Here is a 137,681-nt window from a genome sequence, read left to right on the forward strand (position 1 = left end):
AAGGAACTCCAGAGGGGAAATCCCAGAGGGAGCTCCCACTGGGTGGAAGGAGATTCCAGGAAGTTGAAAATCCCTCATTTTTTTTTTTGAGACAGAGTCTCACTCTTGCCCGGGCTGGAGTGCAGTGGCGTGATCTCGGCTCACTGGAACTTCTGCCCTCTGGGTTCCAGCGATTCTCATGCCTCAGTCTCCCAATAGCTTGGATTACAGGCACAGACCTCACACTGGCTAATTTTTGTATTTGTGGTAGAGACAGGGTTTCTACCAAACCCTGGTAGAAATGTTGCCCAGGCTGGTCTGGAACTCCTGGGCTCAAGCAATCCTACCACCTCGGGCTCCCAAAGCGCTGGGATTACAGGCGTGAGCCACTGCATCTGGCCGGTTAAACCATAGTTCTCGTTGGCAGCACGTAGCTGGGCTTTGGTGTTTTTAGCAATCAGACAACCTCTGCTTCTTTGCTTTTCTTTGGTGGAGGACAGGGTCTCACCGTCACCCAGGCTCAAGTGTGTTGGTGCAATCACGGCTCAGGGCAGCCTTGACCTCCAGGGCTCAAGGGATCCTCCTGCCTCAGCCTCCCAAGTAGGTGTCACTACGGGAACACGCCACCACGCCCAGCTAATTTTTTTTTTTTTTGGAGAGATGAGTTCTCCGTCTGTTGCCCAGGCTCAAGGGATCCTCCTGCCTCAGCCTCCCAAGTAGCTGTCACTACGGGAATACGCCACCACGCCCAGCTAATTTTTTTTGGAGAGATGAGTTCTCCGTCTGTTGCCCAGGCTGGTCTTGAACTCTTGGGCTCAAGGGATCCTCCTGCACCAGCCTCCTAAGGTGCTGGGATTACAGGCGGGAGGCGCCGCGCCCGCCCCGTCTGCTTCTTAACCGCGGAGTGAAGCCCGTTTCTATGTTCTTAACTGAGGAAGTGAGCCCGTTTGTACTTAGTGCGCTTACTGGATGGTCAGATTAGGGTCTGCCGCTGTGTTAACCCGCCTCTTCTTTTCTCCCCTCACTCTTTTTCTGCCTCCTTTTGCTGAACAGCCGTTTTCCTGCGTTATCTTCTTTGCCGTAACTGTTTTGTTGTTTCCGAGCTCGCCCCGGGGCGCGCAGGTCTCGGCTTTAACGTCCACAGTGGGCTCTGACTGATATTTCCTCTTTTTTATGGGTCAGCTTTTCCTGCTGCTTGGTCTTTTTCCTGACTTTTTTACTGGAATGCGGACATTGTAAACTTTAACTCGGTGGGTGCTAGATACTTTTATATTTCCACAAATACTCCCGAGCTTTGTTTCATGCTTTCAGCCAGCACTTTTACCGTCTGTAAGGGAGGACGGGGAGAGCGTGGGCTACCTACTCCCGGCTCCGGAGACCACACATTTCTGAGCCCCGACGGCGGCGTGTGATAAGGTTTTCTGCTGTGGCTGCTGGGAGCAGACGCAATTCCCACGTCCGTGTGAGCGTCCGGCGTCGTCTCTCCAGCCCACACAGTGCTTTCCCGCCCTGGACCCTTCCTCCCTGGCCTGTGCGGGTGGCTCTGTGCCAAATACTCCAGGGGGCTCTCTCGGGTCTCAGCTTCTCTCTGGGCAGCTCTTGAGGTTCACAAACTTCAGCTGTCTCATCAGCTCAGGGACTCTGCAGGCCCCACTCAACTCCTGCTTCTTGCACTGAGGCCTGGAAACCCAGCAGGAAGTGTATGGGCAGCCAGAGGCCCCCGTGGCCAGTTCTCAGCGCCGGGGAGCACTGTGGTGCACAGCCCACACGTGTGGGGTCTTGACAGCCATTGTGTTGTGTATTCGCACGTGTTCTGTTTTCCCTTTGGTTGTTTCAGGCAGGAAGAGAAACCCAGTGTCTGCGACCCCGTCTCAGCCAGGAGTGGAAATCGGCCTTTTCATTTTGGTGGATGTGTTTGGAAAGACAGAAACTTGAAATGTTGAAGTGGTGAAATGGGTCTGGCTGCCCTTTTCTTCCACGTGGCTGCCGCTGTTCTAGAGCTGGGGACACTGTTCCCCCACGTGGAAGCGGACGAGTGTGCACCACACATCTCTCTAGCTTCCTTCCGTCTTTCTTTCTTTCTTTCTTTCTTTCTTTCTTTCCTTCCTTCCTTTCTTTCTTTCTTTCTTTCTTTCTTTCTTTCTTTCTTTCTTTCCTTCTTTCTTTCTTTCCTTCTTTCTTTCCTTTCTTCCTTCCTTCCTTCCTTCTTTCTTTCTTTCCTTCCTTCCTTCTTTCTTTCTTTCCTTCTTTCTTTCTCTTTCCTTCCTTCCTTCCTTCCTTCCTTCCTTCCTTCCTTCCTTCTTTCTTTCTCTCTTTCTCTCTTTCTCTCTTTCTCTCTTTCTCTCTTTCTCTCTTTCTCTCTTTCTCTCTTTCTCTCTTTCTTTCTTCTTTCTTTCTTTCTTTCTTTCTTTCTTTCTTTCTTCTTTCTTTCTTTCTTTCTTTCTTTTCTTGAGATGGAGTTTTGCTCTTGTTACCCAGGCTGGAGTGCAATGGCGCGATCTCGGCTCACTGCAGCCTCCGCCTCCTGGGTTCAGGCAATTCTCCTGCCTCAGCCTCCTGAGTAGCTGGGACTACAGGCACGCGCCACCATGCCCAGCTAATTTTTTGTATCTTTAGTAGAGACGGGTTTTCACCATGTTGACCAGGATGGTCTCAATCTCTTGACCTCGTGATCCACCCGCCTCGGCCTCCCAAAGTGCTGGGATTATAGGCATGAGCCACTGTGCCTGGCCTTCTAGCTTCTTTCTTCATTCAAGATGTAGTCTCGCTCTGTGGCCCAGGCAGGAGTGCAGTGGCGCGATCTCGGCTCACTGCAACCTCCGCTTCCAGGGTTCCAGCGATTCTTCTCCTGCCTCAGCCTCCCAAGTAGTTGGCATTACAGGTGCCCGACAGCACGCCCAGCTTATTTTTTTTAATATTTTGAATAGAGACAGCGTTTCGCCACGTTGGCCAGGCTGGTCTGGAACTGTTAACCTTAAGTGATCTGGACACCTCGGCCTCCCAGGGAGCTGGGATTACAGGCGTGAGCCGCCGTGCCCGGCCTCTGGCTTTACTTTTCACCGTGTTGACCTCTGGGATTCACCTGGAATGTATTTTGGCATTCGCTGTGGACAGCAAGTCTCCCTGCCTTCCTTTCCTCCCCAGTGTGTACCCGACGGCCTCTTTTATGGAAGATCCCTCCCAGACCTCCTTGAGCGCGCCGCCCCCAGCCTCCTGTGCATACACGGCAGCCCGCAGGTAGATACGGTGGAATGAGGGCAAGTGTGGCTGTGGGAGTCATGAGGCAGGGGCTCAGATCTGTGCTGCCTCCCAGCCGTGTGACCTTCAGGATTTTGTTCAATCCCCCCCCCCCCAGCTCCACACCCCCAGCTTCGGTTTGCTCTCTGGGAGGACTCCCAGGATAAGACCATCTACCTTCTCAGCCTGCAGCCAGAGTTTCGGGGCCAGGGCCAAAGACGCTTTGTCCGACTGCTGGTCTGCAGGGAGCTCTAAATGTGAATCCATCGCTACATTACCTTCGCTCTTGAAATCTGCTCCCACGTTCCAGATGTTCCTGGCTGCTGTTTCTCCGTGTTTCTCCGTGTTCCTGGCTGTTTCTCCGTGTTTCTCCTGTATGAATTTCAGCTGCTTCTTGCCAAGTATCTCCCACCCACACCCACCCCCACCCCGAACAAACTCACTCGAATTTTGGTTGAAAATCTGATAAAGCTACACAGTCATTTGGAAAGATGTGATTTTTTTGTAAGAGTCAAACTTCCTACTCACTTTCTTCTTTCTTTTTCAAGGGTTTTTTCCTGCATTTTTCAGGAAGGTTTGCCTTTTTCTTCCTACAGACCGCAAACACTTTTGTTCAGGAGGACCATGGCTAAGTACTTGATACCCTGGGTGTTTTTAGAGGAAAAACAATTCAAATTCTACTTTATTTTCTAGCTGGTGGTTGTTGGATTTTTTTCAATAATTTTTTGGATAAGTTCTACTTTATTTTCTAGCTGGTGGTTGTTGGTTTAAAATGCACATTTTGAGAACGGATTTAAAATGTGTATTTTACATCTGGCCGCGTTCCTGAATTCCCTCATTCATTCTGCGGACTCTCCAGGGGCTCCCAGGAATGTGCCGCGGCGGCCCCTCCTTTCCAGAAGTTACACGTCTCATTTCCAGGCTGGAACAGTAATGGTAAAAGCAGGCGTCCTTCTTCGGGTCCTGCCTGGGACTGGAATGCCTCAGTGCTCCCCCAGCGAGGGGAGATACAGGAAATACTTACTTATAGTTTTCTATAGTTTATTGAGTTTTCATATTGTTTTGCTTTCAGAAATAAGAATTGACTTTCAGCAAATGCCCTTCCCCCCATAGTTAACAATTAGGAAGTATTTTAACTATGCCAGTAGGCATAAATAAAGTTAGGAAGAGCCCCCATCTACCCAGCCCCCCACTGAGCTTCGGAAAAACAACACGGCAGGGCATGGTGGCTCATGCCTGTAATCTCAGCACTTTGGGAGGCTTGGGTTCAGGAGTTTGAGACTAGCCTGGGCAACATCGTGAGCCCCCATCTCTATAAAAAATACAAAATCTGTAGTACCGGCTACCCAGGAGGCTGAGGTGGGAGGATCCCCTGAGACTGGGGGTGGGTGAGGCTGCAGTGAATGGTGATGGTGCCACTGCATTCCATCCTGGGCAACAGAGTGAGACCCTATCCCCCTCCCCTCTTCAAAAAACAAACAGAACACGATGCCTTCCGTGTGAGTGCTCTGCACAGCTCCTTGCAGTGGAAGCCCCCCAACGCTGGCCGTGACGGCTCATCCTAAGTGTGTGTTACGTATATCCAGGCGCATGGGATTTTTTAAAATATGAAACTATTGTTGAAATGTCACGTGAGTAGCATGGTTTTTCCTTTTGCAGCTGGCTCACCCCACCCCAATATGGTGGCTGTGTTCAAGACTGCGCCATTGGCTGCCCGTTCTCTTGGTGAATGTTTGGAGGTTTTCTGAGTCTTTGTAATTACCAACAGCAGTCTGTACCCAGGAATGCAAAGGCTGGACTGAGGAGTGCACGCTTCGAGCTGGCCTGGCGTGGCCAAGATGCCGTTTGGAGTCTTTGCTTTTTTTTTTTTCAGGTGGAGTCTCACTCTGTCACCCAGGCTGGAGTGCAACGGCGCAATCTCGGCTCATTGCAACCTCTGCCTCCTGGGTTCAAGCCATTCTCCTGCCCATCCTCAGCTGGGATTACAAGCATCATTACACCACCACGCCCGGCTGATTCTTTTAGTAGCGATGGGGTTTCACCATGTTGGCCAGGCTGGTCTCGAACTCCTGACCTCAAGTGAGCCACCTGCCTTGGCCTCCCAAAGTGCTGGGATTACGGGCGTGAGCCACCATGCCCGGCCCGATTCTTTTAGTAGAAGACAGGGTTTCACCATATTGGCCAGACTGGTCTTGAACTCCTGACCTCAAGTGATCCACCTGCCTTGGCCTCCCAAAGTGCTGGGATTATAGGCATGAGCCACGTGCCTGGCCAGAGTTCCCTATTTTCAAAATGTCCTTTTAACTTTATAAGTCATCAGTCAGGTGGTTGAGACTGAACGTTCTTGTCCCTGTTAACTTTCACCTGTGACTTGGGCATCCAGTGATAATTCTTGTCTCAGTCAACCATCCCTTCAATGAATGCCAAACGGTGCCCTCTTAATGCTGCCGTTTCACCTCCACTGAGCTGCCGTTCTGCAGAAATGAGCTTTTCCTTCTCTAGACTGATACTGGGTTTGTTCATGCACCGGGCAGCGCTGATCTGGTTTCCTCTCACGCGTGTGCTGTGCATTCAGGTCCTCTTCCCTGCCAGCTGCTCGTCACCCCGTCTCGTCCACTTTTCTATTGAGTTGCTTGCCTTTTTTTCTAATGGGGTCCTACCTTCTTTTTAGAGAGTGAAAACTCATTCTTGATCAGCGATATGTGTTACAAACACCTCTTCCCAAGAGATGACTTGGCTTTTTGCCTGGTTTCTGGTGTCTTTTGATGCAGAGAAGTTCACATATTAAAAACCTTAGGTTTTTCTTTTTTTTTTTTTTTTTGAGACGGAGTTTTGCCCTTGTTACCCAGGCTGGAGTGCAATGGCGCGATCTCGGCTCACCGCAACCTCCGCCTCCTGGGTTCAGGCAATTCTCCTGCCTCAGCCTCCCGAGTAGCTGGGATTACAGGCACGCGCCACCATGCCCAGCTAATTTTTGTATTTTTAGCAGAGACAGGGTTTCACCATGTTGACCAGGATGGTCTCGATCTCTTGACCTTGTGATCCACCCGCCTCGGCCTCCCAAAGTGCTGGGATTACAGGCGTGAGCCACCGCGCCCGGCCCAATGTTTTGTTTTCTTTGCACCCCGGATTCGGAATGCAGGCTTCCGAATGAAACAAATTAAGTCTATGCAAGGTTTGAACTTCGCCTTGACTCGGTTCCCTGTTCGATTTCTCCTGGGAATGAGCCGTCTGCTCGGTTTTCAGACCGTCGCAACGTCGTCCGTGGAGATCTTCCAGCACAGCGCCACGTCGGCTCCTCTTTCTGTCCACATTGCTTGTTTGTGTCTCTTCCTCTTTCTGCTGGTTTTCTGCCAGATGGTAGACCGTGTATTAGCTTTTTTCACAGAAACGAGTTTTAACGCTGTTTATTTATTTATTTTTCAGCCAGAGTCTCACTCTGTCGCCCAGGAGGAGCTCAGCGGCGAGATCACGGCTCACTGCAACCTCCGCCTCCTGGGCTCATGTGATGCTCCTACCTCAGTTTCCCAAGGAGCTGGGATTCCAGGCGCCTGTCACCATGCCTGGCTAATTTATTTTCAGTTTTTGTAGAGATTGGTTTTCGCCATGTTGCCCAGGCTGGTCTCGAACTCCTAGGCTCAGGTGATCTGCCCTTCTCGGCCTCCGAAAGTGCTGGGATTCCAGGTGTGAGCCACCGCACCCGGCCAACACGGAGACAGGGCTTCGTTCTCTTGATCTCCATTCATTTTTATTTTCCGTTACTTTACCCTCTCATGTTATTATTTCCATTCTTCTCTTTGCTTGGTTTTAGCGTCTTGCTCGTTTCCTCGTTTCATAAATCAGATGCGTCCTTATTCATATTTCCCCTCACATTTCTGTGCCGGTGTATCCCAGACCTCGCTGCCTTTGCTTTTCAGCTTCCCCCTTTCTGATGGAAGCCTCCAGCCCCGCGTTTCCCTCTGTCTTGGCTCAGCCGCAGCCAGGGTTTGCCCCGTGTCCCCCCCGTTCTCCTGTAGTTCTAGCCTCCACCGCTCTGCCCGGCCTTGTCCTCTCTGGTCCCCGAGCTATTCAGGCGGGTTTTAACTTTCTAGTCTTTGCTGAACGGGCTGTCTCCTAGCTGGGTTCTGACGTGGCTGCGGAGGGCAGACAGTGGGCTGCGGCATTCTTGTGTCCGTGGCCAGCTTTGGTCACCGTCTCCCATTCCTCCTCTAGTTTGGAGGCTCCACTTCTGTCCCTGTCGTCCCACCAAGCCAAGTGGTTTCATTCCAGTCCCAGCCACCTCTGCCCCGCGCTCTGCGGGGAGCGCAATCTCTGCACTAGGCTCACAGACTCCTTTGCCCTTGTGCAGGCGCCTCAAGCTCCCACCGCCCTCCCGGTCCCCATCGGGCCGAAGCCCCTGCCCGTGGCTGGTGATCACCTCTGTCCCCAGCAGAGTTTCTTGACTCCTGTCCATTCGGTGCCGCTCAGGGGCCTTTCAGAACAAGGCAGCACAGCAAGATCAGTGACGTCAACTAACGGACTTCACCCTGGGCACACTCAGGTTTCCGCCTGTGTGTTACCCAGTGGTGTGCACACCCGGTCAGGCGCAGCGTAGCTGAGACTCCCTCCTGCAGGCCCTCTGGGGGTGCAGGCTGATGCACAGTGCTGTGTGTTGTGGGGTCACACACCTGGGATGTTATGTGTGTGATGTGTATGTGTGTTGGGGGGTCACACACCTGGGATGATGTTGCTCTGTTTGTGTCTGTGTGTGTGTGTGTGTGTCTGTGTGTTGTGGGATCACACACCTGGGATAAGTTTCTCTGTGTGTGTGTGTGTGTGTGTGTGTGTATTGTGGGGTCACACACCTGGGATGTTGCTCTGTTTGTGATGGGGTCCCACCCCTGGGATGATGTGTCTTTGGGTGTAAGCGTGTGTGTCTGTGTGTGTATTGTGGGGTCACACACCTGGGGATGTTTGTGTATGTGTTTGTGTGTGTAGCTGTGTGTGTGTGTTGTGGGGTCACACACCTGGGGATGTTTGTGTGTGTGTGTGTCTGTGTGTGTGTATTGGGTCACACACCTGGGGATGATGTTTGTGTGTGTGTGTGTGTAGCTGTGTGTGTTGTGGGGTCACACACCTGGGAATGTTTGTGTGTGTGTGTGTCTGTGTGTGTGTGTGTGGTGGGGTCACACACCTGGGGATGATGTGTGTGTCTGTGTGTATGTAGCTGTGTGTTGTGGGGTCACACATCTGGGGATGTTTGTGTGTGTCTCTGTGTGTGTAGTATGTTGTGAGGTCACACATCTGGGGATGTTTGTGTGTATCTCTGTGTGTGTGTGTGTGGTGGGGTCACACACACCTGGGGATGATGTGTGTGTGTAGCTGTGTGTGTGTGTGTGTGTGTAGCTGTGTGTGTGTAGCTGTGTGTGTTGTGGGGTCACACATCTGGGGATGTTTGTGTCTGTGTGTAGTGTGTGTTGTGGGGTCACACACCTGGGGATGATGTGTGTGTGTCTGTGTGTGTAGCTGTGTATGTTGGGTCACACACCTGGGTATGTGTGTGTCTGTGTGTGTTGTGGGGTCACACACCTGGGTTGATGTGTCTTTGTGTGTGTGTGTTTTGGGATAACATAACAGATGATGTGTGTGTGTGTGTGTGTGTGTGTGTGGTGGGGTCACACATTATGTGTGTGTGTTACATGTGTGTTGTGGGGTCTGCACACATTTGTGATGCTATCTGGAGATTCTGTTTTGTCCTCTGGGTCCTGGCCTTGCAGACTGAGGGGCTGCGCTCCCCACCCCGCACCATCCCCCACTACCCGTCCCTGGCAGCAGAGCTCACAGATGTGGCTGCCCGCCCCTGAGTCTTTCTGGGGAGACCATTTTGGACTCCAGACCTTCCTCTGTGAATACTTTGCTCTACAAGTCTCTGCGTCTTGATCCAATTTCTGTGATTTATATTTTCCATAATTCTCTCTGGTCAGGATTTTGAGATTTATGGCCCATGTGTGCTCTGCTGTCCTGTGTGCTGGAGGAGGCTGCCTGCATCTGCCCTGCCTGCTGTCTGCTGGGAATGAGTGCTCCTCATTCCAGGGTCTGGGGTGCGCCCCTCATGCCTGAGCCCCTCACCGCCTGCCTCTGCCTTTCTGAGGGGTGGCAAAGTCTCCCTCAGAGCCCTGCCCTCCTCCCTCACCCCCTCCTGAGACAAAGTTTTTCTGCCCTTAGTGGATTCAGAGCTGGCGCAGTTGGGGTCTGGGGCTGGAGGTGAGGCCTGGGCAGACCCCATAGAAGTGGAGAGCAGAGAGGTCCTGTAGGCTCAGGTGGGGGTGGAGCCTGCACTTTAGAGGGAAAATGGGCAGCATCTGATGGGCATCCTGGCACCACCCTGGCCGTAGCAGCAGGTGGCATGTGCTGGCCAGTCCCCTTCTGAGCTGGCCTCACAGGTGGCTGGGACGCGCTGCCCTTGGGCAGCCCCCCACATCCCCCGTCTCCCCTGGGGCCCCCATGCAGAAGCCAGTGCACGCTGTGGAGGGGGATCTGCAACTTTATTCACAGGTCCCAGCGGATGGAGGCAGCAAGGACAGGGATTCAGGCAGGGCTCCGGGGTGGCCTCTCCAGCCCCAGGATTGTCAGGGAACCCCTGATGGGTTGGTGGGGGTCGGAGGATGCAGAGTCCCACGAGCGACTCCCATGTGCGCGAGGGTGGAGGGTCTCTGCCTCGAGGGGCCTTGCTGGCCTGTCTATTTCCAGCGCCCGCCGACTTTGCCCTTGGCTGGGGTCCCAGCCTTCTTGCTGCTGCAGATGGGAAGCAAGTGGTCCTTGAGCGCCAGGGGCTCCGGCCGTGCCCCTCCGACCCCCCACTCTGGGCAGACTCTCAGCCCGGCCGCAGACCCGGCGCAAGCTCCACCCAGCTTCAGTTCAGGCAGCGCTCACTCACCTGTGTCTGGCGAGCCTGGGTTGTTAGGGTGGTCGGGGGCTGGCCATGTGAGCCCTGGCACCCTCCCTCTGTCCTCCCTTTCTTGCCCGAGGTGCCACTGCACACAGACCCCCGAGCTGGGGAAGGCTGTCTTGGCAGATAGTCATAACCCTCCCAGGCACTTGGCCTCCAAAGAGCTCCTGTCCCTCCAGACAGAGGCCGCGGACAGCCGGCGGTCCCAGGAGCCTGACCCGTGTGTCCGAGGCCTTCACGTGGCTGAGAGCCAGGAGGGGTTGGGTGCAGGTTAGGGACTGAGGTAGGTGGAGGACAGGAGTGCCCGTGCCCTTGAGACTGGCCCCTATTAGATTCTGGCTGAAGGCCGTGCCCTCACCCATGCTCGTGAGCACCCTCAGCGCACACACATGTGCACACACGCAGGCACAGGCACCCCTGACTGCACAACAGGGAAGCTGTGAGGTCGCCTGCAGCACGGAGGAGCTGGCCCCGGGGGTGGCGGGGAAGCCGGGGCCATGGGAGGAGGGAGATGAAGCCTAGAAAACATGGACACTCCAAGTAGCCCCCAAGCTCGGCGATCCTTGGGGAAATGGAACTGGCTGTGCATCTGGGCTTGGTGGCAGGATCCCCAACGTGGCACCGCCAGGAGCGCCCTGGGTGCAGGCCCGTGCAGTGGGCAAGCAGCTGTGCCAAAGGATCCCATAGCTCCCGTGGGGACCCGATTTTATGGATGAGGCGTCACCATCCAGAGGAGTCCGTGTTTTTGCCCAGCCTCACAGAGGGGCTGGGACGAAGCCCTGGCTGCTTAATTCCCCTGTCCTAGGTCCCCTTAGAGGGTGGAGCACTGGTGGCACCCTGGGGCCCAGGTTGGCGGCACCAAAGGCCACCTGAAGCAGCCTCGTCTAGGGGTCCCATGGCTGCCCTCTCCCTGCAGCCAATGACAGACTGCAGTGACAGACGCCAATGAGGGCATGATGGGTGAGCCCCACTGGGCTCCCTCCTCCGGACTCTGCCATCCCCCAGGGCTCCTCTGCATGCAGGGGGGAGAGGCTCTGAGTCCCTGACCACAGGCCTGCACATGCTGGCCCCAATGGCCTGGCCGGGTTAGTCTCATAATGGCCCTGCCAAGGCCAGCCACCGCCGGCCACCTCCAGCCCTTGTTAGGGACTGGCTACGGTGCCAGCTCCGCGGGCCCCTGTGCCCGGTGCGGAGCGAGGACAGCAGGGCTACTCACTGCTTCTGGGCCTGGTCGATGCGGCTCCTGAGCGTGGTGATCTGTGGACAACATGAGTGACTCACTGCGATGACCTGAGGGCCAGGCCTGGGGGAAGGCCCATCTCCGCTGCAGGGCGAACTGGGCTGTGCGACCCAGGGCTGCTGGGCCCCCACGAGGGCTACTCGGCTCCCTTACTGTCTCCTGGCTCCTTGCGCAGGGGGACACCGTCCCTGGGCCCTGGGGCTCGTGCCTGGACTTATTCTCGCCGGCCTGTACTGGCCTGAGCTGCCACACACAGCAGCCCGGAGCTGGCCACTTACCTTCAGCCTGCGGCAGGATGCGGGGCAGGGGGCATGGAGCATGCATGGGGCGAGGGGGGCAGGTGAGGCCTGCAGACCCCTCCTTCCCAGCTCCAGCTCCCTTCTGCCAACGAGCCCAGAGTCGGGAGCATACCTCCTGCTCCTGGGCCAGCCACTCCTGCCCTCCTGCCTGTGCCTGGGGTACTCTGTGGCTGCTCCTGGCTTGAGGCGGAGCTCCTGGGAAGGTGAGGCCCTTCCTCACTTGCCAACAGGGCAGCGGCCACTGGGCAGCCCCCGGCTATAGGCATGAGGGAAGAGTTGGGCAGAAGGAAGGCTCCAGGCTCCCTGCCGCCAGCATCCTGAGCGACCCAGGTTCTTGCCATGCGAGAGGTTCACCTCACCGTGCAGCGCACACCCACAGGCCTGGCCCAGGGCGGACCCAGCTACTTACAACTTGGCCAGCATCTGCACTCTGGCCCGGACATTCATGATCTAGAAAGACCAAGACGGTTACAAGGCTGGATGGTCGGCCGAGGCAACGAGGCCCTGCTGTGTGCTGGGCTGGCCTGGTGATGGCCCTCCAGGCTCTGGAGCCCCTGGGGACCTACTGTGACCACATCTATTCAGAGCCAGTGGGTCCCTGACTCAGCTCTGGGAACACAGCATGGGAAGGCCCGGTCCTGTGCGGTAAAGGCCATATCAGGGCCAGCCCCTCTGGGAGAGTTGCGAGAGTGAGGTCAGGCCTGTCCCCTATGCCTGGAGCCCCTGGGGACCGCTGTGGGAGGGACTGTAACCATCCTGCCTCTGTTCGAGGGGAGCGTGCGGAGGCTCAGGAGGAACAGGTGCCCTGCCCAGAGCCCCTGAGAAGGAGCTCGGATTTGCCCGGCTGGCGTGGACCGGTTGCCAAGCACCGCTGCACCTGTGTGGAGCAAGGCCTTGTGAGCAGAGCTGCCCTCCCCCGGAGCCCCTGGCAGTGCTGGACGGTGCACGCCGTGGTCTTGATGGTGACGCTGGAGTGTCTGCATTTGCCCCGAGCACACAGATCACTCATGGCTGCGCCCCTTGCCCCTGGAGCCCACGTGTGTGTTTGGGAGGGTGGAAAGAAGCTTGGCTTCCTCCCTGGCTCCCACGTTGTACCCCAGCCCCCGAGGCCGCCTTCCCGAGCCCCAGCTTAGCCTGCAGCGATGGTGCCTGTGTGGAAGGTCGTCTTGCTCTGTCCCAGAGGCGCATAGCCACAGGGTGCAGCGTGTCGTGGGCCCTGGTGGATGGGTTTGTGGAGGAGCTATTCGGAAAGGACGCCCCACACCGGGGGGCTCAGTGCCCGGGAGCTGAGCTCAATGACGATGGGGACTTTCTGTACGCTTACAGGGGTTCAGAGAGTGGACCCTGAATCCACTCTGCCATGGCTGCTCCCCCATGACAATCCTCATGGCCAGGGTGACCAAGGCCACCCAAGGGCCAGGTTCCTCGCTCTGGGTGCTGTGTGGCCAGCCAGGAGGATGGACTCTGGCCACAGTCCCCAGCAAGAGAGCAACCACAGCCAGGGGTCAGTGGCAACAGCCTGTGTGGGCCTCGTGGGACCCAGGCCTCTGGGGCGGGTAGGTCCAGAGTTTGGTAGGGGTGCAGGAAGCTGGCGGCCCTGGCTGGCGGATGAAAGCCACTGTGGCCCCAGGGCCGGAGGGGCTGGGACTCACATCATATTTCTGGCGTTTCAGCTTCTCCCCAAACTCAAACTTGTCGGTCTCCAGCTGGTACAGGGTATCCCAGAGCTCCTTGGCCTTGTCCCTGGGGCAGAGGAAGGGGCAGGGCTTCGTTGAATGAGGCCAAAGGTGGCGCCAGGCCCCTGGAGTCCTCCTCCAGCCGCCGAGGAGCCCAGCCTTGGCAGCCTCTGGAGTGGTCGTCAGCTCCTGCAGGGCCGCCCCCTGGGCTGAGCCCCGTGACCCCCGCCCCTTACCTCAGCTTGTCCTCACTGAGGTGGTCGATGTTGAGTGGCTTGCGTCTCTCGGCCAGAATCTTCTTCTTCATTTCGCGTGCCGTCTGCTTCTTGCCTCTCTTCTGGTCAGCCTGCAGGGAACAGGCCCAAAGAGCGGGCCGGACTCAGGAGGGCACACTGAAGGCGGCCAGCGTGCTCCCGGCAGCGGCAGGCACGCACCTTGGCCAGGTAGCTGCTGTAGTTGGCTCCCATGGAAGACAGGGCCTTCTTCTTCTTCAGGTCGTCCTCTGCCCTCCTCTTGGCGTCCTCCTCCTCCCTTCTGGCCTTTTCCTCCTGTGGAGACCCGTCCCCGAGATGCTCAGGGATGGAAGGAGGACAGTGCTTTCTGGGCAGACTTTAGGGACTGCCTGGAAGGAAGCCCCAGGTCTTGGCCAGGATGTGTTCTCTTGCAAGGGGTCCCGCAGGGTGTCGGGGCCTCAGCCAGTGGCTCTGATCATCGGCCAGCGACAGTGGGAACCCCAGGAGGAGGAAGGCCTCAGCCTCCTGAATTTCTCTGGACCTGGGGCTCAGCGGCAGAGGCAGGGGTGGGGATGGTGCTGTCCTTACCGCCAGTCTGTTCTGGCGCTCCCTCTCCTTCTCTGCACGAATCCTCTGCTGCTCTGCTCTCTCTGCACGTCGCTTCTCCTGCAGCCAGAGAAGGGGGTCTGCTCGGCCCTGCTCCCAGCTCCTCCGAGGGTGCCTGCCAGCCCCTGCTACAGCCTGAACTGCCCCACTCACGATTCTCTCTTTGAGAGCTATCAGCTCCTCTTCCTCCTTCTTCCGGGCTTCGAAATGGCTGTCGATGAGGGCCTGGAGCTCCATGAGGTCTTTGTTCTGGCGTTTCTTCTGGATGTCCTGTGGGCAGGGGCAGCGGGTGTCAGCCCCGCCCTCCCTCCAGCCTCTGCCCTGCCTGGCCTGCCTTACAGCACGAGGCCCGTCTCTCGCTCCAGCAGAGAAGCCCTGATCCCCTCGGCCACCATGAACACGGCAGGGGCAGAAAGTTTTGCCTTCCCCACATTGCCACGCTGCTATCCTCATAGGGGCCGAGGGGGGCCTGATTCCTGAGTCACAGAGTGGGGATGGTGCCCAGCTAGAAGGTCCTCAGCATCCTTAGGATGGACTGGCTCTGACCCGGCACTGTCACCATCCTCAGAGATGCCCAGCATGGGCCTGGCAGAGAGAAGACTGCTGAGTGAGATAAAGTTGTTGGATAAATAGATGGGTGTGTGAACAGAGGAACCGCGGATGGGTGGATGACTGCTGGAGGATGGAGGCAGATGAGTGGGTGGATGGATAGATGGGTGGAGGGAGGGATGTGTGGATTAACGGCTAGAGGGTGAGTGGATGGGTGGGTGAGTGGGTGGGTACATGGATAGATGGGTGGATGAGTGGGTGGTTGGGTGAGTGGGTGGGTACGTGGATAGATGGGTGGATGAGTGGGTGGGTACGTGGATAGATGGGTGGAGGGAGGGATGTGTGGATTAACGGCTAGAGGGTGAGTGGATGGGTGGGTGAGTGGGTGGGTACGTGGATAGATGGGTGGATGAGTGGGTGGGTGGGTGAGTGGGTGGGTACGTGGATAGATGGGTGGATGAGTGGGTGGGTACGTGGATAGATGGGTGGAGGGAGGGATGTGTGGATTAACGGCTAGAGGGTGAGTGGATGGGTGGGTGAGTGGGTGGGTACGTGGATAGATGGGTGGATGAGTGGGTCGGTGGGTGATTGCATGTGTGACTGGATAATGAATGGATAAATGGCTGGCTGGGTGGGTTGGGTGGGTGGGTGGGTGAGTGGATAATGGATGGATGAACGGATGGATGGGTGCATGGGTGAGTGGATAGATGAAGAGATGGATGGGTAGGGGAGTGGGTGGGTGTGTGGATGAATGGATGGATGGGTAGGTGAATGGGTGGGTGGGTAGGTGGGTGGGTGGATGGATGGTGGGTAGGTGAATGGGTGGGGGGGTAGGTGGGTGGATGGATGAATGGATGGATGGGTAGGTGAATGGGTAGGTGCTTACGTGGGTGGATGGATGGATGGATAGAAGGATACATGGAGGAGAAGGGAAGAGAGATGTTTATTTTTAGAGGGGTTTCCTGTGGTTCAGGAATATGTTATGGTAGAATTGCCCAGATCCAGGAGGCCCCAGCTCTGGCTGCTTGGGAGAAAGTGACCTGCTAAGGCCTAGCCTGGAGCCCAAAAGCTGGGGTTTGGGGAAATGGTGGCCATGTTGACCAGAGTCCTGTAAACTTACATCGAAGTCCACCTTCTCCCCTTCTGGGATCTTAGGAGCAGTGAGTCTGAAGAGAGACAGAGAGGCCCGTGAGCAGAGACCCGGGGACCCACCCCAGAGGGTCGGCCTGTTGCTTTCCCTCACCTGGTCCCTGCTGGCCCTGGTATCCTCCTGTCCTGGCCCCCAGGCGAGGATGCCTGCCTAGTGGCACGTTTGACCCAGCTTTATTCTTAGGAGCTTTGTAGCCCACCATCTCGAGAGTGGCTTGAGCCCCTCAAGAAGGCTTCAGCTCCTGGCACCGCCAGCTCCCTTTCAGCTTCTGGCCATTGCAAGTGTCACTGCACCCCAGCTACCAGGGAGGGCACCTCCGTTTCCTTCCCAGATAAACACACACAGCCAGGTCAGGTGAGAAGCTATGGCCACCATGCACGGCGGTGGCCTCCATGGCAGGAACAGCTGCTGTGAGTCTGCGCCTTTCCCCAGCCCCTCTTTCATCTTTCTCTCTGGGGGCCCAAAGGGATGAGAGGGGGCAGGGAAGAATGCAATCTGGAGGGGAAGCGAGGCCCCCTCTCTGGCTGGGTGTGGGGTCCGCTCCTCTCAGCAATACATTCCAGATGCAGCAAAGAGTTAAAACAACAACGATTTTTTCCAACAAACCATAGAAGAAACTAGAGCTAAATATCAATCAAAAACTGGAGCGGGAAAGGGTTTCCTAAGCTCAGAAGCACCAGAAGGTGCCTCTCAGGGAAAGAGGGCCAGATGACTCCACGCAAATGAAAAACTTATGTCTGTGAGTAAAACAGCAAGATGGAAAGGCAAAAAAAAAAAAAAAAAAAAACCCACCAGAAATAAAAAACCAGACTAGAAAAATATTTTCAGCAAATACAGAGAAGACTTATATCCTTATGCAAACCGATGATTAAGAAAACACAGAGACGCCTCCACCATGAGGCAGAGGAGCGCCGGGCAGAGCTACTAATTCTCAGAGAAGAAAGACGACCCATCCACAAACAGGGAAGTGCTGGCCCCAGTGACTCTGGGGGCGCGGAGCCAGGCAGCTCTGAGATGCCGATTCCCGACGTAAAAGCACGTTTCTGTCCTCGGGCGAGGAGGGTGTGGGGTACGGACCGCTCGCATCCCACGCAGGAGACAGCGCTCCAGGCCGTCGTGGAAAGCAGTGTGGCACTGGGGGCCAGAACAATTAGGAACATTCATACTCCTTGACCCAGTAATTCCAGTTCTGGGAACGCAGCCTGTGGAAATAACCCTAAAGACAGAAAACGCTTTCCAAGCAGCGTTATTTATGATAGTAAAATATTGGGGAAAGCCTGCGAGAGGGGAATGGCTAGGAAAATTATGGTTTGTCCAATTGATGGAATATTATGTGGCCATTCAAAATATTTAAGAAGACTATGTAAAAACATGGAAAAATACTTATGAATAGTGCTAAGTTTTAAAAAAGCAGAATTCAAGGCTGTATAGACAGCGTGAAGCTTGAAAAGCAGCACAGAGTTTAAATCTTTTTTTCCAAGCCCTATGCATGGAAAAAGGAAGAAATAAGGCTTTTTATTTCTCTCTGCTCTTTTCCACAGTCTGGCTGGCTGGGTAGGAGAATTATACATGACATTTTTTTCTTCATTCGACTTTTATGTATTTTCCAAATTTCCTTTAATGAGGTGTTTTATTTTCATAATGAAAACACAAACAATTTTTCTAAAATGAGAAAGTATCTCGTGATCAGGCATTACCGCACTTAAAATCGCTGAAAAGTTAAGTGCAAAGGACAGAAATGTGCCGGCTCTGCCCCTAGATGTTCCCACTCTTCTCCGGAGAGTCTGCAGGGCCCCCCAAGCAGAAGCCGGCAGTGAGCACGTGCTGGGGTGCCCTGAGTGAGCGCGTGCTGGGGTGCCCTGAGTGAGCGCGTGCTGGGGTGCCCTGAGTGAGCGCGTGCTGGGGTGCCCTGAGTGAGCGTGTGCTGGGGTGCCCTGAGTGAGCGCGTGCTGGGGTGCCCTGAGTGAGCGCGTGCTGGGGTGCCCTGAGTGAGCGCGTGCTGGGGTGCCCTGAGTGAGCGCGTGCTGGGGTGCCCTGAGTGAGTGCGTGCTGGGGTGCCCTGAGTGAGCACGTGCTGGGGTGCCCTGAGTGAGCGTGTGCTGGGGTGCCCTGAGTGAGCGTGTGCTGGAGTGCCCTGAGTGAGCGTGTGCTGGGGTGCTCTGAGACTCCACCTCCTGCAGAGGAAGGGAAGTTGAGACAAAAGGGTGAATCTTGCACCCACCGAGTGCTGCCACTTGTACTGATCAAAAGCAGAAGAGTCAGAAGAGCTGCATTTAAAAAGCCAGTCCATGAAGTGCTCACAGGCGGGTGTGATGAGGACGAGGTCCTCTGAATTCTTCCCAGAGGGGAGCAGGGGCCCTGTACATCGGGCTGTTTTGGACATGGTTGCAGTGTCCTTCTGAAGTGGGTTTCTGGGGTAAGACCCCTCTTTCTTCCACTTCCCGACTCACTTTCCTGTCTATTTTCGCAGCTAGGTACTATGACAGGGGATGGTGGGGTCCCCCAAAGGCCATGGGGGTGTGCTGGTGGCCCGATTCCCTACACCCCAGCACCCCGCCTTCCTTCCTAAACTTTCTCCCACCCACCTCTCCTCCTTCCTTCCTTGTCAGTAGCCTCCTCCTGCAGGAAGCCCTCCTTCTCTGCACCAGATGACCCTGCTGGGCCTCCCAAGTCCATCTCCCAGGTGACCCTGGTCTCTCCCACCCTGCACCCTGAGCATTCATCCCTCCAAGTGCAGGCTCCAGGCATCTGGCCGTGTCCTGCGCCCAGCCCCACCCCAGAACACACTTGGCCAGGCGCTCCAGGACCCCACACTCACTTGGGTCTCGGCTTTTCCTCTGTCCAGCGCAGCACCAGCATGGGGGAAGGAGAGAGACAGCCAGGGTGAGAATGGGCAGCGAGGGGCCCTGGTTCCCCCTCACTGAGGGCCATCCTCTTTTCCAGCTGTTGTCCCACCAACCTCCAGAAACAAGAGGGCCCTGTTTCTGCTCTAGGCCTGCAAAAGCCCATGGTGGGGTCGGAGGGGAAGAGGTCAGGGAGGAAGGGTGAGGAAGACGAAGGGAAGAAATGGGAGCATCCTTGAAGGCTGCGAAGGGAGGAGAGGAAGGACAGAGGACAGGGGCTTGGGGATGAAGATTGGGAAAGAAGGGACTTGGGAGAAAGAGGAGCGGGTGCACCCTGCCTGGGCTCTGGTGCTGCTGGCTGACCCCCACAACTGTGTGGCAGAAGCTGGGAGTAGCGGCACCCTTGAGGCCCCCGCAGCCGGACCCCAGCAGCACCCTTCGGAGTAGCAAGGCCTGCAAGTCCTGGCCATCGGAGACCCCCACGCCAGGGGAAGAGAAAGAGGAAGGACAGAGGGAGAGGGAGGCAAGGCAGCGAGAGAGCCTGCCTGCCTGTCCTCTTCCTCATGGTGACCAGAGCCAGGGTCCAGCACCCCAGGCGGCAGGGCAGGCCCTTACCTTCCACGTCCTCCTCTTCGATGTCTTCGAGGTGGCACAAGCGCACATGCAAGAGAAAAGCCAGGGCGGCTGCGGGGGGCTGCGGGGGGCTGTGGGGGGCTGCGGGGGGCTGTGGGGGGCTGCGGGGGGCTGCGGGGGGCTGTGGCAGACACGAGGCACACCCCTCTCGCTTGGACCGCTATTCCCCAGGGTGTGCCTGTGGGGCCGGTGAATGGCTGCCTGGGGAGGGATGGAAGGGGCTGGGTGCCCAGTGGAGCCCTGCCCTGAAGACCTGGTGGAGAGCAGGAAGGACACGGATACCTCTGGGGACAAGGCTGGAAGCTAAGGGCACTGGGTCTCATCTGTCCCCCCGGCCTATCCTCTTGGGTCTGGCAGGGTCAACCTTGGAATCTCCTTGGACCAATCTTGTTGGACCCTCCCCAAGAAGAGGGCACTGCAGCTGGGTGGGTGCGGCCCCTTGGCTTGGAGTTTCCTGGTGCCTGACCCCTGCCTTTGAAGCCTGTGTTGCTGCGTGGAACTTAGCAGGGTATGGAGTGACTACAGGCCCTCAGGCCGCAGAAGCCTCTGCCGGCAGTGTGAGGTCTAACTCCTGGCTGGTCTTAGCCCTAGGAGCCCCTCCCTGAGTCCAGAATGTCCACCACTGCCCCGCCGTCCACAGGCCAGGGGCCCAGGCATGCTCACCCCGACCACCCCGAGGCCTGCCCTCTGACTGCCACATGGCTGCTCTCCTGAGACTGGGATGGGCCCCTCTGGGACCCCCATGCTCCCTATCCCTGGCTGGCCTGGCCCAGCTGGGGCCCAGGAAGGGGTCTGCTGCTGGCCTAGTGGCACCCACCCACCCTGTCCCTTCAGTCTATGCTCTGGGCCTTAGGTGGCAGCAAGGCCGTCAACATGCGATGCCCTTGGCCCTTGGAGTCTGACCTGATGCCGTCCTCTGCACTTGGCTGAGGCCAGCAGGCCTGGGCCCAGGGGTGTGGGTGGGGGTCCTGCCTTGCCCGTGCCTGGCCCGGGGTTCGAGGGCCTCTAGTCCTCCTCGCTGGCAGACCCCTCGGTGGCCTGGGACCCCCCCACACAGCACAGAGGACCTGTGTCGCCCTTGGTTTTGCAGGTGGGCCTGAGTCACCCTTACGGACACCCTGGAGGGGTATGCACAGGAGGGAGTGGCGGGGCGTCCTGCTCGCAGAAGCCTGGCTGAGGACCCGGAAGGAATGGCGTGATGAGGACAATGGGTGGGCTGCTGGCCCCGCATCCCTGACGTGGGGGTTTTGCTAGGTGCAGCGCCTGCCTGAGGAGCCCCTTGGGGTGGGAAGGCCAGCCAGGGAGGAGGGAGAGGTCAGGTGGGAGGCTGAGCACTGTGGGGAGCGACCACACAGCCAAGTGGCAAAGCTGTCCCGGCAACCCTGCCTCCTCTGCTCCTGCTGCCCCCCTGCTGTCTGTCTGTCTGTCTGTCTGTCCGATTGCCTCAGTGCTGGTTCCAGAGCGACCTGGCGCCCCTGTCACCTCCACATCTCCTGGACACCTTCTCCTGTGAGGCTGGAGCCCCTTCCCCCTCCTAGCATGTCCCTTCTAGTCCAGGGGCCTCTCTGAGGCTGGAGTCCTGCCAGAACTCAGGCCCAGCAGGGAGGAGCCCCTCAGCCCCACAGCTGCTGAGAATGGTGGGGGGCGGTGCTGAGAAGCACTTCCCAGCTGGGGCCCCTGCTTTGAATCTGCAGCTTTCTGACCTCCACCCAGGGGGCCTCTCACACCGGGTGTGTCTGGCTCAGGCCCAGGCAATGGGTGGGATGCCGGGACCTGGCTGGGCCTTTGCACGCACGGCCCCCGGCTGTTCCAGGTCCCCACGTCCCCACCTTGGGCCTCAGCCTGCTTTCTGCTTCGCTCCACTTGCCCCTCCACCCTCCCTTCCACCTCACCCCTCCCTATCTTCCTACTTCTGGCTTGCTAACTGGAGCAGGGTGGAGACCTGTCCTCCTGGGCTCTTCCCACCCCACCTTGGTGGATCCAGAGGGTCCCAGTGGACCCCAGCACTGTCCTCCCAAGGCCTGCTCTGCCTGGGCCTCAAGGCTGGTCACCTCCACCTCCCACCTTCCTGTTGGCGGCCTAGGAAGAGCCTCGTTGTCCCCAAGCTACGGGATCCTCTCTGCCTGGGTGACCCAAAGGGAACCCTCACCCGATTAGCCAGGCCTTCCTACGCCAGGGTCCTCACTCTGTCCCCAGCCCAGAGGCCAGAGCAGGCTAAGCTGTTGGTGGCGAACATCACAAGGGGTGGGCACAAGGGAGAAAGCGGGAGAGGACAGAAGGGAGGACAGGGCTCTGGCCTGGAGTCTGGGGAGCCGGCGTACGTACCTTCCTGAACCTCCTCTGCAGAAGCGGCACCGTGGAGAGGGTTGGGGGGAGAGAGAACCAGTGTGAGAGAGGCAGTGCGGAGAGCAGGGGAGATCGAGGCTGGGTGGAGGGGGCGGGCAGGGCGGGGAGCAGCCTGGGTCATGCTGGCTACGTGGCCCCTCTTGTTCCTTCTTGGGTCCTGCGCCCCCCACATGGCCACAGGTGCCCATGTGGCGCTGAAGTCATGCACGTACCTGGCTCATGAACTTCATGGGCCAAGGAGGCCACGGAACAAGAGGCAAAACCACGGGTCAGAGGTCAAAGGAGGAGGGTCCGAGGTTAATGGAAAAGCGGCCCCGTCGCCACTCGACGACGCCGAGGGTGGGGCGTGCAGGGAGCGAGCAAGACAGGGTGGGAGTTAGCCCAGGTGCAGCCACCGCCCCAGTCCCACGTCCTCAAACCCTGCTCTCTGCATCCCCCACATACTCTGCCTCGAAGGTGGGGAAACTGAGGCTTGGAGGGTGGCCGGGAGCTGTGGCTCCCGCCCTTGGTGGCACAGGCTCGGCACTGGGCCTTCGTTTGCTCGCCACCATCCCCTCTCCTTCCTGCAGATCCCCCGGAAGGGTGTCCATGCCTCTGGCCACGGCACCAAGGCCCATGCGCAAGGTTGTAGCCTGGCTGGGTGGCACTGGGGGCCCACGAGGGCATGGCTGGTACCCTGGGAGGTAGAGCCACAGATGGGCCACGGGAGGTGTCCCCAGGATCCCCACTTCCTGGCATCCCAACAGCTGGGGGCCCACTCGTTCTTTGCCTCATCAGGTTGTTCCCACACTCCGAGGGTGCTAGCAGCCCCAGGCAACACTGATGGCTCTGCCTGCTGATCTGGGGATGGGACCCCAGCCCTCCCATCTGCCCCTAGCCTGCGTGAACCCCAAGGGTCCCATAGCAGAGGGCTGTAAGGGAGTCTGGGGGACTGGTGAGGGCACTGTGCGAGCCCGAAGGAGCTGACTGTGCTGGGCTGCAGGGCTCTGCCCCCAGCCGCCTTCTCTCCCCTCATCCTGTGCTGTCCTAAGATGTGGCCAGGGGTCCTGGCCAGGCCCAGGGGTCGACACCACCATGGGCTCTGGGCTGCCCTCCGTGGCGTGGAGGGCTAGGGTGGGCCTATTTCTGGCCCTGCAGCGTCCCCTCTTCCCCATGCTTGGGATGCCCTGCTGACCAGTAGCCCAGCCCACACCTACCTGGGGAGTCCCTGGCCCTGCTACCTGGGGGGCTGTGGGGAAGGAACCCATCCTCAAGGCCCCATGCCCTCTCTGGTTAAGCATTGGCTGTGGTTAGTGGGTTATGTTAGGGCCACATGTGGGGGCCCCTTGGCTGGCTGGCACCTCGTGGCTTCCACACCCCTCCCCCACCACCATGTGGGCTCCAGCCAGGCCCCGGGCCCCACATGGGGACCAGAAGTCCTATGTCCTCATACCTTCCTCATGGACTTCTGCAGCTGAGGAGAGCCGGGGGTTGCAGGTGGCAGGGGGAGAGAGGAGAGGGTTAGACAGGGACACACGGCAATCCTTAGAGGCGGGGTGGAGGTCAATGTTGGGTGGACAGGAAGGCTGGGGGTGGGCATGGGGACCGGGGCCTTGGACCTCACTTACCTTCCTCTTGGGCTTCCTCTGAGAGCCAGAGAAACCGGGAGCAGGTGAAGGTGGGGTTGGGGGAGAGAGGGAAGAGACAATCGTTAGAGGAATGTCCTATGGCTGCAAGGACAGGAGGCCACCAGCCTGGAGCTCACTGGGCCGGGGGGAAAGATGGGGGTCAGCCCTTCATCTCTGGCCAGCCCTGGCAAGCAGGGACTCCCACCAACTGAGCAGGTTACCGTCAGCTCGGCTGGGCCGAGCCGGGGGGTTCTGAGGCCTCTCCTCCCTCCTGGGGTCCTGGTATTCCCATGCCTGGAGGCGTTTGTGCACAGAGGCCTTTGCTAAGTCCTGCTCTGCAGGTGACACAAGTGAAGATGGGGACAAGACCCACAGGCCTGTGCCAGGCCTGGCTCTGAGAGCCCCTGGAAATGAGGCTGGCACTGAGGGGTCTTAGGGGACATGCCACAAGAAGACCCTTCTGTGGCCTACTGCCCTGCCACGTGGCTGCCCCAAGAGAAAAGAAGGCTCTCCAGGGCCACATGTCCCTCACAGAAGTTCGGCTTTCCACCTTTTCGTCAGAGAAAGAAATGTTTTGCTCACGTTGTTAGGGTAGCCAAGTGTTTTCAAAATATTTTCAAAACATAGCACTCAAGACTCCTCACAGGACAGCCCAGCCTGTTAGGGTTGCGTGAACGTGCTCCCCTGTTGAGTGGGTGCCAGGGATTCCGGGGCAGTGCCGTCGGCCTGAGAACCGCCGCCCCGCACAGTTCCCAGGTGCGCCCACACCCGCCCACGCCTGCCCGGGCACGATGAAGACACCCACAGACCACACCTGGCCAGCGCAGGGAGGGGGCTCCAGGCTCCACCCAGGGTTACAGCACAGGGTGGGGGGGGTGTGTGGAGAGATGGAGACAGAGAGATGGAGATGGGGGTGGAGAGATGGGGACAGAGAGGCCAAGAGGGACAGAGACTGAGAGACAGAGACCAAGAGGCTGAGAGATACAGAGACAGAGAGAAGCTGAGAGAGACACCGGCACACAGAGAGACGAGGGTGCCAGGAGAGACACAGAAAGGAACTGGAGAGAGAGGGAGAGACGCTGAGATGCTGAGAGATGCAGCGCTGGGCATGGCAGGGCGCTTGGTGTTAATGAGAGTGAGGCCTTCATGAGCAGCCCCTGGAACCCACACACCATGGCACACGGAGGATGAAGGGTTAATGAAGGACCACGAGTGTGTATTAATCCACTAAAGAGATGGGGTTAGTGATGATCTCACTCATCATTAATTCAGTGATGGCCTCATTCATCAGTCATTAATGATGAGGAAGATGGACGGTGGATTGATAAGCTAGAGGCGGCCTGGAGCAGCCCAGGGAGGGGATTTCTGTGAGTGTCACACGGGAGGGAGGTTAAGGAGGGGCTGGGGGGCTTCCGGTGGTTGCCGGAGTTACCTTCTTCTTCGTACTGCTCTGCATTGGGACAGAACAAAAGAGGGGACCACGTTAGACAGGGCCACCCATGAAGGGAGGGGAGGATGAGGAGCCAGCGTGTCCCGGTTCTAGCGATTCCCCCCGGCCAGTGGTGGGCAGTCGGGGATCCTCAGGCCCAGAGGAGGCGCTGGGGAAGGCAGAGGCTCTGGTGATGGTGGTCGCTTTCGGGGGGCTCAGGGGTCCTAGATGCCCACGTCCCACATTGTGTGTAAGAGAGGTGGAGAGATGGGACCCAGAGCCGGACACGTCCCTGCAGGCCCCTCAGGACCATGTGTCTATGCATTGGGGAAGAGACGAGGCCCCCAGTTGGACAGCTATTTTCTGGGGGTTGCTCAGAAGGCACCCATGGTGGCAGCCGACCTGGGGCTGCCGAGGGGACCCATGGTATACACAGCCTAGCCCCTGCCCACATGTGACCCTTCTGTCTAGAGCAGGAAGTAGAACGAGAATGGCTGTTACACTTACCCTCCACCTGTTCACTGTGGGGCAGGAGGAGAGAGAGAGAGAGAGAGAGGTGGTGAGGCTGGATTTGTGCAAACGTTAGCCTGTTCTCCAGCCCCACCAAGCCGAGGGGCCGGGGTCCCAAGCTGGGTGGGGGTCAGCCTCCAGCTGGGTACTCACACTTCCTCGTCAGACATGGTGAAGGTGGGTGCTTTCTGCAGAGAGAGATTGAGAGAGAAAGAGGGTGGAAACAGAGCTAGGAGCTGCCTGGGCGGAGGGCAGAGGTGGCTCTCAGAGCGGCGCTGTAGGGGGACCGCAGGCAGTGTTTGGGGGCCAGCGCTGGTCTTGGGCAAGTCTACCTCCTTGGGCCTCCCTTCTCCCAGGGTTCCCAGCCCCTCCCAGCCCTTGGCGTCCCTGACTCTGTCTCCTCTTCCAGCCCTGGCTCCAGCCTGGAGCTTGGAATCTTGGAGCTGGACGGGATGTTGGAAGGCCGTGGAGTCCACCCCACCCGGGGCAGACATCCTCTCTGCAGCATCCCCTGAGGGGGTCATCCAGAATGCAGAGCGCGTGCCCAGCCCACTCTGGACACAGGAAGATCTTGCTGATGTGGCTGAAACCTGTCTCTGGATGTTCTCTGCCCAGCGGGTGTAGGTGGGTTTCATCGGGAGCCCCTGGGTGACCAAGGCCGGCTCTGCGAGATGGGGAGTCTGCTCACCCTACTGTTCCCCATGAGAACCCCTCTTCCCTGGTTGAGCTTAAAGCTCCCTTCTGTGCCTGTTTTCCTCTGGGGCGCCCAGAAGCCCTGGTGTGCCCCCCACACCCCTCCGAGGACCCCTCCTGATCACGGAGCAGGGAAGCTGTTCTGTCTCCTGAAGATGTTGTGCTGAGCCCTGGAGCGTGCTGGGGTGGGCCTGGGCTGCTTCCCGTGCATCCCCTGAGCCGGGCTCCCTGCCAGGCACAGTTGGACTGCAGCAGCCCCCCATCATTTCCCTCCCTGCGGCCCCTTTCCCCAGCCCTGGGCATGCGCTGGATCTGCCTCTGCCTAGGGGAAGCTCCGTGCCCGGGACTGGCCACCCCGTCCATGTGCTGCGGTGGCCCCAGGCCAGCGAGCTGGGGACCGTCTCTGTGTGAGCTGGCCACCGCAGCACACCGGGCGGCCGGGCCTGGGGAGATGCCGAGCAGCTGCACCGTGTTGGCCGCGTTTTAGAAACAAAGTTCATGACAACACAGCACAGATCACTGGAAGACAATGGTTACGGCCCCCCTGGGAGTGCTGTGTAAGAAAAACACACGTTCATCAGCTAAAAATGCATCCACGTTGCATCGCTGAGGTGGGAACCATTTTCCAAACTCTCGGTCAAGAATGTTAATTTTCCCAGAGCAACTCAAGCTCCATGCGAAATTAACCAGCAGATAGCTCTCTTCCAGGCGAAGGGGGCGGCTTTTTCCTATCCCAGAATCTCTTCCTGAGACTCTGCTGCCCCTCAAGTTCAGCCTCGTGTAACTGCCTCGGCTGAGCCGGGCTCATCCCACCAGCCAGAGTTGCCCAGGCCCCCAGTGTGAGCCCCCCCGACAGGCCACTCACTGGCCGCTGGGGCTTTGCTTCACCCTTAGTGCTGTCCTCCCAGCTGGCTCAGGCCCCAAGTCCCACAGCCTCCTCCAGGGCCACCTTCTGTAGGGAGGAGTGTCATCGAAGCGGGGGAACGAAGCCTGGCCCTGCCCTGCTGTGCCCACCCCAACCCCGGCCAGGCTGACACCTGTCGGCCACTGCAAGATGGGGGCGGCTCGGCCCTTGCCTGGGGTGGGTTATTTATAAGGAGCCAGTGGCAGCTGAGGTGTCCAGAAATAGGCAAGACATCTCTGCCCAGAAACCCAAGACGTGGGTGAGTCGGGTTCGAGAGCCCCGCCCTCCTTGGCCCACAGCGGCCCCCTCGCCCTCAGGCACCCAGGCCCTCCCCAGCTCCTCATATTTCCCTCCTGTCCCCCTAGGCCAGAGTCACATGGGTCACATGGGTGCTCCGATGCCCCACCCCCAGGCAGAGTGACCTGAAAGCCCCCCATTGTGAGGCGGCAAAGGCCCACTCTCCAAGTGGGGAAACTGAGGCACCTTCTTTTCTGCTGAGCTCTGTTCCCCTCAGTTTGGACTGTGTCATTGCCTCTGTGGTGGGGAGGGGCTGGTGTCGGGGGTGCGCTGGGGGCAGGGGGTGGCATTTCAGCAGCTGAGGAGCAGTTAGTGCCTGTGTGAGTCAGATTCCCGGGGCGCATGCATCACCCTTCCCTCCTTCAGAGGTGACGGGGCCAGGGCAGGGTGGTGAGACAGCCTGCCCCTCCGTCGCTGTGGCCCCAACCATGCGCCCAGACCTGTGTCCATCCAGCCAGTCTTTGCTTTGCCCCTCGTTCTCCCATGGACTTCAGGAGGGGCGGCCAAGCCCTGATCAGACGGCACAAGTCAGGGGGACCGTGTCCAGGGCAGGGAGGGTGGGCAGGGCCTCTTTTGAGGGCCTGCTCCCCCAGCCTCCAGCCAGGGACAAGATGGGGCCCAGCCCCTCACCCCTCACTCCTGCCCCATCCTGCCTCAGCCCAGCCCCTGTCCATTCTGTCCCGTGCCTCCACACACTGGCCCCCAAGGCGGTGCGGTCTTTAGAGGCCCCCAATCAGATGCACTCCTGGGGTGGCCTTCCATGAGCCGCTGCCCTCCTGTTCCCGTTTTTGTCTCTACAAAATGGTGGTGTTGGAGGCCTAGGCTTCGAGAGCAGCACAGAAGGCCAGGATGGGCCCGAGCGAATGTCCCCGTGGTGGCCGCAAGCCGTCAGCCTGAGCCCTGGCAGCTCCCCTGCTCCGCCTCTGCCCCGATGCTCACACCCTGTGCCTCTCTGCGTGCCTTCGGGCCACTCCCTCACACCGGGCTTCCCTGAGCCCCGACTTCCTCCCTCCCGGCCTCCACATCCCGCCTTCCTCTGCATTCTCCCAGTGCTGAGACCATCACGCCACTGTGTCCACATCCCAGACTCTCCGGGCTCTGAAGCAGCTGCTTGGGGGCTCTGAGCCACAGGGCTTCAAGTTGAGATGCTTGGCACCACATGGACCTGGGACCTTGGCGCCCCAGGACCCCAGAGTGTCCCCGGAACGAGGGGCCATCCACCCACACACGGGAGGCCTTGTTGGCCCCATCGGCCCCATCCCTGGGCGGCCGCTCCTGCCCATACCCACCTGTGGGTCTCTTGTGAGAAGGGCTGGAGCTCCCTGTGGACAGGACCGGCTGCAGGCACTGGCGCCCGGCTGCGGGACTGGTGTTATAGTGACATTTGATCTTCCCAGAAGCCCATTGGCCAGTGGCTGGGTGGCCAGGGCGTGTGGGGAGCCGCGGGGGGGTGGGTGCTGTGCCCATGCAGGCCCCTTACCAAGTATAGGAATGGCCAGAGGAGGCCGAAGGAGGCCAGGATGCCGAGGACGTGCTTGGAGAAGGAGGCAAGGTCCTCCCTCCGCTTCTCAGAGCTGTCAGCTTCTATTTTTACTCCCAGCACTGGGCACATTCTTGATGGGCTGAGGAGGGGAGGAGGAGGGTGCTGGGGAGCCCTGGGGCACAAAGCCGAGGGCTCTCTCTTGGCCAAGCTGGTGTGGGGTCACCAGAGCCAGGCCCCCACTAGTTTCCCAGTCCACCAGCCCCATCTCTCTGAGATGTTCTGTGGGAGAAACGTTTTGTCCAGGAAAAGGGTCTGTGCAGCCCGGGTTCCCTCCTGCCATTGCCCCAGGCCCTTCCTGCCTCCCCCAGGGGAGGAAGCAGCCCAAGGTCTGGGAGACCCCCATGGAACTGAGGCCAGGTTCCCATCAAGACCCCCTTAGAGGCCAGCTCTGCCTCCCCAGGTGGACGCCTTTGGGGCTCCCACAGCAAGTGGGGGAGAGACACAGCCAGGCTGGCTTCACCCTGTCTGCTGTCCTCCCCGGGGCTGGTGCTGTTGGAGGGGGCTGGCCCTGGAGCCCTCCCTCCAGGTCCTGTCTCACGCTGGGGCCCCGGGGCCCCGGGTACTCACGGTGGCCGTTACTGTCGGTGCCACCGTGTTTTGCAGGCTCAGCGTGGGTCAGAGACTAGCATTTTTTCCCTCAGGACCCAGGTGGCACCGTCCGACCCGCAGACACCCTTCCCTGCCTCCGCTGGCCAGTGAGGCCAACAGCTTGGATGGCCCTGCCTCTTGGATCAGGGAAACTGAGGCACCAAGTTGGGGAGAGCAGTCTGGCACCTGACTCACCCCCTCACTCCGCCCAGACCCCACAGGCTGGGCACAGGTGGTGGTGACTGTGGAACTGTCAGGTTCAGGCAAGGTTGGTTCCTTTTTGGCCGGCTCCCAGGATAGGGGTGAGCCCCAAGAGGCGCGGATGAGGTCCCTGTTCTCCCCAGGCTTGCAGTCAGAGACATCAGGACAACCCGGCAGGGGCTCACAGTGCCGGGGACCGGGTCGGGGCTTCCAGAAGGCCTTGGGTGGCACCTCATCAACCCCTCCATGGAAGAGCAAGGCTGCAGAGCCTGGGGCAGGGTGTGCCTGAGGTCACATCACAAGGCGGGATGGCCCCAGGCTGCCGGCTCAAAGGACAGAGCCTGTGCCCTAGCTGCCTCCCGCTTTGTGTGGGCCGCTGGGGAGGCTCTTGGAGCTGGAGTTGCTGGGAACAGTCCTGTCCTGCTCTGAGTCTGTGGCTTCCTCTGCACTGCACGCCTTCCCCTCCCCACCCGTGTCCTCGTGGGCAAGGCTTTGGGGGGCCACGTACAGCCCTGGTTCTGGACATCTGTGACCAGCTTTCTGCCCAATGGGGACATCTGCAGAGCTGCTCCCTCAGAGGCACCTGAGCGGGCCCCTGGGGGTCGCCGGGCACACCCTGTCCTCTCCCATGGTGGGACCAACCTCCTTTCCAGGCTGGCTCCTCTAACAGAACCCCGAGCCCACCATTGTGGTTACATGTGGTTCAGTCTGCAGGCGTCACTAGAGCTTGGCCTGGGAAGCCAGTGCCCACCTAAGCCCTCGCCCAGGCCAGTGGTCCTGAGGGGCACACCTGCAGGTGGGCATGCCGTGGCCCTGCACTGACCCTGTGTGGCCAGCAGGGGAGGGTGCTGCCCGCCCAGCTCCTCCGGCTTTGGCAGGCGCTCTCCTCCCAGCCCGCTGAGGTCAGAGGGACAGGGAAGGTTTTATTTTGGGTATCGGTGACCTCCCGCTCAGGGTGCGAGCCTGAGGCGTAGCAGGGACTGCACCGATCAGGCACCAGCAGCCACGAGGGCCTGTACCAGGTAACCCTCACCCTGCTGCCATCTGGCCTGACCAGGGTGGTCCGAGGAGAGAAGGCAGGACAGGGGCCTCCTGGGGCCACTATAGACCTGGGTGGGGGTGGGGCACAAGGGAGGACCAGCCTAGGTTGGGGTGGGGACGCATTTCCACCCAGAAGGAGTCTGAGGATGGACCATGGGTCTTTGGGCCCAGGGCAGTTGTGGGGAATGAGGGGGAGTTCTGAAACTGGCAAATGCTGAGCCGAGCCCAGGGAGTGGGGAGCAGGCTGCGGGAGGGAGGACGGCCTCCTGAGTGTCTTGGCTCCAGCTCCCTGCCTGGGTGACGCCTAATGGTGGACACTGGGCCAGGGGCCCTCCATCTAGGTCCCGGTACCCAGTGCCCATGGTTGGGGGTGGCGGAGATCGAGAGGGTCCTGAGTGTCTCCTGGTGCCCTGAACTGACCTGAGCCCAAGCTGGTTCCAGCCTGAGGCCGCTCGGCCCAGTTGTGGGCTCAGCACTGCCAGGCCCAGCACAGGAGCAGCTGACACAGCGCTCGGGGACTGAGCTGCTCCAACCCCAGGTAGCTGCCTCCCACATGCCTGGTGCTTTGGATTTTGCAGATTCATCAACTCATTCTGTAGATATGGTGGGCATCTTCTGTGTGGTGCTGGCCTAGGAGCCTGCAGCGGGGGTCACAGGGTGTCAGGTGGCTGCCTCTCCCAGCTGCCCTTGGTCACTGTCCCATCCAGATCGGGTGGGAAATGAAGGGAGTGTGGTCACCAGGTGGCTCCCCAGCTGGGCAGGGTGGCCTCAATGCTCTCTCGGTGGCCGGGGCATCCATGAAAGGATGCGGGCATGTCACTTCCCTTGCGTGGGTGGTGGCTCTGTCGAGGCTTCACTTTTCTGGACTCTGTGTATTCGTGAGGCAAGCAGGATTTGACATGCAGCCTTCAGAAAACAGTGGCTCTGAGGAGCTGAGGGAATGGCAGTGAAGTCCGGGACATCAGAGGTGGGGGCCTGCTCCTCACGGGGGCTTCTCAGACACGGAGGGCTGCCAGGCTGAGTGTCAGGCCCTAGTGCAGGACCTGGGAGAGGAGGGAGAGGAGGGAGAGGAGGGAGAGGAGGGAGCGGAGGGAGAGGAGGGAGCGGAGGGAGCGGAGGGAGAGGAGGGAGCGGAGGGAGAGGAGGGAGAGGAGGGAGCGGAGGGAGAGGAGGGAGAGGAGGGAGAGGAGGGAGAGGAGGGAGAGGAGGGAGAGGAGGCAGCGGAGGGAGAGGAGGGAGCGGAGGGAGAGGAGGGAGCGGAGGGAGAGGAGGGAGAGGAGGGAGAGGAGGGAGAGGAGGGAGCGGAGGGAGAGGAGGGAGAGGAGGGAGAGGAGGGAGCGGAGGGAGAGGAGGGAGAGGAGGGAGAGGAGGGAGTGGAGGGAGAGGAGGGAGAGGAGGGAGAGGAGGGAGCGGAGGGAGCGGAGGGAGGATGTCCCCAGGCTGTCTGCTATTTCACACGGCTGTCCATTCATCCACCCATCTATTCATTCCCACGCATTCACTCTCACTTTCACCACTTCCTTTCCTTCCTCTCTCCTTCTCTTCCATAATCCATCCCTCCATCTGTCCATCCCTCCATCCATCCACCCATCTACCATCCACTCATCTATCCCTCCATTCATCCATCCCTCCATCTGTCCATCCCTCCATCCATCCATCTACCATCCACTCATCTATCCCTCCATTCATCCATCCCTCCATCTGTCCATCCCTCCATCCATCCATCCATCTACCATCCACTCATCTATCCCTCCATTCATCCATCCCTCCATCTGTCCATCCCTCCATCCATCCACCCATCGACCATCCACTCATCTATCCCTCCATTCATCCATCCCTCCATCTGTCCATCCCTCAATCCATCCACCCATCTACCATCCACTCATTTATCCCTCCATTCATCCATCCTTCCATCTGTCCATCCCTCCATCCATCCACCCATCTACCATCCACTCATCTATCCCTCCATTCATCCATTCTTCCATCCATCCATCTCTTCATCCATCCATTCATCTACCCATCTACTCATCTATCCCTCCATTCAGCCATCCCTCCACCCACCATCCATCCTTCATCTATCCATACATTCATCCATTATTCCACCCACCTATACATCCATCTATCCATCCATTCATCTCTTCATCCATCCACCATCCACTCATCCAGCCCTCCAACCATCCATCCATTCACGCACTCACCTATCATCCATCCATCCCTTCATCTATCCATTCACCTACCCATCCACTCATCCATCCCTCCATTCACCCACCTATCCATTCACTCAGTCACCTATCACCCATCCCATCATCCACCCATTCATCTACCTATCCACACATCCATCCCCTATTCACTCATTCACCTATCCATCCATCCACCCACCTGCCCATTCATCCATTCATCTACCCATCCATGCATCTATCCTTTCATTCATCCACCTCTCCATTCATCCACCTATCCATCCATCCAACCATGTACCCATCCCTTCATTTATCCCTCCTTACTTTCATGCAATCATTCATCCATCCATCTACCCACCCACCTGCCTACCCATTCACTCACTAATCCCTCCCTCTATCCCTCCCTCCAGCCCCCCTCCTTCTCTCTATCCATCTACCCATCCACTCATCCATCCCTCCATTCATTCATCCACCTATCCATTCACTAATTCATCCATCTATCCATCCATCCTTCCACCTGCCCATCCATTCACCCACCTATACACCCACTCATCCACCCATCCACCCACCCATATTCACTCACCCATATGTCCCTCTATGCATTCATCTATCCCCTATTCATCCACTCATCCATCCCTTCACTCACCCACCCACCCAACCATTCATCCACTCACCCACTACCCATCCATTCACCCACATATCCATCCACTCATCCGTCCATTCATCCACCCACCTACCCATCCATCCACCCACCTATCCATCCACTCATCCATCCACCCATCCACCTATCCATCCACTCATCCGTCCATTCATCCACCCACCTAACCATCCATTCACCCACATATCCATCCACTCATCCGTCCATTCATCCACCCACCTACCCATCCATCCACCCACCTATCCATCCACTCATCCATCCACCCATCCACCTATCCATCCACTCATCCACCCATCCACCCATTCGTCCACCCACCTACCCATCCATCCACCCATCCACCTATCCATCCACTCATCCACCCATTCGTCCACCCACCTACCCATCCATCCACCCATCCACCTATCCATCCACTCATCCACCCATTCGTCCACCCACCTACCCATCCATCCACCCATCCACCTATTCATCCACTCATCCACCCATTCGTCCACCCACCTACCCATCCATCCACCCATCCACCCATGTGTCTGTTTACCAAACCTTCACTGAGCACCTCCTGGGTGGTGTTGGGGGAGGCCCCAGAGGTGGCTCTTGCCTTCCGTGGGTGCACAGTCAGGGCACAGAAGTTCATATTGGGCTGGTCATGGTGGGGGTAGGATGTCATAACCCTTCTGGAAAAGGAAGCCTGGACCCCACCCACAGTGGGGACCCCACCACCGAGGCCACCACAGAACTTGTGTGTCCTGGAGCCTCACACTGCAAAGGCCATGAGCCGGGTCAGACTGCCTGAACCCAGAGGTCACAATCTGCTCTGCCATATGGGGACAGGCTGGCCACTGGCCCAGCCTTTCCACCCTGGCCAGCCCTGCCCTCTTAGTGAGTACAAGACAGCCAGCACACGGGAATACACAGGGAGCTTTATTACACAAACTGCGGGGTGGGGGCAGCAAGCGAAGAGTGGCGGGGCCTCAGCCTCCAGCCTCCTGCACGGCTGCAGTCAGCTTTAGATCTGGTTCCCCTCGGATCTAGGGGGTGACTTGCCCTCTCTGCACAGGCTGTGACTCAACCTCTTACCTTCCTAGAAGGCACTTGGCCTCTCCAGGGGTAAGTCCCTTTGGCCAATGATCAGGAGTTTCTTTCCTCCCCCAAGTAATGAGAAACAGAGCTGGGTGGGTGCAGGGCAGGCTGGGGGGTGGGGTGGGTCAGAGAGTGGAAGGGCAGGGAGGCTGAAGGGTCCAGGAGCAAAAGGAGGTGACAGCAAGGGGCATCAAAGAGGTGAGGGTAGGCCATGCTGGTAACACGAAGCCACTTCTTAGCCAGGGCAAGGGGCGGGTGTCTGGCCGGAATCTCCCCTGGGTACTTGGAGGGTGCCACCCGGCTGGACCTGCAGACCCAGGAAGCTGGAACATAGGCATGGGGTGCAGGGAGCATTAGTCTTGGGTCCAAGGAGGGGCTGCAGACCTGCCTCCTGCACCCCACAGAGCCTTACCCCCCAAGCCTCTGTCTGCCCACAACCCCTCTCCACCACGGGAGAAGACTCCCTGCCTCAGAGGCCTGCTTCCCAGGGTGAGCACTTGTGCCCTGGGTCAGGGCCTCTCACTGGAGACCTGACTCCAGGTAGAGGGAAGGCCCGCCTGCCAGCCAGCCTGCCCACCCCAGGAGCTAGAATTGGGGTTCCTGTGCTTCCTACGGTCCTGTCATCTGGAGGCGGCCAGCAACTGAGAGCAAGTCCTGGGCAGGCTCCTTCTGCCCCCACCCCTCCGGCAGCTCTGTTCCTGCCTTGGCAGAGCCAGCCCCAGCAGCAGCCCCCAGGCCTCCCTCCTTCCCCAAACCAGACAGCCTCTGGCTCGGCCCAGATGCCATTTGTCAATGTCCTTGCAAACACGTGGCGCCCAGAAACCAGGGTGGGCGGCTTGGCCGGACCACCCCAGCCCGGAGGTCTGCGGGAATATCCCATTTAGCATAGCTCAGCGAAAACTGCTCCCACCTTCCGGCCGATCTACCTCTGATGATGCAGCCTCAGCTTTCCCGAGCCTCTTGGCCGCCACCCCTCACCGCTGGCTCGCAGCGGACGCGCCTGTGGTCGGGCCGGAGACGGCGGGGCGCCCCTCACGTGTCTGCGGGCAGCCACTCTTCCAGCCCTGGGCCCGGCCGGCAGCTGGCCAGGGGCACGCCTCTCACTCAGGGCTCCCCCGAGTCTCCCACCCCAGCCCATGCGGCACTGTGGCCTGACCTGGGCTGTGCACTTGGGGCCTGCTTTGTGCCAGGGTGACATGCACAACTGAGGCCCGAGGCAGGGTCCAGCCCCGTCCTTCGAGGAACCGGGTGCCTCATTTCTACATTAGGGTAATGGTGGAGCCACCCCAAAGTCCCCGAGATGCAGTCAAGCTCAGGACGCCCCCGGCAGGTTCTGGGTGCCCAGGAAGCAGAATGCTCAGGTCTCCACACCTCTGGGCCCAAGTTCTCCCTGGGTCACACAAGACACAGGCCTCCCACCTTGGGAGAGAGGAGGGCTGGCCTGACTGCTGTCCCTTTCACCCCAGGACACAGCCATGCTCATCTCAGCTTCGTCGATGGCACCGGAGGTGGGTGGCCCGAGCGTCCGGGGGACCCCTGGACCCCCACCGCCCCTGCTGCCTAAGCCAGGGAAGGACAACCTTCGCCTGCAGAAGCTCCTGAGGAAGGCGGCCCGGAGGAAGATGGCAGGGAGCATGCACCTCACCCCACCCGGGGCCTTCCGCACCTCCCTGTCCCCCGTGAGTGAGGCCAGCCGTGACCAGGAGGCTGTAGCCCCACACACTGCAGAGTGCCCGCATCAGGCTGAAGCCCCGAGCCCTCCTGAAGCCAAGAACCATACCGAGCCACCCCACACGGTGGCTGCCCCACCCCATTCTCCACACACCCCCATCATCCACCATGTGGCGTCACCCCTGCAGAAGTCCACCTTCTCCTTCAGCCTCACCCAGCACAGGGGTCTAGCTGCTCACTTCAAGGCCACAGGGCCCCAGGTTGTAGCCCCGGCCCCAGAACCTGCCCGGCCCCCCAGTAGCTTTGTCCCTGTCTCAGCCCCAGTGGCTGGGGGCACCCACATCACCCAGGTGCACATCCGGCTGGCGCCATCCCCACACGATGGGACCCAAGAGCCCCCCAAGACAGACCCGGAAGGAGGATCCCACAGCCAGGAAGGAGACAAAGCCCCATGTCCCCCCAGAGCCCAGGGCCCAGTCCCAGTGGCTCATATCCGCCCATTGCCCACCGCAGCCCAGGCTGCCAGACCCTCATCTGAGGAGCCCCTTGTGCCCTGGCTGCCACCTGGCTTCCAGGCCTTGGTGCCCAGACAGGCGAGTGCCAGGGTCGTGGTGCCCATAGCCCCTACCTGCCGAGCCCTGGACCCCTCACAGCACAGCCTGGCCCCCATGGGCCCTGGCAGAGAGCAGCTGGAGGAGCCCGCCATGGCTGGTCCCACCCCTGAGGCCGAGTGGGTGTCCAGCCCCTCCAGGGCCTCATCCCCTGTGCCACCATCAGGCCCTCACCCATGCCCCATCCCCAAAGTTGCGCCCAAGCCCCGGTTCAGTGGCTGGACGTGGCTTAAGAAGCAGCTGCTGGAGGAGGCCGAGGAGCCTCTGTGCCCGGGGCCACAGCAGAGCCTGGAGCCAGAGGCACATGCCCCCATGGAGCAGGAGGTGTCCCGGGCCCCCGCCTCCCGGGCCTCCAGGATGTGGGATGCCGTGCTGTACCGCATGTCGGTGGCGGAGGCTGGAGGGCGCCTGGCAGGACCCAGCGGTGGGGAGCGCACCCTGGCCGGCCTCACCCGCCTGCCCTTCCTGTATCGGCCTCGATTCAACGCCCGGAAACTGCAGGAAGCTGCCAGGCCCCCTCCCACAGTCCGCCCCATCCTGGAGCTGAACCCCCAACCCAAGAACTTCAACCGCACGGCAACCGGCTGGAGGCTCCCATGAAGTGGCCGGAACGGCTCCCAGGGCCCAGGACCATGGGGTGGACAGAAGAGAGGGCTGAGGCTCGAGCTGGGGGTCCACAGTTGCTGCATGAGGATGTGCCAGGGCCCGAGGAGCATGGGGTACAGGGCAGCTTGAGGGGCACACGGGTGCCGAGGGAAGTCTGGATGTCAGGAGGGTGGTAGGTGGACGGGGCCGAGAGGGTGAACTGGGGCCCCTGGGCTGCAGTGGTGTGAGGGGAGCAGAGAAGGGGTCTGTTGGGATGTGGGATGGGGCCTCGGGGTGAAAAGTTTAGGTAAGCTGGCAGAGCACTGCACCTACTGACCGAGCCCAGGCTCCTCCGGGGCCCCTGGGCCTCACATTTTTCCTCCCTTTTGCTGTCAAAGCTTTGGGGGAAGATCTGCTGGCTGAGGCCTGGGCGTGGCAGGCGGGCTGGGCTGTCAGCGCCAGGAGCAGAGTCAGCAGTTTTGCTGCCCGCACTTCCTGATAGCAGAGCCAGACCCTGGGACTGGGGTGCAGGGGGAGCCCCCAGCCAGCGTGGGACTTGGCACCGATACAAGTGCTCGGGGCAGGCAGGGAGGGGCTCACTAGGGGTGGAGGAGGGCCCAGCATTTCTCCTCTCACGGCCCACCTCTGCTTCCCCCCGTGGACTGACGGCCTGAAGGGGCAGAACTCAAGGGGCTTGCTGGTGGAAGAGAGAGGGTCTCAGCATCGGCCATGCCCAGGCTTTGATAGCTGGAGGAGGAGGGGGCCCTCAGTCCCAGCCCTGCGAGAGCAGCTTGGCCAAGTGGGGCCGAGAAGGGGCTGTGGCCCCGGTTGGAACAGTGGAGGGCCCCAGTAGGCAGTCAGCCAGGCTCTGGGGGTGTTGCCAGCCACAGGACAGGGACTCGGAGGTACCAGAAAAAAGCCTCTGCTGAAGCTGCTTAAGAGTCAGGGTTTAGCAGGGAAAGATGGTAGGAGGCCAGCTGCCCCACCCTGGGTGTGACAGGTGCTGGAAATGGAGCCCGGGCCCCAGGTCACTAATAAATGTGTGTCTCACCATGGCAGAAGTGGCCCTGCTCTGTCTGCAGCATAGGAGGGGGAGGGCATCTGGATTCCTGAATGGCCCTCGGCTGGCACAGGAAGGAGGACCTAAGTTTCTGCCCCTCTAAGGACCCCCAGCACACAGATGGGTGGGAACCCGAGCTCCAGGGGCTCCATGCCATCCACTTCCTCCAGTGTTAGCCCTGTGGCGGCCAGGCTGCCCCTCACTTCCCTCAGGAGCCCTGCTGCAGCTTTTGGGGAGTCCCAGAAGGGAGCCTTGAGCTTCCCTGGTGGAGCAGTGGCTGAGCTGGCCTGACTCTGGTGAAGCGAACAGAGAGTTTGAATCTGGCGTCGGGTGAGGGAGGCAGAGTCCACACAGGGCTGGGAGACAGAGTTGGTCTGGGTTCTGGCCAACTGGGAGCCCACCCTTACAGCCTGCAGCAGGGGTCCAGGCCCCCTCCAGGTCGCCACGTTCCCAGCACGATACACGTGTGTGCACCTCATCATGCTCTGGGTAGCCAGGGACTCACCAAGATGGGAGGCCTAGGGCGCTGGGCCCCCCTCCACAAGCACCTTCTCATACTTCCCATGTCCGGTGGCCACAAACTTATACCTCTTCCCAGATGGGGTGCTCTGTTGGGGAAGGAGACCAGGAGTGAAGGTGAGAACAGCAGAAGGGAGACGAGGCTGCCTCCGCCTCCGGGAAGCCCTCCCGGATGCACAGAGGACAGCCCCTCTTAGCCCTGCCCTGCGGCACCCACCCTGCCTGCACCAACCATATGTAGGCTCTTACCTTAATTGTCGACGAGGTCTTGGAGCCTCCCTTCTGCTCCCAGAGGCTTTTCTTGCTCATGTCTCCAGCCACAATATCCTGGGGGCAGCAGCAGGACATGTCACAAGGGCAGACCCCTGGATCTCAGGGAATAGAAGCCCCGAGCCCTTCTCTCCTACCTTGCCTTACCTGGTCAGGGGGCCTGGGACCTGCCTACGTACCTTCTTCGGTGCGATCCCAGTGGAAGAGGGCAGGGAAAGGAATAGATGTGGCATCCACGTCCACTCGGCCAGCACAACCATCAACACCAGCAAGGGTGACCCAACCAGCCACAATGCCCCAGTGTTCTGTCTCCCACACTGCCTCCCGGACCGTCCCATGCTTGCCTCTGCAAGGAGTCCTGACCTGCTGCTAAACTCCCAGGCACTGGCTCTGCAACCCGGCCTCACTCCTAGAGGGGCCCTTACCTTGCAGGGTGGTGTCTTGGCCGCAGACTGAGCCTGTACCTCACCGGTCTCCCACAGACTCTTGGTGCTGGCCACAGCCATGCTGGGCAGCTCTATGGAGGCCTGGCGGGCTAGCTTGGGGGTCTGGCCAGAGGTCTGCAGAGGAGGCAAGGTACCAGGATTACCGTAGCGGATGACCACCGTGGACACATCAGAGGGTCACGCTGGGCAGCCCTCTGCTTTGCCTGTGTACGTTCCCTGGGAGCGCTTTCCCAATGTGGCCCTAGACTGGGGATCACTGAAACAATGTGCTTTCCTTCATTTGGTGCGACTGTGAGATACCTCCCTGCCCTAAAGAGCACCAGCGGGGTGATGGCACACAGGACAGATGTGGGTCTGCCTCCAAGCTGCTCCGGGGTAGGGCCGGCGGACCACGGGCTGGAGGCAGGGGCACCGAATGGATGGAGGAGCAGTGGATAGATGGCGGAGTAGGAGCATTGATCAGATGAAGAAGCGTTGGTTGTATAGAAAGGTGTGATTGATGACGTTGCTTTGATTGGATGGAGAGCACTGATCATATGCAGGAGTATTTGTTATGTGGAGGATTGAACGGAGTAGCACTGGTTGGATGGAGCCATATTGGTTCAATGAAGGGGCATTGATTGAATGGAACCACGTTGGTTGGATGAAGCAGATTGGTTGGATGGAGGGCCGCTGGGAGGGCGGAGAGGTGCTGACTGGTTGGAGGAGCGGTGAATGAAGGGAGGAGGGTTGAATGGATGGGGAGGCGCTGGTTGCATGAAGGGATATCGACGGGATACAGGAACGCTGACAGGACGGAGGGTCGCCGACTGGATGGAGGAGCGAGTGTCGGCTGGTCGAAGGGAACGGAAAGGTGATGACTGGGTGAAGGAGCAGTGTGTGAAGAGCGCCATAGAATGGGGGGTGCTGGTAGGAAAGGGGTGTGCTCCGATAAATGAGCTCGGGGTGGAGGGAGGGGCCCTGATTTAGCACAGGAGTGTTGGTTGGATGGAAGGATACTGGGCGGACGGAGATGTGCTGGTAGAGAGAGAAGCATGGTTTGGGTGGAAGGGCATTGGTTGGAAGCAGAGGCACTGATTGGATGAAACTATACTGGTTGGATGGAGGGAAATTGACGAATGAATAAGGGCATTGGTTGGAGGAAGGAAGGGTGCTGGGATGGAGGAGAGGCGTGGCAGCAGTAGGGAGCCAGGTCATACCTGAATGGCCTGGGTGTATTGCTCCAGCCACTGGTCAATCCTGGAGATGGGCAGGTCTGGCTGGGACTTCTTTACACTGTTACTGGAGGGTAGAAGATGCGTCAGGCTCCATGACTCCCCGAAAGGGTTCCCCCAACCCGCTCGAGCCTCTCCCAGAGCCTCCTGTGGTCTCCAGGTCTCTGACCTGCGACTCCCTTCAACCCCTTCTTGGGGAGACCTAAGATTCAAGCCCAGAAAGCAGACAGAGAGACAGACAGACGGACGGACAGACAGACAGGCAGACAGACAGAGAGAGACAGACTGACCGACAGACAGGCAGAGAGACAGACAGACGGACAGACAGAGACAGACAGAGACAGACAGGCAGACGGATGGACGAAAGGACAGATGGACAGAGAGACAGACAGGCAGACAGACAGGCAGACAGATAGACAGACAGACCGACAGACAGACAGGCAGACAGATAGACAGACAGATGGACAGACAGACAGGCAGACAGATAGACAGACAGAGAGACAGATGGACAGACAGGCAGACAGACAGAGAGAGACAGACAGACAGACCGACAGACAGGCAGACAGATGGATGGACGGACGGATGGACGGACGGACAGACGGACAGAGAGACAGACAGGCAGACAGACAGGCAGGCAGACAGATAGAGAAACAGACAGAGAGACAGACAGACAAACCGACAGACAGACAGGCAGACAGACAGAGAGACAGACAGGCAGACAGAGAGAGAGAGAGAGACAGAGAGACAGACAGAGAGAGAGACAGAGAGACAGACAGGCAGACAGATAGACAGACAGAGAGACAGGTGGACAGACAGGCAGACAGACAGAGAGACAGACAGACGGACAGACAGACAGAGAGATAGACAGGCAGACAGACAGGCAGACAGATGGACGGACGGACGGACGGACAGACAGAGAGACAGGCAGACAGACACAGACAGACAGACAGACCTTTTCTCTATGGAGCGGTGTAGAGACTCGGTCCTGTCGATGAGCTGTGGAGGGTGGAGACATGAGCCTGCAGCAGCCAGGGCAAAGCCCACACCCTCCACCCCCACAGTTACTCCATCCACCCATCCAACCCCCAACCCTTATATCACAGGGGTTTGCTGAGCGCCAGGCAACGGGGAAATAACGGACAAAAGCCGGGCCTGGGCCTGGTCTTCCTGTGCCCAGGCACGTGGGATTGGCCATTTGGGGATGAGTCTGGGAGAGGGGAGAAGATGGCGGGCTTTGCTACCTGACCTACTTTGGTGGTAGGGCTCGGGGGAGGCGGGCTGTGTTCGGTGGTCCCCTCCAAGACCAAGGGGCTGGGTGTCCTGGGCTGCTGACATTTCCGGTGCTAGGAAAACAAACAACAAGACACCCCAGGTGACCCCTGCCTGTACCCCTCCTGCCCCGCCCAGCGCCTGCGGGAACAAATGCTGTCCCTTCCCTGGGCCTCAGGGTGTCCGTGGCCCTGACATGCTCCCGTTCTAGAGCTGGTGGCGAGGGACTGAGGAGTCCGGGGAACTGTCTCTGGAGCTTGCAAGAGGGTCAACGAGCCTCACCCTCCCTGAGAATGTGGGCCCAGAAGGGGCTGCAAGGTGGAGGGTGTGGGGTGCTGACCCCTCCGGGCTAATGTCATAGGACCCACAGTGGAGTAGACAGCCAAGGAGACTCATCCCGGGGTGGGGGCACCCAGACCCTGAGGTGGAGCCACTACCTCTTGTTCCTCCTTGGCCCCGGCGGCCCCCAGGTTGTCCTGGACGGTGTCCTCCGGGTCTGGCCCCTCCTTGCTCTGACTCAACTCCTCCAGGTGGCCTTCGTCACTGGCATGCGGGCCGGGCCTGTGGGTGGAAACAGAGGCAAAGCTGTTCTAGGGCATTGGATTGCTTGGTTGACTTCTTCCCATTTACAAGCCTCAGTTTCCCCATCTGTGAAATGGGGGCAGTCACGCTCGTTGGGTACTAAGGGATCTGAGACCCAGCCCACTGGGTAAGAAGGTCCAGCGGCCTCAGAGGCAGTGCTGTCTGCTTGGGCCTCTGTGTCAGGGCCCAAGACTCCTGGGGAACTGCCCAATCCCTACCAGGCAGGGCCCTGCCACGTGAGGGTCCCCCAAGCACAGAGGCTGGGTTCAACCCCCAGCTTTCTGGCTGGGCCTCCGCCTGGCAGCTGCTCGCCCACCGGTTGGTCTGGCAGCATCTCTGGGGTTACGATTCCTTCTCTGCTCCCTGTGGGGGTCTGTGGGTGTTGTGGGGGGCTGGAGCCTGGGTCATCTGGAAAGCCAGGCAGAGATAGGGGCCAGGTCACTGAGGAGAGGGGCCAAGGGGCTGCCGGCTGCGGGGGAGGGGAGGCCAGCCAGCTGGCAGCTTCCAGCAGCTCTGCATTTGAGCAGGACTGAAGCTGGAGGAGAAGATGGGAAATTCTCGAATTTTCCATGATTTCAGGCCTGTGGGTGTGCGTGCCAGCCAAGACCCAGACCCACCCACCCAAGGTGGGCAAGGGTCTGAGCCAGCAGCAGCCACACAGAGGGGCCATTCAGGAGCAGCGCCTTGTGGCCAGGCAGGTGGAGGGGGGGTGGGGTGGCAGCCGCAGAGCCGGGCTCCACCGAAGAGTCAAAGTGCCCCCTGCTGTTGGGAGCAGCCTTGCCTGCCAAGGCCTGAGGCCAGAGAGGAGGGAGCTGCCCCATCTCAGAAATGCGGGGCCTCTGACTCCCAGGCGCCTATGAGGAAACTGAGGCCTGGGGAGGGGGCGGTGGGCGCTGGGTCAGGCCAGGACCAGGGGCTCTTGTGGAGTGGGAGCCTGGTTGTAGGAGGACAAGGGAGCATTGCTAAGCAACACCAGCCCCTAGAGCTCCAGGGGGTCTCAGAGGGGCCGGGATGACCAGGGAGAGCTGCCACCCAGCCACGGGCTCTGGCCCCACTCAAGGCCAGGGGGTCCCAAACAGGGCTGGAGTCGGACCCATCATGGCCACAGCGGACCGAGGCAGCAGGAACCCTGAGTGTGGGTAGTGAGGTGGGGCTCGGGAGCAGCCCCTCTCGGGCCTGCTGGGGTTAAGAGAGGCACGCACATCCACACATCTGGAAACGGCGTGCACATCTGGAAATACCTGCTCCCCTCCGTGGGAATGGAGATCAGCCAGCCCCGAGGGAGGAAGGGGCGGCCGCAGGCTCTCAGCCTCCATTGCAGAAGCGGCCACAGCTGTGTGCTGATGTGGCAGCACCGCCCAGCCCCGCAGCTGCCTGGATGGGGCCCAGGGGCTCTGGGGAGCCCCAGAATGAGGTTTCCTCGAGGCCCCTCGCGCAGCCGCCATGCTGTCTCGCCCTCTTCCTCCCAACCCTTCTTTCTCCCTCTTTCCTGGCCATGGGGGCATTTCAGGGGCTGCTTGGAAAGGGGATCATGGGGTGGCTGCTTAGGCTTAGGCTGGGGGTGCATAGGGAGCCCCACTTTGCCCAGCGCCCACCCTGAGGCCCACAGGGAGCCCCGCTCTGCCCAGCGCCAACCCTGCGGCCCCCACTCACCTGTCCTCTTGCTCCCCCTCAGGACTCCTGCACCGGGTGGGCTCTCCACCGTGTGGGGTGCCCTGGGCCCCCTCAAGCTGCTGCTGCTCTGGCCTCTGGGACCAGTCACCAAAGCCCTCATCCTCATCCAGTTCAGGGGCCTCCGAGGCCTTCGGGCTGAGGCTGAGGGTAGCAGGAGGGAGCTTAGGACCGGGCGGCTGCTACCTCCTCCGCCCGGAGGTACCACTCACTTCATGGTGCCTGCTCAGGCCCTGGGCTCCAAGTGTGGGGGACCCTGTGTGCCAGAGAGCTGGCTCTGGGCTGTGTCTCCTGTGGTCAGAGTATCCCTGAGGGTAGGGCTGTGCCTCCCCCATCAGTCTGGGGCTCCCTGAAGGCAGGGCTGTGCCTCCCCCATAAGTCTGGGGGTCCCTGAGAGCAGGGCTGTGCCTCCCCCATCAGTCTGGGGGTCCCTGAGGGTAGGGCTGTGCCTCCTCCATAAGTCTGGGGCACTCTGAGGGCAGGATTATGCCTCCTCCATCAGTTTGGGGGTTCCTGAGTGTAGGGCTGTGCCTTTTTCATCAGTGTGGGGCTCCCTGGCGGTTGAGCTGTGCCTCCTCCATCAGTTTGGAACTCCCTGAGGGCAGGGCGGTGCCTCCCCTGTCAGCCTGCGGCTCCTCGAGAGCAGGGCTATGCCTCCCCCATCAGTCTGGGGCTCCTGAGTGTAGGTCTGTGCTTCCCCCATCATCCTGAGGCTCCCCAAGGGCTGCTCTGGCCCCCAGGCTCCTCCCAAACCCCAACTTCTCAGGCCTCCCACGTGGTGGGGTGAGCCCTGGAGAGCTGGGGCTCTGTGGGATGGCTAAGGGCCTAACTGTGGTGACCGCTGCACCCCACTCTGCTCAAGGCTGCTGACTCGGAGAAAATGGAACAAAAGAGGCCAGGAGGAAGGGGAGCATTATTGCAAAAACAGCCCAGCCCAGCCCAGCCCTGCCGTGGAGGCCTCCTGGGCCCAGGGAGGAAGCAAGCCAGCCTGGCCGCCAAGCTGGACGTGGCTCTGTGAGTCACTGGCGGGGGAATCTGGTGGGGGGCCCGGGCCAGGCCACGTGGCTGGGGTCAGAGGCAGTCCACGCAAGGACCAGCATGGGGGCGCACTGCCTGGGGCAGCACCCAGGAGGCAGCCAGGCACTGGCAGACCCTCACCCAGGCCTTCAGCCACGCTCGCCCAGCAGCACTCGACCCCCTCCCCCCCCCGCGTCTGCTCCTGGGGGCCTTCCTCGCCGTCCTACACTAGGCCCCCCCAAGCACAGTCCCTTGACCTCCCCCTCTGCCCAGGCCCCAGGGTGCACAGATAGGGGCTGGAGCCCAAGGCTGCGGGTGGGGCTGCTCACAGCATCTCCTGCTCTGGCTGTTCGGGGACATGGCGGCCTCCGTCCTCGTCCTGGGCCTGCAGCTGCCTGTCTCGCTCATGCCAGCACTGCTCTGGGGCGGCCTCCTCCTTGTCCTCCACGCTCCACTGAGCTGTGAGCCTGGTGGGGGACACAGTGGACATTGAAGACAGGCACTGCTTTGTACCCGCGGATCCTGTCTATGCAGGCCTTGCCGGGGCCACACGGTGGGAGCAGCCCTGGTCCACAGGGCAGTCCCAGGCCGGCCCTCGGGCCTCACCACTTCCATCTTTAAATAGAGGCTGGGCATGTGGTCAGGAGGTGCCCTCTGGCCCAGGCAAGGGTCTCAGGGTCCTGTGAGGATCTGGGCCCCCCATGCCCTCGGGGGCCCATTCAGGCCTGAAAAAACAGGACAGAGGCCCTCTGTCCCCCTCTCCCAGCCTGCCCCTCCCTCATTAGAGCCAGGACTCAGGCCCAGCTGACCCTGGAGGGCCCGGAAGAAGATACGGGTGCCCAGGGAGGCTGGCCGCAGCCCCCTGCAGATGCTCCCTCTTGCACCCCAAAGGCAGTCTGTGTTGGGGAGAGGGTCCCCCCCATGAGGCCCAAGGCTGAGGAAAGGAGAGCCTGCCAGCCAGGCAGATGGCTCCTGTCCTACCATCAGCTCTGCTCAGAGAAGCCCTGGGCTCCTGCCTGGGCCTAACCCCATAGCTGGGGGAACCCTATGGGGTCGGCTAACCCAACCCCCCCATCCTGATTTCAGAGTCCTCTGCGGAGTCTCTCTGAGCTGTTTCTTTATTGTTGGTGGTGTTTGGGGCGGAGTTTTACTCTTGTCGCCCAGGCCGGAGTGCAATGGCGGGATCTCAGCTCACTGCAACCTCCGCCTCCTGAGTTCAAGCGATTCTCCTGCCTCAACCTCCCGAATAGCTGGGATCACAGGCAAGCGTCACCATGCCCAGCTAATTTTGTATTATTTGTTAGGGATGGAGTGTCTCTGTGTTGGTCAGGCTGGTCTCGAACTCCTGACCTCAGGTGATCCGCCTGCCTCAGCCTCCCAAAGTTGTGCGCGGTCAATCGGGCTGTTTCAAAGATGGGAAGCTGAGGTAAGGGAGTGCTTCTGCTCTCACAACCTGACACCATGGCTGCTGAGGGGCTCACGTGTCCCAATTGTGGATGGAGGAAGACACAGGCTGGCCTGGACCTAGGGGTCGGAGCCCCTGCCCAGCAGCTCTCAGATAGCCCAGGTCCTGCAGACACTGGAGCCGCAGCTGTCACAGTCCTGCCTCCCATTGCCCTCCTAGAGCCTGAGGGGGGGTCCAGGGTCTCTACCATCCTACAGGGGTTATTATCCCAGACCCAGGGAGGGAGCCCAGGCCAGAACAAGGAGCAGGGCTGGGGTCTCCCTGCTGGGCTCTCTGTTCTTCCCGGCCAGTGTCCGCTGCCTGACCCTGCAGCCGGATCCCCACTGGGCCCCCGTCCCCTGGCCAGAAAGCGTGCTCTGCCAGAGCATGATCTAATCTCGCCTAGTCTCCCCTAAGCCTCTCAGACAAAAGCCAGGCCCTTCTGCAGGCCCATGTTCAAGGCCCACTCCCCCCACCGAAGCCACAGGGGACTCCAGCCACGCAAAGCCAGCCGCCTGCACACCCGCCCCCTGCACTCCCGAATCCGCCCGCCTGTCCTGCTCCTCAGAAGTGCCTTCAACTCCCAGCCCCCGAGGAAGCCCCTTAATTCCCCACACCTGGCTCCCATCATCCAGGCAGATGAGGCCGGGCTTCCCGCCGTTGCTGGCCTCAGCAGGGCTGGGGGCTGCTGGACTTCGTTCCACTTGGGGAGGCAGAGCTTGGGGGTGCAGGGGCCCTTGTGCTCACTCACACCCTTCCAAACCCAGGCTGGTACAGAGCTGGGGCAGAGTGTTGAGGAGGGGGAGGGCCTCCATAGAGGGGGAGCCTGGCCATGTGGCTCCCCAGGTTCCCATGTCCCAGCCCCTCCATGTGGGCTAGGGCTCAGCTGGGGTGTGTGCCCCGGGCCTGGGGCATGAGGTGGAGCCCCAGCTTCTCCTCAAATGTGGGCTCCGGGTGGGGCCAGGGCCCTCAGTCCAGCTCCAGCGACCCCCTCCACCAAGCCGTGGGGAGAGCGGGGCTGGGGAGCACACATTAGCGAAGAGACCCCAGAGGCTCGTGTGCACATGTCTCCTTCGGTCCACCCCTGTGGGCAGCAAGTCCGGGCCTGACAGCCCCACAGAGGCCCTCGCTCTGCTCACAGCTCATGCCTAGCACACGGAGCGCGGCCCGCATTGGGAGTCCCCAGGCCCGGGGCACACTGGCTGAAGCACGTTCTCCACGAGCCCACGCTCCGGCCACACAGGCACACACGCCCGAGCCCCAGGCACATGCAAGAATGCACGCGCTCGCCCACAGCAACACCTGACATCCACACGTGTGTGCAGGCGGTTTGGGAACAAGGGGACCACGTCCCCTCCAGGGATCCCCGCAGGACGCCGCAGCCTCGCTGTCAGGAGGCAAACACTGACTGTCTTGCATCGCCCCACAACGGCGGTGCCGGCCCTGGCAGGAGGCCAAGGTGTGCGCTCTGGGAACTTCATCCCTGCCGGGCTGAGCTCTCCCTGGCGAGGGGCCTGGGGACAGAGTGGGGGTGCAGGGAAAGCATTTCCTGCCTGTGTCTCTCCTAAAACCCAATGCTGGGGAGAGGCCCTGCCGGCCCCTGGCCCCTGACCCAGCAGCCTGAGGACGAGGAGGCCTCTGGGCCCCCTTCCCCATCTCCTCCCTTTCCGCCTGCCCCAGGATATGAGTAATGCGGGCCCCCTCCCCATGACCTCACCCCCTCACTATTCCACAGCTGGGCTCCATTCTGGGAACTGGAAGGGGGATAGCTCTCCTGGGGTGGGGTGGGGGCCTCTGGCCTGGGAAAGGCGCCCCCCGGCCAGCAGCCCAGGCCCCTTGGCAGGCTGGGTGGAGTTGTCAGGACTCTGGGATGGCCGACCTGCCTGTGGCCCTGGCTCAGCTCCGTGCAGCTGCGAGGGATTTGGTGTTCCTCCACAAATGCAATGAGGCGATTTCCTGTGTCTGTTCTGGCTCCCGAGGCCCAGGGTTCAGCCCAGGGGTCAGGCAGTGGGGAGGCTCCATCCATCCACCTCCTGCCCTGGTGGACCCCCACACCCTCACGGTCCCAGACTCCACTTCAGGGCTTGGCCCCCAGCCAAGGACACCAGAACTCTGATGGAAGCCTCGTTCTGAGTGGGGTTCCCCAAGTTCAGGTCTGTTCTGGCCAGCCTCATCCACTGCCCGCCCCCCCCCCCCACCGACTGGGGACACCAGCCCTTCTTCTCCTTCCTCCACAGTGCCCCCACTTCTACCTCCCAGTCTCCACCAAGGGCCCCACAATGCCTGTCCTCGGCCCAGCATACCCAGCTGCCTCTATCATTCCCCTGCAGATACTTCCAGAATAAGCGTGGGGCTCAGTCCCTGTCCAGACTCTGCCCTCTGCAGGCAGCCCCTGTGGCCACTCTGCCTGGCTGTCCTGAGCCCAGAGGCCGGAGGAGAGGGTCCTTTCTGGAGTCCTGGGGAGTGAGGAGGCTCTCTCAAGGAGTGGGGGCTGCAGGGAGGATGTCAAGGGGGAGCTCCTCCTTCAGGCCTGATGACAGGTCCTCTGGACATCACAGGGAGCTGGCAGGAGGCCTGGGGAGCTGGGGAGTCTCCCACCAGGGTGGCTCAGGGCTCCCTGCACAACACCGAGGTCTCTGGTCCCCTCATGAGCCCAGCTTCCCCTGGGGTCATAGACTTGCCCCTCAAGTCACCACAGAGCTCAAGAACAGACAGACACAGCACACTGTGGAGGCAAAAGATGCCCACGGGGGCCGTTCCTGGCTGAGGCTTCCAGAGGGCAGTGGGATAGCAAACCCGAGTGACCCCCCACACCAGCCGCCTACACGGCATTCATGACATGGGCTTCAGAGTGTGTCGGGCTCCATGTGACAGGCCGGGGCAAATGCGGTGGCAGCTGGCAGCACCCGCACACCACAGCCCTGTCAGCTGGCCCCTGGCTTGTGCAACATGCAGGGGTCCTTCCCCAGGAAGGGGGCAGCCCAGGGAGGGGCCCAAGGGTGTGACACTGCCAAGCTGTCACTCCTCCCTGGAGAGGCAGCTGGGAACTCAGCTGGGAGGGGAGCCAGGAGCGGAGACAGCCTGGGGCCAGCAGGTGGGTAACAGGTGGGGCAGCGGGAGGGGCACGCACCATCGCCTAGGGCTGGGGTGTAGAGATGGAAACCTGTCCCCAACACCTGGCGCAGACCCAGCCTCCCCCCCAGGGCCTCCAGCACCTTCCCAGTTGTGCCTGCACCTTGCTGGGTATGGGCAAGGTGGGAGTCAACCCTTTTCCTTGTAGTCTGGGGCCAGTGGGAGAGGGAGACACCCTAGTGAGCAGGATCCTGGCCTCTGCCTGGTGAGGCTGCCGGGAAGAGGGAGCTGCTATCTCTGTGCGGCTGGAGCAGGGAAGCAAGTGTCCCCAAGGACCCGCCCCAAAGCCACCAGAGTTATGGTTCCGGAGGAGCTGCCCTGGCTGCACTGGGGAGACCTGGGGGCAACAGCAGCCTGGAGAGCAGCAGGGACCCTCTCGGGGACACACCGCCACCGGGAACCAAGGGGCAGGCCTGGCTGCAGGAGGCCTCACCCTGCCCTTTGGGCTGGGTGACTTCTGCAAGACATTGAAGGCAGTGGCCTGAGATGGTGGGAGGTGACTGAGAGCAGCCATAGCCAGAGAGAAGCTGAGCCTGAGAGCACAGGGGAAGGTCTAGCAGGCCAGGGCCCCCATCCCAAGCACAAGGCTCCTGCCTGTCTCCCCTGAGCCAATGGGGCCTCGCACAAAGGGTGCTCTCCGTGGCCTGAGGCTGGTTCCACGGTGGAACGTGTACATCCAGGCAGAAAGGGGAGCACAGAATTGAGAGCCTGAGACCCAACCCCCTCCGCCAGGGTCCCTGGCTCGCCTTGTCCCCAGTGCTGGCAGCGCTGACAGCCAGACAGCCGCTCTGGGCCTGAGTCCCCGTCTGTAAGGGCCAAGGGGGTTAATCCAGCAAAGTTCTTGGCTCTGCACTGGGGGACAGGAGGCGCTGCAGTCACGGGGCCAGTGTTCTTGGGTCTCTTCCGTGTGGCTACTCCTAGAGGGGATGGACCTGAAGGCACGGAGGGCACAGAGGTCTGGCACATCCAGCCTGCTGGGAGCAGGGGGCTGGGGAAGATCCTAGCAGCACCTGGCAGCTAAGCTCGGGCCCATGGGAGCCACAGAAGGTTCTTGGGGGAGAGGCTCAGAGGAGCAGAGAGCCAAGAGCCCCCAACTGCCCCAGGGTGGGGTGCAGAGTAGAGCTGAGAACTAAGGCACAGGCCCACTGCCATCCTTGGTGACCCCTGGTGAGACTCAGACAGGACAGGGACCACGAGGACAGGGTAGTGCTGATTGGAGGAACCTGAGGGACACACACCAGCCCCAGGTGAGCCCCGGTGGGGAAGGAGGGGCCACGCTGCCCGGGAGTGCCAGGAGGCTAGGATGGTGGGCACTTAGGGCCACAGGCTGGCCCTGGGGAAGCAGGGAGCCAGCGCCAGGAAGGATCTCTGGGAGCCTCCTTCCCAGCGGTGAGAACTAGGCCCAGCCTCAGTTTCCTGGGCCTGGAGTCTCTAGCTGTAAAATGAATGGGTGACTCCCACTTGGCAGGAAGCCCTGGGATCCTCTCTGCTGGCACCAGCTTCCTGCTTCCCCAAGGTGGGTGCTGCTGGGCGAGTGCCCCTGGAGCCTGTGCTGTGCTGTGAGAGGAGGCTGAGCCACCCGCAGTGGCTGGGTCGCCTGCCTCCCGCTAGGATCCCCACACCCAGGTCCTTCTGAGCCTCTGCCACACAGATCACATCTGGAAGGCTCCCTGGAGGAGGCGGCACCTGGACTTGGACATCTGCCTGCAGAGCTGGCTTTCCTCACAACCCTGGGAGGACGAACCTCCGCTCCTTGGCGGGTTGATTGAGGGGGAGGGTGGAGCCTCCCTCCTCCATGGCACCAGCCCAGTGCTGGGGGTGACACAGGGGCATGGTCACAGGGAGCCGGAAGCTGGCGGGGGTGGGAGGTTCTGCCCCCATGGGCTTTATATGCGGAAGCCCGCATGGCCGAGCAGGGACTCAGGGTCAGCCCAGGAAGGCCGTGAGAAAGGAGACCGTGCCCCACTCCATCACACAGGGAGGAGGCACTGTGCCCCCTCCCCTGCAGCTGCCTCTCTCTGGGCCCTTCGGGTGGGCAGAGGCTTGGTGAGGTAGAAAGCCCAGGCCCTGCCGCATCGCCTTCTGACATCGGCAGCCCTTTGTAAACTAAGGGGACCCTGCAGGGCCTCTCCTTGCCTTCTCACTGTGGGGCAGCATTTGGGGGCCTCTTAGGGGACCCCATGTGCTTCCACTCAGAGCCCACAAAGCTAAGGAGCCTCTCCTCCACTGTCTGCAGCCTTCCCTGCTGGGTGTCGCTACCCAGGGCTCAGTGGCCTGGGGGCTGACAGAGAGGGACTTTCCTGCCACAGCCCCGCCTGGCACCTACCCGGCTCATCTGGCCCACCTCCCTCCCACGTTGGCTCAGGCAAAGTGCTTGGGTGCCAGGAGCCCCTCGTGCCCAGCCGCGGATCCTTCTTGGCCTTCACCCCACCTGGCCTCCCCTGAAACCCTGGCCTGGATGTTGGGCCTGCTGGGTCCAGAACCCACCCCACCCTGACGGCCCCGTGCCGAAGCCTCCCTCAGCTCTCACCCATTTCTTAGCTGGGGGTGGGGGAAGGCTGGGCCTGAGGTCTTGCCCCCGGGAAGGGATGTCGGGGGGACCAGATCCTCACCCTGACACTGCTCCCACCATCCCCAGCCTCCCTCCTCTGCGGGGTTCCCTGCTCTTCTGGCTGACCCGACATGGCCACCACCTGCCCCCCCACCACCAGGCTAGCCCAGGCTTGGTTCCGGCTTTCTTCTCAGTCTGCCTGGGATGGCCCAGGGCACAATTCTTCCACAGCGGCTGCCTCGCTCCAATTCCTCCCTCCTCCCTCCATCCTTCTCCTCCTCCTTCCCTCCTTCCCTTCCCCTCTCTACCCCGTTCCCTGCTCTCTCTATCCTTCCCTCCTTTCTTCTCTCCTCTCTCCCTCCCTCCATCTTTCCTTAGCCAGCCGTATATTTTGTCAGGTGCTAGGGACCCAAAGACGGAGGAGTGAGATCTCCTCCCTGCCCTTATGAATCTCAGCGGTTGCCAAGAAACCAGCACTGACCCCCGCTGTGGATCAAGAAGCACAGAGGGGGAGCTGGCAGGAAGTCTCTCAAAGAGGCGCTCCGGTGCCTGCTCTGAGCCTGGGGGCGCCATGGTGGGCAGGGCCCTGGCTGGGAGGAAGGGGTGCAGTGGCTGTGGGTATGTCTAGGAGACCCTGGGGAGGCACAGCCAAGGGGAAACAGAGCCGGCCCCCAACCCCGCACAGCCCTCCCCACCCTCCCCAGACCCCTCCACACACAGCCCTCCCTTCCTCCTGGACCACCCCCCCCACAGCCCTCCCTACCCTCGCCGGATCCCAGGCGCCAGCCCTTGACTCCTGATGACCCGAGACTTGTCCTAGTCTCTGCCTCCCGCCTCCACCTCTGGGGAGAGGCGCACAAGGAGGGGTCTATTCCTCTGCATTCCCCACCCGCTCGGTCCAAACCTGCTTTGCCCTATCCCCGTCCTCCCCCACAGCTGGGGCTGCTGTCTTGGTCCCCGGCGCAGCCCACCAGCCTCACACCCTCCCTGGCACCCACCCTGGCGCCCACTCAGGAGGCACTCAACTTGGAATGGGATGGAGTTTCATCCTCTGTTGCTGAAGCCCCCTGAGCTTCATGACCCACCCAGCGCGGCACAAGGGCCCTGAGCTCCTGCCTCAGCTTTGCCCCAGAGCGGTGATGCTATGACTTGTATGAGTGCCGGCCAGGGTGACTGCAGCCCAGGCCCGCCGCCACACCATCCAGTCCCACAGGTGCGCAGGCCGGCTGGGCAGATCCCCAACTCTGCCAGGCTGAGTCCCAGCCCATTTCTTCACTCTGGGCCAGGCTACGAGGCACTCTCAGCCCACCTGATGCCACCCAACAGGAAGGGCACCTATGCGCCGGCAGATAGCACTGACCTCAGGGCATCTATGACCCTGGAAACCTCATGGTGTGGCCTCCACAGAGCCCCAAGCCTTGAACCCTGCCGAGACTGGAAAACGGAGCCTTGTTTTCCCCAACCCCTCTACCCTTGGCTTCCCGTCGGTCCTGAGAGGCTGGGTCAGGGACCGTCCACCTCTGCCTTCATAGCGGGGTCCAGAACCGAGCCTGACGTCCCGCTGATCAGCCCATCACCTCCCTGGGCTGGGTGCCCTACCTCTTGTGGTGTGCTCCAAGGTCAGCCCTGTGTCGGGAGCACCCTCGTCCTGCTCCACCGCCGTTGCCCCACCTGCTGCGACCGGCCTGGGTCAGAGGTTAGGGCCCTGCCCTGCTCAAGGGCGGTCCTGTCTGCTGACCCCCGGCATGGCTGGGACTCTGCTTGCCCCATGCTTGCTCTTTCTTCCTCCCTCCTTCTGCTCTGCCTGCTGTGCACGTGGCTCTTCCTGTCCTCCTCGGTGTCACTGGCCACAACGCTGCTGGACCTGTGCCACGAGTGAGGCAACCCGGGGGACCTTTCTGGGGCTCTCGCCAGCACTCCATGATCAGCGTCCCCCGCCGCAGCTCTCACCCTCGCATGCACCTACATGCAGGCCCGCTTGGTGCCCGCCTTACGCAGGAGGGGACCACAGAGCCCTGATACCCACGGGCCTCACCGACAGCCCAGCTGTGCCTCCTGCCTCCGCTGGACAGCCCTCGGGAGCACTGAGGCTCCCGGACCGGCTGGGACTGCCTGGCAGCGCTCTCGCCGTGCTCATGAGGCAGGCTTTTGGCACGTTCCAGGACACGCGACCAGTCCCTGGCATCAGCTCGGAGCTCTGCCATCCTCATTCCTTCCCAGCTATTCGTACTCAGATATACCTCACATCCCTGAAGGCTCTGCCCATGCTCCACGCGACCAGAGGCTTCATACATTATTCAGACGTGGCGCCCACCTGGGCAGGAGCTGCAGCCGGCACCCAAAGGGAACAGCCAAGCCAGCCTGGCATTCGACCGCCTGTCCTGCCCCCCCGAAGCACCGGGATCTTCCTGCTGTAGCACTCAGCAGCCAGGCCCTCTGCCTGCCCCCCCATGCCACGTCTGCCTGTGGAGCTCTGGGGTGCCTGTCTTGGCCCCCGGCCCCTCCCCAAAGCTATCTTGGCTGATCAGCCCCTCCCAGGCTCATCATTCCTGGGGGTGCAGGGGAGATATCGCAGAGCAGAAAAGAATCTGCCCCTGGGCTGGCTTACTTCCACAGGAGACTGCCCGGTGTGTGTCCCCTGGTGCTGCGGACAACCCCTGCCAGCCCCCAGATGGGGGTACGCTTTGGAGCCTCCCTGAGCCTCAGCTTTCCTATCTGCAAACGGGGTCCAAAGGACCAGCTTCAGTGGACCGTGTGAGAATCCCGTGCCCTTGGGATGTCCTGGTGGCTGAGGTCAAGTGGACCTGACCCGGTCCTCTGTGCCTAAGGTCCAGACATCCCCATTTAAAAAGGGTCAGTGAGCACCCGTGCAGCCAGTACCTCCGTCCTCGAGACGGCCTCCAGAATGCTGTCCCCTCATCCCCATTACAGACACAGAAACGGAGGCTCAGGCTCAGGACTGCACCTCTCTCGCAGGAGCCCCAGGGAGCTGGTGACGTGGCTGGGGCTCTGGCCCCTCCACCTCCAAGAACTGGGTGTGGGGAGGACCAGGCAGGGACAGAGGCTGATAGAGATGCCCTGTGTGTGCACAGAGGGTGGAGGGCAGGGTCCTGACCCACTGGGTCCCAGTCCTGGCGCAGAAATCCTGCCCTCCGTCCCAGGGAAAGCCAGCCCCCGACCTGCGTGGGGTGCTCTGATTTCCTTGTTCGCCCGCTCCTTGGCAAGCTTGCCAGCCCTCGCCTGGCCTCACTGCGCCCCTCCGGCGTCCATGGCTCGCTTTTTTATCTTCCCCCCACGGCCCATCTTTGGAGAACCCAGGAAGTGCGTGAGCCCACGGCTCTGCAGCCTTTTGCCCCGGGCACCTGCCAGGTAGGGCCCATGTAGGAGGGACCCCTCCTCTCACGCCTGGGGTTGGCAGCATGGAACAGTGCCCCAGACCCCCACTGGCTTCCATTCTCACCTCAACCCACCCTCTGCCCTCCCCTCCTGCCACCGGCCCACGCCCCCTTCTGCTCCCCTCTCTCTCCTCCCTCAAGGCAGCCCCTGCTCTCGTCCTCCCTCTGCATTTTTCCCTCTGTTTCTCTCGTTTCTTTTTCGTGCATTCTGTCTCTTTTTATTTTCCCTGTTCGCTTCTCCCCAGGTTGGACTTGTTCTCGTCTCGAGAACCTCACAGTCCTGGGCACAGGATCACCCCCTCCCAGCATCCCTGGCCAGGCCTGGCCCCCGATCTCACCTCCACAAGCACCACCTTGGCAGCAGCAAGGCCTCCCAAACCTGTCACGGGCAGCACTGACCCTCACGGCCACACTCCCTCATGGCCACCCCACCCACGGGCCACCCAAGGGCTTCTCTCCCACGAGCTCTCACCTGCAGCGGCTCCTGCCTGCCCTCCAGAGACCTCTGTGGTCAAGCCCAGGCCACCAACCTCTGCCGAGCCACTCTGAGCCGGATGCTCAGTCCCCGGGGCCATGCTCCCTCCGGCCTCAGGGTGCCCCCCCTTACGGCTCTGGTAGGGCATCCGGGGGGGCCAGTGCCCAGGGCACCCTGGCTGCTGCTCGCTGGCCGCTCTGCCCAGCTCTGGTTCGCCGGCTGGGACTGAAGCCTGAACCGCAGTCCTCTGGGCTCCGGCCCTGACACCCTGCCCAGGGGGCTGGGCCACTCGGTCCCTGTACCCCTGCTGCTGGCTCGGCTGGGATTCTGGGCAGAACGGGCTCTGTCCGACACCGACTCCCAGCCCTGCCAGGGCGGGGGCGACCCCACCCTCAGGATCTTGGGTCTGGATGGGCCCAAGGCAGCCACACCCCTTTGGACACTGTGGTTGGAGGCCTGGCTTCCCCCAGCCCCCTTAGGGCCAGCCCAGTAGGCTGCCAGCCCATCCCTGCCCCACTGGCCACATCACGGGCCCCAGAGGTCCCCGGGCCAGGCTGCTCAGGGAGTGTCCCTGCCTGAAGGCCCTTAGAGCCCTGGGGAGAGCCAAGCATGGGGTGGCTGCCACGTCTGCGGGCAGACGTGTGCCTGAGATGGAGGGAAGGGAGGGACTCACATCACCCAAAGAGCCTTGGCGGGGGTCGGCACGGAGCTCTGGGGACCTCAGTGCTTGATACGGAAGCCTGCCAGGCTGAGCCTTTGCCCACCTCTTCACCCCAGGCCAGGCTACAAGGCACTTTCAATCTGCCTGGTGCCTTCTCCCAAAGCCAGGAGGGACAGGCTGGTGGCTGAGTCCAGGTGACCTCTGGAGTTGCATGGGCCGAGGTCCCCTGACCGTCCCTAACACTGGCCTGGCCCGAGCTGGCCCTGGGAGAGACCTGAGTTGCCTGGGGCAGGCAGGAGATGTAGGAGAGACTCCCAGGTGTCAGGAAGGGCAGACTTGGCAGGGAGGCAGTGGTGGGAGGAGGTCAGCCCAGGGTCTGACCCTGCCAGCCGGAAGCCACATGCTGGCAGGAGCTGGGGACAGCCAGGCCTGGAGAAAACGGTGTTGCGGGGCTCCATGCAGAGCCCGTGGGCTCACACCCAGGTGTAGACAAGGAGAATCACCAGGGCAGGGGCAGGGGAGGACGGGGCGGGGAGGACAGGGCAGGAGAGGACGGGGCAGGCGGCGCATGGTTTCCCACTGGCCTGGAGCACCAGTAAACTGCATTGAATTTACTCCCTGGTGGCTGCTGGCACCCGGCATGGCCCTCCAGGGCTTGTCACTGAGGACACAGCACCCTGTGTGTGCTGCCTCTCCCTGCCTGCACCCAGCATGGCGGGACAACCAGGGGGTCCCCGGGGAAGGGATGTGGCGGAGCAGGTGGGGGAGGGAGCTTGGGCAAGTTTCTTTATCCACTTAGCTCCTCTTTATCCAACAGTGAGCAGACAGGGGGCTGCCTGCCGGGCCTGGAGGGCTGGGCTGGGGGCAGCTGGAGCTGTTGGATGTGGAGCAGTGATCTGTGGCAGTGCTGGTGAGCGCAGTACCATCCCAGGTGGCAGCGGGTGTGTGTGTGTGTGTACGTGTGTGGCTGTGGTGGGTGACTGGGACACAGTGGCCCCTGGGCCCGGGTCCTGGAGGGGTGCCTGGCTGCATGCCGCTCACTGTGGTTGCTCTCCATAGCTGGACAAGGGACTCTCACTGTTTCCTGCCTGGCCCTCGGCTGGGCAAGTTCCCACGGAACTGAAAGGGACGGGTCCCTTATGCCACCAACCCACTGGCTGACCACCGCTGGCTCAGCCTGGCTGAGCATGCCCTCCTCCAGGCTGCCTCCTGCCCTGAGCCTGAGCCCACGTGGCACCAATGCCCCCGAGTGCTGCTCACTCACCTGGGGCTGCAGCTGGCACTGGGCCCTGCTGGACGGATGCTTATGGCCAAGCCCGAGTGACAAGGGGGTGAGCCTCCACACCAGGCCGGGGCTCTGCCGATCCCCCGGCCGCTGCACTGCTTTCTCTTGGGCCTCAGTTTCCCCATTTGTTAAGTGGCACTGGTGAGCCTGGGGGATGGACCCCAGGCACTCCTCAAATCCCAGGCCACAGAGCTCCTGGGGGACAGCAGGAGGACACATTCCTGCTGGGTAGGGAAGGGAGGTCTGACCTGGGCAGGCCCCAGCAGAGCCTGGACACCAGGAGGAGGAGGCTCACAGGGCCCAAGGGTAAGGGGAGGCAGGAAGGGGGCATGCTCAGCCAGGCTGGTGCTGGTCCTGACCTGGGGTGGCAGCAGAGACCCTGCCAGGCTGCCCTTAACGCCTCAGACCTTGCTGATCCCGCCCCCATGGGCGTCCCTGGCTCTCCAGCCCTCCAAAGTCTCAGCACCTAGTGCCTGGCCTGGGTGGGTGGTGGCAAGCTGACTGATGCCAGCCCTGCCACCTAGGATCTCGAGGTCCGGCCTGCGTGCTCCATGCCATCAGAGGGGTTTGGAGCAGGACAGCCTCCAGCTTCATGGAGGAGGTGGCTATTCAACTCGGCTTAAAAGCCTGGAAGGGTTGAGGAGGAGGAAGGGCACTACAGGCAGCTCAGAGTGGCTGACGGCGTGGAGGGGTAGCTCTGAGACCTCCCAGGACGGGCCCTCAGAACTCTACTCTCATACCTGACTGCACGAGGTGCCACACCACTACTCTACAGAGGAGGAAACAGGATGGAAGAGGGCGCCATGCTTGCCCAACACCTGAAGGCGTATGTGGCCTGGCACCCTATCTGGCCCCGAGGAGTCCCCCACCCAGGGTTGGTGTGCTTCGCCAGGGCGGTGAGCTCAGCCCAAGTCCCATTTCATGATCTGTGAAGTGAAGGTGACAGAAGGGTGCCCAGGGTCCAGTGGATCCCACAGGAGGCCCCAGAAGCCACGGCAAGGATGGGCCCTTCATCCTGGGGCTCAAAGCTGGTCAGAAGCCCCGGGAAGAGGTGTCAGTAGAACGACAGTGCGACCGGCAGTGCTGGGGGGCTGGGGGAGGAGGACGCGGGGCAGCTGCCAGGGGCCGAGGAGAAGCCTCAAGCAGCCTCTGCCCTCACATGCACCCATGACCAGCCTGGCACCCTCTCCCTGCCCACCGCAGCTGGGGGGAGGCCCAGTGGCCCCGTTCCCCAGGGCCTGACCTGGTGTATGTGGCCAGCCGCCCAGTGAGGGCACCCTGCCCTGCCCTCCATGCCCGGCCGGGGCAGGAGGGACCTACCTCAGGAGAGTATCCAGGCCCTGTCTGCTAGGGTTCCTCCTCAGAAGCTTGGGACTGCTCAAGCGGCAGCCTCTGCCGGCTGGCGGTGACCTGGCCTGACCCCAGCCCCAGGACACAGCCGCATCTTCGGAGGCTCCTGCCCTGCTGGCCCTCCTCCCATGCCCCTGCCCCCTGTGCTCATCTCTCCCTGGCTCTCCTTCCCCTCTCTGCCCCTCTCGTTCCTGCACTTCCCTGGTGCTCAGCCCTGGCCCTTGGTGTCTCGCTGGCTCTCACCCCTCCCTTGTCCCTTCTCTCTGTGGTCTGCTTGTCCCTGTGACCCTCTGCCTGCCCGTCTTGGCCCCTCCAGCCCCTGGCACCGGGGTCTACGGGCTGGCTCCCTGAGGGCAGCCTGGTCCCTCCCTCTAGCCCCTGACACTGGGGTCTGTGGGCCGGCTTCCTGAGGGCAGCCTGGTCCCTGTGTCCCCATCCCTGTGGGTCTCCCTGACTGTGGGTCTCCTGCTCCCCTCTCTGACTTCAGGACACCCAGCAGCTGCTTTCCTTTTGTTCCCCCAGCCCTCTTCTCCGCCCCCCTCTTCGTCTCCTCCACCTCCACCTCCTCCTCCTTCCGAGAAGAGTAAAAATGTCAGACTGAAAACCCTCCCAGGCCAGCAGCATAGGGGCTCAGCCGGACCTCTGTGGCCCACTGGTGGGCAGCGTGGGTGCCCCCTTCCCTCCCTCCCTTCTTCTTCCCCTTCCTCCCTCTGCCTCTCCCCTCGGGCCACCTCGGTAGCCACTGCCCGCTTCTCAGGCTCTCCTGGCCGTCCATGGCAGCCCTGCCCCAGGCACAGGGACCCGTTCTGCCCATCACCACCTCCCACCTCGGAGTGCCTCGTGCCCTCTGCCAGGCCCTGCCCAGACCCTCCTCTGTTCCTCTCCTTCGTCAGCCTTCCTGGTCCAGCCCCGCCTCAACCTGCTGCCTCCCTCACCATCGACACAGGCCTGGGCCCTTCGGTGGCTCCTCTCTGTCCCGCCCCCTCCTTCCCCAACTCGAGCTCAGCCCCTCTCTCCTCTCCCCTTTTCCTCTGGTGTCTCTGTCTCTGTCTCTGTCTCCCTCCCTCCTTCCCTCCCCCCTTCCCCTCCCTCCTCCCTTCCTCTCCCCTCCTCCCCTCTCCCCAGCTCCTGGTTCTCCACTTTCTCTCTGTTCATTCCCGGCCTCTGCTCTCATTATCACTGCCGGAGAAGGCTGGGCACCCCAGGAACCCTCTCTGATCCCCACATGGGGAGGCTGCCGCCTTTCCTGGTACCACCCACCACCAGAGTGCAGAGACACCCCGAGAGGCAGAGATGCCACCAAATGTGGCATCTTTGGTTTGGTATTGGGACGCCATGGTCCCAAGAGCTGTCCAGTGGGCACAAAGTCAGCCTGGTGCCCTCGCCAGCCAGGCCCCCCTTGCCCCGTCCTCTGGCCCTAGCCCAGGAAGGAGCAGCCCAGCCCTCTGTTCCTCTGGTTGGGCTTGGCCACTGTGACTCACTGGAGAACATTTGGGGCTAGTGGCCGGACGAGGGGAGGGACCAGACTCATGTTCAGGCCTTGCCGAGGGCCAGCTCCGCCAGGGCAGTCTCACATCCGGTGGCTCACCCAGCTCACTGGCGCTCACAACCGCCACTGTGCCCATGATTTGCTCCAGCCAGCAGCACTGGCATCTAAAGTCACGGAGCCAGGGCCAGAGCCGGGCTGCCAGCTGCCGCCACCCGATGACCGTCCCGGGCCGCCATCTGTGCGTGAGCAGCCCACCCACCCATGCCACCCTCCATCCCCACATCCTCGAGGAACAGCCCCTTCTGGCCTTCCCAGCTATCATGAGTCTGGCCAGGCCAGGCAGTGGGGACTGCGCAGCACCCCGGGGGATGCTGAGGGAAGCAAGGTTGAGGCGGTGAGCAGATGGGCAAGCCGGTGAATCACCGCAGAGGGCAGCTCGCGGGGGGTGGTGGCCACAGTCAGAAAACTCCACATGGGTCCATAGCTTGGGCTTTGGTGACTCAGGTGTTGGGCTAGCCCATGGAGACTGTGTGGGGGTCAGGAAGTCCGTCCCCACCCCCAAGCACACACCAGGATGGGTTTCAGGGCCAGTCCTGGAGAGAGGAGCTCACAGCCTCTCCCCTCCCTCAGCACAACCCAGGAGGAGCCAGGGAACATCAAGTGTACGACGGGGCCCATAATGTCTCCCCACACCTCCAGCGCCCACACAACTGCAGATACTACGGGGTTCTGGAGTAAGCAGGAGGGATGGTGGCCAGGGCCGGACCTCAGGTTGGACAAACATTTACTGAGATCGCCCAGGGAGGCAAGATCACCTAGGGGAGGTGAGGTCACCCAGGGGAGGCAGGGTCACCTGGGGAGGTGAGGTCACCCGGGGATACTAGATTACCTAGGGTAGGAGAGGTCACTTGGGTGAGATTACCTGGGGGAAGTTAGCTCACCTGGGAGAGGTGAGATCACCCAAGGGAGGTGAGGTCACCTGAGGGAGGTGAGATCACCTAGGCGGATGAGAGGTCACTTGGGGGAGGTGAGACTGCCTGGGGGTAACCCAGGGAATTCTAGGTTACCTAGGGGAGGGGAGGTCACCCAGGGGAGGCTGGATCACCCAGGGGATGCTAGGTTACCTAGGGGAGGGGAGGTCACCCAGGGGAGGCTGGGGGAGGCTGGATCACCCAGGGGATGCTAGGTTACCTAGGGGAGGGGAGGTCACCTGGGGAGTGAGAGCACTCGTGGGAGGTGAGATGATCACCTGGTGAGGTGAGATTACTTGCTGATGGGAGTCCCAGCCACAGACAGCCAAGAATGAAATGTGGTCAAGGCATATTTTAGTTCAGAAGAAGGAATAATATTCCTACTGGTAAAAAAGCTACCTTGGAATGGTGGGACTTCCCTGTCACAAGAGAATGATCATGTCAGAAATGCTGATTGGTGGGAGGTGACAAAAACAGATATTTAAATGCAGTGGCCAAGATTCAAGGTTTTACAAGTAGGGCATGTCCTGTGAGGGACAATAGAGCAGAGTATTTGATGTCAACTCTACTGTTACGTGTGTGCCACTCATCCATCCATCTCTCCGTCCATCTCTCCCTTCATCCAACTGTATATCCGTTCATTTACCCATCCACCCACCCACCTATTCACCCATCCATCCACTCATCCATCCATTCACCCATTCATCCACCCATCCATTTACCCATCCATCTATCTATCCATCCACCAATGCATTCATTCACCCACCCATCCATCCATCTCTCATCCATCCATCCATCCATCAAGTCATCCATCTATCCACCCATCGATCCATCCATCAATTCATCCATCCATCTATCCATCCACCTATCCATCCATCCATCTATCCATCCATCCATCAACTCATCCATCTATCCACCCATTGATCCATCCATCAATCCATCCATCCATCTATCCATCCACCCATCCATTTATCCATCCATCCATCTATCCATCCATCCATCCATCAACTCATCCATCTATCCACCCATTGATCCATCCATCAATCCATCCACCCATCCATCCATCCACCCATCTATCCACCCATCCACCCATCTATCCATTCATCATTTACCCATCCATTCATCCATCCACCCATTCATCTATTTATCTGTCCATTTATCCATCTATCCATCCATTCATTCATGCATCCATCCTTCTATATGAATGCCTGTCTTTCCATGTATCATTTATCAATTCATCAATTTCCAACATATCTATTCATCCAATTATCTATGTAAACATATTATATCCCTCCATTTAATTAACTCAAGCATCCATCCATATAATCATGTCCACCCCTTTCTATACATTTCTTCATTAAACAAGTATCCACCATCTCTCCATCCATCCGTCCATCCATCCATCCATCCCTCCATCCTTCTAGTCATTTACCTAAATGTCTCAGTACATAGAAAACGCTTAACAGATGCATTCAGTAAGCCAGCCATTTAGCCATTCATCCATTTACCTAAATGTCTAAATATGTAGAAAACACTTAGAAGCATTCAGCAAGCCATCTATCCCGTTGGACACATGCTAGTTGCTGTTATCGGCATGTTCACTCATCAATTTGTATGTCTGTTTGTCCAGCCAGCCAAACAGTGAGCTATTTGTTATTTACTTAATGTATCTTTCTATGTCCAAATGTTTTTCTTTTCTTGTTTTCATTTATCTGTCCAAATATTCTATTTACTGATACCATCCATACATCTATTTACACATCTGTCTGCCTATCCATCCATATGCCCATCTATCTCCTCACCTAGCAAGTTCCACTTCCAGTTATATACACACACACGTATGTGTTTACCCTTCTGTGCACATATGTGCCCATCAGTTTGCTCATTAAGTAATCTAAATGAGTTAGCGCAACAGTTACCAGAACACAGTCTGCCCAGAACTAATGTTCCTTATTTTCCATTAATCTATTCACTCGCCCAACCAAACATCTGTCCATTAATTTCTCCATTTACCTATTTGTGTATTTATCCATCCATCCATCCACCTGTCTATCCATCTGTCCCTCCATCCTTCCATATATTCAATAAACTTACTGAGTCCAGACACTTTGAGGGTCCTGGGGATTCAGCATTAACAAAATCCCTCCTCTCATGATTATCGTGTTTCAGTGGGAGCAAACACATAGATAAATAAATAAAAATCAGATGGTGGAAAACACGGCAGAGAATATGAATCAGGGTAAAGGCATATGGGTTCTGGAGGGGAATGAGATTTTATGTGTGATAGCATCATGCGAACAAGGGATTCTTTCCTTAGGTTTTCATATATGAAAGCCTCATGGAAAGAAGGAATTCTTTTCTCATTTGAAAAGAGATGAGAGAAATGAGAGCGAGAACTCTATGCCCTGTGGGAGGAAGGGCTCCAGGAAGAAATTCCTGATTCAGTAATGGCTGCTTACTCGTCTGTCTTTCTAATAGTTCACCCAGCACGGATTCAGTCATGTATAGCTTCATCATCCATCCATTTACCTTTGCACGCATGTCTTGTGACACCTGCCCACATGTCCACCGGTTCATCTATCATCCGTGTCCATCCATGTGCCTACCTCGCTTGACATCCGTCTATTAATCTTTCCAATCATTCGTACGTCCATATTCCAGCCACCCACCCAGCCACCCATCCGTACTTCCAACCCATCTGTCCTTCCACCGATGCACTCATTCACCCATTCATCAATCATCCATTCATCCATATACCCACTCATCTTTTGTGTTGGTACACTTGCTCATGTATCTGCTGGTATCCGCCAATATACACGGATACCATCGTCAAATATATTAATATAATCAGCATCCATTCTGATAGATTAATATTTGTACCACGTGTGTTCTTAAATATTCTAAATATCACATCTGCATGTATCCATCCACCCATTCATTCGTCCTTTCATCCATCCCTACATATGTTCTTCTGTCTCTCCCTCTATTTTTGCTCATCCATTCATCAATTACTAAATAATTATTTCTTTTTATTTATACATGAGTCCATCCACCCATCCATCCATGCATCCATCTGCCTATCCATTCATCCACCTGCCCATCTATCCATTCACCTATCAATCCACCCATCCATTTATCATCCACCCACCCATCATTCAATTATCCATTCATCCGTCCACCCACCCATCCATTGTCTATTCATCCATCCATTTGTTTCTGCTCCCTATCATTCCTCATTCATCTTTCCATTCATTCATACTGTTCCCCATAATTGATTCTTTTCTAATCCTTTTTTTTTTTTTTCAGATGGAGTTTCGCTCTTGTTACCCAGGCTGTAGTGCAATGGCAAGATCTCGGCTCACCGCAACCTCCGCCTCCTGGGTTCAGGCAGTTCTCCTGCCTCACCCTCCCGAGTAGCTGGGATTACAGGCACGCGCCACCACGCCCAGCTAATTTTTTGTATTTTTAGTACAGACGGGGTTTCACCATGTTGACCAGGATGGTCTCGATCTCTTGACCTTGTGATCCACCCGCCTCGGCCTCCCAAAGTGCTGGGATTACAGGCTTGACCCACCGCGCCTGGCCTTTCAAATCTTTATTTTTTCTTTCTTATGTGACTAAGACATGATTCGTAAGCTCATGGCCCAAGAACAAAGCAGACTGCCATAGCCCAGGAGGCTGAGGACCTCGATAGAGCCTAAGCAGGGGCTGCAGGGGTAGGGATCTGTCTTCTTGTTGACACATTCTCATCATCCCTGACACATGCCTGCAAATATATGTTCACAGAGCAGCATTCCAGTGAAAGGCGCTTTGAGCCGTGAGAGAGCCCGTGGGGACAGGGGAGGTCAGGGTGGTGGCCTTACTGGCTCCTGAGTGATCCCTGGTAGAGAAATGTCTCTGATTTAGAGAGGAGGCAGCCTTCAAATGCTTTGAGCGTGCATCTGTTCAGGGTGGCCCTCTGTCTAAGCCAGTGATGCTGACAGCAGGAGAATGGGCCAGAGCCATGGGTAGGGGCCAGAGTGCTGGGTGCCGGGTGGTGGGTGCTGGGTGTTGGGTGGTGGGTGCTGGGTGCCGGGTGGTGGGTGCTGGGTGGTGGTAATGAAGCGCAGGTTTTGGTTGGGCCTGGGTCTAGGAGAAAGGCCAAAGGATTATTTCTAGCTTTATCTGGAATGAATTGGCTAGATTCTTCCACCCCAAGTCCCATTGCTTTTCTGAGGGGAGGTACCCGGGAGAGGAGGCGGTAGCCTTGACTCAGAAACCAAATTGTCAAAAGTGCAGTTTCCACCCAGGAAGGAGGAGCACCCACCTTTGAGATGAGGGAGGGTGTGCTCTTCTCTGGAACAGCAAGGAACAGTAGGTGACGTCCCACCCGCCAGGGATGGAGTGGGGCAGTGACCCCTGCACAACCTTGAATCCTTATCTGCAGCCCATGGGGCAGCTGGAGATCGCAGGCTCTGGGAGGGCACTGTGCACAGAACCCACCCCCTGCCCCAGAGGACAGGGTCTCTGGGACACCTCAGCTACTCTCCCTGAGCATATCATGTATGGAGAGGGCCCTGCCTCTGCACCCCTGCTCCCAGGGAAACTGGGAACCCAGGAGGGATGGCGGAGCCCTTCACGCTGGGACCCCATGAATTCCCCGCACAGAGCTATCCTGCGCCAAGCTCTGAGCTCAGGGCCCAGAGTGCCTGTCCCTCCTGCCGGGGCATACAGGTGACTCAGGCCCTCCCTGCCACAATCCCCCTTCCCGGACAACCCACAAGCAGCTTGGAGGCGGTGACCAGATGGAGTTTGGGCAGGACTCGCCTGGCCCCGAGAAAGGGCCAGGGCTTTCCTCCCTCTGCTCCAGCTCAGCGGCTCCTTCCTCCTTATCTGCTGTGTCTGGCACTGGCGGCATGCTGGGTGGGACACAGCTGGGAGGCCTGACTTTCTCAACCCCCTAATCTCCTATCAACTTCACCCCCACACAGTCCTTCACACCTCTTTCCAGGTGCCTGGATGCTGGGGAGGGGATGCGGGCCCGGCCGCCTAGAGAGAACCTAACGCTGGGAAATGAGCTCGCTGGGCGGCCTCCTGGCCAAGCCCCTCCAGCCCAGTCGCCTCTTCTCAGTCTCAATGCATCCTCGTCCACAGCCAGGGCCCAGTTCCATCCGCCTCGGAGCACACAGAAAGCCCCCTCTGATTGCCTTGTGGTCCTGGGATGCCATCTTCCAGAAGGTCTTTAGCGGCCCCCCCCAAAAATGCTGAGGGCTGGGATTTGGGTGGGGATTTGGGCTGGAAGGAAGCCCAAGACCCTTGCTGGCCCAGCCTCATCCAGTCCCAGTTCTGCTTTTCGGGGAGGCTCCCGGGGGTGCTGGCTCAGTTTTGCCCATGAGCAGTGCTCTGGCACCCTCGGGAGCCTCCGAGTCCAGAGCGGCTGGTATGAGTGTTGGGTCAGCGAGCCCCCGGGAGGGGCAGCCCACCCCAGCTCCCTGCTGGTGCCCACAAGACCTGTGGGCACCCAGACTCTACAGGGGCAAGGACTCTGGCCTCTCCCTGGGCAGGGAGCAGCGTTTGGACAATGCACTTGGTCCCTGTGAGCCTAGGTTTCTATCTGTGAAATGGGAGGCTCCGGAGACCTGTCTCACGGCTCTGGGGGGATGAAACAAGAGCCTTGGTTTAAAGAGCTTGACAAAGGCGGGGTGGGGTGGCTCACGCTTGTGATTCCAGCACTTTGGGAGGCCGAGGTGGGTGGATCACCTGAGGTCAGGAGTGTGAGACCAGCCTGGCCAACACGGGGAAACCCCTGTCTCTACTAAAAATACAAAAGTTAGCCAGGCGTGGGGGCTGGTGTGCACCTGTAATCCCAGCTACTTAGGAGGCTGAGGAGGGAAAATCGCTTGAACCCGGGAGGCGGAGGTTGCCGTGAGCTGAGATTACGTCACTGCACTCCAGCCTGGGTGGCAAAGAGAGACTCTGTCTCAGATAAATAAATAGCTCGGCAAAGACTGGCATGGAGTGAGTGCTTGGTCTGAGCAGCTAAATTCTGAGTGTGCAGATGGGGAAACTGAGGCCTCAGAGGGGTGGGGCTTACTCATTTAGAAAGTAGTCGGAGGACCTACAGCAGCCAGTGCAAGGCCAGCCCTGGGGCCTTGCAGCCCGTCCCCCAACCCAGCTCCCCCTGCAGTGGGGTCTCAGGGGTTGGGACTGCAAGGCAGAGCTCACGCCCGCCCCACCCCTCACCAGCCTAAGGACACAGATGGGGAGACTACTGGGACCTTTTTGCACCAATATCCTCCTCTTCTGTAGAGCTCACCTATCCCCCTGGCACCCTCTCAGGGAACTGAGGTGGAAGCAGGCTGGCCTGTAGGGTGGGGGTGGGGGGGGAGGCCACTATCCTGCCACCCCAGGGTGCCATGGGCCATGGCCTGTCCAGCTGGACCATCTGGCCCTCAGACCTTCCTGGCACTGCCCTTGTGTGGCTCCAGGATTGTTTTAGAAGGAGACACGTGGGGACCTGGAAGGGGGCGGAGGAAGGAAGGATTCTGGCTTCCAGAATCAGCAGGGGTGGGGCCTGGGCTGCTCCCGTTTGTGCGACCAGCCCAGCTGGGAGTCGGGGGACAGCGGCGCCTGCCAGCCCAAGAGGAAGAAGACATCCTCTCATCCCCTGGGGAACTTCCAGGCGCCTGAGACCTCTTACCCAGGGTAGGAGGAGGGGACCTCTCCAGGGATCCCGGTCCGGACATCAGGTCTGGACCACAGGAAGGAGCGGGGAGGGAGCCCCAGGGCTTAGCCCTGAGCAGCCCCTGTGGGGCCAGGGCTGGGGCCGAGGTGGCTTCCCCAACTGTCCTCAGCTCTGCCCTCTTTCCTGAGTGCCATGGGCACTCTGAGGCATTCTCCGGGCTGTGTGCCCCAGCTTGGAGCACTGCACATCCTCCAGGTGATGCCCGGCTGAGGCTGGGAGGGCAGGTGGGCTGGAGGGCTGCCCGGGAGCCTGGCTGCATGGGAGGTTCCATCTCGTGGGCTCCCGCCCCTCAGATGAAGGCTTCCTGAGGGCTGCCTGGGGCCTCCAGGTAGGCTCAGCCCCTTCCTCCTGCAGAATCTGGAGCTCTGAGGGCCTCCAGGGACAGACAGCCAGAAGGGGCCTTGCCAGAGCAGCCCCTCCAATCATCCTTGCCCTTCCCAGACCCAGCTCAGCACACAGAGAAGGAGGGAGGCTCCGGTGGGCCAGGTGGGGCTCTGGGACTGGCCCTGTCCATGGCAGGTGCTGACAGAGCCCTGGGCAGTGGCCTCCCCTGGAGGGCTGGACAAGCCTTTGAAGGTCTGCAGAGGTCCGGGGTGGTTGGGCAGTGCTAGGAAGGGCAGGGGCAGAGGTCTGCCAGGGCTCTGACACCTTCCAGAAGTGGGAAGAACTGGGAAAGCTGGTGGGACAGGAAGTAAGTTCAACTAGGCCAGGAGGACCCTGCATGGCCACCCAGGGACATGGACTCTGCCTGTGGTCAGTGAATGGGTCTTTCTGTGTGAAGACGCGGCCTGATCATGCGTGGGGAACAGACTGGGGCCCAGGGCTGCACAGGGCCGCCTGGGAGGGTGGCCAGGGTGTCTTTGGGGTGAGGTGGGCAGGCAGACTTGCCTTCTAGGGGTGGGCATGGGGTGGGCACCCTGGACAGCTGGACCAAGGACAGGCACTGCAGCCACTAATACAGCCCAACCCCAGGGCGGGTGTACCCCTGCAGAGCCGGGCTCCCAGATTTGGATATGTGGAACCCAAGACCCGAGAGGGCACCCTGACCCTCCCCAAATATGGGCCCGGACCGTCCCGTCCTCATCACCCCCAGGTCTCTGAGGTCCAATAGCTCCTTGGTGTGGGGAACGCCTGTTGCCCCAGCGCCACCAGGGAGTCCCCACAGAGCCAAAAGAGCTCTGTGAGATTCTTGTCCCCGCCCTCAAGGGACAAGGACAAGCTAGTGACTGCCAGCTGGACAGCGGGGCAAGGCAGGAGTGCCCCCGAGTGGAGGAACTGGAGTCCAGCCTGGCTGGCAGCCCAAGCAGAGCCTGGACCCTGATGAGGGTCAGGGGACCTGCTTTTCCCTGGGGCCTGGTGGGAGAGGAGAGCCTTGTCCTGGGGGCATCTGAGGGCCCCATCATTGGAGGTAGTTCCAAGGAATTCGGCCCTGCTCAGCAGTCTGAGGGGAGGGCCACATTGTGGGACAGTCTGAGGGGATGGACTCACTTGTCCAACTTGTCCAGTTGGGGGAGCTTGGCCTGCCCTGGGCCTCGTGTGGGGGCCTGTCCTGAGACACTCGCAGCCTGGCGTCCCTGGCGCTCTGGGAGCTGCACGGGGGCTGTGTCGTCTGCTCGGCTCCACCCCCAGCTGAGCCTGCCCAGCCTGGGCCTTCCTGGGAACTCCTGGGTGGGGGCTTCCCAAGTCATACTTCCCTGCCTGGGTGCAGGGGCCTTCTGTCCCACCCTGGACAGGAAAATCCCCAGTTCCCTGAGTCACCTTGTGAAATGAGAAGCCTACCCCACTGGACTCTCAGTTTCATTCTGAAAGGTCGGGCTTGGCTCCCCACCCCATGCAATGCCAGGGCCGGGGGGAGGACAAGGTGTGTCCAAGGAGGGGGCCCAGGCTCTGCAGAGCCCAGGAGCAGTGCAGCCCTCCAGACGGAGCGCCTGACACCCCGGCACAGGTGCAGCCCTGGCTGTCCGAGATGTACTCTGAGACGCCCAGGATCATCTGTGCCTGCCTCGGGCAGCCTTGGCCATGCCCCCTCCCCCTGCGCCAGCCCGGAATAAGGCATTTGAGATAGCTAGGGGGGAGCAAGGATGCAGCCAAGGAGGAAGGCGGGGGTGTCCCCGCCCAGAGGCTCGTGTCCTGCCCTTCTATGGGCATGAGGTGACCAGGAGCAGCACCTAGGCCAGGGCTGGGGCGATGTTGACAGGAGGGGCCTTTTCGGGGCCAGGACACAGCTGTTGTGCACCCAGCAGCCTGTCTCCCTGCCCACGGCCTGAGCAGGGCATCCTCCCACCCCTCCCTGGGGATGGTCCTTAGCCAGCCCAGCCTCTGTGTAGCCTCTGCTCCACTCACGGCACTTGGGATATCGTTGGCAGCCCCCAAACCTGTACCCCAGTGGAATTTGGCAGCAGGAAGTTTGAGATGCAGCCCCCCTCACACACACCAGGCCCACAGCGATGTGACCGCCACTACGGGCACAGACACAGGACAGTGGTACAGCCGCCAACACCGAGCAGGAGCTGGGGCCCGGACCCACTTTGCATGAAGGTTGGGTTGGGTAGATGGGACCCCTCTGCCATCAGCCCCAACGCAGAGCCCGGTAGCAGCCCCGGCTGTAGTTTTGGGCCATGCGGGCATCACCCTGCTCCTCCACTCAGGTCCCTCCTGTGTGGCTCCAGGCATCACATGACTTGGGTCTCAGCACCTTCCCTTCCCCACACCCTGCCACAGCCCCCACTGGCCCTCCCCCAGGCCAGCCTCTATCCACAGCACAGGACCCCCATCCCCTGACCATCAGCACGTCGCCCCTCTGCCCCTCAGTGCTCTGCCTGTCCCGCACCCCTGAGCACTCTCATCTCTTCTGGGACCTGCACTGGGGACAACTTAGGTTCCCTGGAGAGGCTCAGATGCAATGCAGGGATGTCTGCTGGCTGGTGGCTCCCCTCTGCCAGGGACCCCAGTCGCCAGGCCCTGAGCTCTCTCCACCCACCCCAGCACAGGGCTGGATGCCCACTGGTGCCACAGAGTATGGCTGCCCGCTGGGAGGCCCGAGGGGTTTTTCTGCCCAGCTCTTGCCTTGGCAGTCGCACACACCACCTCTGCCCCCTCTTGTACCCACGCCAACCAACACACAGGGCTGGCACCCAGCACAGTCATCTGCCAGAATCCAGGGCCTTGTCCTTTACCTCTAGTCAGGGGCAACTTTGGGTCCCCTGCCCTGAGGCCTGCTGGACCCCACACCCAGCAGCTTCTAGACCCTGAAAGCAGGAAATCCCCTCTCAGATAGACCTGCGGGCAGGTGGCCGGGGCTGGGCCAGCTCCACCCTTCCCAGAGCAGCTGCTCCCCAGCCCCTACCTCACCTCTTCCCAAGCTAATAGGGTCCACAGTTCCCAGCTCCTCCCCAGCAGTACAGGGTACGTCTTGGGGCCTCTCCGCTTCAGGCATCCAGCATGGGCTTAGGAGCCCACGAGCCTCCCCCAGTCAGTCTAAGGCGCAGAGGTGAACAGAAGAGACATCCACCTTTGTTGGGGGATGGGGGTCCCGGCAAGGCTTCCTGCCACCTGTCTATGGGCCCCCAGCTTCCCCATCGGGCACCCCAGTTCTCCCATTGGGGGCCCCAGATTCCCCACCAAGCACCCCAGTACCCCACCCTTCATGCAGCTCAAGGACTATGCACCCATCTCAGACCCTTACCCCAGCAACTCTTCCCGCTCCTCGGGGCCCGCGTTGCTGGGAGCCTCCGCCATCGGCCTGTAGTCTGGGCCCCACAGGGTGCTGGCAGGAGTGGGTTTACGTGCGCGGCTCTCAGGGCGTTCTGGGGCGGCCTCCGAGCCCCCACCCCCAGCCGGGTTTCACTTCCCCCTTCCGGCTGCAGGTTGAGGTTTGGAACCTATCTCGGCCTGGGTCGGGGTGTTGTTTTTTAATTTGTTGCTACAGAAAGAGAGGAAGGAACAGAAACCCAAACCACCCCTCAGGAAGCGTTAAGCAAGTTGCAGGGGCCTGGGGTGACAGAGACACGCCAAGATGGCCTCAGGCAGCTCCTCACGGCTCAGGTGGGGCCCCACGCCCTGGTCCTCACTCTCAGCTCTGGCTGCCAAGTTCAGCTGTGAGTGGTTGGTTCCAGGATGAGCATGTCTGTGGCTTTTCTCAAAGCCTGGGGTGGTAGCCTGGAGACCCCCCGACTGGCTGCGCGGACCAGGGGGTTTTGGGGGCTGGGCCCAGGATGCCCCTGCGTTCTACCCGCCAGGTACCTTGCTCTGTCCTGGGCTCCCTCGCTGATGCTGAGCTGTCGGCCAGCTGCCTCATCCCCCCGCTGTCCCTTCTGGTTCCCCCGCTGTCCCTTCTCGTCCCCCCACTGTCCCTTGGTCTCCATGTTCTGGGGTGCTGGAGTTGAGCACCGACTGGTTCAAGTCCTCAGGCTTTAAGCGGGGGTGCCTCAGGGACCCTCCCAGGAGGCATAGGCGGCCCGAAGGGAGGGAAGGAGGTGGTTTCCAGCCCTCACTGTGCTCAGCTTCTGGGAGTGGCCACGCAGCAGTTCCAGGGTCAGGAGAAGGGAGGCATGGTGCGGGGGCCAGACCCCAAAAACTGAGGCAGTGGAGGACTTCAGCTGGGCCAAAGTGGGGCAGCCATGGGAGTGGCAAAGGCTTCCCTGGTGAAAACCTCAGCCCAGGAGGAGGGGAGAAGGGAGCCCTGGCCAGCAGCTGGGCCTGAGAAACCCAGCCAGCAAGGACTTGCAGGGGTTCTGAGGCAAAGAGGGGCTGGAGAGAGGCCAGGGGTAGGGAGCGCCCAGGGCCAAGGGTGTGGAGCCATCCGGGTGGGGTTGATCCGGGAGCCACCTCTTCGGGTGGCAGCGAGTCCCCCACCCACCACACACACCATGAAGGCCGGCAGAGGCCTGTCAGAGCCCCATGAGCGGAGGCACCAAACCGAACTCTGTCCCAGACGATGGGCGGGGCTAGAGCCAGCCCAGCCCAGTGCCATGGAGATGAACGGGAGGCCATGCCTGCGTCTTCCCCACGCCTCCTCCCTGGGGGGCCCTAAGGGCCAACCCCTGCTTTCAGAGCAGCACATGGCAGAGCCCTGCGGTTCTCACCACACGGCCTCCATCCTGAGGCCGACCTGAAATGGCTGCCCTCGGGGCGGCTGGGTCTCACCTTAAGGTTTTGGCCACCCCGCTCACCCACCCCTCCAGGCACCGTGTCGGCAGGTACAATGGCCAAGTCCACCAACCCTTGAGGTCCTTCCCCTGGCCTGCAGAAGGGCAGCCCCAGCCTCGTCACTGGGAGCTTCCAGACCTTGCCAGGAAGAGGATAGGCAGGTGGAGGCTGGGGTCCATCCTGCCCTCCCTCCATTGCCTGAAGGCTGGACCAGCTGCCTCGATTTTAAAACCAGAGCAAAATGAGAAGGCAGGACCCTGTGGTTCAAACACTAAGGCTTTTGGCAGGTCGGGGCAGCCCCTGCCTGTCATCCCAGCACTTTGGGAGGTCAAGGCAGGTGGATCACCTGAGGTCAGGAGCTCGAGACCAGCCTGGCCAACATGGTGAAACCCTGTCTCTACAAAAAATACAAAAATTAGCCGGGCGTGGCGGCGCGTGCCTGTCGTCCCAGCTACCGGGGAAGCTGAACTCAGGAGGCCGAGCTTGCGGCGAGCCGAGATTGCACCACGGTGTTTCATTCAGCCTGCGTGACAGAGCTAGGCTCCATGTCAAATGAAACAAAACAAGAAAAAACCCCTAAGAATTTCAAGAGGGAGACGCAGAGCACAAAACCCTACTCGGCCCCAGATCCACGAAGCCGTGGGGCGGGAGGAGGAGGAAGTCCACAGACCCTGAAGCAGAAGGCTAGGGTGACAGTCGGCCTGCCCCAGGCAGGGGAGAGGGTGCCTTTGTCCCCTCTGCCTACCCAACCCTGTTGGGGCTGAATCATTCCCCCCAGTTCATATGGTGAGGTCCCAGCCCTAATCCAGCCCCTCAGAGCGTGACCAAGTTGGGAAGGGCGTTGCCGCAGGTGCCCTTAGCTGGGTGAGGTCATGGGGAGGAGGGCGGCAGCTCATCCAGTGTGATCAGTTTCCTTATAAAAAGAGGAAATGAGAGGTGGCCACCGGAGGCGGGGAGCTCCCCGTGCGAAGTCGGCGGAGATGAGGGTGAGGCACCTACCAGACTGTCGCACCACGGGGCAGCGGCCCCTCAGCAGCGGGAGAGGACCCCCCATGCTGCTCCCTCCTGAAACCCTAAGGGAGGCATGTGGAGGGCGGCCCCGGCCCCGGCCCCGGCCCCTCCATTGTCCTGTCTCCAGATCTGGTTCGGGTCCCACAAGCAGCACAGGGACCAGTAAATGGTTGCTTCTGGCAATGAGTTAGTTTGGATTCTGGGACGGAGCGAGTTGAGGGTCTCAGACTCCAGGGGACAGAGCCAAGCAGGGAGGTCCTGAGGGGTCAGTCAGGAGCAGGTCTGTGCCTGGCGGGCAGGACGTGGGGACGCTGCAGGTTCAGGCCACAAGACTGATGCCTGGGTGGCACAGGTCAGCCTGGAGCCAAGAGAGCCAGGGGAGCCTGAGGAGCAGGACCGGGACCAAGTCCTTGCCTGACTCTCTGCGGCGGCTGAGTGAGGACGGCCTGCGCCCAAGTGCAGAGTGGCGAGGGCAGGGGCTGGGGGTGAAGAGAGGAGGGACCGGAGGCCTCGGGAGGCGAGGCGGACATGGCACAAGGGACTGAGCTGGATGGAAAGCAGAGGGGCATGGCGGATCGAGGGTCTGCGGCCCCCAGGCCTCCGCCATTGGCATCCAAGACCAGAGTGACAGAATTAGGAGGTGGGACCCTAGGAGCTGAGCAGGTGGGAGTGCCCTGCCTCATGGAACAGATGTGTGACCTCGTAAAAGGGCTGGAGGAAGCCAGCTGGCCCTTCTTCTCAGTCCTTCTCCTCAAGAGGACGCAGCTGCAGGGCACCCTGCTTCTAATGAGGCCCTTGCCAGACCCGGGAGCTTCGGGCACCTGGATGGTGGACTTCCCAGCCTCTGGAACTGGGAAGATCCATCTCGTTCTTTACAGATCCCCGGGCTCAGGTGTTTCACTTCAGCAGCCGAGCAGACTCGGCAGGACGCAGGCAGCTTTCCCGGCATCTCCCTTGAGCTGCCTGCGGGGCTCGCGCTGTGCTGGACCAGGCCCGCTGGTCCGTGGGCAGGGAGGCTGTGCCTGTCATGGAGATGTACCTCCTGCATCTCGATGTCCTCCAAGGCCTGGCAGGATGGGTCCCAGGGGAAGGCAGGGTGAGGGCCATAGGCTTAGCGGCCACAGGGCACGGGGACAAGATGGGGAGGTGGACAGGGCCAGTGAAGAGGAGAGTTCCAGAACTGGGAGGTTGTCAGCAGGCATGAGTGAGTGTGGCTGGGAGAGGATGGCACCGTCGGTGGCCCAGGCTGAAACAGGACTGCCGCGGGCAGAGCTGGGCCTGCAGAGGCCTGAACAGGGCCCTGGCCAGCGGTGAGGGGGCACGGGGGTCCCTGTGTGTCAAGCTACTGGGCACAAGCAGCTAGACCGGGGGAGGGGAGGGGCTGGAGGTGGACCGGGGCCGCACCCAGGCTAGGGAAGCAGTGCCACAGACCAAACCCACTGCCGAGTAGCCCCTGAGAGGGTGGCTGGAGTTGGCAGGCTCTGCAGAGGGGAAGATGTGAGGGGGAGGAGAGGGCAGAGGAAGGGAGTCCTGAGCATCCCAAGCGAGATGGGATCACGGACCAGAGAGCAGGCAGCAGCCTCGGGGAGTGTGATGGGCTCGTCTTGTCCCCTGGAAATTCCTCATTGAGGTCCTGGTGCCCAGCACCTCGGGACGTGGCTTTCTGTGGGGACGGGTTTTGAAGAAGCTGAAGGGAGGTCATCGGGATGGGCCCTCGCCACACCGGACTCGTGAAAAGGGGAAATTTGTACACAGACATGCTCAGCGGGACAGACCGTTGGGGACACAGGGAGCACTGGGGACACAGGGAGATGGTGTTCTCTGCAAGCCCAGGAGAGAGGCCTTGGGAAGAGCCAACCCTGCAGTGGACCCACATGGGGACCCTGTCAGTGGGGTAGGGTGGGGAGGAGAGCAGCCGCCATCACAACCAATCTCAGAGGCTGAGGGTTCTTGGGCTGAGGGTACATGGCAAGGAGGGGCCTCTGCTCCAGTCGCTCTGGGACCCCAGACCCCTCCTCCTCAAGGACCTGAGTCCTGACAGGCCCCCCCCATATCTATCTGGTGGCGGACATCGGAGATCATGGGGTCGCCAGGGGAGGCTGCAGGGACCAGGTCTGGACACAGGGACTCTGGAGAACATGCCGGTCTGCAAGGTGCATGCCCAGAGCTTTGCAACAGGGGTCCCCAGTGCCTGGATTTGAGGGGAGAAGTTGGGGGTTGGGACTTGCGCTGCAGGCTGGAGGTGTGTGTGGAAGTCCCCGCTGAGCCAGGAGACAACGGGGCAGGAGATGGCGTGCAGTGGCACCATGTGCTGGAAAGGCCATCCTGCAGACCTGGCAGCCCTGCTCCCCCGGCACGGGCCGTCCCACAGTGCAGGACACCCTGCAGTATGGGACACCCCGCAGCCCCGCTCCCACAGTATGCGGTGCCCCGCAGCCCCGCTCCCTGGCACATCACTCTGTGGACACATGCAGATGCTGGAGGGGTTTGCTGTGGGGAGCAAGGCTGGGGCCATGGCCTCTCCCTGCACATGAGCTGGGGTCACTCGGCCCCTTTCCTTCCACTGGCTGTGGCCATGGGTGAGCAGGGAAATCTTGCCCAGGAGTGAAGAGAATGAGGAAGAGAAGCTCCCAATGGTGACAGAGACAGACAGGAAAGGGGCGGGGAAGCCTTCGAGGGGGGTCGGAGGGAGGCCAGGAGCAGTCAGTGACCAGAGAGCAGCCCCCAGTAGAGCAGGCAGGCCAGGGGCAGCACTGAGGGACCACGAGGTTCAGGGCCAGGTGAGCGCAGAAGAAGGTCTCTAGTGGGGGCAAGGAGACAGGCAGGTAGGGGAAGACGGGCATGGGTCTGCACGGCAGCTTCAGGTCGGAGAGCTTGGCTGGTTTTTTTGCTTCTAGTTTTTGCTTTATTATTATTTCATTATATATTATGCTTTATTTCTTATTTTTAAAAAATTTTTGGTTTTGCTATGTTGCCCAGGCTGGTCTCAAACTCCTGACCTCAAGTGATCCTCCCCCCTTGGCCTCCTGAAGGGCGGGGTTGCAGGCATGAGCCACCACACCATACTCAGCCTTTTTTTCCTCCTTTTTCTTTTCTTTCTTTCTTTCTTTTTTTTTTTTTTAATTTTCAGACCTTTTTTGTTTTGAGACAAGATCTCACTGTGTTGCCCAGGCTGGAGTGCAGTGGCACTATCTCAGCTCACTACAACCTCTGCCTCCTAGGCTCAAGCCATTCTCCTGCCTCAGCCTCCCCACGGACACCCACCACCATGCCTGCCTCATTTTGTATTTTGTTAGAGACAGAATTTCACCATGTTGGCCAGGCTGGTCTCAAACTCCCAGACTCAAGCAATCTGCTGCCCTCCTTGGCCTTCTGAAATTCTGGGATTACAAGTGTGAGTCATTGGCCTGGCCTTCTTTTTTTTCTCTTTCTTGACATTTTTAAAGATTTTATTTTTTGAGATGGAGTCTTGCTCTGTTGCCTGGATGGAGTGCGGTGCAGTGTGTGAGCTGGACACGTTACGACCTCCGCCTCCCGGGCACAAGCGGTCCTGCCTCGGCCTGGGTCTGCCTCCCAAGCTGGGACCACAGACATACATCACCACAGCCGGTTAATTTTCCTATTTTTTTGTGGTAATGGGGTCTCAGTTTGTTACCTAGGCTGGCCCGGAGCTTCTGAGTCCAAGACCCCCAACTCAGCCTCCCAAAGTCCTGGGATCATAGGCATGAGCCAGCACATCTGGCCTTCGTGGTTTTATTTTTTATTTTTCTCTTTTTAAATTTTTAGAGCTTAGTTTTCCTCTTCACTATTTTGTGGTGTCAGAGTGACCTAGGCCTTCACTTGTGAGGAGCCCAACCTGCAGTGACAGTAGGGCGGGCTGGGACCTGCAGAGGCTCGATGTGGACGTGGACGTGCGCTTGTGGCGGGGGGAGCGGGAGGGGGCAGTGTCCTGGGGTACTGTGAGGGGCCTCGCTGTGGACGTGTGCTTGTGGCGGGGGGAGCGGGAGGGGGGAGTGTCCTGGGGTGCTGTGAGGGGCCTCGCTGTGGACATGTGCTTGTGGGGGTCGGGGAGTCCTGGGTTGCTGTGAGGGGCCTCGCTGAGGACATGTGCTTGTGGGGGGTGGAGATTCCTGGGGTGCTGTGAGGGGCTCACTGTGGACATGTGCTTGTGGGGGGTGGAGATTCCTGGGGTGCTGTGAGGGGCCTCGCTGTGGACATGTGCTTGTGGGGGGTGGAGATTCCTGGGGTGCTGTGAGGGGCCTCGCTGTGGACATGTGCTTGTGGGGGTTGGGGAGTCCTGGGTTGCTGTGAGGGGCCTCGCTGAGGACATGTGCTTGTGGGGGTTGGGGAGTCCTGGGTTGCTGTGAGGGGCCTCGCTGAGGACATGTGCTTGTGGGGGGTGGAGATTCCTGGGGTGCTGTGAGGGGCCTCGCTGTGGACATGTGCTTGTGGGGGGTGGAGATTCCTGGGGTGCTGTGAGGGGCCTCGCTGTGGACATGTGCTTGTGGGGGTCGGGGAGTCCTGGGTTGCTGTGAGGGGCCTCGCTGAGGACATGTGCTCCTTGCATGGGGAATGTCCCAGGGTGCTGTGAGGGGCTCGCTGTGGACATGTACTGGTAGCGGGGGCATGGGTCGACTCTCATGAGAGGGCAGTGATAATTACTGGGTTCAGCCCCATGGCCTCTGGTTTGAGGTGGGGTCCCAGGTGATTGGGGGTGTGAGGAAGAGATTTCGGGGGCTGGGTGGAGGCAGCAGAGGGGAGGATCAGAGGGAGACAGCTCACAGAATCCGTGCCACAGAGACTGGAGCCTTTGGGACCCAGACCTTCCCAATGGCTGATGGCTGGAGGAGGGACAGGGAGTCAGGAGCAGCCTGGCAGGGAGGGGAGCAACGAAGATGAGAGGGGATGGTGGGGAGGTGGAGGTGACAGGGGCCTGGAGAGGGAGAGGCCCTGGGGCCAGTTTTTGTAGAGGGGTGGAGGTGTTTGCAGGAGGGCGGAAGCAACCAGGGGATGGAGGGGCTTCCGGCAACGGGTGGGGGGTGGGGAGCTTCCGGCATGGCCCCGCACAGCCGGGAATGGTGGCTGCTGGAGGACTGCAGTGTACACAGAGGCCCTGGCGTCCTGCAGGGACTGTTAGACAATGCTTATGCAGACCCCGTGCCCCCTGCTGAAGTCCCCTTCGCGGCTGTGTGCTAGCTCCCAGCCCCAGCAGCACTGACGTGGCTGCAAATAACCCCAAGTCCGCGACTTCGTGGAGTTTCCCTCCCAGGGAAAGAGACAGACAGTGAACAAATAAAAAAAAAAACACAAGTCCATAGTCATTCTGGAAAATAACCAGGAGAAGTCACAGAGATGGGCAGGGACTCATGGAGGGCTTCTCGGAGGAGGTGGCCATGCTGTAACTGCAGGGTAAGAAGGAGGTGGCCACAGGGAGAGTCTGGGGAGAAGCTTCCAGGCCTGGGGTGGAGGCAGGCTTGGCGATCCTGGTGTGACATTCAGCAGGGGGTGGTCCAGAGGGCTGAGCTGGGACTTGCTGGGGCTGGGGGAGAGTCAGGCTGACTCTGAGGGTCACACCAGGCGAGGAGGAGGTGCCAGCTGAGTCTCTGCCTACCCTGTGGCCCAGTGAGGCAGGCACTCTCATCTCCAAGTTCATCGTACGTCTAGGTAAACCAAGGCCGGGCAGCCCATCAGGGTGGAATGGGGCTGAGCCACAGAGGCAGCTCTAACCCCGGGCTCCGGGGCTGTCTGGTGAGAGCCGGAGCTGGAGGAGTGCGGCGATGCGGCCGTGGCGATTGCCGGGCTCAGTTTTCCAAGATGGCGAAGCCACGCACCGGCCCGCAGAGGTGGGTTCGGGCCCGGCATCGCTGGTGCCGGGGAACCAAAGAGGACACAGGGCTGGACAGGTCAGGGGTGAGGCGCAGCTGGAAGAGAGGGTGAAGCCCAGCCCTGATCCTCGGGCCCACCCCCTGAGGGCCACACAGGAGGTCCAGCGGGTGAACATTCGTGGGGAAACTCTGTGTCCCCGTCTGGGACCCCACTCCTGGCTTCCCCTTGACCGGGTGCATGAGGGTGAAGGTCAGAGGGAAGCGCCTCTGAGATCAGCCCCTTGGAGAGAACAAAGCTTCACGGCCGCCTGGTCCTGGCTCCGCCCAGTGCACAGCATGCCCAGGGCACCCAGGTCTCCCTCCCACTATCCCTGGTGGGCAACCTGCCAGCCTTGCTCCCGGGCCCACCCCGACTCCCTAAGCCCAGCTGAAGAACGGCTTCTCTGAAACCAGGAGCTCCCCCAGGAGCCAGCGAGCTGTACCCAGGGCCTGGCACCCAGCCCCGCCCTCTGCCCTCAGCCTCAGCCTCTGCCGCCACCCCCGAGGTCCCCACGTCCTCTGCACCCCTTTCTGCCCACACCCGAGCCCTGTGAGGTCCCTTTGTTAACTCCTGTTCTCATGTCATCTGTTTCTGTTGTTCACACACGTTCTTGCGTTAATGTTTAAGGAAAAGTTCAGCTTTGGGGAAAATAATTTCACCCACAGAGAATTTTCAAGAGAGAATTTGACAAGGTGCATCTGTGCCCCTCGCCCAGGGCCCACGTCCACTCTGCCATTTGACCCCTGCCTCTCCGCCTCACAGCCTCTCTCTCTGTTTCTCTGAACCTCTGCCTCGTTCTTTCTCTCTCTGCCTCTGTCTGTGTCTCTCTGCTTCTGTGTCTCTCTGCCTCTGCCTCTGTCTCTCTCTGCCTCTGTATCTGTCTCTCTGTCTCCTGTCCCTCTATCTCTGTCTCTCTGTCTTTGTGTCTCTCTCTGTCTCTCTGTGTCTCTCCATCTCTCTGTCTCTGTCTCCCTGTCTCCCTGTCCGTCTCTGTCTCCCTCCTTGACGCCTGAAGACCTGAAGGTCTGTTTCCTTGGAGTGCAGATGTTCTTTTGTGTGACCGCAGTGCAGCTCTGAAGTTCTGCACGTCTACCACGGACGCTGCTGTTATCTTGTCTGCCAGTCTGTGTCCTGACGGCTGCTCCCGTCAGCGGGGGCACAGGGCAGGCCCTCTGCGTCACTGGGGCCTCCTGGCAGAAAGGACATGGCAGGCTCTTCCTGCATGTTTCCTGCCCCGCCCTGCCGTCAGCCTCTCTTCCGAGGAGCCCCGGTCCTTCAGGGCAGGATGGTTTTAGAGAACCGGCCTGCGGCCTGGTGTGATCCTTGACACTGGGGGTCTGCGTCTCAATCACTCAGCGGCAGAGCAGGAAATGCCCACTCAGGCAGATGCACCCATGCCTGCCCTGCACCCACACCGGCCCTGTGCCTCCCAAGTAACCCCTGCCCTCTGTCTCCAGGGGTGCCCCGTGCACTTCCTCTCACCCGCCTCCCTCCTTGGCTCACTGTGCCCCGTCTTCCCCAACGCCTTCCTGGCCACAGCCCAGGGTCACATGGGACTTCAGAGGCCATGTTTTCCCGACCTCCAGAGCCTCACACAGGGCTGCCCACATCCCCCGCCCTTGGCCTGTCCCCTCCTCTTCCAGGACTCCCCTGGGACTCGTGGTGGCCACTCCAACTGCCCTGGCTGTCCCCGCCCTCCCCCTCCTCTCTTCTCGCCCTGGCCTTGGGCATCTCTGCCCATGGACTCGCCACCCAGGACACCCACATTCCCATCTCCAGCCCTGCCCCGGCTCCAGCTGCCTGGGCCAGCTCCCCGCCGGAATTTCCACAGGGCCCCCAAACCCAGCAGCCCAAAGGGAGTGCCTCACCTCCTCCCAAAGCCACTTCCTCCAGCCCTGAAGGGCAGCCCCGCCCTCCCGTGCCCCCAGCAAGGGCCTGGCTTCCTCATGTCCCTCATGTCCTGGGGACCCGGCCCCTTCCACGTCTCCATTCCTCACTCCCTGGACCTGGCGGTGACTTCAGCTGTGCTCCACCCTGCTGAGGTCTTTCAAGAATGCAGAGCTGGGGGCCGGCCCCATGCCTCAGGCCTCTTCCAGCAGCTATACCAGAATCACCCAAGGGAGATGGAGCCGGGCTCGGGGGGGCCAGTCTGAGATTGGCTGGTTTGGTTTCATCAGGCCTCACTTCACTCAGCCCTTTATTCATTCACTCATTTATTGGAAATGTAACAAACACCCATACAGCAGCTGTCCAGCCCAGGACCGCAAGCGTTCCCCAGACCTACCTCAGCTCGGGGGTCCTCACTCTGCTCCGAGCCTGCTCTGCCCCCAACCACCCGCCCCAGGGGATCTTTGACATTTGTGTTTGACGTCTCCTGGCTTTAAGATAAAAACGGTGATTTTCCTACGTAGTGTGTCTGCCCGGCCGGCCGAGTGGAATCCTGTGGTGAGCCAGGTGTGAACTCATGCCCGGCCCTGATACCCCATGAGACTGGGTCCAGCCTCTTTCCCAGTGGGCACAGGCACCACAGAGCTGCCGGGTACCCTGCAAGGGGGTCTATGGCCAGGCCCCGCCACCACTTGTGCATGTGCCCGCCTGCCTGGATCTGTGCCGGGCACACCCCGGCCTGCAGCACCCCTTGTCCTCCATCAGGCTCAGCTGAGGCTCGGCCTTGAGCAGTGTCTCCCCCACAGGCCAGGTCTCAAGCCACACTTCTGTGCCCCATGACCCCCTCCACCCCGGGCTGCGCCCATCATCACGGTGTGGGGCACCCTGCACCTCTGCCCCAGCTACACCCACCAGGCTGTGCACCCCTGGCCCCAAGCTGTGCTGCTTCACGCTAGTGGCCTGGCCTTCCCCTACAGGGGGCTCCAGGAGAAGGCCCGGGTGGGGGTTCAGCCTGGCGTGGGGCTTCAGTTGCGGTAAAGGTCAGAGCTGAATGCCAGGGCTGGAGGATGCCTGCGGGGCGGGGGACGGTACACAGCCAAGGCCATCCCGGGCGCCCGTTGACGTCAGTCCTCAAGGCAGCCAGAGGCGGAACTGCCGATGTACGTCCTACCTCCGGCAGATCAATCAGCAGGACCTCCAGAGGGCAAGGGCAGAGCGCGGGCTGGCGTCTCCTCAGCGAAGATCTGAGCAGAGGGACCTTGGCGTGCCTGCTCTGGTAGCCTTCGAAGAGCGCAACTGATAACAAGGCAGCCTTGCTGTCACCAGCCTTGTCAGAGCCTGTCAGAGCCCTGTCCTTGGTGGCCAGTTGGGGCTAGGGTCTTGGGGCAGAGTGGAAAGGAGAGTTGGGGCCACACTGGGGCCTGGTTGGGGTCGCTGGTGGGCACAAGTCTCTTGGTTCCCTGGTGTGGTGAAGAGTGACACAGCCTATCTTTCAGGGTGGCAGTAAGGACGAGAGACCAGGCCGGTCTCTGATCCCTAGCCCGAGATCCCATGCTGATCCCTAGCCTGTGCTGATCCCTAGCCCGAGATCCCGTGGCCCACTTTGCAGGTGCACCCCTCCACGTTCTCCAAGTGGGTGGATTCCCCTGCAGGGCCTTCCCGGACTCACCTCCTTGCTGGAAGCAGCCTCCCTCCCAAGCCGAAACCCTCAGGCCCCGTGCAGCCTCCTCCCAGGCTTTCCCCACTGGCCACTGACCATACCGCAGGCCACCGAGACCGGGGCCCAGAGCACAGCCAATGAGGCTGGGGAGAGCCAGACCAGACCAGCCAAGGGGATTCAGATCCTTTATTGACAGTGGACACAAGGCCAGCCCTCCACGGCAGGCTCTGGGTGCGTGCCCCCGGTGTGCTCTGCTGGGAGCTGGGCCCCGGGCAGGCGTGGGCTGACGAGGAGCCTAGGACTCCGACTCGAACATCTTCTTCCGACCCTCCATGCCCGACTTCTCCTCGATGTTCTTCCTCCAGTCACCCACGTCTCGCAGGTCCCGCTCCTGGGGGTGGGGGCAGGAGAGAGCTCAGGCGCACCCTGGTCCACACCACCTTCAGCCTCAGGTTCCCCTCTGCATTGGGCTGTAGAGTGCCCTGGAGGGGCAGTGGTGCAGGGCACCCGGCAGGGCAGTGTGCTTTTGGGACCCATAGCAGGGTGAGTGTGGGAGGTGCTCCCCAGGGACAAGGCAGGTGTGGGAGGTGCTCCCCAGGGACAAGGCGGGTGTGGGAGGTGCTCCCCAGGGAGAGGGTGGGCGTGGGTGGTGCTCCCCAGGGAGAGGGTGGGCGTGGGTGGTGCTCTCCAGGGAGAGGGTGGGTGTAGGTGGTGCTCCCCAGGGAGAGGGTGGGCATGGGTGGTGCTCCCCAGGGAGAGGGTGGGCGTGGGTGGTGCTCCCCAGGGAGAGGGTGGGCGTGGGTGGTGCTCCCCAGGGAGAGGGTGGGCGTGGGTGGTGCTCTCCAGGGAGAGGGTGGGTGTAGGTGGTGCTCCCCAGGGAGAGGGTGGGCATGGGTGGTGCTCCCCAGGGAGAGGGTGGGCGTGGGTGGTGCTCCCCAGGGAGAGGGTGGGTGTGGGTGGTGCTCCCCAGGGAGAGGGTGGGTGTGGGTGGTGCTCCCCCAGCAGGGTGGGCATGGGTGGTGCTCCCCAGGGAGAGGGTGGGTGTGGGTGGTGCTCCCCAGGGAGAGGGTGGGCATGGGTGGTGCTCCCCAGGGAGAGGGTGGGTGTGGGTGGTGCTCCCCAGGGAGAGGGTGGGCATGGGTGGTGCTCCCCAGGGAGAGGGTGGGTGTAGGTGGTGCTCCCCAGGGAGAGGGTGGGCATGGGTGGTGCTCCCCAGGGAGAGGGTGGGTGTAGGTGGTGCTCCCCAGGGAGAGGGTGGGCATGGGTGGTGCTCCCCAGGGAGAGGGTGGGCATGGGTGGTGCTCCCCCAGCAGGGTGGGCGTGGGTGGTGCTCCCCGTGGCACGCACCTTCTCTGTGTCCTCCTTCTTGACCTGCTTGAGGTTGGCCCTCAGGTCCATGCACACCTTGTGCTTGGAGCCCAGCAGGGCCTTGAGCATGGCGTCGGCCGACATGCGCACCCTCCGCAGTGGGGGCCGCTTGAACTTGCCCCGCAGATCGAACAGCTTCTGGTTCATGTCCTCCAGCTGTGGGCACGGGAGCCAGGTGAGGACCCGAGGTCCCAGTGGCCTCAGCTCCCTGCCCCTGCCAGTCCGCCCACCCGCCTTGGGGGCCGCTGCCCATCCCCGTCACTCACCTCCTTGCTGCTCTTCTGCACCCTCACCTCCATGTCGTACTTCTCCTCTTCAGCCGTGTCAATCTTGGCGTGCAGCTGTTTGCAGAGCTCCTAGGGGTGGGCGTGGGGGCGGGTGGCCATCCTGACACTTTGCAGCCACGGTCACCGGCCCCTGCCCTGACCACCCGGCTGGCCCTCTTGACAAGTGGGGAAACCGAGGCAGCAGGCAGGCCGGCTGCGGGGGGTTGGCAGTACCTGCACTTCGGACATGGAGCCCGGGATGTGCAGTGGTGGGCAGTGCTCCGCCAGGTAGTTCTGCTTCTCGGCCTCGCGGCGGCTCTCCTCCTTCTCCAGCTCCGTGGCCGCGATCTGGAGCATCACGCTCTGCGGCGGGGCAGGTGGTGAGGGGCTGGGCTGGCTCTCCCCGCAGACCCACCCGGACAGCCCCCCAGGTGCCCACACCTACCTTCAGGTGCTGTCTGCGGGCCGTGATGGCCCTGTTCCGCTTCTGCATGGCAGGGACAGGGGACAGAGTCAGGACTTCCGGGCCTGGACCCCCCCGACCCCGTTCCACACTCCCTGGCCAGGTCGGGGGCTCCTGCCCAGGGACCAGCGGAGCCTGGGGGCTCCCGAGACCATGATGGGGAGGCCCAGCCTCCCCGGGCCCAGACCTCGCTCTGGGACAGGGCGCTGTGTGGTGCATGACACTTTGCCCAGGTGGCACATAGTGCTGGGGGGCAGGGGCTGGGGGAGAGGAGTCAGGCCACAGGGCCGGTCTGGGGCAGGTTGGCTGGCAAGGTTGGGGCGGGAAGTGCAGGAATCAGAAAGAAGAAGTGATTCCCTGTGACCAGGCCACAGCCACACTTGCCCTGGCCAGAAGGCACGGCGCAGCCACTTCCTCTCTTGGTGGGTGGGTGGGGCACTTTTTGCCAGCAGGGAGGGCAGGGGCCATCTTCCCTGAGTCTCAGGGCCTTGAGGCTGCAACGTGTGACCTATCCTGAGTGGGGGAGCCCCTTCCCACCATGCTTTGTGCCCCCAGCAAGTACTTACCTCCTCACTGTCCAGGGAGGGAGAACACAGGCCGGGCAGGGAGAGAAGAGAGAGGTTAGGGCCATGGCCGTCAGGGTGGGATTCGTGATGGGGTGGACGGGGCGGGAGGCGGCAGGGGCACTGTGTGGGGGTACACTTACTCTCCCATCCTGAGGTCCTGAGCTTGGAGCCTGCGGGGAGAGGAAGGCAGAGGTGTCGCCCGGGCCTGGCTACCACGACGCCTTCGCCCAGCAGCTGGTAAAGGGTGCAGGCCTCCCCTGACGCCCCCCTCCCACCCCACCCCTTACTGTGACCCCCTTCAAGGACAACGTCTTGGAATTCCCCAGGGTGAGAAGTAAGAGGAGAAAGTGTTCCCAAAATGTCCCAGGCATAGCCTGAGGAGCTGCAGCTGTCCCTGAGGGTGGGGGACGGGCCAGCGCAGGTGGCCGCCTGAGTGACGCTGTTATTTTTAACCCTCCATCTTTGGCTCCTCAGTGTGGCCCGGGGGCTCAGGTTCGGGGGTTTCTTGACTCCAAAACTCTCCTTCCAGGGTCCCCAGAGGTGAAGCCTGGTCGTCGGGGCCTGTCTAAGACCTGCCTCCAGCCAGAGCTGCCTCCCCAAGCCTCTCCCTGTCATTCCCCGGTCTGCGGAGGCCCCCAAAGGGGGCTGCTGGTGGCACCCTCGACCCCCAGACCCCTGCCTCAGGGAGTCCTCCCTCAAGCTAGCTCAAGCCATGCCCTGTCCCCCAGCCTCGGCAGGCCAGGCTGGGCCTCACCTAGAGTCTGGGCAGCAGGGCTGGGCGTGAGGTCAGGCCGGTGGTGGCGAGTTGGGATGGTGGGCCCAGGGGGAGGGGTATAAATGGCCTCCCCCAGGCTGGGCCCCTGCTCAGAAAGGGCATGGAGTCCTCCTCAGACCAATGGGGGCGAGGAAGCCACAGAGACCTCCCCACCTGTCCGGCCTCCTGGCCTGGCCGCGTGCTGCCACCCAGTCCAAGAAGTCTTGATGGGGCACCGCGGCTGGGCGGCTCTATTTAGGGCTCGGTGACGTGCTGGAGACGCCTCTGCGGTTCTTGTAAGGGGCCTGAGGACACTGGTGCCTGGCTCTGCCTGTGGCATCGGCCGGGCACACGGCTCAGGTCAGCCGAGGGGTCACCCTTCAAGGATGTGCACCTCACCCCACCTCGCCCGAGGTCAGCGTCCAGCTCGCCGACCGGGCTGCCCGCTGGGTTCAGCCACAGCCTCTCTGCTGGGCCCGCTCCCCCACCGGGCCCCTGCGGTGGGCCGTTCCCCGCTTCAGCCCACGCCTGACCCCCTTCTGCAAGCCTGGCTCCTGGGGTGAGGCCTCCCGGGCCCTGCCACAGCGGCCAAGGGCTGGGGGCTGCCCCCTCCCCGCGTGAAGCCGGCTTCCTGCCTGGGGAGCAGGACTGGGACTGAGGGGCTTGCTGTACGTGCACTGGGCCCCTCCCAGCCTGCCTGGAACGCCTGGCCACAGTCCCCTCCGGAGACTTGGAACACATCCTTCAGCCTAAGGAGGGTGGCGCCACCCGCGTTGGGAGCCTTTCTGACCCGAGGGGGCTTGGGGCCCGCCTGGCTGCCCGGGCAGGCCCGGCACTGCCCTTCTCACCCAGGCCCGAGGCCCTCGTTCCCCCCAGCTCCGCAGCCCCCACCCTGCAGAGGCCCCGGGACCGTGACTTGGCACCCTCTCGGAGCGGGGGCTCTTGGCCCCAACCCCATGGGGAGGATCAGAGGAGACAGCAGCGTGGAGGCTCCAGCCGCTAAGGCAGCCCAGATGTGTGGGGGACGGAGAGGGGAAGCGGCCAGGGCGGAGCCCCTAAAGGCCTCAGCGGCTTCCGAAGGCATCTGCTGCCCCCTGCTGTTCACACGGGGAAGGCCCGGCCGAGCTGTGTCCTGCAAGGCTGCCTTCCGCCCGCCCCATCCCAGCTGGCCTGACTCTCTGGACCCTACCTCCCCGTCTTCCCAGGGGGCCCAGGAGGTGACGGCAGGGGCAGGGTGAAGGGCCGGGGGAGGGGGGCACAGATCTGTGCTCCTGGGGAGGTTCCTCACCCCTACCCGGAGGTCCAGCAGGGCTGGGTCAGAGGCCTCAGGGCCTGGCTGAGCCTGGAGAGGAGCCCCTCCCCCATCCTTGTGGGGGACCCTGGTGAGTGGAGCCGGGCCCTGTGTCTGCGTCCCCTGGGGCTCCAGCTGGACACACAGTGGCAGGAGAAGGCGTTTATTGCAGTGGTCCTGCAGGGCAGCCTGGGCAAGTGGCCGGGCTCAGCGGGGAGACCCAGGCCCATGGTGTGTTCCCAAGCGGGGCAGGGGCAGGCGCAGGCGGGGCTGCAGAGCCAGCGCTTGGTCCACCTCCATGACTGGCCGCAGGGGGTGCCACTGGACGACGGGCTGCCGGGCGTGGGCCAGCATGTCCGCCCAGTGCTGCAGGGGCTGCCCCGAGGCCCGGGCACCCAGATGCACCTTGCCCACGGCCTCGGCCCGGAGCTGCGGGCCACGGTCCCAGATGGTCAGCACCAGGTCCACATTCTGTACAGAGACAAGCCACGGGGCGGGGTTGGGGGACAAAGACTGGTCAGCACGGTCTGGCACTGGGTCCTGATCTGACCCTGCCTCCCAGCAGCCCACCTGGACCTGGCTGAAGGGCACCAGGAAGGTGAAGGCCTCGTTGAAGTAGGGGGCAGCTGTGCCCTTTTTGCCAACTGTCTTCCTCTTCTTCCACTTCCTCTGGTTCAGCATGAGCTGGACCTTCACGTAGGGCTCTGGGCAGGCAAGAGGGGCCGGAGGTGGAGACGCTGACCCGGGCTGGGGCTGTGCACAGGGTCCCACCTTTGTACACCAGCATGGGCACATGTGACCCTCACCTGCCAGTCCTGGACGCAGGCCTCGGGCTTCCAGCACCACCACGGTTAGACGGCCTGAGCCGGGCACGTACCGGAGGGAGCATCACAGCTCCCCCACCTGCTCGGGCTGCGGGCAGTGAGAGGGCTTCAGCTCCGGAGGGCCCCTCTGGCCAAGCTGGGGTTCAGGCCCCCACAGCTGCTGCCCGTCAGGCCTCAGTCCCTCCCATGTCCCACAGGGCAGGGTCCCTGCCAGCTCTGCCCTGGGCTGCGGGAGGGTCTGTGGCCTGGTGATTCGTGCCTCACCTCAGTGGCAGCCGGTGGGCCCAGGGGGTACCAGTGCTCCAGAACATGCTGCAGATCCACGGTGCCCAGTGGCAGGCGGAGCTCACCCAGGGGCTCGTGCCCCGAGAAGCGCCTGAAGTGGAAAAGCTGCACCTGCAGGGTGGCCCTTGGCAGCTCCGCCTGCGGGACCTGAGGCAGCGGTGTCAGCCAGGCCCTCTGCCCCAGCCTAGCGCCCCCAGCCGCCCAGCCGCCCAGCCCTGACTCACGTGGAAGCAGCAGGTCTCATCAAACACGGGGCAGAGCGTGCCTCGGTGCACCTTTGTCTCGTGCCTGTGCCCAGCCTGGGTGGAGACCCTGAGCCGGGCATAGGGGTCCACGGTGCCCCCGGGCCTCAGGTCGGCTGCCTGCCTCAGGCCCACCCTGATCTGAGAGCCAGGGGAGTGGGCTCAGCCAAGGGGCCTGCCCTGTCGGCTCCCCACCACCCAGGGCACAGGCTTGGCCCTTCACCCATCACCCTTTCCGGAAACTTGCAGAACCGGCGGCCCTTCACCTCCTGCCTTCCAAAGTCGTACTCCAGGGAGAGCTGCAGGCGCCCCCATTGCTGAGCGGCCGCCGGGCTGGATTGCAGACTCTCCACATCCGGCTGCACCTGGTGGGTCCGGACATGGGCCAGCTGCTGCTGCCGCCAATGCCCCATCGGAGCCCTGGGCTCCCGGGAAGCACTTGCAGGACATGGGTCAAGACCCCCACCTCTGGGCAGGCCACCCGGCAGGCACAAACCCTCAGCTTCGCTCTGTGAGACCCACCAAACCCACCAAATGTGGTATCTGTTTACCCCGGCTTTCCTCAAGAACCTGCTGTGGCTCCCTCTGGCCCACCGAGCCGCCCCTCTCATGCTGCCTCCTCCTCACCTCTATTCACCCACCTTCCCTACCAGGAAGGCCCTCGTCACCCCTGTTTCGAGGGGAGTAAAGTGTCCCTGGGGCTGAGGCCACTTAGCTGTCCTGGGCTCTGGAGCCTGGATTTCCAGCTGCCCTCTCTGGACTGATCGGGAGAGGAGCCGCTCCTCACCAGGTGTGTGGTGGTGGTGCCCTGGGCACTGCCCAGGCCCACGGCCTCCTTGTCTCTGGGCTTCTTCCTGTGGCAGCGGCAGCAGCAGCAGACAGCACAGAGGAGGCCCGAGATGAGGAGGACACCCGAGGCAAAGGCACCAGCAGTGACAGCCCAGTTGGGCCCTGGGGTGGAGGCCAGGCTCAGCGCATTGGGGGACAGCTGCAGCCCCCACTTGGCTGGCTATCCCCACACCCCTCTTGGGAGTCCCACAACTCACAGGGGGTCCCGGCGATGCGGTGTGGAATGAGAGGTAGAGCTGTGGTGCCAGCTGGGGCTGAGACACTGGGGGAGTCTGGTGAGTGCCCCATCTTTCTGCCCTGCTGGCTTGGAAGAAATGGTCCAGGAGGCTGGGTCAGCTGGGAGGGTGGCCCCTCCAACCCCTGCCCACTACCCCATCTGCCTGGCAGCAGCCAGCGCTGGGTCTGCCTGGGCAAGGAGGCAGCCCGGGGTGGCCAGGGGCGAAGGTTCTGTGAGGCAGGAAGCTGAAGGGAGGGAGGCCCTGGACCCTGGCCAAGGCTCTAGTTTGGCTGCCCAGGCCCGGCCTCCTGGCCACCTCCCCCCAGCCCCCAGCCCCAGCCAAGCAGGCAGAGCCTGGGCAGCTGGGTCCCTGCCTTCACCAGACCTCAGAGCACACTTGCCCCACTGTAGGATGCCTCCTCCACCAGGAAGCCCTCTCCCTCCCTGCCTCTCTCTCTTGGGCCCTGGACCCTGGGGGTCCCATCTCATCCCTGGGGGTTCTCATCTCTGAGGTCCCATCACTTCCTTTCCCCTACCCCAGGACCCCCCCCATAGCTGGGGCCCACAATGGTAAGCCACTTGGAAGCCCAGAGGGGTCTGCAGGCTCCTGGGGGGAGGAGCAGGGCTGGCTGTCAGGGGCTCACTGAGCAGGCCTGGGCTGAAGGTGCATTCCTGGCAGAGGCTCAGGGCGCAGCGCCTGGGGACAAAGGTGAGGTGGGGGCAGGTAGGGGCAGGGTGCAGCTGGGAGCGGCCAGAACATTCCTCGCACACTGACTCAGCCGTCGCCCGGACTCGCCCACCTGCCTGCCCGGCCACCCTTCGGCATGTGGGTGGGAAGGAGGGTGGGGCGGGCGCAGCTGCTGGCCCCTGCACCCCCCTGCCCAGGGCCTGGGGAGGGAGCACACCTGGCCAGGCTGGCTCCTCCCACCTACAGGCAGGGGGACCAGGGTGCACATGGGGCCCACAGTGACCCCCGGCCTGGGGTGGCTCCCCAGGTCAGCTCTTCCCTGAGTCCACCTTGCAGCTGGCTAGGAGACTCTGTTCCTCCACATCCGAGCCTCCCCAGCGGAAAGCCTGAGTGCCTGGGACCCTTCTTGGCATGTCTAAGCCAGCCTGGCTTTAGGGGTACAGCTCGGGCCCCTCAGGAATAAGCAGCTGCTCAGATGATATCCCCTCACCTCGGCAGCCCCCCAGCCTGGTACAGAGCAAGGAGACAGAAAGGGACCCTCCCATGACTGCAGACACACATACACACACACACACACACACACACACACACACACACACACGGTCAGCATCAACGCCCCCCTGCCCAGCAGGCTGGGGAGGCAGCTGTGCTCCCAGAACTGACCCAAATCCCCAGTGTTCAGAGAAGGGGAGCAGCTCAAAGAGTGGGGGAGGGCCCAGCTTCCAGCACACCTGCAGACCAAGCTGCCTGCCAGCCTCATGCCCTGTGAGCTCAGCAGGCCAGGCGTTTCACAGGTGAGTGGGCTAAGGCTGGGAGCTCCAGTTTTGTAGCCCTGGAGGCTGGCATGGCCCGAGGAGCCCAGCCTGTCCCCCAAGCAGAGGGGCCAGCTTCCCAGGCTGCACCCTGCGCACAGCGCCCCGTGCTCAGAGGGGTCCCTGCCTGGTTTAAGATCATCTCGAAATTCTTCATTTTGGGACAGGAGGCTGCACATTTTCACTCTGCACTGGGCCTCACAAGTTACGGAGTTGGTCCTGTTCAGGGGACCCCTTGGTGAATCCCCTGCAGGTGGAGTATGGGGGTGCAGGGAAGCTCACAGGCCTCGGCAGCCCCTCAGCCCTGGGGGACACTCGCACATGCGGCTGGTGGAGCACCCTACTAGGGTCCGCAGGGTTCCTGGAGCAGGACTGTGCAGGCCAGATTCAAACAGGCCACTGCCTCCTCCCCACGTGGAGGTGAAAGTCAGCTTCTCCTTCTGACATGTCGGACTCTATGCTGAGATTCAAGCAGCTTCACATAAAGCAGATTTTTATGGCTGGGATTCAGGATGAGTCGCCAATACAGAATCCCGGCCTGTGCGTGCAGGCACGTGTGCGTGTTTGTGCGTGCGCCCCTCCCCTGCGCCCCCACTTTGCGGCACCCCCCCCCCCTTTTAGTCTAAGAACGGTCAGGGAGAGCCGGGAGAAGATCCCTGCACTGATTTGCTGCCTGGGCCAGCCTGGTGATCTTGTCCCCAGAGGAGCACAGGAGCCACCAGAAGCCACTCCAGAAAACCCCAGGACCCTGGGGGAGCTGGCTGTTGGCGCTGGGGGTCGTCCTGAAGCCTGGGGAGGTGCGCGGTCCCTCTGGACCCCCGGGACCACAAGGAGGTGCAGGTGCAGTGAGCTTATGGCCACCAGATGGCGCCGTCTGCCCCTCGGGACCCGGACTCCAGCGCGGCTCCTGGGGACAGGGGCCTGGAGACCCTTGGGCGCTGGGGGCTGTTGGGCCTCCCAGTCCCCATCCAGGAACCCCTTGCCCTCCCTCCCTGATCCTCCCGGGCCGCTCTCACCATTGTCTGGCTTTGGGTGTCCATCTTCTGTGGCCATGCTGGGAAAACCTTCTCTGGGGGTTTACGTCATGTTTTCCCAGGAAAAGAGATGGTCCTACCTCCCTGGCCACCCTCACCCCCTGCCCGCCGGCCACCCGCTCCGGGAACCAGCTCCACTATCCCCACAAAGGTGGCTGCTCTGCTCCTTCAGCTGCATTCCCATCCTGCTCGCCCTCCAAGGCCTACGTGAGCCCACCTCTTCCAGGGAGCCTTCCCTGGTCACCCCAGGACCCCCAGACCTGCCATGACGTCTTGTACTGAATTCCACCCTGCGCCACCTCCCCATTGGGACCCCCAGCCCCCACCAGGCATAACGTGGGTGAGCCCCCTTCCTTTAGACTTCTTGTCAGCCCAAGGCTGGGCACTTGTTTCAGGCTTGCTAATAAAGACTCCCTCCATGGGGAGTGCAAGTGGAATGCTTTTGGCTTCCATAGGAGCACCTTTCTGCGGGCCCTTCCTCTGAAAAATAAGACTTCCCCATGTACCGGGGTTGGCAGCCCCCAGGTATAAACGCACTCACCTGACGCCCCCTGCTTCCCCGGACCAGCCAGCCACCAGGCCTTCCTCTCAGACCCTGGGCACCCGGAGGCCGGTCCAGGTCTCAGGCAGTGCTGCCTCTGGTGACTGAACGCTCTCCTTGGGGAGGAGGGGTGCGGGGGTGGGGGGCAGAGCTGCAGGAGCCCCACCTCGTGGCCGGGAGCTGCTGGCCCGTGAGAGCTGGGAAACTCCCTTTGGGAAGAAGGTCTCTCTGAGGCCCAGGGGCTGAGCATCTGGGCTCCAGCCTATTTCCAAGAGTCTCTTGGGGCTGGGGGCATCCTGAGTCCTACCCAGCTTTGCTGGAGGAGGTGATGGGCCCAAGAGGGCTGGCCTTGGTGAGGGGCAGCAGGAGGGGGACTGGTCGAACCTGGTTTGAGCAGGTCCTGACTCCAGGGAGGGGTCTCGAGGCACAGGGCCGCCGGGCTTGGAAGAGAGCACTCTCAGGTGCTGTGGGTCGGGGGGACAGGTGTGAGGAGGACAGGGCTGGGTGGGGGCCGCCCTGGGCAGTGTGGGGCAGGGCTCGTAGAGGACCAGGTGGGCCTGCCTGGCTCTGCAGCTGCCTCCGCCTCCAGGCCCAGGCACCCTCAGGACACTCCCCTCCATGCCTTTGTCTCCTGCCTGGCTGGCCCAGTCTCTTGACTTCTTGGTTTCCTAATGAGCGACCCCCTCAGCCGCTGGCCCCTGAGCAAGCGGCCGGAAGTCCTCGCTGCAGTCTAACCTCAGTGTCCCTTGCTTCACCTGGACCCCCAAGCGGGGCCTATAGCCTGAGCTCCCCACTCTGCTCTGGCCGGTTAATCTCGTCCGGCCAGTCTAGTCAGGTCCATGAGCTGGGCCCACCTTGGAGCGGCCCTCCCAGGACAGAGCATTTCCCAGAGCCCTTATCGCTGCTGGTTAATGCTTAACGGGAAAACCTGTCTCAGCAGGGCCGGGCCGGCGGGTGGTCAGGCAGCACATAAGGGGACATAGCTGAGGCTCCAAGGATGCCTTTGGGCCACAGCAGGGGGACGTGTGGGCCACGCATGCGCGTGTCGGGGCCCCTCCGGTCACACGCAGTCCTGGGTGTGTGCGGATGTGCACGTCCTTCTGCTGTTTGCACAGGGCAGGGGTCTGTCTCCCAGTCTGGCCAGTCTGGGATGAAAGGGGCCAGAGGCTGCCCAGCGGGGCTTTTAGGCAAGCGAGGGCACATGTGCAGGGGTGGCTGGACGCCGGCCCCAGGGCACAGCTGAGCTACGTGCCCCAAGCGAGATTCTCTGCGTCTGGCTGTGTAGGGGCTTTGTACCTTCCCCAGAATATGGGCGCCTTCACGGCCAGACGGGCGTCTGAGGTTCCGGGGCAGGAAGGAAAGAACCAAACAGAGCTGGAGCCCGAGGCCGGCCCTGAGGCCCCGAGACAGCGGCTTGGCAGCCAGCAGCCCCGTGGAGACCCTGGTGGGGCTCCTGGATGGGGCCGCTTCCTCTGAGGTCGCCTGGGGAATGTTTGAGGTTGGAACACAAGGCGAAGGCTGGCTCTGGGGAGCCGGGAGTCACTGGCACACAGAGAAGTGTGCTGGGTGAGTGCGTGTTTGCCCTGACCACCCGCTCTGACCCCGGTCTCCCTCCGCATCTGCGTTCCTAGGGGCTGGGGCACCCTCTTTGGCTGGGGCGCAGGATGGCCGGGAATGGGGGACTCAGCTTTCAGTGGTTCGGGATGCCCTGTGCCCGTTCTCTGCGTCTTAGCTTGTGTATGATAGTCACCTTTCATTCAGGCTGGCTGCACCTCTTCATCCTGAGAGGCTGCCCCCCATCAGCCAGGCATCTGGGGATGCTGTACCCCATGACCTGGGCCTCTGGGAGGAGGCTGCACCCCATCACACAGCTTTGTGTGGTCCCCATTTACCTTGTCTGGGGGGCTGTGTCCAAGCGGGCATCGGCGTCTCTGCACTCCACCGTTGAGAACTTCTGCGGGACACAGCCTGGCGGTCTTCGTGCCTGTGCAGCCCCTCCTCACCCAGGGCTGGGTGACCTGCCCCTTCTCGCTCTCCTGTTGTCACAAGGGTGCCAGGACAGTGGGTTCCCCTACTGTTGAACCCTCTGAATCCCCCGTGACACATGGTACTGAAGCCTGGGTGCCAGCCCAGGGCCCGGAGCCGGGTGCCTTGTTCTCGTGCTTTGGACGCTCTGTGAGCCACACTTCACTGCTGGGTGCCTCCACCTCAACCATCTGACATTGAGACACCTGGACCCCATTATTCTGAGTACCTAGAGCCTCTACCGTGTTCATGTGGGGGTGTGGGTTCTGGTACCCGTCTGTCTGAGTGTCTGGGTCTCCGCACCCCGTGGCTTGGAGGCTTGGGGTTTCTGTCCATCCACCCTGCTGGCAGATCTGGAGTGGGAACGCTCATCTCTTGAACACTTGGATGACTGAGAAACTGGGGCGCTGATACCCCACTTGTCTGAGTATCTGGGTAGTGTGGACCCAGCACTCTGAATGTTGTGGTGCCCTGGATATGAGGCCTGAGGCTTTCTGACCCTTCGAGCCCCGGCGTGTCCTTCCACCCGAGGAGCTGGTGGTGCCTTCTGCAGCTCAGCCTGGGTGCAGGGGAGCTCCTCGCCCACATTTCTGGGTGGTATGCGTCCAGAATCCTCCAAGAGTATGGGTGATAGCACACATATCTGCAGGGTGCCCTCGTCCCCTGAGGACGGAGAGCCTAGCCCTTATTCACCCACGTGTCCGGACATACACCCTCCCTCCTGGTCCCGCTGTAGGGACCCTCTTCTCATGAAGGCTCAGGTCTCACGGACCCATTCACTCAGACAGTCTGGCTTTAGTACTTTCTTATCAGAGTGCCCAGCAGCTGACTTGGTGTTGTACCCGCTCCTCCGACCCGCTGGGTAGCGCGGGCTTCAACCATCACCCGGATGGGCGCTCTGCCCTGGGGTTCTGGGTCTCTGGAGGCTCCACCCTAACCCTGGCAACAGTGGGGCTTCGCACCCACACTCCAAGCCCTCGACGCTCTTCTCTAGCTGCCTGAGGGCTCCATGCCTTGTGCCCTGTCTGTCAGGGTCTTTGGCAGCCTAGCCGCCACCACCTGCCTAACACATAGACACACGTCCCAGGTCGTGGGCCCCGTGCTGGTTCCAAGTTCCCCCGCGTCTTTGGACGCCCGCTGCCCTTTTGTCCGTGACTGTCTCAGCCATGGAGCTACATTGGTTCCTGTCCAGACACCTCTGTGCCATATTCACCAATTCTCAGCTTCAACACCCAAGCCTCCAGGGGTCCACGCCCTTTCCTCAAGGGCCTGAAGCCCACACAATCCCAGACGCATCTGAGAGACATGAACCCCACAGACCCTAAAATTGGGATGTCTTGTCTCCCCAAGACTCCACACAGCCCGGTGCTCTGTAGCCCATGTGGGCAACGTGGCCTTTGCCTACTACTATGTACATGCCCATCTGGAATCGAGGTGCCATCACTCGTATGCCCCTCCTCAGCACCTGGACCATGCGTCCCTGTGAGTCTGAGTATTGGGGTGCTCTGCTCCCCATTCATCAGGGTTCTCAGCAGTGTGTGCCCTCAGCCACCTGCGCCCCATGCCCCACACAGGCCCAGTCCCAGGTCCAGGGCCCCCAGCGCCGGTTCCAGGTTCTGCTGCGTCTTTGGACGCCCTGAGCCCATTCACTGGTGTCTCCGCCTGTGTGAGCCCATTCAGCCTTGTCTCAGGGCCTGGGCTCGTGCGCAGCTCTGGGCAGTCTGCACCCCATCCGCCCACGTCTCAGAGACAGTCTGCTCATTGTCGCCTGGTTCCAAGAACAGCTGCCGTGCAGCCAACAGGCACATTCCAGGGTTTGGCCGAATGCCAACGCAAACCCTCATATTGCTGGCACCGGCACCGAGTGGGGGCAGACGCAGGGACTGACCAAGGAGGGGCACGAGGGGAGAATGGGGACCCTCAGTTCTGAGCCGTGTGCTCAAAGCCTCCCCTGTATACACAGGGGCCTGGAGATGGGGGGGTGTCGGGTGTGGGAGCCCAGCCCCCGACAGAGGCATGTTCTGGACCGGCTGCCAGAGGGACCAGCGAGTGTGAAGGCTGGAGGAACGTTCCTCGGCCCTCCGCTGCGCTGCCATTTCCTGCCCAGGCTGCCCTGGCCACCCACCCACTGGCTGCCCGGGCCTGAACGCACGGCGGCCCAGCTGTCAGATATGTCAGCACCAGCTGGGAGCAGGGTCCCGGGCCAGAGGATTGGGGGACAGAGGCAGGCAGTGGAGGGGGGGGTGACACCTCTGGGGAATGCAGACCCCTGTCCCTTGCACCAAACCTTGCCGGGACTCTTGGGGCTGTGGGACTGTGGTGCAGGAGGAGAGGCCACTGGAGCCTGCGCCCCCGCCCACTCTGGCGCCCTTGCGGGAAGGCCCCTCGCTCAGCTTCCCGAGTCTCCTGGCTGTGCGCTCCCCGGAGGTCAGAGAATGAAGCAGCATGCATGCAACATTTCCTGTCTTGGGGAATTCCTGGGGTCACCCAGGAGCCGCCCCAGCTTTCCAAGCCCCTGTATGAGTGAGAGCTGGGCCCCCACAAGAGAGACGACTGGGCCGAGCTATCGGGTATGCAGGGGCTGTCCGGGCTCTCTGGGAGTCGGATGGGGGCCGTCCAGGTTTTCTCGCCGGGAAGAGGAGGCAGGATTCAGGCTTTGTGGTAGGCAGGCTGGTTTGTATCACTGGATAGAAGGAGGGCACTGGGTCCCACCCTGTAGAGCCCCCACACTTAGGACCCAGAATTCCCAGTTAAGCCCCAGGTTAGAGAACCCCGGGGCCCCTGCCTGTCCTGGTGCTGTGTCTCCACTGCCCTGCGCCTTGCCTCCTGCTCAGGCCTCCAGCCCTGTTCCCACCACTGTTAACCACACAGTCTCCAGGCACCCCCAGGTCAGGGGCAGGCCAGAGGTTTGCCCTTCTGAGCCCCTGGGCTCCGGGTAGGATGAAGCAGGAGCTCCCTTCCAGCAGGTTGGGGACTTGCAGGTCCGGCCGGGGCTTTCCCACACCTTGACCAGCTGAACCAAAGCCCTGTGGGCACTGCCTCCACCACCCACAGACCCCATGAGTGAACCCTCTGCGCACAGGCCCTGTTGCTTGTAGACCTGGGGTAAGAGTCCTGTGACTCACAGCAGTCCAAGAAATGGCTGCCAGGCTCAGAATAAGGAAGGAGCCAGGGTCACCCCGGCTACAGAGTCCTCCCCGAAGTTCCAGGGGGTCCTGGGTTTCAGGCCTGGGGCATCCGGTGTCCGAGGACCACCCTTCTGCCGGCTGCCTCTGGCAGGCTGGGTGCATCTGTGATGCGGTCAGGCTCCTCACTGCCTGAGCCTGGACTGGGCCCCCCTACCTGCCTGCCCAGTAGGCTACAGGTTGAGCCCCAGCTCCCCGGAGTTGAGTCCACGGTGGCTCAGGAACAATCCCACAGTCCCTTCGGGGCCTTTCTCAGCCTCAAGGTGATCCCCAAGGGTGGCTGCTGGCCTGTGAGGACTGATCGGCCCTGCAGGGCACCTCTGCCCAGGGGGGTCAGGAGCAGCAAGGCCTGGGCTTCACAGGGCAGAGGTTGCAGTCAGGGCTAGATCATCAGGTTCCAAGCTCCCCCTGCTGTCTGCTGGCCGCTCCTGGAGGCGGCCTGACCCCCCACTCCCGCCCGACCCCTGCTCCCTCCCTGCCCAACGGGCCAGGCTCCGCCTGCTGCCTCCCAGCCCAGCCTGCCGGCCTGGCAGGCATTCGGGCGCCCCCTTCCGTTCACAGGCCTCTCGCCAGCCCCTCTAGCAGGAGCCTGGACTCTCCTCCTCCCAGGGGGGCTGTCCTGGGACCCCTGACTGTTCAGAGCCTTCCTCCTGGGGTCCCTCCCCACAGGGGTCCTTTCTCTAGATAAAGGTCCGTGTCCTGGGGGCCTGGTCTGTGAAGATGCGTCTGAATTGGGATCCTCCCCTGCCCCCAAACGAGCTCTGAGCAGGGCAGGTTGGGACCCCAGGAGATCCGGACTGTCCTGGAAGGAGCTTTAGTTCCTGATCTCAGATGTTCCTGTCGCCCCCAACCCAGAGGGTCACCTTAAGTCTGCGACATTGAGGCATCGGAGGCCACCAGTGAAGTCATCCCAGGGGGGTGGGAGAGAAGGAAAAAGACCCAGCAAAGCACAAAGGCTGCTCCAGGGTGTCGGCATCAGGGGAAGCAGACTGAGGGGCCCTTTCTGGCATTGTGAGCCCAGCCCTCACTTGGGCTCACCTCACCTCACCTCACCCAGCCTCACACACACACATACACTCACACACTCACACACACACTCACACGCACACACACTCAGTCACATACACGTGCACACACTCAGTAACACACACAGTCACACGCACACACACTCACACACTCACACTCACTCCGTCACATACTCACACGTGCACACACTCACACATTTGCACACTCACAGTCACACACACTCAGTCACACACATGCATGCACACACACAGTTGCATACACGTGCACACACTAACACTCATACACAAGCCTCACACACATACACTCACACACACACACTCAGTCACATACTCACACGTGCACACACTCAGTAACACACACACTCACACGCACACACACACTCACACACTCACACTCACACGTGCACACACTCACACATTTGCACACTCACACTCACAGTCACACACATGCATGCACACACACTCACAGTCACATACACGTGCACACACTCACTAACACTCATACACAAGCCTCACACACATACACACACACACTCAGTCACATACTCACATGTACACACACTCACACACATACACACACATACTCGCACACTCACACACACACTCACAGTCACACACACGCACACACACTCACAGTCACATACTCACACGTGCACACACTCACTAACACACTCACTCATACACACAGCCTCACACACTCACACATTCACACACACAGTCATACTCACACATGCACACACTCACACAGCCTCACACACTCAGTCACACACACATGCACACACACGCTCGCACACACACAGTCACATACTCACACGTGCACACACTCATACACACAGCCTCACACACTCACATTCACACACACACTCAGTCATACTCACACATGCACACACTCACACAGCCTCACACACTCACAGTCACACACTCACGCACACACACTCACACTGTCACATACACGTGCACACACTCACTAACACACTCACTCATACACACAGCCTCACACACTCACACACTCACACACACTCACACACTCAGTCATACTCACACATGCACACACTCACACAGCCTCACACACACTCACAGTCACACACACACGGACACACACACACAGTCACATACTCACACGTGCACACAGTCACATACACGTGCACACACTCACTAACACACACACTCACACACACACACCAGGCACGGGCACACTGATACGCACCTGTGCACACAATGCGCAGGCACACTCACCCACGCACATGTGCACACGCTATCTCCACGCCAGCCCCCCGGGGGATCTGGGATCTCTGCTGTCACCCTGGTCCTTGCCGCTGCCTTCTCGGTGGAAGACTCTGCCGCTCATGCAGACCGCACAAACCTGGCATGGAAGGGCCAGATCTTGGTTTTCCGACGGGCACCCCGCACTGTCCTCCTGGTCCAGGCGCATGCAGAGAGACATCAGGTGCCCCCCAGCTCTGTTAGCAGACGGCTGGCAGGCGAGGGCATGGGCGGGTGCCGGGGCTCCCCAGCGCCTGCAGGTCTCACCGCCTCCACCTCTGCTCCTAACCACTGGCCACTTCCTTTGGCTCCCAATAGGGCACATGGGGTCCACCAGTGGCCAGCCAACCAAATCTGGCCTCATCCAGCAGGATGGGGAGGAGGCCAGGCCCGCCCTCCTCTGGGCACCCTCTGCCCAGCCCGGGCCAGCCAGCGGGCACAGCTGTCTTGCCTTTCCCTCCTCTGATGGCCACAGCATGTTCCAGCCGCATGGGATTGCTGGGGCTTGCTCTTCGCCTCCATCATGTCTGGGGTTGCTCTCAGCCGCCAGCCTCTACCAGCTCTTCAGGGCCAGATTCTGAACAGAGATGAAGACAAGCAAGAAGGTGGTGCTGGGCAGGGTGGGGGGGGCGGGCCCAGAGGTCTGTGGCCCATCTATCCCTGGGGTATGCTGCCCCTTACTCCAACCTGCCCTCCCAGGCCCCTTGGGCCTCCCTGTCCACTCTCGCCCTCTCCAGAGCTGGCCCAGCCACAGGGCGCTCATCTTCCCTCGGGTGGCACGGAGACATCAGGCCTAGGCCCGCGTTTCCAGGGACAGATGCACAGACTGCCCACTGGGGGTCCGGAGAGGCCGGCCCAGCACAAGGCAAGAGCCCACGCTTAGGTCTCCAGTGTTTCCCAGGAGAAAGAGCCCAGCTAGCCTTGAATGGCCTGGGGGTGGTCCTAGGACTGGAGATCAGAGGGTCACTGTTCCGGGCAGAAGCAACGCGGACACCCGGCAGGACGCAGGACCAGCTTGCCAGAATCCCGCCGGGCCATGTCGGCCTGGAAGCTGCCCTGCGGTGACCTGGGGACCTGGACCTTCCCTTGCTCCTGTTCCTCCTTGCCTGGAGACCCTCAGCTGCACTTCCAGTCCACTGGCTGCTTGTTTGCCCAGGCCCACAGGGCAGGGGTGGGGATTCTCCCAAAGCAGGGCAGCAAAGGGCTGGTTCCTGCTGAGGCTGTGGAAGGCAGCATCTCCAAATACAGAGAATTCCGGAGGGCTCAGGCCAGGCCTGGGGGGTAGAGAGGAGGGTTGGCCTGGGCATGGTGGCAGTGGAACCTCTCTACTGCTGGCCTCAGTGGCCTCCTCACGCCCTAGTCACCCCATGGTGACACCTGCTGCTGGCCAGTTTGGCTGATTGTTGGCAGCCCAAAGCCAGCCCTCCCCTGGTTACCCTCAACCACCCCTCGATGACCAATTATGGGCCGATCTGGATGGCATGAGGTTTGGGGTGTGGGGCTGAAGACAATTCCTTTTACCCATCCAGTCACTGTCCAGGCCAAAGAGCCACCTGGGGCTGCATGTCTGCCTGTGTGGGTCCCCCTCTGTGGTACCAAGCATCTTCCTTGGCTCTTGAGTCTCTGTGAGCCCCTGGCCTGCTTCTGTATAACTGTGGGTGTGTCTGAGCTTCTGAGTCATCCATGGGTTCCACCTCCTGCCCTGCCTGTGGGCCCATCCAAGCTCCAGGAGCCTTTGTGGAGCATTTCTGTGGGTCCCAGCACGGCACCTGGAGACACTTAGTGTGGGTCCCTCTGCCTATAGCTGCGGAATGCTGAGCAAGAAGGAGGGTCCTCCTGCGCCTCACGTGCTCCCTCCGCAGTCCCATGTCCAAGGGCTGCCATGAGTGAACTGCCGAGTTGCCGTGTGGGAAGCACTGAGAGCTGCAAGGTGGCTGGGATGTTAGTGGCTGTTCCTGATAGTGTGAGTTCATCTGCATGGCCCTGTGGCTCTATGTCTGCGGGTATATTCATATCTGTCATGCCCTTCATCCTCTGTGTGCCCGTATCTATCCTCTCTCTGCATCTATCTATCTATCATCTATCTATCATCTACCTATCATCTATCATCTATCTATCATCTATCTATATCTATCATCTATCTATCTATCATCTATCTATCATCTACCTATCATCTATCTATCATCTATCATCTACCTATCATCTATCTATATCTATCATCTATCATCTATCTATATCTATCATCTATCTATCTATCATCTATCTATCATCTACCTATCATCTATCTATCTATCATCTATCTATATCTATCATGTATCTATCATCTACCTATCATCTATCTATCATCTATCATCTACCTATCATCTATCTATATCTATCATCTATCTATCTATCATCTATCTATTATCTACCTATCATCTATCTATCATCTATCATGTATCTGTCATCTATCTATATCTATCATCTATCACCTATCATCTATCTATATCTATCATCTATCTATCATCTACCTATCATCTATCATCTAACTATCATCTATCTATCATCTATCATGTATCGATCATCTATCTATCTATCATCTATCCATCTATTATCTATCACCTATCATCTATCATCTATCATCTGTCATCTATCATCTATCTATCTATCTATCGTCTATCATCTATCTATCATCTATCTATATCTATCATCTATTTATATCTATCATCTATCTATCATCTACCTATCATCTATCTATCATCTAACTATCATTTAACTATCTATCATTTATCATGTATCTATCATCTATCACCTATCATCTATCTATCTATCTATCATCTATCTATTATCTATCACCTATCATCTATCATCTATCTATCTATCATCTATCATCTATCTATCGTCTATCATCTATCATCTAACTATCTATCATCTATCATGTATCTATCATCTATCATCTATCTATCATCTACCTATCATCTATCATCTATCATCTATGTATCATCTATCTATCATCTATCTACCTATCATCTACCTATCATCTATCATCTATGTATCTATCATCTATCTATCCAGCCACTCACTCTTCTACCTATTAGTCCATCCACCTAGCTACACAACCATCCATACATTCACTCAACCATTCATCCATCCATTCATCCATCCACTCACTCATCTACCCACTCATTCACCCACCCATTTATCCACTCAATTATTCTTACATCTATCTGTCCATCCATCCATCCACCTACTCATCTGCCCACTCATCCACCCTACCATCCATTCTTTCATTCATCCATCCATCCATTCACACATTCATCTACTCATTCATCTACCCACTCATCCATTTACCAATCCACCCACCCAACCATTCATCAAACAAAGCATCCATCCATCCATCCATCCATCCACCCACCCACCTCCTCCGTTTTGCCTTCTTTTCCTCCTTCCTCCCCTCCCCTCCCTTTTCTTCCTTCCCACCCTCCCCGTCTGACTTTATGCAGTCACGGAGGCGATGCTGGACACGCAAGCCTCAAGATTCTCATGGTAATGGGGTGTCAGTGGCTGTCATTCTGGCTTACTGGGTCTGGTGCTGTTTGTAAGCTGCCCTGTGGTAGGTGTGGCCCCTTTGTTCTCAAGCTCCTATGTCCCAGATGTCTGTTGCAGCTTGTGGCTGGTGCAGGAGCAAAGCTTCACGACCCCCTGGGCAGTCCCTGGGTGAGTTTAGCTGCTCAGGAATAAAGTGCTCAGTTGCCAAGGCCAAGGTAGAGGGAAGCTGGGTTGTCCCCTGGGAACTTGAACAGTGGCCCCCAGGGCCACATGGAGGGAAGGACTCCTGCGGCTGCTGCTGGCCACACTCTGTCACACACTAGCCCGGACTCACAAACACCCAGAGACACTTTCTCCATAGTGAGCCACAACCCGTGTTCACCTGAAAGGCTTGGTGGAGAGAAAGCCAGGTTCCCACAGCTCCCCTGACCCCTGGGCCTTTCCACTTGAAACCTTGCCTTGTAGTCTGAAGGCAGATTATTTCCAAACTCTTTATTGGGAGAATTTTACACACGCACAGAAATATTCCAGGCTCCCTTAGATTCCCCGAGCGCCACTAAACAGCCAGCCCAGTGCCTCCCACCCTCAACTCCTCTAGATCACTTTCATTACAGCAAGTGCCAGTGAGCCTCTATCTCTCATCTCATGTTCCCCAAAGATAAGAACGCTTTTTCAAAAATCCATTTTCACAGCTAAACAAATACCAGTAATTCTTTAACACCATCAGATCTGGACAGGTCTCAAATTCCCCCATCGTCATGAATGGATCTCATGGACGACGTCTTCAGGTCGCCCCACACGGAACTCACATGCCGCCTCGCTCCTGTGCCTCTGGAGCCCCCTTTGATCAATCGGGGCCTCTGTGTTTTCATTCTTGCCACTTACGTGTTGGAGAAGCAAGGGCGTTTCCCCTAAGGAGTTCCCACCATCCTGGGTTTCAGAGGTCGCACCACACAGCGTAGCCGGGGTCTTCCCACACTGTGCTGCTGAGGCCTGATCAGTGTGAGGTCAGTCCATTGCCGCTTCATGGAGATGGCACTTGCTTTGTGCATGGCGGGAGTCACTGGATGCCCTGGAATCTCCTCCTAGGACATGAGGCTGCTCAGAGAGTGGGTTTGGGTGTAGCCAGCTATAGCCATTAGCCACCAAGTGCCCAGTGGCTTTTCTTTTCACGGTTTCAGTAGCTGCTGGTGACATTTCCTAGACCAAGGGTCAGCAAACTACAGTCACCACTGGGCAAACCTTATTCCCTCTCTGTTTCTGTGAATGAAGTTTTATTGGAACATGGCCCCACTCATCCATTTACGTACCCTCTGTGGCTGCTTTCGTGGTACCGTGGCTGCGGTGATTCCAAGATGCCCCCAACCCAGATTTTGTGCCCTGATTCCCATAACGGTGAATAACTCTCACCCTTGTGAGTATTATATTGCCTGGCAAAAGGTATTTTGTGGGTATAGTTTAGGCTGCTAACGGGTTGGCTTTAAAATACAGAGAGGATCAGGGTGGGCTGAACCCCACCAGCCTTTTAAAAGAAGAGTTTGGGTTGTTTTTTCTTTCCCCTGGCTGGTGGCTGGTGGCTGGTGGAGAGAAAGGGGGGATTCTCCTTGAGGCAGGCTCTCCATGAGCCAGGGGAAAGGACTCAGCACGGCCTGCTGCAGAGCACTGCCCTGCCTGCAGCCAGCAGGAAGATGGGGCCCTGCAACCACACGAACCGAATTCAGTCCACACCCTAAATGAGCTGCAAGAGGAGTCTTCCCCAGCACCTCCAGAGATGAGCCCAGCCTGGCTGGCATCTGCTCTCAGCCCATGAGGCCCCAAGAGAAAAGCCCCACAAGAATGCCCAGAGCTCCGTTCCACAGCACTGTGAACCAGCCACACGTGTTCCACGGCACTGTGAACCAGCCACATGTGTTCCACGGTGCTGTGAACCAGCCACGCGTGTTCCACGGCACTGTGAACCAGCCACGCGTGTTCCACGGCCCTATGAGTCAGCCACGTGTTTTCCACGGCACTGTGAGCCAGCCACGTGTGTTCCACGGCACTGTGAGCCAGCCACGCGTGTTCCACGGCGCTGTGAACCAGCCACGCGTGTTCCACGGCGCTGTGAGCCAGCCACGCGTGTTCCACGGCGCTGTGAACCAGCCACACGTGTTCCACGGCGCTGTGAACCAGCCACACGTGTTCCAAGGCGCTGTGAACCAGCCACACGTGTTCCACGGCCCTGTGAACCAGCCACGAGTGTTCCACGGCACTGTGAGCCAGCCACGCGTTTTCCACGGCACTGTGAACCAGCCACGCATGTTCCACGGCGCTGTGAACCAGCCACATGTTTTCCACGGCACTGTGAGCCAGCCACGTGTGTTCCAAGGCACTGTGAACCAGCCACACATAAGGTTTGTTTCAGCAGCTGGGTTTGTGACGATATATGACAGTGATAAAAATCAGACACAATGACAGAGATCAAATGGCCGGCCAAGACAGACGTGTTTGCAATCCAGCCCTTGCAGAAAGCAACCACCACAACAAGCCATAAGTCAGGTTTCTCAGTCTTGGCATTGTGGGCACTTGGGTCAGGCTGTCAGTTTTCTATACTCTGAAACAAATTACCACAAATTTAGTGGCTTAGAACAACATGTTTCTTATCTCACAGTTTTTGTGGGTAGAAACCCGGGATGCAACGTAGCTGGGTTCTCTGCCCCAGGATCCCAAATGTGTCAGCTGGGACCACATTCTCATCTGAAGGTCCAACTGGGACAGGGTCTGTTTTGTGTTCACTCGGCTTGTTGGTAGAATTCAGTTCCTGTAGTTGCAGCACTGAGGTCCTCACTTCCCACAGGCCACCACAGTTCCCAGTTATGTGGGCTCCTCACTTCCCACAGGCCACCATAGTTCCCAGCTATGTGGACTCCTCACTTCCCACAGGCCACCACAGTTCCCAGCTATGTGGACTCCTCACTTCCCACAGGCCACCACAGTTCCCAGTTGTGTGGACTCCTCACTTCCCGTAGGCCACCACAGTTCCCAGTTGTGTGGACTCCTCACTTCCCGTAGGCCACCATAGTTCCCAGTTGTGTGGACTCCTCACTTCCCGTAGGCCACCATAGTTCCCAGTTGTGTGGACTCCTCACTTCCCGTAGGCCACCATAGTTCCCAGTTGTGTGGACTCCTCACTTCCCGTAGGCCACCACAGTTCCCAGTTGTGTGGACTCCTCACTTCCCACAGGCCACCACAGTTCCCAGTTGTGTGGACTCCTCACTTCCCATAGGCCACCACAGTTCCCAGTTGTGTGGACTCCTCACTTCCCGTAGGCCACCACAGTTCCCAGTTGTGTGGACTCCTCACTTCCCACAGGCCACCATAGTTCCCCAGCTATGTGGACTCCTCACTTCCCGTAGGCCACCACAGTTCCCAGTTGTGTGGGCTCCTCACTTCCCACAGGCCACCACAGTTCCCAGCTATGTGGACTCCTCACTTCCCACAGGCCACCACAGTTCCAAGCTATGTGGGCTCCTCACTTCCCACAGGCCACCACAGTTCCCAGCTATGTGGGCTCCTCACTTCCCACAGGCCACCATAGTTCCCAGTTGTGTGGGCTCCTCACTTCCCGTAGGCCACCACAGTTCCCAGTTGTGTGGGCTCCTCACTTCCCACAGGCCACCACAGTTCCCAGCTGTGTGGGCTCCTCACTTCCCATAGGCCACCATAGTTCCCAGGTATGTGGACTCCTCACTTCCCATAGGCCACCATAGTTCCCAGGTATGTGGACTCCTCACTTCCCACAGGCCACCACAGTTCCCAGCTATGTGGGCTCCTCACTTCCCACAGGCCACCACAGTTCCCAGCTATGTGGGCTCCTCACTTCCCACAGGCCACCACAGTTCCCAGCTATGTGGACTCCTCACTTCCCACAGGCCACCATAGTTCCCAGCTATGTGGACTCCTCACTTCCCATAGGCCACCATAGTTCCCAGGTATGTGGACTCCTCACTTCCCACAGGCCACCACAGTTCCCAGCTATGTGGACTCCTCACTTCCCACAGGCCACCATAGTTCCCAGCTATGTGGACTCCTCACTTCCCATAGGCCACCATAGTTCCCAGTTGTGTGGACTCCTCACTTCCCGTAGGCCACCATAGTTCCCAGGTATGTGGACTCCTCACTTCCCACAGGCCACCACAGTTCCCAGCTATGTGGACTCCTCACTTCCCACAGGCCACCATAGTTCCCAGCTATGTGGACTCCTCACTTCCCATAGGCCACCATAGTTCCCAGTTGTGTGGACTCCTCACTTCCCGTAGGCCACCATAGTTCCCAGGTATGTGGACTCCTCACTTCCCACAGGCCACCATAGTTCCCAGCTATGTGGACTCCTCACTTCCCGTAGGCCACCACAGTTCCCAGTTGTGTGGGCTCCTCACTTCCCACAGGCCACCACAGTTCCCAGCTATGTGGACTCCTCACTTCCCACAGGCCACCATAGTTCCCAGCTATGTGGACTCCTCACTTCCCATAGGCCACCATAGTTCCCAGTTGTGTGGACTCCTCACTTCCCGTAGGCCACCATAGTTCCCAGCTATGTGGACTCCTCACTTCCCATAGGCCACCATAGTTCCCAGCTATGTGGACTCCTCACTTCCCACAGGCCACCATAGTTCCCAGCTATGTGGACTCCTCACTTCCCACAGGCCACCATAGTTCCCAGGTATGTGGACTCCTCACTTCCCATAGGCCACCATAGTTCCCAGCTATGTGGACTCCTCACTTCCCATAGGCCACCATAGTTCCCAGCTATGTGGACTCCTCAAAGGCAGCTCACACTTGCCTCTTCAAGGCCAGCAGAAGACAGAGAGGGTGACTCCAGGATCATATATACTATGATGTAATCCCAGGTGTGACATCTAACCCCTCTGCCATATTCTGTTGGTTAAAAGAAAGTCACAGGTTCCACCCACTTTCAAGGAGAGCAGACAACACAGAAGCACAGCCAACAGGAAGCAGAAATCACTGGGGTTCACCTTAGGGTTCTTCCAACATAGCCAGATGTTTGCTGTGGGGCCGTCCTGTGCACTCTAGGATGTGTGTCAGCATCCCTGACCCCTACAGCAACTCTCAGTTACAACAATCAAAAACACCTCCAGACATTGCCGGAGTGGCAAGAGTGCCCCCAGCTGAGGACCACTGCCCTAGATCCATCATTTCATTTGGGGTTGCACAATTGCAATTTTCTAAACCTGGTGTTTCTTCAGCATTTATTTTCAAGAGTCCTTCTAAAGATACACTTTCCCACATCAAATATTTGGTACGGGGGAGGCAGAGAAAAATATTGATTATTTTAAAAATATATTATGATGAAATCGTAAATTTAAGTATGTTATTTAAATGTACTGTATTGGATGTGCAGAGTACTTCTCAACGGCTGTGGAACAAGTTGCCACAAACATAAAGCTTTAAACAAGCCCCATTTAGTGTGTGCACTTCTGTAGGCCAGCAGTCTTGGTATAGCTGAGCCAGAGTCCTCACCCAGGGGCTCATTAGGCTGAGATCGAGGTGTCTGCCAGGCTGTGTTCTCATCTGGAGACCCAACCGGGGAGGGAGCAGCATCCATGCTCATTCAGATTTTGGCAGAACTTGCTTCCATGGAGTTGCAGAATTCATGGCAGCTTCCTCCTTCAAAGCCAGCAACAGAGGGAGAGGGTCTCTGCCCCTTCAGAGAAGCCCTGGACTCTCTTATAAAGGGCTTGCCTGTTAGGTCAGGACCACTGGGAAAATCTCCTTTTGGTTGACTCAAAGTCAACTGATGAGGGACGTAATGCTATGTGGAAAGTCTCTTTTGCTTTCGTCTCTCAGTGAAAGGCAAATCAGAGGTTCTTCCCTGCCTTGGGGCAGGAGATTAAATAAGGCCATTATTCACTAAGGGCCACATGAGGGTGTGGCTGACACAATGCCTTTCCCTTGGCTGTACTTAGCACCTTCACCGGTGATCATGTTGTTCCACATATGGCCAATGGGGATACTTTTAAGGTGACTGGTGAGCCCTTTTGAAATGACCCCAGGAGTCTTGGGTAGTTGCTCGGCTTTCTGACGCGATGAGAAGTTCCTGGTTTATCTTGCCTATGTGGTGTCTCAGTCTGGAGCCAGTCATTTCTCCAAGGATTCACGGTTCTTTTCAAAGGGACTTTGGTGGCTGTGTAGAGGTCCCAGTCTGTTCATTGGTGATGCGTTTTGTTTTCATTGTTTCTAAGCTTTTTTTTTTTTTTTTTTTTTTTTTGAGACGGAGTTTCGCTCTTGTTTCCCAGGCTGGAGTGCAATGGCGTGATCTCGGCTCACCGCAACCTCCGCCTCCCGGGTTCAGGCAATTCTCCTGCCTCAGCCTCCTGAGTAGCTGGGATTACAGGCACGCGCCACCGTGCCCAGCTAATTTTTTGTATTTTTAGAAGAGACGGGGTTTCACTTTGTTGACCAGGATGGTCTCGATCTCTTGACCTCGTGATCCACCCGCCTCGGCCTCCCAAAGTGCTGGGATTACAGGCGGGAGCCACCGCGCCCGGCCCTGTTTCTAAGCTTTTACTGTCCACTGACAGAATTCGGAAAAGCCTGTTTTTCTAGTTTTTGTATGGTGGTAAACTATATGTAAGATAAAATTTACTATCTTTTTTTTTTTTTTCCTGATACAGACACTCACTCTGTCGCCCAGGCTGGAGTGCAATGGTGCAATCTTGGCTCACTGCAACCTCCGCCTCCTGGGTTCAGGCGACTCTCCTCCCTCAGCCTCCCAAGTGTTTGGGATTACAGGTGCTCACCACCACGCCCAGCGAGTTTTTGTATTTTTAGTAGAGAAGTGGTGTCCCCATATTGGTCGGGCTGGTCTCCAACTCCTGACCTCAGATGATCCACCCACCTCGGCCTCCCAAAGTGCTGGGATGACAGGCGTGAGCCACCGCGCCCGGCCAAAACTGATCATCTTTTAATCACACAGTTCAGTGGCATCCAGTACATTCACTCTGCAGTCATCCCACCACCCATCTCCAGAATGCCTTTTTGTAGGAAGGCAGAAGCTCTTCTCCCACAAAACCCAACTTCCCTCTGCCTCCCCCAGCCCCTGGCACCCACCACCATATTTTCTGTCGCTATAAATTTGACTTCTCTGGGGCCCTCATACAAGTGGAATCAAGCAGTATTCGTCTTTTCTTTTTTTTGACTGGCTTAGGAAATACTTTTTTTTTTTTTTTTTTTTTGAGATGGAGACTTGCTCTGTTACCCAGGCTGGAGTGCAATGGCGCGATCTCGGGTCACTACAACCTCCGCCTCCTGGGTTCAAGCAATTCTTCTGCTTCAGCCTCCCGAGTAGCTGGGATTACAGGCACGCGCCACCACACCCAGCTCATTTTTGGTAGAGACAGGGTTTCACCATGTTTTGACCAGGCTTGTCTTGAACTCCTGACCTCAAGTGATCCACCCGCCTTGGCCTCCCAAAGTGCTGGGATGACAGGAGTGGGCCACTGTGCCAGGCTGGAAATACATATTTTTAAAGGTAAACACATCATGGAATCATACTGATATTTCTAATTTATGTGCAGGATTTCAAGTTTCTTTCTTGGCTTCTTGGCATGCATACGTTTATCTGTCTTAAGTTGAGAATGCTGCCTCCCTGGCTTATAGCCATTACTGGAGACAGTGAAAAGAGAGAGAGAGAGAGAGAGAGAGAGAGAGAGAGAGAGAGAGAGAGAGAGAGAGAATGCTGCCTCCCTGGCTTATAGCCATTACTGGAGACAGTGAAAAAAAAAAGAGAGAGAGAGAGAGAGAGAAAATGCTGCCTCCCTGGCTTATAGCCATTACTGGAGACAGTGAAAAAGAGAGAGAGAGAGAGAGAGAGAAAATGCTGCCTCCCTGGCTTATAGCCATTACTGGAGACAGTGAAAAGAGAGAGAGAGAGAGAGAGAGAGAAGAGAGAGAGAGAGAGAGAGAGAGAGAGAGAGAGAGAGAGAGAGAGAGAGAGAGAGAGAGAGAGAAAATGCTGTCTCCCTGGCTTATAGCCATTACTGGAGACAGTGAAAAAGAGAGAGAGAGAGAGAGAGAGAGAGAAAATGCTGCCTCCCTGGCTTATAGCCATTACTGGAGACAGTGAAAAAAAAGAGAGATAGAGAGAATGTTACCTCCCGATGGCATTTACCACAATTACGCACAGATACACATATACGTGCAAACACACACAGCACACACCAGCACAGTCACATAAGCCACCGTAGTTAATGGAAGTCCTCACGTTACTGTGTTTTGAAGTTTCCCGAAATAAATTCTTTCTGGCTGGTTAAGCCGCCAGCTCTATGTGAGATAAGCTTCACTGACTGCGTTTCTCTCCCACCTGCTGGCTTGCTGTGTTCATTTGGATTTCGTTGTGTTCCACACCTTACGTGAAACCATTTTATGACCGAGAAAAACTACGAAGCTCAGGCAGGCTGCTCAGCCTCCCGGTTGCTCTCTCTTTCAGGTGCCCCTTGCCCCTTTTTGCAAGCTTTATTTTTATTTACTTATTCATTTATTTTTGAGACAGAGTCTCGCCGTGTTGTCCAGGCTGGAGTGCAGTGGTGTGATCTCTGCTCACTGCAACCTCTGCTCCCCAGATTCAAGCTACGCTGAGTAGCTGGGACTACAGGCGCCCAGCACCATACCTGGCTAATTTTGGTATTTTAGTAGAGATGGGATTTTGCCACGTTGCCCAGGCTGGTCTCAAACTCCCGGCCTCATGTGATCTGCCAGCCTCATCCTCCCCAAGCGCTGGGATTGCAGGCGTGAGCCATGGTGCTTGGTCTCTTTCGCAGGCTTTGGTTGACTGTCCCATCTTTTGAAAGATTCACACACCGGTTCTTAGTAAATGATAGTGAGTTCATCCCATCTGGCCCGTCCCATGTTGTGTGCCCCAGACACGGTGGAGACCAGCCAGAGCTGCACCCACAGCCTCTCAGCCACTGTCAGCCCCGAGGGCTCCCCGGTTACACGCCCCGCGGTTTGTCGGACCAGACCCACTCGGACAGGTGCGTCACCTGCGCTGTTTGCTCTTACCTGGGGTGCCTCATGCACGGCCAATGCAGCTGCCGTTTGTAGGTTTTGAGGCCGTCAGGTGGTCCTGGATGACACTCACGTCCTCCGCCAGCCCGGAGCTCCTGCCTCAGCAGCCTTCACCCCGGGAGCGCACAGCAAGGCACCGTGCGGGCTGCTGTCCTTGGATGCATTTTCCCTGAGTTTATCCACGGTCAGTCCCATTCCTGGGCCCGCCGTGATGGGGGTTACGTTTGTAGGTTTTGAGGCTGTTTGGGTGGCCCCAGCTGCCGTCAGGTGGTCCTGGATGACACTCACGTCCTCCGCCAGCCCGGAGCTCCTGCCTCAGCAGCCTTCACCCCGGGAGCGCACAGCAAGGCACCGTGTGGGCTGCTGTCCTTGGATGCATTTTCCCTGAGTTTATCCACGGTCAGTCCCATTCCTGGGCCCGCCGTGATGGGGGTTACGCCCCTGTGACTCTGAGGTCCCTCCTTCCTCAGGAACGTGCCAGCACTTCCGGCAGCTCCATGTCTCAAGCCACATTGTCGTCCTGGAGCATTCTCAGAAAGACCAGAAGTTGTCACCCCTTCTAGGGGACTCACCCGTGAGCCCAGTCCCTGTCCCTTTATGAAAGCAGACATCCCTGCTCCCATGGGGCCCTTCTCCTGGGGAAGGAGGGAAAAGGGAGTGGTGTTTGCACATGTGTTTGGCCTCTCTCCAGAGAAGGCCCTAGACATGATGCCCAGAGCACCCGATGGCCCAGCAGACTCCCGGCCGCCCAGGCCCCAGGCCCAGCCTCCCACCGTCGGGAAATTCCAGTGTAATCACCATGGAGCCCCAGGCATAGTTAAGGCTCCCCGGTTGCAATAACACAAGCCCAGGCTGGCCAACTGCAGCCGGGAAGAAAAGAGGGTGTTTCTTGGAAGGAGGGGCAGCCGTCTTAACAGAAGAAAGAACGGAAGAGCCCATGGCAGGAGACTGGGCCATTCGGGCTTCCAGGTCCAGGAGCCCGTGACCAGTCCCTGGGGCAACAGGGTCTTCCTTCTGGGGAAGCATGGCCGCCCGTTGATGGACAGGCCCACCAAGCTCGCCCTCCATGGAGGAGGGGCAGTTCCTTGCACGGGAGGGACACAGGCTGGGCCCGGGCCCAGAGCCTACTGCCAGGGAGGAGTTCTTGTTTGTCCCAACACAGTGCCACCCAGGCTGGCCGTGCACCACGGCCTGGCCCCATTCAGTATCAGCGTCTGTCCCCTACAGGGTACCTCTGGGCACCATTCCATATCAGCGTCTCTCCCCTACAGGGTTCATCTGGGCACCATTCAGTATCAGCGTCTGTCCCCTACAGGGTACCTCTGGGCCCCATTCAGTATCAGCGTCTGTCCCCTACAGGGTACCTCTGGGCACCATTCAGTATCAGTGTCTGTCCCCTACAGGGTACCTCTGGGCACCATTCAGTATCAGCGTCTGTCCCCTACAGGGTACCTCTGGGCACCATTCAGTATCAGCGTCTCTCCCCTACAGGGTACCTCTGGGCACCATTCCGTATCAGCGTCTCTCCCCTACAGGGTACCTCTGGGCCCCATTCAGTATCAGCGTCTGTCCCCTACAGGGTACCTCTGGGCACCATTCAGTATCAGCGTCTGTCCCCTACAGGGTACCTCTGGGCCCCATTCAGTATCAGCGTCTGTCCCCTACAGGGTACCTCTGGGCCCCATTCAGTATCAGCGTCTGTCCCCTACAGGGTACCTCTGGGCACCATTCAGTATCAGCGTCTGTCCCCTACAGGGTACCTCTGGGCACCATTCAGTATCAGCGTCTGTCCCCTACAGGGTACCTCTGGGCACCATTCAGTATCAGCGTCTGTCCCCCACAGGGTACCTCTGGGCACCATTCAGTATCAGCGTCTGTCCCCTACAGGGCACCTCTGGGCACCATTCAGTATCAGCGTCTGTCCCCCACAGGGCACCTCTGGGCACCATTCAGTATCAGCGTCTGTCCCCTACAGGGCACCTCTGGGCACCATTCAGTATCAGCGTCTCTCCCCTACAGGGCACCTCTGGGCACCATTCAGTATCAGCGTCTGTCCCCTACAGGGCACCTCTGGGCCCCATTCAGTATCAGCGTCTGTCCCCTACAGGGCACCTCTGGGCACCATTCAGTATCAGCGTCTGTCCCCTACAGGGCACCTCTGGGCACCATTCAGTATCAGCGTCTGTCCCCTACAGGGCACCTCTGGGCACCATTCAGTATCAGCGTCTGTCCCCTACAGGGCACCTCTGGGCACCATTCAGTATCAGCGTCTGTCCCCTACAGGGCACCTCTGGGCACCATTCAGTATCAGCGTCTGTCCCCTACAGGGTACCTCTGGGCACCATTCAGTATCAGCGTCTGTCCCCTACAGGGTACCTCTGGGCCCCATTCAGTATCAGCGTCTGTCCCCTACAGGGTACCTCTGGGCCCCATTCAGTATCAGCGTCTGTCCCCTACAGGGTACCTCTGGGCCCCATTCAGTATCAGCGTCTGTCCCCTACAGGGTACCTCTGGGCCCCATTCAGTATCAGCGTCTGTCCCCTACAGGGTACCTCTGGGCCCCATTCAGTATCAGCGTCTGTCCCCTACAGGGTACCTCTGGGCCCCATTCAGTATCAGCGTCTGTCCCCTACAGGGTACCTCTGGGCCCCATTCAGTATCAGCGTCTGTCCCCTACAGGGTACCTCTGGGCCCCATTCAGTATCAGCGTCTGTCCCCTACAGGGTACCTCTGGGCCCCATTCAGTATCAGCGTCTGTCCCCTACAGGGTACCTCTGGGCCCCATTCAGTATCAGCGTCTGTCCCCTACAGGGTACCTCTGGGCCCCATTCAGTATCAGCGTCTGTCCCCTACAGGGTACCTCTGGGCCCCATTCAGTATCAGCGTCTCTCCCCTACAGGGTACCTCTGGGCCCCATTCAGTATCAGCGTCTCTCCCCTACAGGGTACCTCTGGGCCCCATTCAGTATCAGCGTCTCTCCCCTACAGGGTACCTCTGGGCCCCATTCAGTATCAGCGTCTCTCCCCTACAGGGTACCTCTGGGCCCCATTCAGTATCAGCGTCTGTCCCCTACAGGGTACCTCTGGGCCCCATTCAGTATCAGCGTCTGTCCCCTACAGGGTACCTCTGGGCCCCATTCAGTATCAGCGTCTGTCCCCTACAGGGCACCTCTGGGCCCCATTCAGTATCAGCGTCTCTCCCCTACAGGGCACCTCTGGGCCCCATTCAGTATCAGCGTCTCTCCCCTACAGGGTACCTCTGGGCACCATTCCATATCAGCGTCTCTCCCCTACAGGGTACCTCTGGGCCCCATTCAGTATCAGCGTCTCTCCCCTACAGGGTACCTCTGGGCCCCATTCAGTATCAGCGTCTCTCCCCTACAGGGTACCTCTGGGCACCATTCAGTATCAGCGTCTCTCCCCTACAGGGTACCAGTCTCTCCCCTACAGGGTACCTCTGGGCCCCATTCAGTATCAGCGTCTCTCCCCTACAGGGTACCTCTGGGCCCCATTCAGTATCAGCGTCTCTCCCCTACAGGGTACCTCTGGGCACCATTCAGTATCAGCGTCTCTCCCCTACAGGGTACCAGTCTCTCCCCTACAGGGTACCTCTGGGCCCCATTCAGTATCAGCGTCTCTCCCCTACAGGGTACCTCTGGGCACCATTCAGTATCAGCGTCTGTCCCCTACAGGGTACCTCTGGGCCCCATTCAGTATCAGCGTCTCTCCCCTACAGGGTACCTCTGGGCCCCATTCAGTATCAGCGTCTGTCCCCTACAGGGTACCTCTGGGCCCCATTCAGTATCAGCGTCTGTCCCCTACAGGGTACCTCTGGGCCCCATTCAGTATCAGCGTCTCTCCCCTACAGGGTACCTCTGGGCCCCATTCAGTATCAGCGTCTCTCCCCTACAGGGTACCTCTGGGCACCATTCAGTATCAGCGTCTCTCCCCTACAGGGTACCAGTCTCTCCCCTACAGGGTACCTCTGGGCCCCATTCAGTATCAGCGTCTCTCCCCTACAGGGTACCTCTGGGCCCCATTCAGTATCAGCGTCTGTCCCCTATAGGGTACCTCTGGGCCCCATTCAGTATCAGCGTCTCTCCCCTACAGGGTACCTCTGGGCCCCATTCAGTATCAGCGTCTGTCCCCTACAGGGTACCTCTGGGCACCATTCAGTATCAGCGTCTCTCCCCTACAGGGTACCAGTCTCTCCCCTACAGGGTACCTCTGGGCCCCATTCAGTATCAGCGTCTCTCCCCTACAGGGTACCTCTGGGCCCCATTCAGTATCAGCGTCTCTCCCCTACAGGGTACCTCTGGGCACCATTCAGTATCAGCGTCTCTCCCCTACAGGGTACCAGTCTCTCCCCTACAGGGTACCTCTGGGCCCCATTCAGTATCAGCGTCTCTCCCCTACAGGGTACCTCTGGGCACCATTCAGTATCAGCGTCTCTCCCCTACAGGGTACCAGTCTCTCCCCTACAGGGTACCTCTGGGCCCCATTCACTATCAGCGTCTCTCCCCTACAGGGTACCTCTGGGCCCCATTCAGTATCAGCGTCTGTCCCCTACAGGGTACCTCTGGGCCCCATTCAGTATCAGCGTCTCTCCCCTACAGGGTACCTCTGGGCCCCATTCAGTATCAGCGTCTGTCCCCTACAGGGTACCTCTGGGCCCCATTCAGTATCAGCGTCTCTCCCCTACAGGGTACCTCTGGGCCCCATTCAGTATCAGCGTCTGTCCCCTACAGGGTACCTCTGGGCCCCATTCAGTATCAGCGTCTCTCCCCTACAGGGTACCTCTGGGCACCATTCAGTATCAGCGTCTCTCCCCTACAGGGTACCTCTGGGCCCCATTCAGTATCAGCGTCTGTCCCCTACAGGGTACCTCTGGGCCCCATTCAGTATCAGCGTCTCTCCCCTACAGGGTACCTCTGGGCCCCATTCAGTATCAGCGTCTGTCCCCTACAGGGTACCTCTGGGCCCCATTCAGTATCAGCGTCTCTCCCCTACAGGGTACCTCTGGGCACCATTCAGTATCAGCGTCTCTCCCCTACAGGGTACCTCTGGGCCCCATTCAGTATCAGCGTCTGTCCCCTACAGGGTACCTCTGGGCCCCATTCAGTATCAGCGTCTCTCCCCTACAGGGTACCTCTGGGCCCCATTCAGTATCAGCGTCTGTCCCCTACAGGGTACCTCTGGGCCCCATTCAGTATCAGCGTCTGTCCCCTACAGGGTACCTCTGGGCCCCATTCAGTATCAGCGTCTCTCCCCTACAGGGTACCTCTGGGCCCCATTCAGTATCAGCGTCTCTCCCCTACAGGGTACCTCTGGGCCCCATTCAGTATCAGCGTCTCTCCCCTACAGGGTACCTCTGGGCCCCATTCAGTATCAGCGTCTCTCCCCTACAGGGTACCTCTGGGCCCCATTCAGTATCAGCGTCTGTCCCCTACAGGGTACCTCTGGGCCCCATTCAGTATCAGCGTCTCTCCCCTACAGGGTACCTCTGGGCACCATTCCATATCAGCGTCTCTCCCCTACAGGGTACCTCTGGGCCCCATTCAGTATCAGCGTCTCTCCCCTACAGGGTACCTCTGGGCCCCATTCAGTATCAGCGTCTCTCCCCTACAGGGTACCTCTGGGCACCATTCAGTATCAGCGTCTCTCCCCTACAGGGTACCAGTCTCTCCCCTACAGGGTACCTCTGGGCCCCATTCACTATCAGCGTCTCTCCCCTACAGGGTACCTCTGGGCCCCATTCAGTATCAGCGTCTGTCCCCTACAGGGTACCTCTGGGCCCCATTCAGTATCAGCGTCTCTCCCCTACAGGGTACCTCTGGGCCCCATTCAGTATCAGCGTCTGTCCCCTACAGGGTACCTCTGGGCCCCATTCAGTATCAGCGTCTCTCCCCTACAGGGTACCTCTGGGCCCCATTCAGTATCAGCGTCTCTCCCCTACAGGGTACCTCTGGGCACCATTCCATATCAGCGTCTCTCCCCTACAGGGTACCTCTGGGCCCCATTCAGTATCAGCGTCTCTCCCCTACAGGGTACCTCTGGGCCCCATTCAGTATCAGCGTCTCTCCCCTACAGGGTACCTCTGGGCACCATTCAGTATCAGCGTCTCTCCCCTACAGGGTACCAGTCTCTCCCCTACAGGGTACCTCTGGGCCCCATTCAGTATCAGCGTCTCTCCCCTACAGGGTACCTCTGGGCACCATTCAGTATCAGCGTCTGTCCCCTACAGGGTACCTCTGGGCCCCATTCAGTATCAGCGTCTCTCCCCTACAGGGTACCTCTGGGCCCCATTCAGTATCAGCGTCTGTCCCCTACAGGGTACCTCTGGGCCCCATTCAGTATCAGCGTCTCTCCCCTACAGGGTACCTCTGGGCACCATTCCATATCAGCGTCTCTCCCCTACAGGGTACCTCTGGGCCCCATTCAGTATCAGCGTCTCTCCCCTACAGGGTACCTCTGGGCCCCATTCAGTATCAGCGTCTCTCCCCTACAGGGTACCTCTGGGCACCATTCAGTATCAGCGTCTCTCCCCTACAGGGTACCAGTCTCTCCCCTACAGGGTACCTCTGGGCCCCATTCAGTATCAGCGTCTCTCCCCTACAGGGTACCTCTGGGCCCCATTCAGTATCAGCGTCTGTCCCCTACAGGGTACCTCTGGGCCCCATTCAGTATCAGCGTCTCTCCCCTACAGGGTACCTCTGGGCCCCATTCAGTATCAGCGTCTCTCCCCTACAGGGTACCTCTGGGCCCCATTCAGTATCAGCGTCTCTCCCCTACAGGGTACCTCTGGGCCCCATTCAGTATCAGCGTCTCTCCCCTACAGGGTACCTCTGGGCCCCATTCAGTATCAGCGTCTCTCCCCTACAGGGTACCTCTGGGCCCCATTCAGTATCAGCGTCTCTCCCCTACAGGGTACCTCTGGGCCCCATTCAGTATCAGCGTCTCTCCCCTACAGGGTACCTCTGGGCCCCATTCAGTATCAGCGTCTCTCTCCTACAGGGTACCTCTGGGCACACCAGAGCTGCAGCCAGGACTGAGGGTGCTGCCCAAGGGCCTGGGTTCCTGTCCCACTCCTCACTCTGCCCTGGAGATTGCAGCCTCCAGGATCTGGGTGTGATCTCCCTTTCAAATCAAAGCCTTTCTGCCTGAGGCGTGGTCACAGAGGAGGCGGCCCCTGTGGGCCCCTGGTTCGGGGACACAGAAATCTTTTCACCTCTGCAATCTCCCAGATGCGCTTTCAGCAGCTGTGCTTCGGGCTAAATTGTCTTCTCTCAAAATTCACGTTGCGATCCTCGCTCTTGGTACCTAACAATGTGCTTGTGGCTCCAGATGGGACCTTTTTTTGTTTTTTGACGGAGTCTTACTCTGTCGCCCACGCTGGAGTGCAGTGGCGCCATCTCAGCTCACTGCGATCTCTGCGATCCAGGTTCAAGGGCTTCTCCTGCCTCAGCCTCCCAAAGTAGCTGAGATTACAGGTGCCTGCCGCCGCCATGCCTGGCTAATCTTTTTGTGTGTTTTTTGTAGAGACGGGGTTTCACTGTGTGGGTCAGGCTGCTGGAGATGGGACCTTGAAAGCAGCAGGTGAGTTAAAATGAGGTCGATAGGAAGAGCCCTAATTCAGTGTGGAGAGGTGAGGACAAACACACACAGAGGGACAGCCCGGAGGCACACGGGGAGATGGCGGTGTCCACAGCCACGCAGCCACGCAGCCACGGAGAGGAGCCACAGCTTGACCTCGAACTCCAACCTCCAGGACGGAGAGACCCAGACCTCCGCGGTTCAAGACGAGCCGCTACTCCATCCGTGGGTTCAGTTACCAAAGGCCAAGCATGGTCTGAAAACATTAAATGGAAAATTCCAGAGAGATGTAATTTATAAGTTCTTTTTCTTTTTTTTTTTTTTAAACAAGATCTTGCTCTGTGGCCCAGGCTGGGGTGCAGTGGCTCAATCTCGGCTCATTGCAACCTCTGCCCCCAGGTTCAAGCAATTCTCCTGCCTCAGCCTCCCAAGTAGCTGGGATTACAGGCACCCGCCACCATGCCTGGCGGATATTTATATTTTTAGTAGAGACGGGGTTTCACCATGTTGCCCAGGCTGGTCTCAAACTCCTGACCTCACGTGATCCACCCACTTCGGCCTCCCAAAATGCTGGGATTACAGGCGTGAGCCACCACGCGCGGCCTGTAAGTTCCCAATTGTGCAGCCTTCCGCGTAGCATGATGAGCTCTCTGTCCCCACTGGCTGCATCCCTGTTGCCTCCCAGGAAGAAGCCTGAAGCAACACAGGCCACATCTGGTAACTCTGCTGCAGTTTCCTCTTTTCCTGTCGGTTACTGCTAATCTCTTACTGTGCCTAATTTATAGATTCAGGCCGGGCACGGCGGCTCACGCCTGTAATCCCAGCACTTTGGGAGGCCGAGGCGGGTGGATCACGAGGTCAAGAGATCGAGACCATCCTGGTCAACATGTGAAACCCCGTCTCTTCTAAAAATACAAAAAATTAGCTGGGCATGGTGGCGCGTGCCTGTAATCCCAGCTTCTTGGGAGGCTGAGGCAGGAGAATTACCTGAACCCAGGAGGCGGAGGTTGCGGTGAGCAGAGATTGCGCCATTGCACTCCAGCTTGTAACAAGAGCGAAACTCCGTCTCAAAAAAAAAAAAAAAAATTTATAGATTAAACTTTAGCACAGGTGTGTACATAGAGGGTTCAGGGCTGTCTGTGGATCCCCATCCACTGGGGTCCTGGACGTGTCCCCCGGGGCAAGGGACCACTGCGCTTTGTGATGGCTGCCATCACACTGGGAATACTGTCATGTATCTCTTGAATGTAACTCTGGGTCTTGTCTTCAAGACATTAGAGATCCCAAATCCGGCAGCAGACTTGAAATTATGAAAAAGAATCAAAAGGAAATTCCAGAATTAAAAAAACAGAAACAGAAAACCCTCAGTGGTGGCTGAAATGCCTCCTGAAAGAGCACTCGTGAACCGGGACGGGGCGCCAGCGTTTGGCGGATGGCAGAGCCTTAGAGAGAGAACGGGATGCAGAAGAGACGGGACATCATCACTGCGGAAGGGAGACCAGCCACTGATGAAAGCGGCGTGAGAAATTCCACCCGGAGCACGACTGGAAAAGCGATAGCCAGACAATCACAGTTGCCAGTGCGGTGAGAACAGCTTGAGAAAAGGGAAATGGCCCCAACGGAAGCAGCTCAGCAGAGACCGTGCACTCCGGAAGAAAGTGCAATGGTGCCCCCAGAGACCGAAATGGTCTTCTGACCCCGAATTCCGTTCTTCAAAATTAGAAGTAAAAATATCAACATTTTTAGGCAGGCACGGTGGCTCACACCTGTAATCCCAGCACTTTGGGAGACAGAGGTGGGTGGACCACTTGAGGTCAAGAGTTCGAGACCAGCCCGGCCAACATGGTGAAATCCCATCTCTACTAAAAATACAAAAATTAACTGAGAGTGGTCATGCGCGCCTGTAGTCCCAGCTACTTGGGAGGCTGAGGTGGGAGAGTCGCTTGAACCCGGGGGGTGGAGGTTGCAGTGAGCCGAGATTGCGCCATTGCACTCCAGCCTGGGCGACAGAATGAGACATTGTCTCAAAAAAAAAAAAAAAAAATGCACACTTTTGAAAACACATGGACGGAATTTGTCAAGAGATGACCGTTTCCAGGCATCGGACGGCAGCAGACGAAGCAACACTGCAGTTCCCAAGGGAAGCATGAGGCCAACCGCACGTGCCCCCGGACTGACTTCGCAGCCCCGGAGGAAAGGCCGGGCAGGGGAGAGCCGTCCTGCTGAGCTGACCTCCAAACAGAGGTCACAGTCCAGGACTGCTGACGGGTCTGGAATCGTCAGGGCACTCAGAGGAAGATCAGTGCAGAGGGACCTGTGCAGTCAGGGCGGGGGTTCCTTGAAGGTCCGTGGCCGAGGACTGGGTCGGGCATGTGCAGGGCATGCCCGATAGCCGCGGCGGACGAGCTGAGAGGAAAACGGAGGTGCTGGAGGGTAAGAGGGGCTGGGCTGGGCTGGGCCAGTCGGAGCCTGTGGGCCGGACACCTGTGTGTTTACCGGTTTCCTTGTCGTTGTTGAGGGGGAGTCTCACTCCGTCGCCCGGGCTGGAGCGCAGTGGCATGATGTCAGCTCGCTGCACAGACACCTGCGGTCACAGCGTTTGCTGATATACTATCTGTGGCTGCTTTTGTGTGGCCGTGGCAGAGTCACATGAGTAGTGGCAGCAGACGCCGTGTGGCCAGCAAGGCCGAAACTACTCACGACTTGCTATTCTGTAGACGAAGCGTGGTGGCCTCTTTTCCCCAGAGTAAGGGCTTCTCTAGATATGTCCCAACAAAAGCTAAAGGCAAACCCGGTCCAGGACCACAGAGGAGACGGTGTGGAGATCGAATCCTCTAAGACAGGGAAACTTGATAAAACCTGGATCTGTCCTAACAGGGCAGAAAACCAAGCCTCCCTCAAGGTGAAGTAAGTAGCCAGCATTTAAGCTTCCTGCTAGAACAAAAATCAGCACTCTTCAGGGAAAGATAACAGAATCTAGTCTCTGACGACGCACTCCACCGGTCCGGTGTGCCATAAAAATTAGTCGGCATGCAGAGAAACTCTTTGAAAACCTATAGTCAATAAAATGAGCAGTTAATCAAAATAGGCTTTCAAGCAACTGCTACAATTATGTCCAAAGTCTTAAAGTCTTAATGAGTAACCATCAATGAAAACTCGGAGGAGAAATAAAAACTATGAAGAACCGAAAGGAAACTGTAGAACTGAAGAACACATGCCCCGAATGGAAACCCGACTGAGTACCACACTAGCAGTTAGGAGGCCGTGGGAGGGGAGAGCAGTACCCTGAAGACAGGCCAATCTGAAGAAGAGAGAGAAACAGGACTGAACAGAGGAAGGGGAAGAAGGACTCGGTGGCCTACGGGGCACATCCGATCATCTAAAATCAGGGCAATTTAAATACCCGAGGGCAAACAGAGTGAGAATGCCATGGAAAAAATAGTTAAAGAAAAATGGATGAGAATTTTCCAAATCTGGTGAAAAACATGGACTCAGAGGTCGGACAAGGTCAGTGAGCGCCCGTCAGGATAAATAGCAAGAGAGCCACGTCCATGCACTAAGGATAAACAGAATATCTTGAAAATGGCCAGATAAAAAGACACATGACATGCGGCGGACCACATAGAAACCACGGCTGTCTACTCCTCTGAAGGAATGGAGGTCGGAAGACAATGGAATTGTGTCTTTAAAGCTCACTGAAACACACACACACACACACACACACACACACACACACACACCCCTGTCAGCCAGAGTCTGCACCTGGAAAAGTGGTCTTCAAAAATAAGACCCTGGGCCGGGCGCGGTGGCTCACGCCTGTAATCCCAGCACTTTGAGAGGCTGAGGCGGGTGGATCACGAGGTCAAGAGATCGAGACCATCCTGGCCAACATGGTGAAACCCGGTCTCTATTAGAAATACAAAAATTAGCCAGGCATGGTGGCGCGCGCCTGTAGTCCCAGCTACTTGGGAGGCTGAGGCAGGAGAATTGCTTGAACCCAGGAGGCAGAGGTTGCGGTGAGCCGAGATGGTGCCACTGTGCTCCAGCCTGGCGCCTGATGACTGAATGAGACTCTGTCTTAAAGAAAAAAAACAAAAGTAAGATCCTGCTCGAAGCACCGTTACGGTTTCTAAATGGTAATTACATTTAGAGTTCTGCAGTAAGGTTCTATTCATGGCCCTCTCCTTTCTTTAAACTTACGGTCGAAGGTTAACTTTGTTTGTGCCGATTCCCAAATTATTAGGTAAATGCTGACGTCGGATGGTAAGTCAGCTTCGTGGGTGCAGACATACCTAGGGCAGCTGCCAGTCGGAAATGCCCACTGCTGGATTCCGGACAGAACCAGTGACTCTGGCACCGCAAAGGAGCACGTCTCCCTGGCCTTTTCTTCTGGGGGGCGTCTAACACGTATTGACGGTATGTGCTCTGCTTCGTAAACGTGCTGCCAAACCCGCTGGCCACTGTGTTTACCGAAGCGGCGCTAGCTGTGGCAATCCTCAGTCGGTGTGCTCTTTTGCTGAAACTTTCGCATTTGGGGGCTTTTTTCCATTTCGTCATGTGTACAGATTTTAATCTGTTACAGTTACTTGACAGCAATATTAACATGGTGAGTGTGGCCGTGCGCGGTGGCTCACCCCTGTCATCCCAGCACTTTGGGAGGCCGAGGTGGGCAGATCACCTGTGTTTGTGAGTTCGAGACCAGCCTGGCCAACGGGGAGAAACCCAGTCTCTACTAAAAATCCAAAGAAGAGCCAGGTGTCATGACGCGCACCTGTAACCCAGCTACTCTGGAGCGGCTGAGGCAGGAGAATTGCTTGAACCTGGGAGGCAGAGGTTGCGGTGAGCCAAGATTGTGCCACTGCACTCCAGCCTGGGCAATGGGAGCAAAACTCCATCTCAAAAGAAAAAAGAGTGAAATAAGAACGTCTCAGTAAGAGGTGAGAGAATGTATTACCATCCTACCTGCACTGTGAGAAGTATGAAATCATGTTCTTCAGGCTAAAGGGAAATAATACCAGATGTAACCTTAGATTTATAGGAAGAGATGAACAACGTGGGCATTGAGGTCTCCTTTCATCCACAGTGAACGCAAGTGGAGAGGGTGTTGCTGTGGGATCACGGGAGAGGAGAAGGGGCCCCAAAGAACAGGGGGTATCTGGGGAGGCAGTGGGTACACTCCCTGTTTTAACTGTGTGTACATGTGTGCCAAACATCACCTAACCACACTCTCCATGCTTTTGGCTTATATCAATTATACTTCAAAAACTCCCACTTAAAAAGAACTCTGCCAATTTTTACAAGGGTGAGTTCAGGAAGTTTTGCAAAAGTACTTTCTGGCTCTGAAGTTGGAGGGTAGGACCTGACTGGTATAAATAAATAGTGCAATCAGAGTGGAAAGCGGTTAAACCCACGTCTGTTCTATGACCCATCTATTCGAGGAATTCACCCAAAAGATAGGGAGGCAGAAGTCTTTCAGGAGACTTCCACACAAATAGCCACAGAATTGTTATTCAGAAGAGCCCAACGTTGAAAACAGCTCAGGTGCCCATGAGCTGTGGACTGAAGGCACAAATTGTGCCATAGCCATATTTAGCAAAGAAAATGGACAAACTGCCGAAACACGCAAAAACACAGGTGAATCTTCTAGATCAGGGATCCCCGGACCCCACCACACAGTGGGAGGCGAGCACCGTGCGAGCAAGTGAAGCTTCATCTGTGTTTACAGCTGCTCCCGCCACTCACATGACCACCTGGGCTCTGCCTCCTGACAGATCAGCAGCGCATCAGCTTCTCACAGGAGCACAAACCCTACTGTGAAGTGCACATGAACAGAATCTCAGTTGCCTGATGCTCATGAGAATCTAATACCTGATGATGTGTCCCGGTCTCCCATCGCCCCCAGCTGTCTAGTCGCAGGTAAATAAGTCCAGGGCTTGTTTTCTACATTGTGGTGAGTTGTATAATTATTTCATTATATATGACAATGTAACAATAATCGAAATAAAGTGCACAATAAATGTGATGAACTTGGATCATCCCAAAACCAACCGCTCCTCCCCCTGTCTGTGGAAAAATTGTTTTCCATGAAACTGGTCCCTGGTGCCAAAAAGGTTTGGGATTGCTGTTAGGCACATTATTTTGAGTGAAGGAAGCCAGGTGAAAATTAACAGCCATGACATTCTAGAGCAAACAAAACTCACGAATAATGGATCGGAATCAGACCAGTGGGTGCTTGGAGCGGATGAATGGGAGTGTGGGACCAGGTGACAGAGTGCAGATTAACAGCAGAGAATGGAGGAATGAAAATGTGTTTATATCTTAATGCAGTCATGATTAAACAAGCATACACATTTTAAAAACTAACTCTATTGTACACTTAAAAATCTGTGCATTTTAATGTATTTAATCATACCTGAATAAAGTTGATAAAACAAATCCCCCATAAGCAGAGAGAAGGTCCTCTGTGGAGCTCGAGAAGGTATCTGCCACACATATCAATGGAAAGAACATGTGTCTGGAATAAAAAGGGCTCCTGGAAATCAATGAGGATATGGAGGATCATTTGATAAGAAATGGGCAAATGACTTGAACAGGCACTTCACAAAATAGCGTCTCCAGATTCCTGATAAACTATGCCAAAGTGCTCAGTTGCGTTTGGGAAGTGCAAATCATCATGAAGAGGGGAAAAAATCAATGAAACAACATAATATAAAAATAAAATGAATGCAGGAGAAAATAACAGAAATTAAATTTTTCTTTTATAAGCAAACTGCCCTGAGTCCTTCCCCCTCCTGTGAAACTGTATCCTGCTCTGCAAGTTTTATAAGTTTGTGAATTCTTGTGTTCTTGTTCTCTATAGCGGATGACTGTAAATTTCTATAACGCAGTGAGGGTCATAAGAAATGCCCAGTCAGGCAGGACTCGAGCCTTCGGGTGCAGTAGCAGAAGGCAATGGAGAAGGCCCGTGCTAGAATCCTTGAGCTCGACAGAGAGTGAACATCTCGGTCGCATAGCAACAGTTTTATGTCAGCCTAAGTCAGGTGCCAGCCATTGTTGAGGAACTGCCTGTGTTCTGCACCTGCAAACTTGTTTTAGTGCCACTGTGTACTTCATGTGTAAAAAGTCAAGCTTTGGCCAGGCGCGGTGGCTCACGCCTGTAATCCCAGCACTTTGGGAGGCCGAGGTGGGTGGATCACGAGGTCAAGAGATCGAGACCATCCTGGTCAACATGGTGAAACCCCGTCTCTACTAAAAATACAAAAAAATTAGCTGGGCATGGTGGCACGTGCCTGTAATCCCGGCTACTCGGGAGGCTGAGGCAGGAGAATTGCCTGAACCCAGGAGGCGGAGGTTGCGGTGAGCCGAGATCGCGCCATTGCACTCCAGCCTGGGCAACAAGAGGGAAACTCCATCTCAAAAAGAAAAGAAAAGAAAAGAAAAATACACATTTCTTGGGCTTACTTGGTAATTCTCCTCCCAGGTGCCACAACCTAGAGGAACCCCTGTGAATGTGCGTGTGGTAAATGTGCTCCAGAATGCTCACCGCCACGGGCAACAGGGAAGCCAGGGGAAGAAATGCACCTGACCCCATGTCCTTGAGACAGACTGGAAATTGGGGAAATTGATGAAGTGTTGGGGAGGCGCTCATGAACAGTAGCTAGATGAAAAGGCGACCGGGCGCGGTGGCTCACGCCTGTAATCCCAGCACTTTGGGAGGCTGTGGTGGGCAGATCACGAGGTCAAGAGATCAAGACCATCCTGGCCAACATGGTGAAACCATGTCTTTACTAAAAGCACAAAAGTTAGCCGGGCATGGTGGTGCATTCCTATAGTCCCAGCTACTCAGGAGGCTTAGGTAGGAGAATCTCTTGAACCCTGGAGGCAGAGCCTGTAATCCCAGCACTTTGGGAGGCTGAGATAAGTGGATGGCCTGAGGTCAGGAGTTCGAGACCATCCTGGCCAACATGGTGAAACCCTGTCTCTACCAAAAATACAAAAACTAGCTGGGCATGGTGGCAGGTGCCTGTAATCCCAGCGACTCAGGAGGCTGACGAAAGAGCACCGCTTGAACCCAGGAGGCGGAGGGTGCAGTGAGCCAAGATCGTGCCACTGCACTCCAGCCTGGGTGAGAAAAGCAAAGCTCTGTCTTAAAAAAAAAAAAAATTCATGTACAACTAGAAAAATTGACTTAGAAAACAATCCATAGGGGTTTAAAAAAAGTAGAAATAAAATACTTGCCGATAATACCTAAGAACAGGAGAGAGGTTATCGTTTGAGGATTTAAGGGCCTCGTATTCCCAGAGAGGAGGAGGCGGCGGAGGAGACTGACTGCTAGACGGTAAACTTTTCAACGCTTGCATATCTCATCTTTCCACGTGGCTTTTATCTCACATACGGGGAGCTTCACTTTTGTGTGCAGGTCTGAGTCTTGATGAATACATGAGGTCATGTAACTTTCAGTGAAACCAGGACCTAGAGTCATCCAGTCACCCCCAAAATTGTCCCTGAACCTTCTCTTTTGTGGTCGACCCTCCTGCCCCTCGGCCCTGGCAGTCACTGACCCGTTTCTGGCCCCTACAGTTCCTGTGATTTCCAGAACGTCACCCAGATGGAATCACGCAGCCTGTGGGTCTGGCTTCTCTCACGCAGCGTGATGCATCTGAGGGCCATGCGCGTTGCCGCCTGGATGGGCAATTGGTTCCTTTTCTCGCTTAGGAATACTCTGTGCAGGGATCTCTCTCAGGGGAGCACCTTTCGGGTCGTTGGCCGTGTCTCATGCTAATGGATAACGCTGTTTCAGACATTTATGTGCTTGTGTGAACACGAGCTTTCATTTCACTCCAGATACCTTGGAGTGTGACAGCAGGTCGTATGTGAGCGCAGAATAGACTCTGCGAGAAGCCGCCTGACTGCCTTCCAGCACGGCGGCACCAGCTCCCCTTCCCAGCAGCGGTGGGCAAGGTTCCCGCCACTCCACATCCTCCCGGCACGTGGTGGTGTCCATTTTTTAATTTTGTAATTTCTAAAAAAAATTTTTTTTTTTTTTTGAGAAAGTGTCTGGCTCAGTCGGTGGGAGGTTAGACTCACAGGTAAAGGGGACGGAAGAGAAAGTCCAGAGATAGACCCTCACAAACACAGTAGCTTCACTGTTGACAAATATATAAAGTAAATCAATGGAGAGAGGATTGTCTTTTCATTAAATGATGCCAAACAAATCAGACACTAATTGCAATCAAACCAAATGAAAACCCTTGAGCTCTACCTCACACTCACACAGAAATGAAGTCAAGGCCAGGCGCGGTGGCTCACGCCTGTCATCCCAGCACTTTGGGAGGCAAAGGTGGGCAGATCACGAGGTCAAGAGATCGAAACCATCCTGGGTAACATGGTGAAACCCCGTCTCTACTAAAAATATAAGACTTAGCTGGGCGTGGTGGTGCGTGCCTGTAGTCCCAGCTACTCGGGAGGCTGAGGCAGGAGAATCCCTGGAACCTGGGAGGCTGAGATCGCACCATTGCACTCCAGCCTGGCAACAGAGCGAGACTCCATCTCAAAAAAGAAAAAAAATGAATTTAAAGAAGCATAGGAGAAAAGTGTACACGAGGTTGAGTTAAACAGAGTTCTCAGCTAGGATTTGTCACTGAAAGGGCTGATGAGTGGGACTGCATCAGCGTCAGAACAAAACTTTCACTCCTCAAAAGGCACCGGTAAGAGAAGGAAAAGACACGCTGTGCAAATCCCGTGTCCAACAATGGATTTGTATCAAGAATATGGAAAGAGGCCGGGCACGGTGGCTCATGCATGTACTCCCAGCACTTTGGGAGGCTGAGGTGGGCAGATCACCTGAGGCCAGGAGTTCAAGACCAGCCTGGCCAACATGGGGAGACTCTGTCTCTACTAAATAGGCAAAAATTAGCTTGGCCCGGAGGCACAGGTCTATAATACCGGCTACTCAGGAGACTGAGGCAGGAGAATCACTTGAACCTAAGATTGTGCCACTGCACTCCAGCCTGGGTGACAGAGCAAGACTCCATCCCCCCGCCCAAAAAAATACATAAAGAATTCGCAAAACATAACAATAAGAAACCCCAAAGAAACCAATAAAGCAATAGGTCAGAGATTTAAGCAGGTTTTACTAGAGACACAGGGCCGTCAGCGGAGCACATGAAAAGATACTCAGTATCGTGAGGATGTCACCGAAAATCCAGGGCTTCAGTGCAGGTCCCGCTGTGCACTGCGCAGAAATGCAGTCACTGAGGCGACAGGTGCCGCCGGGGAAGAAGGCGGAGGAGATGGGAAATCAGTCTCAAATCCGTCTGGGGCTAAAATCAGAGGTTTATATAACAGGGAAGAAATGTAACCATGACGGGTCCTCACCCATCATGCTCTGGCATCTCATTTTCCAAATGCAGAGACCTGGTAAGTTTCAGCCCCTTGACACTGCCTGGGAGACCTAATGGGTGGTTTCCTGAGACGAGAACTCAGAGGTAAGAGAAACATAACTGTCCCAAGTTTTAAGACTATGAGGGGGGCCGGGTGCGGCGGCTCACGCCCGTAATCCCAGCACTTTGGGAGGCCGGGGCAGGTGGATCACGAGGTCAAGAGATCGAGACCATCCTGGTCAACATGGTGAAACCCCGTCTCTACTAAAAATACAAAAAATTAGCTGGGCATGGTGGCGTGTGCCGGTAATCCCAGCTACTCAGGAGGCTGAGGCAGGAGAATTGCCTGAACCCAGGAGGCGGAGGTTGCGGTGAGCCGAGATCGCGCCATTGCACTCCAGCCTGGGTAACGAGCAAAACTCCGTCTCAAAAAAAAAAGAGAGATGAGAGCTATGAAGGACGTCTGTGCAGAATTATCTCAGACTTCTCGTTCTTGAAGATAAGGGTGTTGCAGCTTTCACATGGGAATTTCAGCTCCTGCTTTTAAGAAATGGCCTGAAGGTCAGAACGCTCTTTCTGCACCTGCTGTTTTCCAAGTGCTTTTAACTCATGGTTAATATGCCAGGCAGGGCGGCGTATTTTAAACCCCTTCTGAAGTTCAAGACGGACGAGCGAGAGGTCGCTGCAGAGAGACCTCCTAACATCCCCTCATTCCTGCTGTTCATAAATTGTTTCTTCTCTCTTTTTAAAAAAGGGTTTTGCTCCGGTTTTTTAATTAATCTGGTAATTATCCTCTGTTATTCTTCCTTTTCTTTTGTTGATTTCTGCTGTTATTTCCTTTCTTCCGCCAAAGTTGGTTTAATTAGGTCTTCCTCTTTGTTTGTAGTAGGAAACGTAGATACATGATTTTAAATCTCTTTTCTTTTCTAGTAAAATCACTTAGAGCCAGCCATGTCCTTGGAAGCATGGCGTTCACTGCACCCCACAAGTTTTGAGGTGCTGTATTTTCATTTTATTTGGATCACATGTTTTGTAATTTCCTATGTGATTTCTTGTTGTTTTTGTCAAATACTTGGGAACTTCCCTAGATCATTTTAAAATTGATTAATTTGATTTTTTTTTTTTAAGACGGAGTTTCGCTCTTGTTACCCAGGCTGGAGCGCAATGGCACGATCTCGGCTCACCGCAGCCTCTGCCTCCCGGGTTCAGGCAATTCTCCTGCCTCAGCCTCCCGAGTAGCTGGGATTACAGGCACGCGCCACCATGTCCAGCTAATTTTTTGTATTTTTAGTAGAGATGGGGTTTCACCATGCTGACCGGGATGGTCTCGATCTCTTGATCCACCCGCCTCGATTAGTTTGATTTCTAATTTCCACTGAGGTGAACAGTCAGAAATCTAAGCACGGCAATAATTTTCTTCCTTTCTTTCACACTCTGATTTCTCCCTGACCTTTACTCTCTGGAGTTTCTAGGCTTTTTGCCAATACTGGAGGGAAAAATGGTGTCAGTTGGCATTCTTGTTACATTCTTTTTTTTTTTTGAGAGGGAGTTTTGCTCTTGTTGCCCAGGCTGGAATGCAATGGTGCAATCTCAGCTCACTCTGACCTCCGCCTCCCGGGTTCAAGCAGTTCTGCCTCAGCCTCCTGAGTAGCTGGGATGACAGGTACGCACCACTATGCCCAGCTAATTTTGTATTTTTAGTAGAGACGAAATTTCTCCATGTTGGTCAGGCTGGTCTTGAACTCCCAACCTCAGGTGATTCATCCACCTTAGCCTCCGAAAATGCTGGACTGATAGGCGTGAGCCACCATCCCCAGCCTATATTCTTTTAAAAAAAAAAAATTTTTTTTTCTTTGAGATGGAGTCTTTGAGATAATCATGTTTTCTTTTTGATCTATGAATGGATTTTCTTTAGACATGTTTAAAATTAAATTTATTGCTTTTGACAAGTAAATGTGTTCACACAGGCCTAAACTAAAAAGGGCTTAGAGTACGAGCTCCTTCACTCCTCTGGAGACGCCTGTGTCCCCACTTTCATTTCCGTGCATCCTGAGATATCCTTTATATAAAAGAAAAATTAAAATACGTTATTCAAACTCTTTTCTATGCATATTATATTATAATATACAATTATTCTTTTTTTTTTTTTTCTTTGAGACAGAGTTTCTGTCACCCAGGCTGGAGCACAGTAGCACAATCTTGGCTCACTGTAACCTCCACCTCCTGGGCTCAAGCCATTCTGCTGCCTCAGCTTCCCGAGTAGCTGGGACGACAGGTGTGCACAACCACGCCTGGCTATTTTTTTTGTATTTTTAGTAGAGATGGGGTTTTGCCATATTGGCCAGGCTGGTCTCGAACTCCTGACCTCAAGTGATCCTCCCGCTTCAGCCTCCCAACGTGTTGGCACTGTTAGCATTACAGATGTGAGCCACCGCGCCCAGCCCATAATATGCAATTATTCTGTGCCACACTTTGTTTCTCTTTTTTCTTGTTTTAATTAATGGCCCAGGACATCCAACACACTTTTTTTTCTTTTCTTTTTTTTTTTTTTTTTTTTTTTTTGAGATGGAGTTTCGCTCTTGTTACCCAGGCTGGAGTGCAATGGCGTGATCTCGGTTCACCGCAACCTCCGCCTCCTGGGTTCAGGCGATTCTCCTGCCTCAGCCTCCTGAGTAGCTGGGATTACAGGCACGCGCCACCATGCCCAGCTAATTTTTTGTATTTTTAGTCGAGACGGGGTTTTACCATGTTGACCAGGATGGTCTCGATCTCTTGACCTCGTGATCCACCCGCCTCGGCCTCCCAAAGTGCCGGGATTACAGGCGTGAGCCACTGCGCCCGGCAGACTTTTATTCCTTAACAGTCGTGCTCCAGACCTCATTCTCTGTGAATACATAAAGACCTCTTAACCTGTTCCTGGTAGCAATAGGGCAGCCTGCTGCAGGGGTCCCCTGGAGTGTATTTAATGGTGCTTCAGGATGCCGGGTTAGGCCTTATCACACTTCACGCATGTCCTTTTCCGCATGTTCAAGTCCGTCTGTGCCCCCAAATCTCTGAAGTGCTGTGTCAAAGGTTATGTGTACCTGAGATTCAGTAACCGTCATCAGATTCTACCCACAGAGCTGGTCTCACGTCGGCGTCTTCCAGCACCCACGGCTTCTTCCAGGTGAGTGAGCACTTCGCAGATGGACGTGTGAGCTGGCAGCCCCGCTGCTCCGTCTGCGGCTCGTTTGTCTCTCTGGCAGGCAGTGAATGGCCTCTCCGTCATGCCTCCGCTTTCCTTTCATTCTTAACGAGTCCCAGCACCTCTTTCTATGTTTCAGGCCAGTTGTATCCCTTTCTTCTGAATTTTTGCTGATATTTCTTATGGGTTTTTAAGAGCATTTTTCAAATTATTAGTTTTCTTTGTATTCTTATTTTTTTTATGCCGGATTGCTGAAAAAATGGTAGAGCATTTTAAAATTAAGGCCGGGCATGGTGGCTCATGCCTGTAATCCAAGCACTTTGAAGGCCAAGGTGGGCAGATCACCTGAGGTCGGGAGTTCAAGACCAGCCTGACCAACATGGTGAAATCCCATCTTAAAAAACAAATAAATAAAATAAAATTAGAGCCAGGCATGGTGGCTCACACCCATAATCCCAGCTCTTTGGGAGGCCAAGGCAGGTGGATCACCTGAAGCCGGGAGTTCAAGACCAGCCTAACCACATAGAGAAACCCCCTCTCTACTAAAAATACAAAATTAGCAGGGCATGGTGGCACATGTCTATAATCCCAGCTACTCGGGAGGGTGAGGCAGGAGAATTGTCTTTTGGCTTTGCCTGTTGTGGGTTTTCTTATGTAGAAGAGCTTTTTTTTTTTTTTTTTTTTAATTGTATGTAACCAAATTCATCTGCTTTCCTGAGTTTTGGCTTCTGGGTTTGATGTTTTCCTCATCCTTTGATGCCAAAACAGTGACTAGAAGCAAACTCACATCGAGGGAGCCACATGCACCAGGCCAGGCGTGGTGGCTCACACCTGTGATCCCAGCACTTTGGGAGGCCAAGGCGGGCAGACCACCTGAGGTCAGGAGTTCAAAACCAACCTGACCAACATACAAAGATTAGCCAGGTGTGGTGGCGGATACCTGTAATCCCGGCTATTCAGGAGGCTAAGGCAGGAGAATCACTTGAACCCAGGAGGCGGAGGTTGCAATGAGCCGAGATCGCACCACCGCACTCCACCCTGCATGACAGAGATTCTGTCTCAGAAAAAGAGAGCTTTACACACACGCATCATTATTCAGTAACTGTCATCAGATTCTGATGACACAAGCTGCTTGCACAAGGCACGGAGCTCGTGCGTGCACAGCTGCGGGTTGAGCCCAGACTCCAGCTCCAGAGCCTCACTCGGCCACTGGGCTCTACTCCCACCACCATTCGCTGGATTCTTCTCATAGTTCTACTAGTTATTGTTAAATGTTTGATCTGTTGGGAATTTATTCTGGTGTGAGGTGCAGGAAACAAACTCTTTTTCCCCCAGCTGTTAAATAGTTGCCCCATTGCCATTTTTTGAGCACCCCCCCCTTCTCCCAGTTGGCGATGCCACCTTCACTCGGTCTTCTTTTAGCCTGGTTTCTGGTCATGCTCAGGCCCAGGGAACTGATTCATTCCCGGGACTTTAAATTCCATGTATTCACTGACTCCCAAGTGTTTAATCCAGCCTGGACCTCTTTCTGAGCTAAACTCGGGAATCGAATTCTCTATTCGACGTTGCCACTTGGACGACCCCATTGAAAGCCTCACGTGTTCTCACCCGCCAGGCCTGCTGGTTTCTTGGGATTTCCCCCGGCTTGGCGAATGGAAGACCCACTCTTCAGACACTCTGGCTGCAGGCTTCACCTCTGTTCCTTCCCACACACCGCATGCCCCACCACCAACAAATCCAGTGAGTTCTCATTTGAAAACATCTAGTGCCAGGCATGGTGGCTCACGCCTGTAATCCCAGTACTTTGGGAGGCTGAGGCAGGC

At 58.6% G+C, this 137,681-nt stretch overlaps 6 protein-coding genes across 20 annotated transcripts; 1 reads left to right on the top strand and 5 right to left on the bottom strand.

Moving 5' to 3' along the window:
• Positions 1-9,721: 9,721 nt before the first annotated feature.
• On the bottom strand, positions 9,722-15,904 carry TNNT3 (troponin T3, fast skeletal type). Of its 3 annotated transcripts, none has more exons than XR_013523611.1 (8): positions 15,868-15,904; positions 14,352-14,468; positions 14,181-14,258; positions 13,794-13,907; positions 13,596-13,705; positions 13,336-13,426; positions 11,361-12,133; positions 9,722-9,990 (listed from the first exon to the last, which is right to left on the bottom strand). XR_013523611.1 is itself a non-coding variant. In XM_054241227.2 (8 exons), the coding sequence occupies exons 2-8, from the start codon at positions 14,433-14,435 to the stop codon at positions 9,936-9,938; spliced, it is 573 nt and encodes a 190-aa protein (XP_054097202.1). In that variant the 5' UTR covers positions 14,436-14,468; positions 15,868-15,904; the 3' UTR covers positions 9,722-9,935. The 3 variants fall into 3 exon arrangements, 2 of the variants coding, with proteins under 2 accessions (XP_054097202.1, XP_054097200.1); XM_054241227.2 differs by having other exon boundaries at positions 11,361-11,401; XM_054241225.2 differs by having other exon boundaries at positions 12,093-12,133.
• A 9,363-nt stretch (positions 15,905-25,267) lies between these two features.
• On the bottom strand, positions 25,268-29,801 carry LOC144578207 (uncharacterized). Its single transcript, XM_078341784.1, has 4 exons — positions 29,486-29,801; positions 28,640-28,781; positions 28,449-28,525; positions 25,268-25,453 (listed from the first exon to the last, which is right to left on the bottom strand). Exons 1-4 carry the CDS (start codon positions 29,737-29,739, stop codon positions 25,396-25,398), a joined length of 531 nt encoding a protein of 176 aa, XP_078197910.1. The 5' UTR covers positions 29,740-29,801; the 3' UTR covers positions 25,268-25,395.
• Positions 29,802-29,889: 88 nt separating this feature from the next.
• LSP1 (lymphocyte specific protein 1) lies at positions 29,890-72,644 on the bottom strand. Of its 12 annotated transcripts, none has more exons than XM_078341782.1 (12): positions 54,522-54,572; positions 54,086-54,350; positions 45,689-45,826; positions 44,325-44,486; positions 42,527-42,650; positions 42,071-42,163; positions 41,773-41,816; positions 40,806-40,887; positions 39,586-39,720; positions 39,140-39,217; positions 38,877-38,979; positions 29,890-31,575 (listed from the first exon to the last, which is right to left on the bottom strand). In XM_078341782.1, exons 3-11 carry the CDS (start codon positions 45,691-45,693, stop codon positions 38,890-38,892), a joined length of 813 nt encoding a protein of 270 aa, XP_078197908.1. In that variant the 5' UTR covers positions 45,694-45,826; positions 54,086-54,350; positions 54,522-54,572; the 3' UTR covers positions 29,890-31,575; positions 38,877-38,889. The 12 variants fall into 12 exon arrangements, with proteins under 12 accessions (XP_078197908.1, XP_078197904.1, XP_078197903.1 ...); XM_078341778.1 differs by lacking the exon at positions 29,890-31,575 and adding an exon at positions 34,273-34,767; XM_078341777.1 differs by lacking the exon at positions 29,890-31,575 and adding an exon at positions 34,273-34,767 and having other exon boundaries at positions 42,062-42,163.
• Positions 30,444-38,369, top strand: PRR33 (proline rich 33). The gene is made up of 2 exons (XM_035263778.3): positions 30,444-30,513; positions 35,911-38,369. Exon 2 carries the CDS (start codon positions 35,920-35,922, stop codon positions 37,324-37,326), a length of 1,407 nt encoding a protein of 468 aa, XP_035119669.3. The 5' UTR covers positions 30,444-30,513; positions 35,911-35,919; the 3' UTR covers positions 37,327-38,369.
• Positions 72,645-84,578: 11,934 nt separating the features above from the next.
• On the bottom strand, positions 84,579-88,053 carry TNNI2 (troponin I2, fast skeletal type). Of its 2 annotated transcripts, XM_078341786.1 has the most exons (7): positions 87,999-88,053; positions 87,211-87,240; positions 86,487-87,077; positions 86,276-86,404; positions 86,042-86,131; positions 85,755-85,931; positions 84,579-84,798 (listed from the first exon to the last, which is right to left on the bottom strand). In XM_078341786.1, the coding sequence occupies exons 3-7, from the start codon at positions 86,721-86,723 to the stop codon at positions 84,703-84,705; spliced, it is 729 nt and encodes a 242-aa protein (XP_078197912.1). In that variant the 5' UTR covers positions 86,724-87,077; positions 87,211-87,240; positions 87,999-88,053; the 3' UTR covers positions 84,579-84,702. The 2 variants fall into 2 exon arrangements, with proteins under 2 accessions (XP_078197912.1, XP_035119682.3); XM_035263791.3 differs by lacking the exons at positions 87,211-87,240; positions 87,999-88,053 and having other exon boundaries at positions 86,487-86,699.
• Positions 88,054-89,262: 1,209 nt separating this feature from the next.
• SYT8 (synaptotagmin 8) lies at positions 89,263-94,706 on the bottom strand. The gene is given in 9 exon segments (XM_078341785.1): positions 89,263-89,586; positions 89,686-89,819; positions 89,922-90,027; positions 90,204-90,371; positions 90,449-90,607; positions 90,733-90,831; positions 91,254-91,417; positions 91,513-91,619; positions 94,608-94,706. Coding segments are annotated over 8 exon segments (1,185 nt in total). The 5' UTR covers positions 91,604-91,619; positions 94,608-94,706; the 3' UTR covers positions 89,263-89,322.
• Between the last annotated feature and the right edge of the window lie 42,975 nt (positions 94,707-137,681).

Source organism: Callithrix jacchus, chromosome 10 (assembly GCF_049354715.1).
Source record: "Callithrix jacchus isolate 240 chromosome 10, calJac240_pri, whole genome shotgun sequence".
NCBI classification, from domain to species: domain Eukaryota; kingdom Metazoa; phylum Chordata; class Mammalia; order Primates; family Cebidae; genus Callithrix; species Callithrix jacchus.

Bases quoted from the DNA above. Each gene is read 5' to 3' on its own strand.
- TNNT3 (XM_054241227.2), bottom strand. From the start codon at position 14,435: ATGGAGCTCCAGGCCCTCATCGACAGCCATTTCGAAGCCCGGAAGAAG. The intron at 14,259-14,351 runs GTGAGTGGGGCA...CTCTGGCTGCAG, and splicing joins TAGCTCTCAAAGAGAGAATC to GAGAAGCGACGTGCAGAGAG. The intron at 13,427-13,595 runs GTAAGGGGCGGG...CCTCTGCCCCAG, and splicing joins CTCAGTGAGGACAAGCTGAG to GGACAAGGCCAAGGAGCTCT.
- TNNI2 (XM_078341786.1), bottom strand. From the start codon at position 86,723: ATGCACCACACAGCGCCCTGTCCCAGAGCGAGGTCTGGGCCCGGGGAG. The intron at 86,132-86,275 runs GTACTGCCAACC...GCCCACCCCTAG, and splicing joins GCTCCATGTCCGAAGTGCAG to GAGCTCTGCAAACAGCTGCA. The intron at 84,799-85,754 runs GTGCGTGCCACG...CCCCACCCCCAG, and splicing joins AGAAGGAGGACACAGAGAAG to GAGCGGGACCTGCGAGACGT.
- LSP1 (XM_054241229.2), bottom strand. From the start codon at position 58,427: ATGGGGAAACTGAGGCCCAAGAGAAAGCAGTGCAGCGGCCGGGGGATC. The intron at 41,817-42,070 runs GTAGGTCAGGTA...CACCCTCCACAG, and splicing joins CCCCGAGCCCTACCACCAAA to CTCATCGACAGGACCGAGTC. The intron at 39,721-40,805 runs GTATGACCTGGC...CCTCCTCTGCAG, and splicing joins AATACACCCAGGCCATTCAG to ACCTCTGGCCAGACCCCCAA.
- LOC144578207 (XM_078341784.1), bottom strand. From the start codon at position 29,739: ATGGAGGGGTTGATGAGGTGCCACCCAAGGCCTTCTGGAAGCCCCGAC. The intron at 28,526-28,639 runs GTAAGGGGCCTG...CTATAACACCAG, and splicing joins TCTGGCCATTCCTATACTTG to TCCCGCAGCCGGGCGCCAGT. The intron at 25,454-28,448 runs GTGGGTATGGGC...CTCTCTCTGCAG, and splicing joins TTCTCACAAGAGACCCACAG to AAAGCACCCACCTTCACCAT.
- PRR33 (XM_035263778.3), top strand. From the start codon at position 35,920: ATGCTCATCTCAGCTTCGTCGATGGCACCGGAGGTGGGTGGCCCGAGC.